The sequence below is a fragment of the Maylandia zebra genome, unplaced genomic scaffold (genome assembly GCF_041146795.1).
Source record: "Maylandia zebra isolate NMK-2024a unplaced genomic scaffold, Mzebra_GT3a scaffold01, whole genome shotgun sequence".
In the NCBI taxonomy this organism is placed as follows: domain Eukaryota; kingdom Metazoa; phylum Chordata; class Actinopteri; order Cichliformes; family Cichlidae; genus Maylandia; species Maylandia zebra.
The window spans coordinates 1,394,983-1,516,878 of NW_027490031.1; the positions used below are offsets into that span (position 1 = coordinate 1,394,983).

The following is a 121,896-nucleotide window of genomic DNA, read 5'->3' on the forward strand; positions in this document are numbered from 1 at the left end:
GCAGCTGCCTTTTCACTGTGGCATTTGACGTCCACCTCCGCATCGCCGTCATGGGAAATCACGCTACCGAGGTAGGTGAATTTCTCAGATTCTTCTAGCTGCTGTGTCCCGATGTAGAGCCCAATCATAAGTTGGGATGTTCACCTGCAACATTATTGTGTGTGAATAGACATGAGAAGACTGTCTGAGGCTGTGTCCTAATTCAGCGACCACACGCTTCGGATTACGCTCAGTTCGCGTACTACGTACGGCATGTATTAGAAAGTACGAGAAGTGTGGAAGTGAGAGGCTTGTGAAATGGGGCAATCTAGCCTTCGTCGCGCTGCTCAGGTTGCCTAGCAACCATGGATCTAACCGCAAGAAACGTTTCATACAGCATTGTTTGACAAAAATGAAGGAGAAAAAATGTTTTGTTCATTCATTTTTTTTCATGACATCACTTTAATTGGTTGAGTATCTGCGGCTAAGATCACGGGACTGTAAAAACATGATTGTTGGGCCTCATTTCTGTACTGAACAGTCATTTTAAGAGTAGGTAGCAAATAACAATTAGCTAATGCTATCCATGAGACTAAAGTCATCTCACTTTGGTAACGTAAATATGGCTAATATTGTAGTTAGTATTATATTTATCAGCAGTGAGCTTGAACTCTGTGTCAAATAAGCTTCAGTAAAGAGTCAAGTTGCAGTTATTTATATTTCCTATAAACTTAAGTCTTCACTCAAAGACAAGTATATTTAACAGTCAATATATAGATGTATCATATATAAGAGACAAATATTGTTCTTTTATTATGTTGGCATTGCTAAACTTGGCTCAATGCTTACATATATGTGTAAAAAGCAAATGTACAAGCTGTGATAACTGTTTCTGATAGAATGGAGAGTAGACTGATATATTAAATATTCCTTTATTGGGTGAGAAAATCATACCATGTCATAACTGCTTTAAGGCATACAGAATAGATATCAGAGCCTTAAACAGGCTGACTTCTGCTAAATGGGTCAAACTGGGCACAAAGTATACAAACACATAACATCCTCGTAGAATATACAGGGAGTGCAGAATTATTAGGCAAGTTGTATTTTTGAGGAATAATTTTATTATTGAACAACAACCATGTTCTCAATGAACCCAAAAAAACTCATTAATATCAAAGCTGAATGTTTTTGGAAGTAGTTTTTAGTTTGTTTTTAGTTTTAGCTATTTTAGGGGGATATCTGTGTGTGCAGGTGACTATTACACACATAAACACATGTTCATACTTTTATTCCACAATCAGAGAGAAAGAAACAGAGAGAGAGTGCAGGACAGACAGACAGGTGACAGTCTCAGCTGTACACACTGCTACACAACAGCACCAGAGAAGCAGGATTTAGTGTTTGTGTTATTACGAGTGTAAACAAGAAGAGTTCCAGATGGTACAGTGGACACATGTGTGACTGCTGTGATTAAAGCATCTTTCTTTCAGCTTAACGAGTGAACCGTCAGCTCGTTCAAACACACGTTAAAGTCCGTTTGGCTCGACACCACCGAACAGAGGCAGCAATATAACATAGCTAACATTAACATTGCAGTGAATCCTGCTTGTGCCGTGATATTCAGGACTGCAAACCGAGCAGCATCACTGACTTTCAGCTTGTTGTGTTTGTGGATATATGACTGACTTTAATTATCCACAAAATCATCACATTCTCTGTAAGATTAAAGTCAACTATTGTACGGTGTATATTTTACAGTAAAGACTTTAAAACCAAGTTAATGCTGAAACCACAAACATCAACAATGTCACATAACTTTGCCGACATGTGGCCAACGGTAATGTTTTAATGTTCTTCATTATTAAACATTCGCACATAAATAAGTGACATTTTTCAGTACTTACTTTTGAAAGTCTACTCTTCAGCAGCGCCGCTTCAGCTGTCTGCCATATTTTTCGGCAAAATTATCCACACCTGCAACCGCACCACAAATTTGAAGAAAATGACGCCGCATTTGGAGTACACATTTGGACAGTAGCGATCCTAGCCTGTTTGGCGCCCTGGGCTAACACTCCCTCTAGTGAGGGAGGCTTTCAAACATCTCTGAATATATTTGATACATACTGTAGATGTACTTTAGAGCTAGATATCACAGTTTGTCACTCATAAATACAGTCTGTGAGCAGCTATTAGTTAAAATAGCTTTCTAGAAATACTAATTTCTTCAGCAGCCTCAGGAACTATATCCTCCTCTAGGTCTTCTTTATGACGGGCATTCAGCACCACTTTGTTGCGTCTGCACTGGACACCAGACGTTCAAACTCTGCAAACTTAATTAGCTTGACAGACTGGTGGTTGGAGGAGCAGCAGTTGGTGTACAGGGAGAAGAGCAGAGAAAGAACAAAACCCTGAACGAAGCCGGTGCTGATGGTCCGGGATTCCAAGACATTCTTCCCCATCCTCACGTTTCCTATCCGTCAGGACAGGAAGCCACATGGAGATCATCAGAGTTACATCAGGGCTGTATGAATCTGATCAATATATAAATTCATGTTCCTTTCATTGGCTCAGTTTTTAAAGCAGCTGTTTTTATGGAATGACAGAAACATGAGAGATGCTCAATCTCTTTAATATTTTATACACTGAGTACTATTGGATGTCCACTTATTCAGCCGAGATAGAAAAATTACATTAAGAAAGAGAAATCAAACATTTGCATTCACTTTAATGTGCTCAGGACATGCTTGTTGAACACGGAAATGTAAAGGTTGTGAACGGAGCTTCAGAGAGACACAGGTTTTTCACAGCGAGTTTTAGTTAGCGGAAAAATAAAAATAAGATGGCGATCCAGGAATGATTGTACCTTCCATCTTAAACCTCCTAAGATCCAAATTCTTCCATCACATACATTTTTAATTTCACTTTGATATTTGGGCTGATTGTTTTAACATTCATTGGGTCCCGAAGAATCACCAGTTTTTGTTTTTACCTGATTTTTGTTTCTAGGAAAAACGAGAGAGCCACATATGAGGATACTTTTACATTTTGATAACATAGAGCCAGTATAATGTCCTTGTGAGTGGATATTAGGCCGTTGAGGAGCAAAATGTAATATTTTGGTCAAGACAACCAAAAATGTGATGTCCAAATATATGGATGCCAGGTCCTAGGAGGTTAAGGGACTTTACAGTTTACAAGGAATCATTTGGAACAGTTCAAAACATCAACCGATTGACTCCATGAATCTGACAACGTGTTTCTCAGTCAAAGAGACAGACATGTACAGACTGAACTATCTGTTCAACAATCAGAGTGTTTCCCTAACAGGAGGGAGTGCACACAGAGACATCGAACCTCCAGACCAGACTCTAAACCCAGGATAAAGAGGTTCAGTGAATGTGGTGTTGAAGGTGTGGAGGTGGATCAGAGTGTCAGAGGAGATACCGTAGAAGGACAGAGTACCAGCAGGACAGTCCACATACACTGCTACTCTGTTAGAGACAGAGGAGGAGGAGGAGGAGATGGATGTTTGTCTGTTATTGTGCCAGACAGAACGAGGACGATCATCGGAGCACAACAGACTCCAGGAATGATCATTCCTTCCAAACAAACAGTTAGAGCTTCGTCCTTTCTTTCTGATTCTTCTGTAACTCACTGATATCTCAACTCTTCCTCTCCATTCAACCTCCCAGTAACAGCGACCAATCAAACCATCTCTACACAGCAGCTGAGGATAAAGATCAAATCTGTCTGGATGATTAGGATATGACTGAACCGCCTTCACATATGTCATCTTCCTGTTGTTGTCAGACATTTTGAGGTTTGTGTGTACTGTGTTTGTGTCGATTGTGAGTTGACAGGAATCTGATGGAGAGAACAAACACAATCCAGCTGCAGTTATTGATCCATCATCTGTTCATTGACTGACAGTTTGATGATGACTCATGACATCAGAGATGTGAATGAGTGATGTGACAGTTTGAAGATGGTTAAATGAGTGCTGCTGTGTTTTTATGAACCACATTAAAAACCTACTTACACTTCCTCAGACCTGGTCTCAACCACTGGACTCCAGCAGGCTCCACTCTGGAAAAAAAGAGGGGCGAGACCAGCACAGTTCTCTTTCAGCATGCACACATGGACATTACATGGTATCCATACATGCATCAAACTGCTGAGGATTTCGACTGATCCTGGATCGGTCAGTACCCCACTGTATTGAATGAAATATGACTGATTCCAAGTATCGTGTGTAAAAAAAAATTTTTTTAAAAAGTAAGTATCTTTCTTTACTCGGTTATTTACACTAAAGAATGTGATAACCTAAACATTAAAGTTCATCACAGGCCCACACACTGAGATTAGTACTTACTCCTTGACTCTCACCATTCTCTGGAACACAAATTTGGGGTGATCGGGACCAGTGATGGGAATACCAATGTTAAATTGTGGCATTACTAAACCCTAGTGTGGGCTTAGGTCAGGTTACCTGACATCACTTCAAAAAAACTTTAGGAAGGACATATCACAGTTCTGGATCGGTGACCCAGTATTATGGGTTTTTGGATCATTATTATTATCATCATTATTATTATTATTGATCTTGGATTTTTACCTAGGGTTTGGGTTCTGTTTTGTATTTCTTGCTCTCCAGTTCTTCTTGGTTTGCAATTTCTTGTTCTTAGGTTTTGGTAACTATGTCCTTGTGTTTAGTGTAGGTTTAGTTCAGTGTCAAGTTTTTGCATGTCGTGTTTCAGTTTTTACTTTGCACGTCAGTTTCTCATGTCTTGGTTTCTAGTTTCTAGTCTAATTAGTTTTCTGTTCTTTTTGCTGACCAGCATTAAAAGCTGAGTTTTGAGATACATTTTGGGTCTTTCTTTTCTGCCTTCTGCACACAGACCATGACAGGCCAGTCGCTTTCTTTCCAGGCTCCTTAAAATGGTTAAGAGCATATATTTTGATTCTGATTCTCTGTTAGTTCAATAAAACTTTGATTCAATTTTATCTGCCGTATTTTTTGCACTATGAGGCGCACTTAAAATCCTTTAATGATCTCAAAAATCGACAGCGCGCCTTATGTATGAACTCTGGTTGTGCTTACTGACCTCGAACTGAATTTGTGTGGTACACGGCATGCAGAAATCTGTCAAAAAATGTTCTAGTACAACTTTGGTAAGCTATGAAGGCGCACTGCTTGATGGACTGCCAAAGCATTACAGCTACTGTAGTCAGGAGTCTTGCGGAGTAATCTGGGTCAAAAAATCCATCTCCTTCAGGTCCCAAAGGCAAATGAACACTGTGGCATCACTGAGAGTTAAAAATTGTCTAAATTCTTTCATAGTTAATAAAATGATCAGTGTTGCTGCTTTACTAAGTGTAACAACTAAGTTTAACATCCAGGAATCCATGAAAACATAATTTATGAAATTTAATGGAGTTACAAGTTAGCAGGAAGTTAGTTTCGACCTAAACATGACATAATATGTTCTGACTGAGAGATTTCTGAAAAAATTAAAAAATACAGCTCTGCCCATGGCACAAATACAGTAATATAGTGTATTCTGTTAATTGCTTGGAGGACTGCCGCACACTCCTTCAGCTTGGGCTTCGGGGATTGTGACAATTAGTATAACTCAGTGATGTTGATTCAGTTTATTAAGTCTAGTTACATCTGTAACCCTCAACCTGCTGCCCCAGCACGCAACATCATGGGTCAACCACCACATGGGGGGTGGCTGTAGATCAGGAGGTAGAGAAGGTCATGTGCTGATCGGAAGGTTGGTGGTTTGATCCCTGACTCCCCCAGTCTGCATGCCAAGTCTCCTTGGGCAAGATACTTACCCCCACCTACTTTCTGATACACCCATTGAAGTATGAATGTGTATGAATGTGAATGTTAGAAAGAACTGGCAAGTATACAAAACAGTGCTTGTGTGAATGGGTGAATGTGGTGTGTTGTATAAAGCGCTTTGAGTACTCCAGGAGAGTAGAAAAGCACTATACAAGAATCAGGTAATGGTAATTTACCATTTACGATTTGCTGGCCAACCTGAATAACACTCGGAAGTGCAGTCACAAGATTACCAAGCTGGACAGCGGGAACCCAATCCCTGCCCCACAAATGAAGAATCTTCAAGTGGTGTTTACATCCTGCCCCACGGCTGCAGAACAACAGGTGAGTTTACCCTGTCTTCTGCTGTCTCGGAGGCTGTCTGAAAGCTGGGAAGCGTATTTTAATTGGGGCCCCTAATTGGGAAAAACTTCCTTTTAACAGGAAGAAACCTCCGGCAGAACTGGGCTCAGGGAGGGGTGACCATTTGCCGCAACTATTTGGGGTGAGCATAGGAAGACAGGACAAAAGACATACTGTGGAAGAGAGCCAGAAATTAATAACAAGTATGATTCAGTGCAGATAGGTCTGTTCACACATAACGAGTGAGAAAGGTGACTAAAGAAGAAATACTCAGTGCATCATGGGAATCCCCCAGCAGCCTACACCTATTGCAGAATTACTAAGGGAGGATTAAAGGTTACCTGATCCAGACCTAACCATAGAACAGCACCAAGCAGGACAGACAAAGAGTGGTGCGCTCAGCCGAACGCATCATTTGATCAGAGCTTCCTGACCTGCTGTCCATCTACACCAAGTGGTGCAAGAACAAAGCCAGGAAGATTATCATGGACCTCTCCCATCCCAACAGTGGACTCTTCTCACTGTTGAGGTCTGGGAAGTGCTTCCGCTCCCTTCAGGCCAAACCAGAGAGAATGAGGAGGAGCTTCTTCCCCCAGGATATTCAGGCCCTGAACCAGGTGTAGGACTGGAGTTGCATACAATACGTCACTGCACGCACTCTGTTTATTTGCTCACTTCTTATAATTTCTCTCTTAAATTGTTATTTGCACATAATTTTTTAATTTAAATTTCTAAATTTTGTCATAATTTGTAAATCTGCAAATCTGTAAATTCTTCACTGTTGTTTAATGGTTGTGGTTTGCACAGCAGTAAGCATTTCACCACATGTCGTTCTGTGTATGTTTGTGTGTGTGACAAATTAAATTTTAAAATTTGCAGTTGTCTGCAAAATTATCCATACATAACTAGTAGATTTTTTCAGTGTCAACCATGTGCATGGAATAGTAAGGCAAAATAATAAGGCAAAATAGTGAATAAATAAATTACTATTATTATGTCAAATGATCTAATTTAATAATGTTATTTAATAACAAAATAAAATAAAAATAGACATTTAGCAAGATTGATATTTACAGTTTCTCCTCATTATCTTTAACTGTTGTTGGTCATTTTTTAAAAGAAAAATAATCTTGATCTGACCTGATAATTGTTGAGTTTGGAGTCTTCAGTATGTTCAATGCTGAATCCTGCAGGTTGTTGTTACTCAGATCAAGCTCTCTGAGACTAGATGATTGTGTGCGGATAACTAAGTACAGAGCTTCACAGCTTGAATCTGACAGGTTACAGCCATTTAGCCTAAAAAATTTTTTAAACAGAAATAAAAAAAAAACCCCACTGGTGTTAAAGTACATTTACAGTGCAACTAGATTTGGCAATATTAAATGTTTTTCCTGTTGATTCATCAATTCTGTCTTAATCATTTAGCCACATTAGCCATGTTAGATTTTTGAATAAAAAACACAAAGATAGAAAAGCACATGGATAAAGTTCAGCCTCTTGGTGATATTTTTTTCCTGAATCGTTGACAAAAATGTAAATATCACTTGATCTGACCTTAGAATTTCCAGTTTGCAGTGTTGATTTGCTACTCCAACACACAGAAGTTTCACTCCTGAATCCTGTAGGTCATTATTACTCAGGTCCAACTCTCTCAGACAAGAGGACTGGGAGCTCACAACTGAGGACAGATCTTCACAGCTTGTCTCTGTCAGGTTACAGTCAGTAAGTCTGAAAATTATGAACGCAAAGACAAATAACACAGTCATTAATATGTATTCATTTTGCAACAAGGAGTCACTAGATTTGGCAATATTTTTTTTCTGTTTGTTAATGAATTCTGACTTGAGTATTAGTTAGAAATTTAAAATTTTTACTAAGATCACAAAGACACAAAAGCACACGGATAAATTTAGCTTCCTCGTATTTTTTTTTTTCTAACAATCACTGACAAAAAATTAAACATCACTTGATCTGACCTTAGTGTTTCTATTTTGCAGTGTTGACTTGCGACTCCAACACACAGAACCTTCACTCCTGAATCCTTTAGGTCATTGTTGCTCAGGTCCAGCTGTCTCAGATTAGAGGACTGAGAGCTCACAACTGAGGACAGAGTTTCACAGCTTCTCTCTGAGAGGTTACAGCCACTCAGTCTGATAAGACAATAATAGGAAACAAGACAAAATCATTCGTTTTTCTGAGAGATATCAGAGGATTTATTTATAGCGATAGCTTCGGGTAGGGTTGATCGGCACAGCTTCAACTCAGTCATTCTTAAATAACCTCCTATTGATTCATACAATGAGGAGCAGCCTCAGCCATACCAGATTAGAATCTGAAAAACCAATGAAACACAAGTTTCCATCGTACACATTTGCTGTGCCATGCTATTCAACTCAGAATTACACAAAGTGCAAAGCACTTAAGCTTTTCAACCCCACTGCCCCTTGTACAAGGGGTGAGCATTCCATTTCTCACTTGCTTTTTATGCAACATTCTACCATTTGTAAAAAGCTGTTGTCTGGTGTTGGTTTTTTTGTTTTTTCCAAAACCAACCTTTGACAAGAAAGCCTAATTTCTCAGATGCAATACTAAATACCAGCCAAAAGAAGAAAAAAAAAAACCAAAAAACTTTTTTGGGTTTTATATTTTTTTGGGTCTGACTTCGTGATTGCAAAGAAATATTCAATATGATTTGGCAATGTGTCTGCTATGCACTGAGATAGACTGGTGACACGTCCAGGGTGTACCTTGCCTCTCGCCCTATGGTTGCTGGGATAGGCTCCAGTTCGCAGTTTGTGAGCAAAGTACTCTAATAGGATGATGGCACTAAAAGGACATTAAGATAAAATGGGGCCTAATTATTCAAGACCTTGTATGTGAGGAGCAGGATTTTAAATTGTGGATTTAACAGGGAGACAATGAAGAGAACCCAATAGAGGAGAAATCTGCTCTCTCTTTCTAGTCCTAAGTACTCTTGCTGCAGCACTTTGGATTAATTGAAAGCTTTTTTGAGTTTTTTGAGATGCTGATAATAACAAATCGCAGTAGTCTAGGATAGAACCCAAGACATGCTTGGGTTTGGGAACGGATGGCCCGTCTGGGGGTACTGATGGCTGGATCTGGGAATATAGATTATGTTTAGGAAGTGTGAGTGTGTGCACATTGTTGATTTTCGTCTGGCCTCATGCTGAGTGAGGCCATTTGTATGTGTGTGATTGCAGGTGGGAAGGCATGCTTTTGTCTGTGTCTAAATCTCTTTTAGAACAATTCAGGCTCCCCCCAGGTTTGGGGGCCCAATTCTCCATGCCACACTCTCTGCAGTTGGTTTGTGGCCCTTCCCGCCAGTGCATAAGTGGTTTGATGTGAGGGGCTTGGTTCTGGGGAGTAAATAAAAAAAAAATCCTAATAAAGGTCTAATAAAATTTGACATACATAATTCCGTTTGCTACACTGCCACCAGACACAACACACACACACACACACACGTTGCAGTTAAAGGGTAAAAGGCTATTAAACTGCAACTACTGTGTCTGCTACGGTGAAATACATCTTACAGAGCTCTGTTGGAGGCTTGTACCACTGGAAGCAGCCTCTGAAAAGCCTCCTCTGAAGCAGAGTACTTCTTCAGGTCAAACGCTTCCAGTTCTTCGTCTGATGATAGTAAGATGAAGACCAGAGCTGACCACTGAGCAGGAGATGGTTTATCTGTGGAGAGACTTCCTGATCTCAGGGACTGTTGGATCTCCTCCACTAGAGAACGATCATTCAGTTCATTGAGACAGTGGAGCAGATTAATGCTTTTCTCTGCAGACAGATTCTCATTAAGCTTCTTCTTGATGTACTGGACTGTTTCCTGATTGGTTTCTGAAATACATCCTGTCTCTGTCAATAGGCCTCGTAGGAGCTTCTGATTGGTCTGCAGTGAAAGACCCAGAAGGAAGCGCAGGAACAAGTCCAGGTTTCCATTTGAACTCTGTAAGGCCTTGTCCACAGCAGTCTGGTAGAACAGAGTCCCTGCAGAGTCTTTTGTTTCAGAATTCTGGGATGTTGTTTGTTGTTCTTCCAGCAGATTGAGTCCAGAGTTGATGAAGGTCAGATGGACATGAAGAGCAGCCAGAAACTCCTGAACACTCAGATGGATGAAGCAGAACACCTTGTCCTGGTACAATCCTCTCTCCTCTTTAAAGATCTGTGTGAACACTCCTGAGTACACTGAGGCTGCTCTGATATCGATGCCACACTCTGTCAGGTCTGATTCATAGAAGATGAGGTTTCCTGTCTGCAGCTGATCAAAGGCCAGTTTTCCCAGAGACTCAATCATCTTTCTGCTCTCCAGACTCCAGTGTGGATCTAGCTCAGCTCCTCCATCATACTTAACCTTCTTCATTTTGGCCTGAACCACCAGGAAGTGGATGTACATCTCAGTCAGGGTCTTGGGCAGCTCTCCTACCGCTCTGGTTTTCAGCACATCCTCCAGAACTGTAGCAGTGATCCAGCAGAAGACTGGGATGTGGCACATGATGTGAAGGCTTCGTGATGTCTTGATGTGGGAGATGATCCTGCTGGCCTGCTCCTCATCTCTGAATCTCTTCCTGAAGTACTCCTCCTTCTGTGGGTCAGTGAACCCTCTGACCTCTGTCACCCTGCCAAGCCACTGTGGAGGGATCTGATTGGCTGCTGCAGGTCGTGTGGTTATCCAGAGATGAGCAGAGGGAAGCAGTTTCCCCCTGATCAGGTTTATCAGCAGCACATCCACTGAGGTGGACTTTCTAGGGTCAGTTAGGATTGTAGTTTTGTGGAAGTTCAGAGGAGGTCGACACTCATCCAGACCATCAAAGATGAACACAACCTGGAAGTCTTCAAAGCTGCAGATTCCTGCTTCTTTGGTTTCAGTAAAGAAGTGATGAACAAGTTCCACCAAGCTGAACTTTTCCTCTTTCAGCACATTCAGCTCTCTGAAAGTGAATGGAAATATGAACTGGATGTCCTGGTTGGCTTTGTCTTCAGCCCAGTCCAGGGTGTATTTCTGTGTTAAGACTGTTTTCCCGATGCCAGCCCATCCTTTTGTCAGCACTGTTCTGATTGGTTCATCTCTTCCAGGTGAGGCTTTAAAGATGTCCTCTTGTCTGATTGTTGTTTCTGGTCTGTCTGGTTTCCTGGATGCTGTTTCAATCTGTCTGACCTCATGTTCATCATTGACCTCTGCAGTCCCTCCCTCTGTGATGTAGAGCTCTGTGTAGATCTGATTCAGGAGGGTTGGGTTTCCTGCTTTAGCGATCCCCTCAAACACACACTGGAACTTCTTCTTCAGAGCAGATTTATGGTTAAGTTGACAAACTTCAGCCAGATGTTCTGAAAAATCAGCCAAAAAAAAAATATCAGTTCATTTTTTACAAATTCCAGATGACAGCTTTGTTTAAACCAATGTTATCCATCTCCTCAAAGACGAAAAAATGTTCTAGTTAATCAGGAGCTAGAGAAATCCTCTTACTGTTCTGCAGACAGTCAGCCAGCTCCTCCTGCTTCATTCTCCTTAAGAAGTCCACTGTGATCTTCACAAATCCCTCTATGCTGCTCCTCCTCTGCTCATCATCCTCCCGCTGACTCTCTATGCATTCTGGGTAATCTGGACTCAGAACCTTCCGCATCTTTTTCAGCTCGTTCTTCACAAAAGTGATGATGTTGTCCTCCAGCAGCTGGAACAGAATACATTATGAATGAGCCAATCAACTGAAATCATGGAGCCAAACATCAGATCCATGTTGGACACACTGACAATCCACTGGTCTACAAAGAGCATCATGGAGATGACTGTGAACAGAATAGATGTGAAAGTAGTTGTTGTACATGTACAGACCATAAATATGGAGTCCAGGTCTGTTTGATGCTTCTGGGCAGACTGACCACTGGGAACCTCCGAGCTCTCCTGATCCACTCTGTGGAGGAATCATGAAAAATTATTTCACATCAACTATGTCCCCAGAGAGACAAACAAAGTGGCAGACAGAAGTTTCTAGTGCACATTTTATCCCCAAAACATTATTAAAATTTGACACCATAGTTCGCTGCTCTTCCACCTTGCGAGCCAAGTGACTACTGACTAAAAGTTAGAGAGCAATGGCAACCATTTTGCCATCTTTTAAAAAAATAAATAAAACCCAAGTCCTTATTTGTTATTTTCTTAAGTTTTCTGTTCATGCTTGAGTTCTGATTTCTGCTACATTTTAATATCATTACAGTACTTCAACATGATGTTTGTTGTGTTATTTAATTTCTTTTTCTTTTTTAGTTCCTGTTGAGTTGGTGATGGTGTAATTTCCTATTTTGAGTTCATTTTGAGTTCATTACTTTCATGTGTAATTCTTCAGTGCTCATTGTCTTGACCTTTCGTGCTAGTCCATTGGTTCCCCTGTTCTTTGATTTTATGTTGCATCTTGTTTATTGTTAGTCTTTGTGGAGCAGGGAAATTATTTTACTGCTATTGTTAAATAATCATCATTATTACCATTGCATTAATAATATAATCTGGAGTTTATATTGCATTCAGGGGTTGAACAGTGTGTGTCTTTCAGAAAGGCTAAAAGTAACAGGACAGGAAACAGGCTTGGAGAGTTTTGCAGAAGTGAAAGTTATTTTGAGCAGCAGGCTAAGACGAGGCTTTAACAATGTAACAGATAGCTTTAAGAAGGCCTTAAGATGTTATGCATACAGTTATTATGTTGACCTTGTATTTCAGGTGCAGTTATGACTATTTTATACACAATGCATATCTGTGCTTATTAAAGAGTTGGAGCTCGGTCAATTAATTGGGGGTTGGAAGCTTTGTTCGGCGCGATGTCCGGACAATCTATTGTGCAAGTGACTTGGAGCCATAGAAGGAATTGCAGTACATGCTTACAAAACACTTATATATCAGGTCATTTTATATTAAGCTTTTAAGTAGAGGTTCTTGGTTAAAACATTTATTTAGTAGAAGACATACATATACTCTCAGTGAGCCTCTGGTCTGGTGAAAGGTCAGAAGTGCAACAGGTGAATTGAGAAAGAGCATGTGAGGTCAACATACACACACACATGAGTTAGATTTATTTAGAGGAGAGATTAGTCATGTCTCGGTAAGAAAGAGGAACAATTCACTTTAAGACAAGAACGGAAAGTACCGGCCATGAAAATAGAAGATGATCTTCTGGGTTAAAAGTCATTGTGGTGTTGATCTGATCTATGTATAAAATGTATCTGTGACGCATGAAGGGGCGTCAGTAAATCAAACCCTGATGCTATAAAATATCTGTTCATGCTTTGATTAAGTTGAAGACTACTTGCTGTCGGCGTGCAGAGTTTTCTTCCCACACGTGTGTTCATTAAAAATCATTGTTTGACCAAGACCTTCTGGACCATGGGTGGTTTGTACTCTCCTTCCTCAATTTTGAACCTTAACATTTGGGGGCTTCGTCCGGTGGTTGAGGAGGGAGGATTGGAGGTGTAGATGGAGAAATTTGGTCTTAGGTGGTCTGACGGGCAGACATGAATTCCAGTGGTCGAAGTGAGTGGGCATAAGCCGGCTTATCCAAAAGGTAAGGCACTACCTGTTGAATTATTTCCAAAGTGTGCCAAATTGGACATGATAAAATTTAAGTCTACTCACTGAAGTTACTGGTGGATGTCTGTTTTGATTTTGATGAAAAATCTCATGAGTTGAAGCAGTTAGAGTTCTGCTAAGAAGAAATGAAAGCAGTTAAGAGTCTGATAAGAAAAGTTTAAATACTGGGTTGAAGTCCCAAAGAAATTGAGTTCGAGTCTCAAGTAGTTTGGTAGGGAATTGGTTATTTTGTTGGTTAGAGTCCAAATTTGGTCATAAGAGTGGACCTGAGCGGTCAAATTGACCACTAGGTTGCATCTGCCTCAGTCATACACTTGTGTTGGGTGTTGATTGTTGTTTCAAAGTATTATAAATTATTCTAGGACGGCAGTTCGAGTCTGCTAGGAAGCGCAGTTCTCGGAGGTAATGCTCCCTCCCGGCCAAGGACGCTTGGCCCTGACCTATCGGCGAATAGGGTTAGTACGGTTGGCAACCGGGGAGAACTTGGGAACCTCCAAAATAGCTAGGAGTTAGAGTCTCCTTACCGTTTGGAACGGTAGTCTGCGCTTTTTTGGTCAGAAGAAGTTGGACTTCGGGCGTGTAACTTTAACTTAAAATTTCGGGGTAAGCCTAGGCTGTGTAATGCCAAAAATAGAGCTTCAGGCAAAGTTTGGGTTGGTTGACGCTTTTAAATTGAGTTAGGGATTTTAGAGATGAGGCCAGAAACAGTAGAGTCTGATACTGGTTAATTGGTCGCAAAAAACTCAGGGAGTTTATCCGCTGGGCGGTTATTTTAAATTTGTCTAAATTGTGTAGGCGCTAAAGCTGACAGATCTGACAGTGGTTGTAAATATAAGATGTCTTTGTAATATAAAATAAGAGATCTCTGTGTGAAAGGAGTCTGAGGCAATGCTGGAGCTATTTTTAGACGGTGTGTGTGTGAGTGAAAATGCAAATGAGTAAGCAGCGAACTGTTTAAACCACAGTTGGTTTTACAAATACTGCTGCAAACATTGTTGAGTGTGTGTTTAAGATGCCATTTATGTTTATTAGAGGACTATAAATAAAGTTTTGAGTTGCCGTAGTGGATGTATAGTAATTGACTGAGTTTGGATGTAGATATATAAATATATTGAGTGCCCTGTATATACTTAAGACTAACACATTACTTTCAGTAGTGACTTTTCTCCAGCATTAGTTGCTGGTGTGGTTTATTTTTTCAATTTCTTGTGTGTGCGGTGAGAATTAATGGAGGTTTCAATTTTTCGTTTGTTTGTTTTTGACTTGCTCTTTCTGATTATGACAAGCATGTCTAAAATACTCTTAGGAAAGTTTGTTTTGAGTTATATTCCTCAACTCTGGTCACAGTTTAAGTGTGTGAATGCGGTGACTAGAAGGTTTTGAATGATGAATAAAGGTGTGAGAGGTATTTCTTTGGTGATGTAAAGTAGGATGTTTAAAGTTTGAAAGTGTTTTTAATTTAAGAGATGCATGAGTGATGTTATAAGAGTTTGAGTTTTTTTTTCTTTCAGTTTAAAAACACATAAGTACATACACTTGGTACACCCGTTTACTCTTTTACTTTATTAAAACAGACGGTGTATTTGAGTCTGAATTTCAGTAATTGTATGTTGATATGGTAATTTAGTTTATGTTAGGTGAAGGAGATGTCCATCTCTGCGTCTTGCAGGATTGAAAGTGAGCACGTTGAAGGTTGTGATGTGAATGCTGTGAGTACTCGATTTGAATGATTCTGTGTGATTTGAACAAAATAATAAATAACTAATAATTATAACTCATAGGCGAGTGTGTGAACAGAGGAAGTCTGCAGAGTGTGTGTGCGTGAAATAAGGGCGTATTGTTTTTACGTCAAGATTTAGTAAAACTAAAGTAGAACGTTACAAACAAACAGATAAAAAGTAAAATGAAGAGAGAAAATAACTGACAATTACATTAATGAATAGAAAACACACATACACAAAGTGCCATATGTGAAATTATTCGAGGAAAGAATCAAAAGTGAGATAGTTTAATATAAGATGCAATGAAGGAAGCAGCTTACACTCCTTTAATTTCCAGAGCCAGTGTGTTCCCTCCCCTGCCCACTTGGGCCCCGTATCAGGCGAGTATGGAAGGCTGGATAGCCCATGACGGGTAAGATCCCACCTCGAAACCCTGGGACAACCTAAGGCAGGCACAGTCACGATTACTCGGCCTCACTCAGTCCCGGTGAGCTCAGACTCACGGGTGAGATGAAGTGAAGAAGACGGGACCTTAAGGGTAAAGCCGCTGGGCTAAGGCGAAGGGGGTAAGTGGCAAGTGGAGCCCTAGCTTCTGGCTGAGGACAAGGAATGCTGCTATTTAAGGTAGGAAATCAGAATTTGGGTTAGTAAATTTGGGGAGGAGAAAATTGACTGTTTAAAGGCGAAATTATGAAGGAGTCTGACACACTGCAAAAGCAACATATGCAAATTCACACACACAAACAGAAAATGCATTAACCTTATAAAGACAAGACAAGCTCATGGAGTTTAATGCATAGACACTGATTAAACCTGGCTAAGAACACAAACATATGCAATGAAGAACAGCTTGCTATTTTGTATGAATGATACAATGGTGTGAATGTTTAATAAAATACATTTGAGTTTGTAATTGAGGAATAGAAGAAGCCATATGACAAAGGGAGTGAGTTATGTAAACAAAAAGTGATTAAAGTAGTTTTAAAAGAGTGACTTAGGAGTGCTCTCTCGTACTGAGTGATCAAGTAGTGATCACTGTAGAAAGAAATAAAATGATTTAATGAGTTGGTAATGTTTAAACATATGTTTCTGTTGTTACAGCAACTCATTGAGAGATGACTCAGTATGCAAATTAGTTGGAGTGAGTGGTGACGAAGGAACTTCCTGTGTGTGTGTGACTGAGGAAGTGACTTTCAGAAGAGGAAGCATAGCAGAGAAGAGAAGTACAGATTTGGGTAGGAAATTTATAGTTTAGTGATTATATGTTGTCATAAGGGGGTTTTATGCTGAATTTAAGTATGTTAAAGGGGGTGATTTTTGTGTGCAAATTGTGTGGTTTTAATGAGACTTTCGGTGTATTGAGGAGGTGAAATTATGTGGTGGCAAAACTTTTGTGTGTTTAAGGTTGTTGAGGTTGTTGTGGTGATGGGTTGATTCTGTCAGTTAGGTTCGGGTTGTTGTTGTTTTTGTTTTTAATAGAGGGAGTTTTAGGAAACATCGACATGTCTAAAATTGGGCCCATTATTTTGTAACAGTGCACTTAAAGAAAACCTGTCAGGTGATTTTGTTTTGTGTTTTGTGAGCTAACAATCAGCTCTATTTTTTCATTTCTGTTTTAAGCAGGCCTGCAACAGTGAATAACGGCGCTGAAAATTCTCGGGAAGAGCAAATATAAGGGGGGCTTTCCAGATTACAATTGGCTGAGGAGAAAGCTACCTGTAAAAAGGATTTTATGCGAGTCAATCCAGTCCAAAAGCATAAAGAAATATTTTCCTATGGAAAATAAAAATGACTGAGCTCATTTTGCTGAGGGTGAAGAATCTGACGCGGGAAGCTCCACTATTAGCAAAAATATGGAGTGAATGTGTGAGTGAATGTGAGGATGAATAAATGTGGACAAACAATTTGTTTTTACCAGAGAAAATTTCTGTTTTGTTTTATTAAGTGGGGTTAGATTATGGGATTATAGTATATTGTTGGGAGAATGCCAAATGCTAAAGGGGAAATATTTTTTGATGTAACTCAGTTACCATTAATTGAAGAAACACATGACTGATAACTGTTCTGTTTTAAGTTTATTTTTATGACATAGATTGGATCATGAGTGGGGAAACTGAGCATTTTTAAGTTTTGTATAGTATCTTGACACATGAAATGTATCAAGATAAAGGGGGGTTTAGGGTTTAATAATTTAATTGTTTAATAATTTAGGATCATTTTAGGACCTTTTGGGTTTTTGATCATTTGGATATGGTAAAACTGAAACTGTTATTTTTAAGTTAAGGTTAAAGGATTAAAGTGAACTTGTCACGGTTTGCGGGGCAAGCCGTGTGGAGTTGTAGAAAAGGACCCAAAAGGCGGCAGCTCTGGTGCAGGTGAATATTTATTTACAACGGGGGGCACAAAACAGCACTGGTGGAAAAACAAGAAACCGGAAACCTAAACTGGGTAAGCTAATAACACAAACCAGAAACGAGGATGCAGGGAGGTCCGGGGAAATACACAAGAGACGCAGGGAGACCGAGGGGAAACAACACAGACGAACCAGCAACTACCATAACAGAAGACACAACTTAAATACACCCAGAGAACACAGGGAGATTACGCACGGGGAGAACACAGACATAACAGGCTGGGGGAAACATGGAATAAACACAAAGAGAGACGAGAGCTCATAAATACACAGAGGGGCACAAGGGGGTAAGAGTCACAAAGGGAAAAACACTTAGGGAACACCACAACAGGACACCTCAGAAAACCTGGCCTAAATAAGGAGTGAAAATACAAGGAACCAAGAATACTGGGCCAACATGGCCCAGGACCATGACAGAACTGAATCCTGTTTAGAAGATACAATACCAGGGTTTTTCAAAGCTGTGCACAAATCTTAGAGGGAAATTGTGGGACACGTTGACAAAAAGATATCCTTAGGGGAAAATTAGTGAGGGTTGAAGGAGGAGAACAGGTTTGATTTCTTTTTTGATTTCTAGAAGTAGTGGTTATAATGTAGGCTTACACAGACAGATATTACACAGAAACACACATGACAGTATTGATTCCAGGCAAAAGGCCTCAAATTCATTTAGCTTTTTGACTGAACTTAAAGAAGGACCAAAGAGGAAGGAAAGCATATATTTTGGTTAAGTCTGATAAACTAGAATTAGAAGGCATTGTTACATTAAAATGAGCAAAATGAAATAAAAGGCTATACCAAAAACAGGTGATAACATAGGAAATGTGAGGTTTTAAAATGAAGTTAGTGTTAACACACAGGAGTTGTTTCAAGGCAGCATTTAGCTATGATGAAATGTATACAGGAGTAATTGCTTATATGCTTAAACTTAATTGATTAAAGTGGTTGTTTTTCTTTTGGAGCTTTTAGTAGAATAGGCTGGTTCTAATGATTTTTTGTTAAAAAGGTGGACAGTTTGTGTACAGGATGTTGATGATCAGATAGGGAAAAATAGAGCGAGCAACCGGACGTGAAACCAGCGCTTAAAGAATTTTAAAGGGATGAGGAACGTTGAAGAATATATATAAATATAAGTCAATAAGTTAAGAAGATAATTAGGATCATGCTTTTGATTAAAGAGTCCCAGATAGGATAAGTTAGGGAGGTCCAGGAAAAGGTGTTTTGTTTCCTTTGCAGAAGATCGATCTCGGCGACCACAGGAGGGGCGAGGATCCTGGAGATCTCGAGGCCTGCTGAACCACCAGAGAGGGACCGAGAAAACCTAAGCTTACACATGGAGTGTTCTCGAATGGGAGCTGGTTGAGCCAGAGGACGGCTAGAGAGGGTCTGAGCGAGGACACAATGTATTGCGACCTCTGGTGTTCCAGAGGTCGAGAGAGGGAGTGTGGAGCAGGGAAATTATTTTACTGCTATTGTTAAATAATCATCATTATTACCATTGCATTAATAATATAATCTGGAGTTTATATTGCATTCAGGGGTTGAACAGTGTGTGTCTTTCAGAAAGGCTAAAAGTAACAGGACAGGAAACAGGCTTGGAGAGTTTTGCAGAAGTGAAAGTTATTTTGAGCAGCAGGCTAAGACGAGGCTTTAACAATGTAACAGATAGCTTTAAGAAGGCCTTAAGATGTTATGCATACAGTTATTATGTTGACCTTGTATTTCAGGTGCAGTTATGACTATTTTATACACAATGCATATCTGTGCTTATTAAAGAGTTGGAGCTCGGTCAATTAATTGGGGGTTGGAAGCTTTGTTCGGCGCGATGTCCGGACAATCTATTGTGCAAGTGACTTGGAGCCATAGAAGGAATTGCAGTACATGCTTACAAAACACTTATATATCAGGTCATTTTATATTAAGCTTTTAAGTAGAGGTTCTTGGTTAAAACATTTATTTAGTAGAAGACATACATATAGTCTCAGTGAGCCTCTGGTCTGGTGAAAGGTCAGAAGTGCAACAGGTGAATTGAGAAAGAGCATGTGAGGTCAACATACACACACACATGAGTTAGATTTATTTAGAGGAGAGATTAGTCATGTCTCGGTAAGAAAGAGGAACAATTCACTTTAAGACAAGAACGGAAAGTACCGGCCATGAAAATAGAAGATGATCTTCTGGGTTAAAAGTCATTGTGGTGTTGATCTGATCTATGTATAAAATGTATCTGTGACGCATGAAGGGGCGTCAGTAAATCAAACCCTGATGCTATAAAATATCTGTTCATGCTTTGATTAAGTTGAAGACTACTTGCTGTCGGCGTGCAGAGTTTTCTTCCCACACGTGTGTTCATTAAAAATCATTGTTTGACCAAGACCTTCTGGACCATGGGTGGTTTGTACTCTCCTTCCTCAATTTTGAACCTTAACATCTTCCTGCATTATACTGTACAATTTTTTTATTATCTTGCAATAATTAGTGTAAATAGGACTGAGGAAATGTGTTTGCATTGGAGTTTATGTCCAACAACATCAAGCAGTTAAATCAAAGAGTTCATGTTACTAACAGCTCACCTCTCTGCAGCAGACAGAGGCTGGAATTTAAAATCAGTGTCACGTGGATTAGACCAGTCACTCTTTAAGGACACACAGCTGGGTTCGGGTACAGGTTCAGGTCCAGCAGGTCTACCGTCAATCCTGTTAGGGAAGAAAAATGTGTTTTTAATTTGGAGTCACATAAGTTGAAGAAGACTTAATACCTTCATCATTCCAAAGAGAAAGTGGTTTGGCTGAGCATGAGCAGAGGGAAACTCCAAATTAGCGTTGGCAGTGTAGGAACAGAGCACCACCCAGAGGTAAACAGTCATTTACATTATGCAGGACTATTAATGGTCCTAATGTGAGAAGGAATTTAAATGTACAGGTTTAACATGTTTTAAAGAATTAAGGAATTCCTCTGACTCTGTAGTTACAAAGGCACTTTCTATTGCCTCTCTGAACTACTGTCTTCACCACTGAACAAGTGTAACTTGTGAATTATCTCCAGAGCTGGGCCAGAACTGCACATATGATGAAAGTCTTTTGTTTTCCTTAGCTCTCTAAGAACTGGACAAATTACTCTAAGGAGTCATCTACACTGTACAAACTATGCTGCACCAGCACTAATATATATATATATATATATATATATATATATATATATATATATATTAGGGGTGCAACGATATTCGTATCGATATTGAACCGTTCGATACAGTGCTTTCGGTTCGGTACGCATATGTATCGAACAATACAACATTTGTAATTTATTTTATCAACTTTCCTTCTGACGATGCTGTCTGTGTTGAGCGCTCAGTGAATCTGCGTTCGACTACTCCGCCTAGGCTGCACTGTCGAGCGCAGATCCACTGAGCGCTCAACACAGACAGCATAGTCAGAAGGAAGAGCGCAGGGCAAGCTAGCGAGACAGAAGTTAAGCTCTCCTTGGACCTCCCCCACCCTCATTCAGATCTGGCGTTTGGAATTATTTTGGTTTTCATGTGACGTATGACCCTGAAGGTAAGCGAGTCATGGACTAAAGTAAAACAGTATGTTGGATGTGCCATGCAATGCTCAATTACATGGGTGGGAACTAGTGTGTTAGCGCAGTTAGCTCATTAACGTGTTGGCCGTCTAGCCCCACGCACGGGGCGATCGGCGGTAGCTCATTAACGGAGATTTGCCGTGTTGTGGTGTTAAGGTCATTTCAACGAGATTAACCTGAAAGCACTAGTGGGAACACAACGAATATGACTGCACATTTACGCCGACATCATTCTAGTGCAAAGACCAAAACAACAAGCATGCTACTAACTTTAGCCGAGTCATTTAGACAGCTGTTAGCACATGATTCTCCTTATGCTGCTGAGAATATAGCCCAGAAGAAGCGGATAGTATAGCTTTTATTTTGGAAAGAGACATTTCTCTGTAATAAACTCTCTTTTCCAAAGATGAGTGATTCCTCAATCAGATACAGGGCTTGCAATATGCTAGCCCGACGTCCTGGAGCTATCGATTTTTTTTAGTCGGCTACCAAAATCTATCTCTGCCCTGCCCGTCGGGCTATTGTAGGAAGGAAAATATATGTCAGTGCTTTTGCATTCTTTCAGAAAAGTAGCTGGGTAATTATGTCATTGGCATCGGTGAGCCACTGTCAATATGTGACATATTGAAATCGCGTTTGAATTTGCGCTTGTTTTTTGCTTTCACTTTGCAATCGTGCGAACTGTGTATAGAGAGCGACAGCACTGATCTGTGAGTGATGATAATTTGCGCACCAATTCCTCTGACATCGTCTTATTAATCGTTAGCTTACTATGCAAACATGACAAGTGAAATCTCCCGCAGCTTAAACATGTGAGAGGTTGATCGCGCAGAGAATCGCTGAGCGTTATGTGAGTACGTGTGTAAACGCAGCAGGATATATATTTTAGTTCTGCTGAGCCAAATAAGACAGGTCAGGGTGAAGAAGTGACAGCCAAAGAAAAGCTTACCACAAAACGGAGAAGTTATGACAAATCAGACTATAAGGCAAAAAGAAAGTGCAGCTTTATGGTTTCATGGACAAAAGAATTTCTGTGGCTGCAATATGACGAGCTAAATAACCAGGGCTGCACATAAGTGGTCCGCAGGTGCGCATTCGCTGTCAAAATAAAAAACACGCACAAGGGTTAGGGTTAAATTTAAAAACTGTACTTTTGAGTTAAAATATATATTTATAATTTTAATAAATGCCAAATTAAAAAGGCATGAACATTTTTTGTATCGAAAAAATATCAAACCGTGACACCAAAGTATCGAACCGAACCGAACCGTGAATTTTGTGTATCGTTGCACCCCTAATATATATATATATATATATATATATATATATATATATATATATATATATATATATATATATATACTGTAATTGTCGGGCTATAAGTCGCTACTTTTTGCACAAGCTTTGAACCCTGCGGCTTTTAGTCAGGTGCGGCTTTTCTATGGATTGTCCATGATTTTTGTCATATCGTAAGACGATTTGTTTTGTTTGTTCCGCCGTTGTACGGCACTACGTTGCCTGGCGGAAGGGCATGTGATCAGACACACAGTATCGGGGTTCAAGAGTGGTATGTTGATCACATGTCCATCCGCCAGGAAACATAGTGACGGACAAGTAGCGCGAAAAACAAACTTCAAAGTAGCGCTACGCATTCAGCGGGAGGCGTGGATGACGAGCGGCGATAAACTTGCGAAAAGCAAGTTATGCTCAACTCCACCGGTGGAATCTGACAGTGTGGAAAAGTGTGAAAACATCCACGATCACCAACAGATTTCGAAGGACTGGACTGCTGCATGATGGAGAGGAGGACACCGCCACGGCCCTTCTGAGGGTGTTCGACTCTGACACTGACAACGAGGATTTCTTTGGTTTTGAAAGTGACAACGAAGGAAAGAAGCTGAGAGTGGATGACGAAGCCATCCTGAGCCTGTTCGTTTCCGACACTGGAGAAGAGGACTTTGGTGGTTTTAGTGGCAGGAAGAAGAGAAAGATGGTGAATGACTGACTTTTCTTCTTGTTAAAGCCGTGTCACTGCACCTGAGCCTAAAAGGTAGTCTGAATCTATTTTTCTGGTGTACTGTAGGTTATTGTTATGTACTACATTTGTTACTCATTTATGAAGCACAGTACATGTTTCGTACTTGTAATTACCGCTACTTGTACTTTGCATAAAAAGTTATGCAAATATGTACCCGTAACTTGTTTTTCAAAATATTAATAAAAGGGGTGTGTCTCCAAACAGCCATCTCTTTCCTGACAATTCGCTTTGTGCATATTCTCTTACATATGATAAGTCAACATTGAAACACCTGCGGCCTTTAGTCAGGCGCGGCTAATGTATGTACAAAACAGGATTTTCCCCTGATTTTAGCTTGTGCGGCTAATATTCAGGTGCGCTTTGTAGTCCGGGAAATATGGTAGGTATATATATATATATATATATATATATATATATATATATATATATATATATATATATATATATATATATATATATATATATATATATATAAGCTCTCACAACTTGCTGTCAGGAAAACTTCAGATGGGATTTAGGAAGAATTAATCAGTTAGTCAATTAGTCAATGTTTACCTAACACTTTTAACTTCTGGTGTTTGGCATCAAACATTTTTGTTTTACTCTTAATTTCATCAGTGTTTTTACAGTTTCTGCTCTTCAGTGCTTGACATGTATTCATCTTCTGGCACCCAAAGTAGCATAAGCACATGTTTTAGTTCTAGTTCCTCCCCTCTGCACCAGTTACTTGAATCCAACTGTGAGCAACAGCTCAGACCTGTTATCAGTTTATCCTAACTAAGGATGGGTATCGTTTAGGTTTTATCTGATACCGGTGCCAAATCGGTACTTTTGAAACGGTGCCAGTGCTCAAACCGGTGCTTAAAGAATGGAGAACACAAAATTGGTCCAAAATCCTCTCATGTTCAGCTGGTTTTTTGTAAAAAGATAACAATGTTAGCCTTTTCTGCAGCTATGGGGCATATATGGTATCACTCTTAGCTGGAAGCAGTGCTTAACCAATGGAAAAAACACAAACTTTGTCCAAAAACCTCTCATGTTTAACTGTTTCCCTCTTTTTCTTTGGTCATTTTAGCCTTTTTTGGCCAGGGTGAAGGGAGTATCTGCCATCAAACAAGAAGACAGCCGCATGTGGCTATGATGATGTTTGCTAGTTCACCTTACATGCATTTATGTAATAACGTGGTTAGCCTACTCAACGTAAATTACACACGAACAACATTAAGCTACTCGCGCAGAGAAGAACGGCTGCTGCTGCCATCATCATCCTCATCATTTCTGCTACACTGGCAGGGCTAGGGGCCAGGACTCTCCTCTTCGGGTTTTTGGGGGATGTTGCTAAATCCGGGTCCGATAACAGGCAACCCACCAGCAGTAGATGTGCTCGGTGTGAGGTCTCACAGCAAGCTATCAAATACGGCGCATTTCTCGGCTTTTAAAAAAAAAAACGTTATGGGTCGCCAGGTGTTTCATCGGATTCGAGGTGTTACCTCCTTTGACAGTATCACAGTATCACCTTAAAGCACTTGTTGCTGCTGAGTTTGCATCTTTTGCTGTGAAGTACAGCCAGACTTTTGACCGCTTCGTCTTGGGCATTTTTAATCTGTAGCTCTGCTCTAAAAGAACGTACGTACCTGGCCCCGCCTACTATCCGCGGCAACGTAAAATGATTGGCTAGAAGTGTATCACAGCTCAGGAAAAAAAAGCACCGAAATAAAGCATCGAAATGTGCGCTGCTTTTCGGTCTGGTTACTACCGTTTATGTCAGAACCAGTGCCATGATGGCACCGGACACCGGTACCCATCCCTAATCCTAACACATCCTACAAGACTCAGACTAAAATAAAAAAATTACTTTTGAGAATGATGATTACAACATGAGAAAGACTTTCAGCCAATATTTTAAAATAGTGACATGGTTCTTTTTAAATTTGGTTTTATCTATTTAGTGAAGATCGCAGCAGTGCTCTAACTTGTGTAGCACCTGATTCAGATTCAGAAGACTTTATTTATCTTCGAGTCGGCAATTAAGAGACAGACCTTACCGACAATACACAAACATCACATTGGGGAGACAGGTCAGGCTAGATAGCTGGCCCGTCAGCCACACGAGCAGCGACCCGGAACCAAACAACAATGGAAAATGCACAATATGAGGAAAGACGAGGAGAAAAAAAGAACAAAAATGGTGAGTATAGTTCTGTGTCAGTGTATATGCGTATGTGTGCGTGTGTGTTCCATGTTCAGCTTTTGCCTTAAGCATCTAGCTGGCGCCAGGGGCGCCACATGAGATGAAGATGGTAGCTGCTTTGGTTAGTGGGAACAAATTGCAGCTGGTCTAATGTATGTCACTGGTCACCAGGTCTCTCAGTTCCGGCTGTTCTTCTTCAAGACGTTATCCATTCAGCAGAGCCATGACCTTCTCGAAGATCTTATCCATATTGTGTTTAAAAAAATAAATAAATAAATAAATAAATAAATAAATAAAAACAGTGCTCACAGCCCTGCCCATCGTCGATCATGTCGGCCAGTCTTGTGGGATTTTGAACAGCTGTAGCCACTTCTTGTTCTTCGATAAGCCAGGTCTCAGCCAATTGGTAGATGTCCACGTATCTCATATTCAAACACAATCCAACAGGTACTGTAGTAATATGGATGGGGCCTTAGATTGTTTGATTAGGTGGCTTGCTTTACTAAATTGTATGTAATAACAGTTCCTACCATCAAACTGTCAGCAATATTACTGAAATTATTATCAGTGCCACCTTACATGGTAAATGGACTGATTCTTATACAGCACTTTTCTACTCTGGGCATTCAACACTTTACCCACCTTGCCTCATTAACACATGCACTTTTGTCTATGCTCTCTCTATGCCAGTGCTTTCTCTCTGTTATTTACATACATTTATAATCCAATTGAATGTGGATTCGTATCTTGCCCAATTATATTTACACAGGGAAACTGTTTAAGGTGAACCTCATGTTTCCTTACACATGAGAAAAAAAATCCCAGGGAATGAGATGTTTGAACTGCACTTTATATCCAACAACATTACATAATTAAATTATATAGTTAAATAATTTAAACATTAACATAATAATAAACATTAAATAATATTAAATAATATTAAATAAGCTCTCAAAAAGTTCATGTTACTAACAGCTCACCTTTTTTGATCAGATGTCTGCTGGGCTTTAAAATTAGCCTTATCTCCTTTAGAAGCGTCACTCTTTAAAGACAACCTCCTGGATAGAGGTCCAGGCTGGTTCCTGTGAATAATGATGGAGCAGTGATGTGAGTGCTGAGCTGTGACATGGAGAAGAGTCATGGACAGTTAGAGATGGTCATCTCACCTCTGAGCTTTGGTCTGGCTCTCATGTTCCCCACACAGAGTGCTTTTAGAGGGAGGGGCTCCCTCCTCTCTGTCCTCACACTGATCCATGCTGCTCAGCTCACACACACTTTCTACCTGCAGAGGAAACACAAATCATTCATGTGCACATCAACTGAAACCCTGCTTTCCATCATGTGTGCTGTCCAAATATCAGCTGCTGCTTTCCTGCTTCATCTCAGTGTCAGCTGAATGCAGTCAGACAGCAGTGTGAGGCAGAGGAAGCTGCCATCAGCTGCTCTACTATCAGTCCACTAGATGGAAGCATGACACACACGATGCATTCACTGACACAAACTGATTCACTATGACTGGAGGCTTCAGTCCAGTAATACGCAGCCAGTTCAACCAATGAGTCATTGAATTCAACACGTATTACAAACATTTTCAAACATTTCAGCCGATCCATGATTCCAATAAGATCAGCAGAGTTAAAAGTTTCAAACTAATTATTCCTCCTGAGTTTGCAGAGAACTGAACACACAATAATTTACTGATAATAAGACGCTCCTCATAGCTCTTTGTTCAGTACGGCTTTCCTTCTCCCCATAAACCTGGAGGTTGCAGAGTTAAAGATGTAATTGATTGTCACCAATGGGGACACATTTAGACATAAGTATGTCAGACGGACAGCTAGGATCAAACACTGTGGACGCAGAGACATCTGTGCTTTTACTTAAATCACATCTGTTTATTAACAGGAGTTAGTAGTAGTAGTTATTATTAGTAGTAGTAGTTATTTTGTAATAATTATTTTGTAATTATTTCGTAATCATTGTCATAATTACCTTCTATTGAAGCAGATTCAACATTTGTGATGCAGTGTTTTTAATGAGAAGCACAATTTTTTTAATCAAGTTCATGCTACATCTATACAACAGCTCCACTATCAGCTATTCCTTCATACAAATGCATCTGCAACTGTGTGTGTGTTTGTGTGTTAAATTATTTTCTCATGTCTCCATAAAATGACCTGAAACTGTCTAATAGCTACCATTTTAACAATATAAGCCTATAAACTACAGTTCCACACACTAACACAAATGCATAACCTATTTAGAACACATACCATCTTTTTCTTAGGGTATGAAGACAAAAGCTATCAACACAAAGCAAAGACGAAAATTTTCGTGTTTATACTGTAAAAACATGAACAAGTAAGAACAAGTAAAAACAAGGGCTGCAGTGTGACTGCTCATCAGTTGAAATTCAGGCTCTGGCTGCTGTGCTGGGGTCTGCAGAGACGCAGCTTTAACGTCACTCTGTGTTCTTGGCTAGCTCTGTGTTATCATGCTGTCTGTGCAGATGGTTTGATGCCACTGTACCTAACTTAACTTTTACAGCCTTTCATTCTCTCTGGCTGTCAGTTCTAGTTGAGCAATATAGCTTTTCGTTTATTGTGTAAATACAGTCTCATTAACTTCTGTTATTGTTAGATTTTTTGTAACTGAGGATTATATTTAGCATATATTTATGGTGAATTTAATGACTGGAATAACTTTATGTGATTCAAAGTTCAAAATAATAATGTCTATCATTTACTTAATTTCTTTCAGTTCATCATCTTTCTGAAAGCCATTTGAATTCTCCTCTTTCTCTCTAACCCAACTCTCTTCTGATGGCTGCTTTTACTTTGTCTCTACAAACAGAATCTACTGCTTGAAGATACCACCTCATCCACCAAGGCGGTCTCCCGTGGCTAGTTAACCAGTAGAAAGTTGGCACACAGACCAGGTAAGGTATAAGGTATAAAATATTATAGTGATCCCAATAATATTTATAATATGACGACAGAGAATAGAGGAAGTGGGTCTTGAGGCACCCATTTAAGTCATTATTAGCTCTCTGCTTTGTCTTACATCATGTTCGTGATAAACAAAAATGCTGTGAATGATGTTGCGTGTCTTTAGCTAGCATAATACAAAAGAAACAATCTTCCGTGAAAGTTTAAACTGGAAAAACTAGTAACTGAATGCATCAAAGTTTCAGTTTGCGGTTCACCTGATCTTTGTGAAGCAGAAACAATAACAAGATGTTAGCTAATAGATATATATAACATCAAAACACAACAGGAATTTCTTTGTTTTACACTTTAATTCAGATCATACAGCAGATTAATTTTATGTAAAGGAAATAATACATAATAAAAAATACACCTGCTGTTCTGCTCTCAGTTCCATCAGTCTCTGTGACGCCAGAATAATTACCTGTCAGCAGAGGAATTTTTAAACCAACACTTCCTCATGTTTGAGCTTGTCACGCTTTGTGTGTGTCTGCATATTTACTACATACTATTAAAATTATATTTTAGTGAGTTCCTTCTGTTTTTACAGTCTGGATTAGGCTGCTTCCTGCTCTGTAGGTCTTCATCTCTGCTGATCAGGAGGTCTCAGACTAGATCTTTTAGACATGAGCCTCTGATCCTGTTAAAGTAGTTCAGATCTTTACGTAACTTAACATTTCCAAAAGACTGAAATCGCACTGAGTTATCCGAGTGCGTGCTCTATAAGGACTCTGATATTAGATGATCTGTATTATTCCGGAAAACAGGTTAAAGGGGAAAAAAAAGTTTGAAGCTTTTTTTTTTTAATTCAAAGGCTTGGAACCTCAGAGGAGGGTAATACACAGTGAAACTCAAGAGACCACATTCTGACCTACTATTGATGATTAAAACCTTTAAACTGAAAAATAAAAACAAGAATAATAAAAAAAAACCTCAAATCCAGCAATTAAAATCACAGAATTCAACGTGAACATGAACGTGAACGTGAACATGACAACAGCACAACACAAAGACATGGAAATGTCTGCTACATCTAAATATTTTTCTGCATGTTATGCATGACTCGAGTCAAAGCCCAGTTCAGGTTTACTCCTGCAGAGTAAACCTGAACTGCTTTACTTTGTGTTTTGTTTTTTAATTTATTTGTTTGTTTTTCATGAGACTTAAGTAAAAATCTGAATTACAACTTTTTAACAAAAAAACTGATTTTATCAGATTGATCTTCCCTTTAACTGGATACAATGTTCAATCAGATTAATGATCAGTGTCTGATTAGTCTAAAGTTTCACACAGATCTATTTAAACTGTTTATCACAATAACAAATGTTTTAGTGCAGACCTACTGACTGATAACATGTGTGAATTCAATCAGTCAATAATCTATAATCATGTGGAATTGTCTTCAAACACAAAAGTGATCAAAGTTTGTCCTGATATAAGAGCTTAACATTTGGTCCAAACATCACAGAGCGGAAACAAGCAGTCAAACTGTTAAAGAAGGAAACAAAGCAAACTTACAGTTTCTTCACACGGAGATACAATCAACAAGCTCCACTCCACACCTGAGTTTGTGTTTCCAGCTCAGACGTGTTAAACGCTGCTGCTGTGCTACATTTGTCATTTCCTGCTTTCACTACCATCCATGTCAAAGCGCTGAAGTCATCTGATCACTTTAATGCAGTAAAGCAGGAGCTGTAAGTCTGACATTTATTTACTGTCATCACAAACACACACAGCTGGATTAGCACCCAGACAAAGGGCTGAAAAGCTGAAAATCATTCTTTGATTATTATTATTATGTATCCTGTTTATGTGGAGGCAGTTTTCTATCTGTCAGTGCTGAAGAAGACGTCACTGATCACATGACTCTAAGGGATGTTTCCTGCACCTCGCTGATTCTGAGCCATGAAGATTGAAGGCAGCTCTGAAGGCAAAGCAGGTCTGAGCCTGTGTTAGCAAGCTGTACCTAATAAAGTGGTAGTAAGTGTGTCAAGGACTCGGTAAGTAATGATAGCAGGGGGCAGCACAGAGAGGTTAGGCGCTGTCAGAGAAGCAGACTCACATCAGACTGGTCATATTCCATCATCTATACCTGAAATAATCATCAAACACACAGCAGACTTGAAACATGTGGAAACATCTGGACCTCAGTCTCAGCCTCAGACCTGCTCCTCTGCTTCCTGTTTACAGCGCACACATCATGCTGTGTACTGAGAGTCATGTGATCAAAGCGAGGACCTGGTACTCTGACACAGAGCTAGCACAGTTATCCTAATGTGTGATATTACTTCTAACCAGAGAGCATTTAGCTTTCACAGCCAGCCAACATCCTTTAACACTGAGCATGTGCAAACACAGCTCGCAGCTTCCATTACTCACAAGCTCCAGCCCGCCACTTAAAAGCCCAGAACAAACCTTGTGAACAACACAGTCCAGAGAGGTCATGTTAACGCTCTGTTTCGGGTGGGAAACTCAGCTGTGGTGTGGCTGTGCCTCTCCTACAATCTCTGATGTCAGAGCTGCTAAATTAGACTGAACTGAAGCCAGATTCAATCTTAAAACAGCCACAAAGTCTCAGAGAGAGAGAGCTCCATCTCTGGACCCAAGTATATGTTCCACCACCACGCTGCGATGAATCTTGGGATAGGGTGGGTCCACCTGTCCTTCAGATCCAGGAAGAAGGAGGACACAATTGCGGGAGCCTTGGATTAGCAAGATGGCACGGCCACGTCCAGACACCTTCCCGACCGCTCCGCACAGACTATGCACCTTTTTAGTTGTTAACTTATTTATTGCTTTGTTCTATGTTCCAAAATCTTCTGGCTTTTTAGTTTACGACAGCAGATTGCTTCTCAACATTGGTAATGTTACGGCCCTAGCAGGGCCTCTCTCTCTCCTGAGGGTGCCTGTGTGGGCGTGTCCCACTACCTCCTACCTGAGATGCCACCTTTCCCTCCGGCACAGCTGACTCCCATCAGCAATTAAGGGTATTTAAGCCCAGAGCAGGGTGAGCTCTGGGCCAGAGTGCCATTTGTGCGGGTACAGCTAGTGAGCTGTGTTTTCCTTTTGACATTTTGGCATTACTGACCAACGCCTGAGTTTTGTTTGTGTTACTTTTATGGTGATAGCGGCTTGTCCGTCTCTTTTAGTTTAATTACTTCAATAAAACTGTTTTATTTAACTTTCGCCTCTTGACTCCTTTTTCTGACCCGGTCACTTTTGTTACTTCCCCCTCCCCGCCTAGACCCCCCAGGGGAACGTAACAAGTGGGGGCTCGTCCGGGATATTTGAAAAGGGAGTTCTGTGTTGGATTTGGTTTTTTTCATTATCTCGCTTTGTCACCTTTTAGAGATCCATAACTTCCCAGTTAATGTAGGTGAGTGTCCAGCTGAGCTTTTTAAGTTCCTCCTTCGGGCACTCTTTTGTTATTTTGCCTTTGTTATTTTTGGAGTAATCCTGGGTGGGGATTAATTCTCTGTCGGGGGTAGGCAATTCAGGGCTCCGGTCGCTGAAGTTCTGCCTTTAAAGTTGCCTCGAGCCCAGCACGCTCCGGAAGATAGGTAGGGCAAGGTTGTTGTGTTTAGGAACTGTGTTAGTTGTTTTTGTTAAGGTGGGTGTGGCGAGAGGTAAGTTGGTCAGCTAAAGTAAATTGTGTAGTTGTCTGTTAATTGTCTTAATTAGGTTGTGTTTTTCTAACCCTTCACCATCCCCAAAATGGTTGACACAGCTGCTAGTGTACAGGTGTCTAGAGGCTCGTTTGTGAGCAATAACATTCACCTGGTTCCAGACTTCTGTGAATCCAGTGTTCACAGCTTTTTCAGTGTGTTCGAACGCCTGGCAACTGCACTGCAGTGGCCTCAAGATGTGTGGGGGGTGATGTTGCTGTGTCGGTTGACAGGTAAGGCTCAAGAAGCGTGTTCTGGTCTGTCTGGGCAGGACGGCCTAGTTTATGAAAAGATCAAAAGGGCCGTCCTCAAAGCCTATGAACTGGTACCTGAGGCCTACAGGCAGCATTTTCGACGGTTGGAGTTGGCGCAGGGACAGTCCTATCTTGACTTCGCCAGGGAGAAGGCGAGGCTCTTTGATAGGTGGTGTGCGGCAAGCCAGGTTAATGATGTGGGGTCCATACGTGAGCTTATGCTGGTGGAGGATTTTAAAAACTCTGTTCCTAAGTCTGTGGCCCTTTATTTAAGTGAACAGAGGGTTACAACTCTACAGCAAACTGCCACCCTGGCAGATGAGTTTAAGCTGACTCATAAAGCAAGTGATATAGGACATGATATCCATCTGCACCATAGCGCGTCCTGGAGAGGTAAGAGTGGGCCAGCTAAGAAGGAAAATGCAGTTATGGTGTTAGGACCTAGGCCCAAACTGTGTTTTTTCTGTCACAAGCTTGGCCATGTGGTTGCCAATTGTGTCAAACTGGCACTCAAACAGAAAGCCCACTCAACACAAAAGGGGCCTGTTTTGAGAAAAGTCAGTCGTGGCTCTCAAACTGACAAGCTTGCCAGGCCTACGGAAAGGCTAAACCTGGAGCACAATTGCTCGGTAGCACCCCGTAATCAGTGTACGAGGCCAACTAACCCTGAGTTGCCGCTGGTTGACCCTTTCTCCAGTTCATGTTTAAAACCACCATTCAGACCTGCACCCCTTGCTAACAATCATGTCTGTGTTTCAGTGAAGCCTGCTAGCTGCCTGCTGGGTTCTCTACACGTGATAGTTCGAAGCCCTGGCTATCCCATGGGACACTGTTTCGAGGGTTTGGGTCCCCGCCTAGACCCCCCAGGGGAACGTAACAGGTAACAAGTTTGCACATGTAATCTTAGACGCTTAAACCCAACCCATCATGGCTGACTGAGATACTCCGTGGCGCAGACAACAACAATGGACAGGTTGCTTACCTGAGGTGAAGAACGAAGAAGCACCCGGGGAAATGCGCTGGTGTTCAGAACAGCCGGAGACAGCAGGCACGTCACATAGCATTCCCCAGTATCCTGCTGGCTAATCTACTGTTGCTGAAGAACAAGCTGGATAACCTAAAAGCAAGAGTCACCTTCCAACGAGACATGAGGGACTGCAACATTCTTTGCTTCACCGAGACATGACTGACACCCACCAGCTGTCGGATTCATTCTCTGTGCTTCACGTTGACAGAATGGTAGAGTCAAACAAAATCAGGAGGAATGTGTTTCATGGTAAACACAAAGTGGTGCAACGCCAACAGCATTTCTATTCTCTCCAGTGGCTGCTTGCCCCTTCTGGAAAAACCTGAGCATTAAGTGTCACCCTCATGCCCTATGAGTTCACTTCGGTAATCACCATGGAGCCATACCTGTGTCCACTCCAAGCGGACACAGGTATGGCTCTGTCTGAACTACATGATGTGCTGAGTACATTTCAAAAGAAGAATCCGGGCTCAACCCACATTGTAGCAGGAGATTTTAATAAAGCAAACCTCGGACAAGTCATGACAACTTGGTAAACGGTAGCAGGAAATTCTAAAGAACAATAATTAAATATAAACCCAAGCACCAACAGTTCATGTACTTGATGTTCCTAGACTATTTAATAGTAGAATGGGAGGGAGAGCCTTCAGTTTTCAGGCCCCTCTTCTGTGGAACCAGCTTTGGAAGCTGGTTCCAAACTTTCAAGATTAAGCTTAAAATTTTCCTTTTTGGTAAAGCATATAGTTAGGGCTCGACCTAGTCCTCCCTTACTTATGCTGCAATAGACGTAGGCTGCCGGGGGATTCCCATGATGCATTGAGTTTTTCCTGTTAAAGGTTTCTTCCTGTTAAAAGGGAATTTTTCCTTCCCACTGTCGCCAAATTGCTTGCTCATAGGGGGTCATATGATTGTTGTTTTTCTCTGTATCTATTTTGTACAATATAAAGCGCCTTGAGGCAACTGTTGTTGTGATTTGGTGCTATATAAATAAAATTGAATTGAATGTTTTACTAAATGTTCATAACAGTCTCATTCCTCCAATTTAAAAAAAAAAAAAAAAAAAACTCCATACATACTGGTTCAGTGTTTAATATATTCGTGGCTCATTTGTCCAGCAGCTTACGTTTACAATGGCTTGCAAAAGTATTCGGCCCCCTTGAACTTTCCCACATTTTGTCACATTACAGCCACAAACATGAATCAATTTTATTGGAATTCCACGTGAGAGACCAACACAAAGTGGTGAACACGTGAGAAGTGGAACGAAAATCATACATGATTCCAAACATTTTTTACAAATAAATAACTGCAAAGTGGGGTGTGCGTAACTATTCAGCCCCCTGAGTCAATACTTTGTAGAACCACCTTTTGCTGCAATTACAGCTGCCAGTCTCTTAGGGTCTGTCTCTACCAGCTTTGCACATCTACAGACTGAAATCTTTGCCCATTCTTCTTTGCAAAAAAGCTCCAGCTCAGTCAGATTAGATGGACAGCATTTGTGAACAGCAGCTTTCAGATCTTGCCACAGATTCTCGATTGGATTTAGATCTGGACTTTGACTGGGCCATTCTAACATATGGATATGTTTTGTTTTAAACCATCCCATTGTTGTCCTGGCTTTATGTTTAGGGTCATTTTCCTGCTGGAAGCTGAAACTCCGCCCCAGTCTCAAGTCTTTTGCAGACTCCAAGAGGTTTTCTTCCAAGATTGCCCTGTATTTGGCTCCATCCATCTTCCCATCAACTTTGACCAGCTTCCCTGTCCCTGCTGAAGAGGAGCACCCCCAGAGCATGATGCTGCCACCACCATATCTGACAGTGGGGATGGTGTGTTCAGAGTGATGTGCAGTGTTAGTTTTCCGGCACACATTTTGCATTTTGGCAAAAAAGTTCGATTTTGGTCTTATCTGATCAGAGCAGCTTCTTCCACATGTTTGCTGTGTCCCCCACATGTCTTGTGGCAAACTGCAAACAGGACTTCTTATGGTTTTCTGTTAACAATTGCTTTCTTCTTGCCACTCTTCCATAAAGGCCAACTTTGTGCAGTGCACGACTAATAGTTGTCCTGTTGACAGATTCCCCCACCTGAGCTGTAGATCTCTGCAGCTCGTCCAGAGTCACCATGGGCCTCTTGGCTGCATTTCTGATCAGCGCTCTCCTTGTTCGGCCTGTGAGTTTAGGTGGACGGCCTTGTCTTGGTAGGTTTACAGTTGTGCCATACTTCTTCCATTTCTGAATGATGGCTTGAACAGTGCTCTGTGGGATGTTCAAGGCTTGGGAAATCTTTTTGTAGCCTAAGCCTGCTTTAAATTTCTCAGTAACTTTATCCCTGACCTGTCTGGTGTGTTCTTTGGACTTCGTGGTGTTGTTGCTCCCAATATTCTCTTAGACAACCTCTGAGGCGTCACAGAGCAGCTGTATTTGTACTGACATTAGATTACACACAGGTGCACTCTATTTAGTTATTAGCGCTCATCAGGCAATGTCTATGGGCAACTGACTGCACTCAGACCAAAGGGGGCTGAATAATTACACACACCCCACTTTGCAGTTATTTATTTGTAAAAACTTTGGAATCATGTATGATATCCGTCCCACTTCTCACGTGTACACCACTTTGTATTGGTCTTTCAGGCGGAATTCCAATAAAATTGATTCATGTTTGTGGCTGTAATGTGACAAAATGTGGGAAAGTTCAAAAGGGCCGAATACTTTTGCAAGCCACTGTATATAGAAATCCTCTTACTGTTCTACTGATGGTCAGCTAGCTCCTCCTGCTTCATTCTCCTCAGGAAGTCTAGTGTGATCTTCACAATTGCCTCTCTGCTGCTCCTCTTTGGTCCATGATCTCCCCACTGGCTCTCTAAGGATTCTGGGTGATCTGGACTAAGAACCTTCTGGATCTTCTTCAGCTTTTTCTTCAGAAAAGTGATGATGTTGTCCTCCAGCAGCTGGGACAGAATACTTTATGAATGACCCAATCAGACTGAAATCATGGAGCCAAACATCAGATCCATGTTGGACACACTGACAATCCACTGGTCTACAAAGAGCAGCATGGAGATGACTGTGAACAGAATAGATGCAAAAGTAGTTGTTGTACATGTGCAGACCATAAATATGGAGTCCAGCTGTGTTTGATGCTGCTGGGCAGACTGACCACTGAGAATGTCCCCTTTTTATATCCTACTTTTCTGTTTGAGCTGATGCTTCATCTTTCTTTCTGTCACAAGTATATGAGAGAGCCACACTTGGAAGATCAGTAGACCCCCTCAAATACTTGGCAGCACATCAGACACTTCCAACAAATCCAACAGTGTGGAAACTGGCAGATATCTGTTTATTCCTGCATCACCAGTGCCAGGTGAAATTAGATTTCCTAAAGCTGCTGGACTGCTGAGCCAGAGGAGAAGTCCACTGAGGCTGCCACAGGAGAGACAAAATGATTTTGGATGAAAAACCTGTGAAAAAAATCAATCTTGCACCTGATTCTGTTAATAATCATTCCTAATGTACCACATTATTCCCCAAATGACTGATTAATCAAAGTCGATCAAAGATCAAAGACTCGAAGCTTTGAATCTTTTTGGGTGTAAATAGAAGTAAAGCCTCCAAGCTTAATGAGGCTTCACCTGCCCACCACAACATGTTTCTTCACATTTCATAAGCCTCCCCTCAATAAGGCTCCACAGTAACTTCCATTTTCATCCAAGCTGATGTTCAGTGTGAAACAGCTGGATTAAAGCAGACCAGGATTCACTGTTTCTATCACATTAACTCTCAGAGGCACTGAAAGGAGCTTTAAACCACAGGGCTTTTCTCTGCCAGCTCTACAATGTGGGGGCTGAGTCCAGCTAATATGTGTGTGGGCGGGGCATCTTCACATCTCTGAAAAAGGTTTATCTTTAAATCTATGTGTGTGCAATTATTAGTTTAATAGTAGATTTTTTTCAGTTTTAGAGCCAAAGATCAGTAAATACATTCCTCAATGAGACAACACATGCTTGAGAATAGCACACGTGATCATGACATGACACATGATTAAAAAGCAGCATCCAACCATTATAATGTGGCTTCTTTTATTCCAAATGAGCACACATGCACTTATAAAAGAAAACAGCCAATGTTATTGTTATCATTTTTATTTATATAGCACATTTAATTACAACAGCAACACTGAACAAAGTGTTGTACGGAAATACAAAATAACTCATACCAAATCATTTATAATAATAGTACCAAATACCAAATAACTCTCATAATCTATTAAAAAGTCAGTGAATGCAAATGGTTTTTTTGTAGATGAAATTTGAAAATATTGACAGTAGAAGCCTGATGAGTAAGGGGTTGAAATCCTTGATCACCTCTTTAAACCAGCCTAGACCCTGCTATGGCTAAAAGCAAAGAATCATTATCATTTGATCTAAGAGATCTAGAGGGTGGATAAGGTTGCAAGAGGTCAAATACTGACCCAAAAGCCTGTCCATTCAGGGCTGTTTAAGTCAATAATAAAATTTTGAAATCAATTTGGATGTGAAAAAAGGAAGCCAGTAAAGAGAGGCAAGCACCAGGGAACTAAGTTGACATCTTTATTTCGTGTCAGAAAACGAGTTGTAGCACTTTGGACCAACTGCAGCCTTGCAAGGTAGGTCTGACTACCTCCAACATATACGGAGTTACAATAGTCCAGCTGGGATGTAATGGAAGCATGTATCACCTGTTCAAAGTTTTTAGAATATAAAAATGATTTCACCTTGGATAAAAGCCTCGGTTTGAAAAAGCATCTGAGTTAATCTGTTTTTCAAAGGTGAAATTGCTGTCAAATATAGCCCACAAATATAGCCCACAAATTTTTGCCATTCAACTTAATAAAAGGCTCAAGACTGTGTAGATTAAAATGAGATGTGCTGGGATTACACTTGGTTCAAACACCATCACTTCGGTTTTGTTCTCATAAACCTTAAGGAAGTTAGAGGCCATCCAGACTTTAACTTCATCAACAGACTAAAGGAAAGGTAAAAGTGGAGCAGAACAGCTTCTCTTCAGTTGAAGAGAAATCTGAATGTCATCGGTGTATGAATGGAAACAAGCATGTAAACGCAGAATAAAATTGGCCCCAATATAGATCCCTGAGGAACACCGCAAGTACAGGGAGTTAAGGAAAACATAAAATCTCCAAAACCCACTGTTTGACGGCTATAACATGACCTGAATGTGTCATTATTTTTTTTAGCTCTAGACTGTGAAGACCAATAAAGGTTCTCCATTCACTTAAACAGTCAGATCCAAAGTGTGATGAAAAAAACGTGATCTTTTTGGAAGCATTACTGTCGTATATAATACCTGTAAAAGTTTTGGACTCACCTTTTTTTATTTAATGTTGTTTTCTTTATTTCCACGACGTTTACATTGAAGATTCTTACTGAAGGCATCAAAACTACAAATAAACACATATGGACACGTATGTACTAAAGACAGCACAGAAGCATGTTGATTAGCATAGTTCCACTATCAGGCCAGGGACTTTCTGTGTGGTTTCTATGTTCTCTCTGGGTATTCCTGCTTCCTCCCACATTTCCAAGAGTCAAAAAGTTAGTGGGGTTAGGTTAATTAGTAGTTCTATATTTTCACATGAATAAGAATGGTTTTCTGTCTATGTGTCAGACTGGCAACCTGCCCCTCACCCTAAGACAGCTGGGTTAGGCTCCAGATCTTCTGACTAGGATAAGCAGGAGAGGATGGATGGACAAAATAGTGTGAAATAACTTAAAAAATGTTTTATATTTTATATTCTTGAAAATAGCTGCCTTTTGCTTTGATTACTGCTTTGCACTAGTAAAATAATTATAAAAAATAAATGTCAGGGGCTGGGTCTGTGACCCTGCATTTTCATTTGTTTTCTGATCTTCTTTATTATATTTGGAACATAATGTTAAGTTCTAGGTTCATTATTTAGTTGCCTCAAGTTTAATCTATTTGTGTTTCACTTACATCTTCTGGTTAGTCTCATGTATTTCTTGTCTTTGATTTCAGGTTGTCAGGTGTGTATTATCATGTCTTCATCTCATGTTTCCTGTTTTATTTTGAAGGTTTGTGTCCTATGTCAGAGCAGTTGGCGTCGCTTACTTTGTCTCGTTATGTCAGATTAGTGTCATAACGACAGCTGTTTCCCCATGTGTATCCACTTCCCCTAACCACCCTTGTGTGTATTTAGTCTGTGTGTTTCTGTTCGTTCATTGTCAGGTTGTCTGTTGTTCTTGTCATGTTTCCATGCTTCTGTGTCTCCAGGGTTTTCCAAGTACAGGTTTTTGCCACGTTCAAGGTTTTGTTCTTCATCTTTTGTGTTTCACATTTATTTTCTCCCAGTTCGGTTCTAGTTAGTTTCTTCCTAGTGTATATGCTTTTTGTTCTTGTACCTTTCTTATCAGTCATATTAAACGGCTTGCATTTTGTTATATTCAAGTTTTCTTCTCGTTCCTTCGTGTCTGCATTTCAGATCCGATCCTCAAATTTATACAGTCAGCTTCGCAGCCAGACTGTGACAATAAATCCCCAACGGTATCACCAGCAAAGCACCATCACACCTCCTCCATGCTTCATGGTGGGAACCATGCATGTAGAAACCATCCGTTCTCCTTTTCTGCATCACACAAAGACACGTCAGGTGGAACCAAAGATTTCATCAGACCGAAGCACAGATTTCCACTGGTCTAATGTCCATTTTTTGTGTTTCTTGGCGCAAACAAATCTCTTCTGCATTTTGCTTTTCCTTAGTTGTGGTTTTGTAGCAGCTATTTGACCAGAAAGGCCTGATTCACACACACACTCCTATGAACGGTTGATGTAAAGATGTGTCTGCTACTGGAACTCTGTGTGGCATTTATCTGGGCTCTAATCTGAGGTGCTGTTAACCTGCAATTTCTGAGGCTGATGACTTGGATGAATTTATCCTCAGCCGCAGAGGTGACTCTTGGTCTTCCTTTTCTGGGGTGGTCTTTACGTGAGACAGTTTCGTCATAGCTCTCGATGGTATTTTTTTTACAAAGTCTACTTTCAAGGAGAATGTGAAACAGGCAGAAATGTTCAGCTCTGACTCCCTCCTGTTCTCTAGTTTCTACTTTCAATAGAGAAAGTGGAAATGTTTATATAACTTGATTCTAATCTGCCGCTGAGTCTCTTTCACACTGCTGGAAACACAAAGCACAGACCACAAATACCTGTTCAACCAATTACATTTATTTCACTTTGATCTGCCACAAACAGCAGCGATTTCCACGTCCCCTTTATCAGGCTGTGGGACAGTAAGTTTTAATGTCTCAATGGAGTTTAAAGTTTCACAGCTCCAATGTGCAGCCGTCACCTTAGAAATAAACAGCAGCAGTGAGAGCGCACTGGGCCCTTTACTACGAAGACACAGTTTGCTGTCTTTAACAGTCTCAATGTTTTTCAGACATTAAATGTTGCTTTATAAACTATTGAGCCAATACATTCATCTTATATGGCTGAAGCATTTTCAACTTATTAGTTTGCAAAAATGATTGCTAAAGTTTACAAGGAATCATTTAACAGTTTAAAACATAAACTGATTGAATTTATGACTCTGAAAATGAGTTTGAGCGAAAGAGACAGACATGTACAGACTGAATTAGCTCTTCAAGAGTCAGAGTGTTCTCTAACAGGAGTTCACTCTTTACACTCAACTTAGCACAGACTCACTGAGGAACTAGAACAGATCGAAAATCCAGGATAAAGCATTTCAGTGATTGTGGTTTTGAAGGTGTGAAGGTGGATCAGAGTGTCAGAGGAGACTCTGTAGAAGGACAGAGTACCAGCAAGACAGTCCACATACACTGCTACTCTGTTAGAGACAGAGGAGGAGGAGGAGGAGATGGGTGTTTCTCTCTTATTGTGACAGACAGAATGAGGACCATCATTAGAGCAGCGTAGTCTCCAGGATTGATCATTCTGTCCAAACCTACAGTCATAAGTGTCTCCTTTTCCCTCGATTCCTTTGTAACTCACTGATATATCAACCCTTCCTCTCCACTTGACCTCCCAGTAACAGCGACCAGTCAGACCATTTCTACACAGCAGCTGAGGATGAACATCAAATCTTTCTGGATGATCAGGATATGACTGAACCCCCTCCACATATGTCACCTTCCTGTTGTTGTCAGACAGTTGCAGGTTTGTGTTCACTGTGTTTGTGTCGATTGTGAGTTGACAGGAATCTGATAGAGAGAACAAACACAATCCAGCTGCAGTTATTGATCCATCATCTGTTCATTGATTGACACTTTGATGATGACTCCTGACATCAGAGATATGAATTAGTGATGTAACAGTTTGAAGATGATTGAATGTGTGCTGCGTTATTTTCATGAACCACATTAAAAACACACTTACACTTCCTCAGACCTGGTGTCAACCATCGGACTCCAGCAGGCTCCAACCTGAAAGGAGGAGGGCGTCAGACAAGCACAGTCTCTTTCAGCATGCACACATGGACATTACATGGCTCGCATCCACATACTGTTAGACACTGATAAAGGAACTAGAGATGGACCGATCCGATATCACGTATCGGTATCGGTCCGATACTGACCTAAATTACTGGATCGGTTATAAATAAATATAAATAAATAAAAAATGTAATCCGATCCATTAAATATCATGAAAACACCTCACAAAACTTGCAACACAGTGTAACTCGGCTCATAACCGTAGCACGTCGGAGCAGTATGCGTCTAGCTTTTAATAAATAATTATCTGAATCTTACACCCATTTTACATCTGATTTAAAATGTATAGAAGTCCATTACTGTGTATAGTAACTGTTAAGTCTAATATACCCTAGTAAGCTATAGTACTTTTTCCTTTGGGAAAGTACCATCTGTGAATTCTGCAATTCTGTTGAAGAAAGATGTTGAATCTATTTAATTATTGTGGAAAAATAATTTATTTCTGTGTATTTTTTTTCACATTGCATCAAATTAAAGTTGATTACGTCGATTAAGAATCATGAGGTGGGGGGTGGTTCCCTATTTTTTCTTTTGCTGGGAGTTTGCAACCCCATTAGTTATGTTGCTTAATATTTCTGCTAAGTACTCTTTAAAATACCAGAATATGGAGGATGGTGCAGGTTTAAGTTTATTAGATTGATCAGTGTTGCTGAACTATGAAATATTTTGTGCACAGTGCATTTTTTTACATACAGGTTTAATAGAATAGCTTTATTGTTGTTGTTTATTTAAACTTAAGTATGAACTTATACAAAATGCAGCAAGATATAAAAAAAACAGTATTTATTAAAAAACACACTATATCGGATTCATATCGGTATCAGCAGATATCCAAATTCATGATATAGGTATCGGTATCATAACAAAGTGGTATCGTGCCATCTCTAAAAGGAACAGTCCGACATTTTCTCTACATAGAACCCCAAAACAATGTGTGAGACAGTAAAATGTTCGCCTATCAATTTTTGCTCCCATTGAAAAGCTTCTCATTTTTGTACTTGGATTTTAATATTTTCAAATGTAGTTTCAATTCAAAATATTTTAAGAAGTATGATACATTTCTAGGCATTTATACTTCACATAAGTATGAACCAAATCTGAAACAACAATTTATTATGAAATTTAATGATTTGTTGTATACTAAAGTAATGGAATTCATCTTCAAAGAAAAATCCATGTTACTCAAGTGTGTTGAACAAGTTTGTTCAAAAATTGTTTTATTTAATCACGTTTTTACAGTTCAGGAGATTAGATCATATTTGAGATATTTGAGGGTGGGTTACATGTGAGCTCATCTGTTTGAACATGAATAATATTACAAAAATTCAAAAAATTTCAGCTGTTCTTAAATTTGTGGTCAGAAGCTTACATGCATTTATTATAAGCATGAATTTCGTGGTAATTTGGAGCTTTCGAAGGTTACTTGAAAAGTTATCCCCACTGTCAGCGTCAACCCACATATTTTAGCCTGAGTCTCACCAGGCTAAGACAGCTCAAATAAAAAATAAGGCAGTGACATCATTTTAGAGAAACAGGGCCTCATTTATCTTTGGTTATGCAATATGCTGAAGAACAATCCCTACATAGCAAGCAGGTCTGGCCCGGATCTGGTATCAAGCCGGCACTGCTGACTGACTTCTGGCACGGTAAGTGGTATGTCATCCAGATATGGGCCAGGGCTGGCATAGATGGCACTGTCTATGTGATGGCATATGTTTTGGGTTATGTTGCCCAGGCTCATAGAAAAGATGTCTGGCCAGATGTGGCATTAAGCTGTCACTTCTGACTGACTGACTGACTAGTGTCATGGCAGACTGTATGGCAGCCAGATGTGGGCCAGATCTGTTTATGCGATGGCATGCCATATCTGTCCCGATTGTGGTTTTGGTTGATGTGGCATTCAGTTCAAAGAAAGTGTTTGATTGCATGAATGTGGCATGTTGTATAGAGCATTTTGAGTAATCCGGGAAAGTAGAGGAGCGCTATATAAGAATCAGTCCATTCACTGTCTGAACAGAGTTTCCTTTGCCAGAGTTAATCCACACATGGGCCAGCACAGGACCACCAGTGTGTCTGCAACTGGCCTTGTGCTGGCTCATGTGTGGGCCACCTCTGGAAAACCAGATCTGGGCCACCAAAGGGCCGTCATTCTTTGCGGTGTGTGGGCCATACCAATTTTGCTATGTGGGATATGTTTGTCAGCCACAGGGCCACCATGACAATACATTGTGATTTTTAGTTAAGTTGGAGTTGAGACTGGAGAGTGTCAGAGTGCAGCTGGAAAGCTGCATGCTTGGGTGCCAAGCCAGAAAACAATGAAGAGGCTGCCAGTAGTGTGTGTCATGGCAATCAAAGTGGAAAATAAACATGGACAGTGTTTCCACTTGATGACGTGGCTGCTGCATATTACATGGTGGCAATGAACAATAATCAGGCTGTGGTGCAGCAGAAGCACCTGGCAAAACTTCAGGCGCATGTGATTGGCAGTAGCAGAAGTGGCAGGTCGGGGCTACAGCATCACCATCCCCCATCCACTGTCGGTGTCGCTGCACAGGATAGGGGAGGGAGATGACTCCCAGGTCTTCCTGGAGACCTTTAAGGCCACTGCTGAGGTGTGTCAGCGGCAGAGTGGGCACCACAACTGTTGCCACTGCTGTCAGGGAAGCCCCAGATGGCGGCCCTGAATCTGCCACCGTGTCTGCTACTGAGCTCTAAGTAAGATCTTCTAGGCCGGAAGCTGCATGATGCAGCGGTGAGGTGGCAAGAGCCCGGGGAGTCAGAGAATGAGGCCCGCATGAATGTGTCTTTAGTACATTTTTATGCAGAGATTAATTTGATATGAATCAGGGTGAGACAGAGAAAAATAATTTAGCAGTGCATTGTTAAACATAAAGCAATCTATCCAAATGGTGAAAAAAATATGAGCAAAAGACATTTATTATTGTTCCTGGAAAAGTTCTCCTCGGAAATTGCTACATATTTATCTCTTCATTGTTCAACTAGACTACAGTTTATGCTGTGAACAAAGAAAAACTGTTCCTACATGTGTGATTGTTCATGTTACATCTGCATGAAACAAACAGAAAGTGAATGAAGAATGTAGGAAATCCCAAAAAGTTGATTCTGTACATCTGAACGTAGTGTTGTTAGTGGGAGAAAATGTTTGTCACTCATTCAAGTAACTTCTTCAGTAACTGCAGGTTTCCCCAAACTTATAAACAGTACATTTGCACAATAACTGAAACTAGCACCATTGAATGAACAATGGGCTATAAGGTCAGTTCCATTATCATTATTATGCAAATTATCATGACTATTGATCAACAACCATTGATCAGTAATCAATGGCCATGAGTACCATTCCCAGAGAGTTGGGGAATGGCTGCAATCACAGCTTTCTAAGATGGTGAAAGATGTACTCTTAGGTCCCCTCCTCAATTCAGAGAAGGGCTTTCCCTTTGCACTTGAAATGTATGCAGCTCTTCCTTCTCAAACAGACATTCTCTCCATACCTAAGAGTGTCCAGTCTCCAGCGTGGATCCTTAAGTCCAGCCAACAGCAGCTTCATTCCTGAGGCTCCTGGATGATTGTAGCTCAGGTCCAACTCTCTCAGATGGGAAGGGTTGGAGCTCAGAGCTGAGGCCAGAGAAGTACAGCCTTCCTCTGTGATCAGACAGCCTGACAGACTGCAGACACACAAAACAACAATCCATCTGTAACCAATGACTTTCTGTTTGTTAGAAACAATAACATCTAACCATCTGTTTGATTTAATTTAACTGTACTTACAACTAAAAAGAAAAACGAATTAGGCAGCGCAAGTTAACTTACTGTACAACATAACTTGCTATGAAATATCAGCAAGAAAGCCCCATCAATAAGACCATCAGTGTGAGGAGCACTTTGTAGCATTGGGGATCAAGACTAGCCATTTAACATGGCTGTTTGGGTGGGAGGTGGGCACAGGGGGATGTGCACGAAGAGAAAAGAACAAAAGACAAACTGTGGACAGAGAGGACAAAAGTTAAGGATATGCATATAAAAAGCATTACGAGTGAAAACAGAAAAAATGCTCAGAGTATCATAGCAAATCTATGAATAGCCCGAGCCTATAAGGAGAATAATGGATAAGCTAGCTGCTTCTCATAATACAAAATATAAATGAATCAGTCTTTAATTTCTGAGATCTGTTTGACTTCAGCACTCAACGTCCCACCATAACCCATGGAGAAAATTAGGCACCTGAACATGAAGCGGATGAAGGTGGAATATTGTGAGGATTGATAAAGATGATGATGAAGATGTGAATCCAGGAGGAGTGGGTGGATGGTAGCATCACCATGCAGGATCAGTGTGAGAATATATCATCATCCACAAAGCAGCACCCTCCATGGAGAAGGAGACTGTAGACTAAGACTAATAACAGACGAGGAAAACACCAGCTACTGGTAGACCGTGCAATCAAACGAGACTGCAAGACCAGGCTGACCAAACTGTGAACTACATGATTTGATTACAAGAAGGCCTATGACTCAATGCTTCATACCTGGATCCTATAATGCCTAGACCTATACAAGACCAACAGGACCTAAGAGCCTTCATCATGAACTCAATGGGAATGTGGCAGACAACAATCCGTCCCTGCTGCTGTTCTACATAGGCCTGAACCCCCTCAGTAAGATCATTGACAAGACTGGCTACGGATACTGACTACAGAATGGAGCAGTTGTCTGCCAAGAGTGGATGAGACATCAATTCACTGATCCATATTAAAAAGGATATACAGAAATGACATTGGAATGTCGTTCGGACTGGAGAAATGTAGTCCGATGATAACAAAGAGACGGAAGGTAGTCAGAACTGAGGGGATTTAACTACCAGAAGGCAAAATTGCAGATAAAGAGGACAGTTGCAAGTACCTGGGGATCCCACAGGCAAATGGGAACTATGAAGAGGCTGCTACCAACAATTACCTGCAGAGAGTAAGGCAAGTCCTGAGGAGTCAGGTGAACGTTAAGAACAATATACGGGCTATCAACACCTACGCATGATCAGGTACCCTGCTAGGATAATAAGGTAGCCAAAGGAAACAATAGAAACAACTGCATGCATGGAGGATTTCACCTCAAATCCACACCCTGAGGCTGTACGCTAAGCAGAAGGAAAGAGGTTGGGGATTGGTGAGTGTCAGTATTACCATCCAGGATGAGACAATGACCATTCACGAATACATCAGGAAGATTATCCCAGCTGAATGCTCAGTGAATACCTCAGGCATCAGAAACTAGACTTGTAGTCAAGACCGCCTAATCCGAGACCAAGACAAGACCAAGACCAGAGGGTATCGAGACCAAGACCGAGACCAAGACCAGAGGGTATCGAGACCAAGACCGAGACCAAGACCAGAGGGTATCGAGACCAAGACCAAGACCAAGTTGAGACGAGACCAAGACCGAGACAAAAAAAGTCTTTAAACTGCAGCCAGATGCTATTCTATATACATATGCAGGACACCTTAAACTAGTTTTTTAATTAAGCAGCAAGGCAGAAGAAAGTCGGGCCTGTATCGAGACACGAGGACTAAACCCCAATTCAACCAGACCCAGAACTGATCCGGAATTAAAACAGGACTACAACAGTAACCAAGACAGAACCAGAATCAGAACTAGATGATAGTAGCACTAAAAATCATCATAGACCTGCACTACACTTATTTTTTAATTCTACCAAAGTACAATATTTAGATTGAGAAAAGATTATATAATTATTTAGCCTTGTTGTGCAAACAAGCCTGCATAACTTAATAAATATAGAATTTGAAAAGGAACAAATGGTATCTAAAAAGAAACACTAGGCACATGTTCTGATGAGTTTTGGCAAACAACCATTTGACTAACATGTGTGTCTCACCTGCTCTTGTTCATCTCTGTTCTGTCCTCATTCTCTCTCTCCCTCTCTGCTCCTCTCTCTCTCCCTCTCTGTTCCTCTCTCTCCCTCTTTGTGCTGACAATCATCAAATATACAGTTGAAACCAGATATTTACAAACTCTTCAGATAAAAACACTTTTTAATTGTAACATCAAATCAGACTAAATGTTTATTTTTTTAGATTGATAAATATAAAAAACATATTTGTTAACTTTAAGAGTAAAGAGAGAAACTGTCTGTATTTCTTAATTGCAAATGGCACCAAATTGTATTCAAAATTGAGCCACACTTATGGAGCTCCACAGTTCTTTTCCTGGTGTTTTGGTTGACATCTCTTGATTTTCCCATGTCACAGAAACAGGCTCTGTGTTTTGCCTTATATGCATCCACAGGTGTGCCACCAGTTTACTCACATGGACTCTACTAACCTATCAGAAGCTTCTTCAGCTCAGAATCGAATCGTCTGGAGTTTCTTATTAATTAACAATAAACTTAGTGTACATGTGCTCCTACATTTGATCAAAGTGATTAAAATAGACAGCTCCTCTTTTTATTCTGACATTTAACTAATTCAAAAGATATTTCAACATTTATTTATCTAAAACAAAAGTTTACTCTAAATTGATGTTTAACAGTAAAAAAAAGTTTATGTTTTCTCCATAAAGTGTATGTAAATATCTGGTTTCAGCTGTGAATATACTGCTGTGTATTGAAATTCCTCTTGTTTTGCATAGATATACTGAACAACATCCAAAGCATAATATATAAAATAACATCTACCTGAGTTTTTTCTTTGAAAGAAGCTCCTTATGTCCATTGTTGTGTACATCAGTACACAATTGAAACCGATTTAGAGAGTTTGTTTAGCCGTGGAGGGTAACAACTGAAAATATGAAATGTAAGCTAAGACTCTCTAAAAAATCAGCATTGCTGTTCGGCTTTTTATTTATCCATTTGTTGATTCACTCGAAGAGCAAGTAACGCAACCAAGTGATCAGTTTGATATCAATCTTTTGTGATACACCGTCATATTTACATTATTAGTTCAGTACGAATGATTTTCTTTGATACCTGGTCAAACTTAAGCTCTCCTCTGTCTGCAGCAAACTCGCAGGCAGCAGCTTCTCCCCCCTCGCTCACATGGGTGCTGTGCTCAGTCACCTAGTGCCTGAGCTCGGATCATACCAAAATTAGGGGGAATTTATGACGGTGCGCTCTGTGCTTCGTGTGTTGTTTTTGTTTTATACAGTTGTCAGTCAGGCATCTAACTAAAAAATTACACTCCAAAAGATCCCATGCTTCTGAAAAAAATGACCCGGGCTTAAGCCCAGTAAGCCAGCCACCCCCCGCTCCGCTGATGGTTGACTCCAAATCTCCCAAACACTATGTCGATTTGAGAACGCAGGACCGAAACAGCGAGACCAAGACAAAAGTCCGTCGAGACCGAGACCAAGACAAAAGTCCGTCGAGACCAAGACGAGACCAAGACCACGTAAAAGTGGTCTCGAGACCGGTCTTGGTCTCGAGACCGGTCTCGAGACATCCAACTCTATCAAAAACTCAAGAAAGAGGAGGAAGAGGAAGAACCATCATGGAACTACAGGCGCCTGTATGATATGGTATTTACCATGGGCAGATAGAGGAACTGACAGACATCCAGAAATCCTAACAGTGGCTAGATAAAGCTGGACTGAAAGACAGCACAGAGGCACTAATCATGGCAGCACAGGAACAAGCTCTGAGTACAAGATCCATAGAGGCTGGGGTCTGTCACACTAGGCAAGATCCCAGGTGCAGGCTGTGTAAAGATGCCCCTGAGACAAGGGTCCAAGATTCTAGCAGGCCAGTAGTAATCGGAGCACTAGGAAGTGGAGATACCAGCAACAAAATTGGAGATATCTGTCGAGAAGAACACAGTCCAAGGAACAGCTAAGATACTGTGTAGAACCCGCAAGCTCCCAGGCCTCTGGTAGAGGACTGGGCTTGAAGGATAGGGTTAGGGGTTAGGGTTAGGGTATTTTGTGGGAGTTCTGTTCTCCCTGACCCAGTGTTTCCCATAGGCAGTGTTTTCAGGCCTAGCATGTTTTCAGTTTTCAATAAGTTTGTAGTTTTCAGTTTCTCTCTTTGTAGTTTATGTTTTAAATCGCCTGCTGTGGCTGCATGGGAGTGGTGAAGCAGCGGGTTCAGGGGACAGTGCCAGGGAAAGCTGGCTGGCACAGCGGATATCCATCACAGTAAACATGTCTTCCCTATTCCAGTTGCTGCTGTTCCAGAGGAAGAAGAGTGTGTGGTACTGGGCTGAGATGACAGTTGAAAAGTTGAACACTGAAAATCTCTGAACAAAACATTGACTTGCATTGCAACACTGTGTGCATTTGGGTCCCTCTATCACACCTTCTTCCAGCCAAATAAATGAGTCACTTTTAGTTTTACTAAAACTAGGTCCTTATTTCATTTACACTCCACATAGTCTCAATAATATAAAGAAACATGGACAGTAACCAACACTTAAACATATCATTCCAACATTTTCTTAGGAACTTGGTATGTTATGGAAGCAAAACTGCACTAAATTTCAAAAAGAGCAGAAGAAATTATGAAAAAGTTCCACCATGAAAAAATATAAGACAGTAATTTAGAAGGTAATAATCCATCCAAAGGCAAAGCTGACGATCCATCTTCTATAAAGATGATCTATTGATTCAGTTATAAACATAATGTGTTCAATGATCTTTGATGGAAAATTTTTAAACTGACCTGAGAATTTCCAGTTTACAGTTTAGACTTTCCAGTCCAACAAATAAATGCTTCACTCCTGAATCCTGCAGGTCAGAGTTACTCAGGTCCAACTCTCTCAGGCTAGAGGATTGGGAGCTGATAACCAAGGAAAGAGCTTCAGAGCTTCTCTCTGAGAAGGTGCATTGACTTAGTCTGAAAAAAATAATATGACCATTAAAAGAAATGCCCTTGTTAAATTGTAACAAGGGTGCGGTGAGGAACTATTAGATTAAGCGATATTCTTTTTTTCAGAATTCTTTAATGCCCTACTTTGATAAAACAACATATAGATGGGCTTGACATTTATTGGCTAGATATTTGATTTGTTAATTAAACAAACAAATATAATTTGACCTCAACCTGACCTCAGCGTATTCAGTTTACAATTTAGACTTTGCAGTCCAGTAGATAGAAGTTGCAGTCCTGGATCCTGCAGGTGGTTGATACTCAGGTCCAGCTCTTTCAGACTTGAAGATTGAGAGCTGAGAACTGAAGACAAAGATTCACAGCATTTCTTGGGAAGGTTACACACACTCAGTCTGGAAATTAAAAAAAAAACATGAAAAATCAATAATTAGCAATGATTAATCCAAAATTTTAAATAATTTTTATTGCCTTTTGTTTAACAGGTTGTCTTGAAATTTTATAAATAATGAAAAATAATAAGAAACTACAACAAGCACTTGATCTGACCTGAGAATTTCGAGTTTAGAGTGTCGACTATCCACTGCAGCAGACAGCTTTATTACTCCTGAATCTTTCAGGCTGTTGGTACTCAGGTCCATCTCTCTCAGACTAGATGACTGGGAGCTGAGAACTGACAACAAATCTTCACAGACTCTACCTGAGAGGTTACAGCTGCTCAATCTAAAAGCAAACAAACAAAAATAAATAAACTTAAAAATTGTGTCTGGAAAAAATAAAAACATTATAAAATAACACAATTATACCAACATAAAAACATTATAAAATAACACAATTATACCAACATATCTAAAAGGAAAACAGGGAAGATTTTAATATCTGTGTATATTCAGGCCAAAATAAGTCCTATTTGTCCCGTCTTGGACCATTTCTCTCATTTAATTCTCTATATGAAGCAAGCAACTTGAGCTTCTTTCCTTTTAATGTCACTAGCCTTGCCAGACTAGACTGGCCAGTTTCAGGACATCTGCTGAAGGGCAGCACTCGGTCCTTAAGAACAGCACCCCTTTAGCTTCTACTTCTGAAAACAAACTTTGATCATGATTGAAAATAAAGTCGTCTCATGCTGATGCATAAATTACAGAACCCGGTTCTGGAATATGATAGTGGAAATCCACACCATCAAAAATTACAGCAAGATACATCTTTGTTTTCACATTATTACACTCATTACTAGGGCTGGGCAATATCATACCGTTCACGGTAATACCGGTATAACGATGGGCAACGATAAGAAAATGAAATATCGCGATAGAATATGGGTAAAACACGCATGCGCAGTGCCTTTGTTTTCATACACACATGGCAGATGCTGTGATGCCGCTGCAGTTTTGGTGGTGGTGATGTGTACGGCTGGCAGTGGGAGAGCTGCAGCCGTTGAATTTACTGTTACAGAAACGATTATTTTAAGAATAAATGATGCTACGAAGCAGCATGAAAATGCCATTGGGTCTGGCGTGGTGGCGATCTTTTTTTTTTTTTTTTTTTTGAAAAATCCTAAGTGCACGCAAACCAGTAAAATAAATTAAAACACATACTGTTGATAAACTATAATACAAAAATTACAATTAAAATTCTCAACAACAAAAACTGGTAAAAATATAATTAATATGTAAACAAATTCACAGGAGCGGCAAGTCCAGCGACGTGGCTGTTTCGTCTTTGCCGAAAACGAGCAGAACTCAAAGTAAATAATCAATCTCACTAGGCTAGTATCAATCCAATACCGATGCCGACTTGGTATCGGTACTATCGATATTTGGATCGATCCGCCCACCACTACCGTATTGTGTGTATATAAGTTTTGTGGATATTATACATGGTTATGTAGAGGATATAGCCATTTTCCACTAGAAATGCCTTTTTGTTAAACTGTCAGCAAGGAATTTACATTTGCACTGTTAAATTTTTATATAACTTTAATGCACATAATAAACAGCTGCTTGTTTAAGTGAAAATACATTGATTTTTTTTTTTTTTGCACTAATAAAGTTGTGGAGTTGTAAAGTATTTGTCTAGTGTCAATTATATCGTCAGTTATATCATTATCACAAATTTTCAAATGTATATCATAATAAATATTTTTGGTCATATCGCCCTGCTCTACTCATTACCTATTTAACATAATATATAATGCTGGATTACAAACATTAATGATATAAAAGAGCCCCCCAGTTAAAAGGTGCATTTGAAGAAGATGATCTGAAGTCAAAGGAGCTTGCAAAGAAAAGCGTCTGGACTTCTTTAAGTTACTTGAAGACGTTTCACCTCTCACCCGAGAAGCTTCTTCAGTTCTAAGGTCAAATGGTGGAGAGTCCCAGATATAAACCTAGTGGGAGTAACCCCCCACAGAGGGACAAAAGGACCCCCTGATGATCCTCTAATCGCCTGAGCCAAGGTGTGAAACTGGGTGTGGAGTTTCGGGTGAGTTCATTGTGAAACCTGGCCCCACCTTATCATGCGAATTCCTGAGATCAGATGGTCCAGGATGTGAGTGGGCGTTAAGGCGTCTGGGAAGGGATCTCAAAACTGGATTATAGATGGCAGAGAGTTGGTGTCGTAAACACCCGCCTCTGTTCAAAGATGGTCGCTCACAGTGGACATAGATGGCTTCTTTCACTCCTCTTTCAAACCATCTGTGGGGGGGTTACTCCCACTAGGTTTATATCTGGGACTCTCCATCATTTGACCTTAGAACTGAAGAAGCTTCTCGGATGAGAGGTGAAACGTCTTCAAGTAACTTAAAGAAGTCCAGACACTTTTCTTTGCAAGCTCCTTTGACTACGATGACCTGGATGACTGAGAACCTTCACAGACAAGATGATCTGAAATGCCAAATTAATTTAACAATGATTGCTGTCAGAAAACACCAAAGGAAAAGCAAGAAGCAAAATGTATTTCTGTGTGAAAGATTGTTACAGTAGCCTTCCAGAACCACTGAATCCAGTTATAATAATACATTACTTCTGAGAAGAAACAATTTCAGTTGAGTTTTTTCTCCATACTCGATGGTTTTTCTGATGGCTTATTTTTTCTCTACAATTACAGGAGCCACGTCATAAATGTAAAAATCAGATCTCTGCACTGAAGATGAGATATAAGGTATGAGCTTGGATTACCAACATAAGAAGATGTACTAACATTCTTCTGGCTAAAATAGAATGCTTTAGAAAGGAAGAACAAGACTCCAGGAATTAAGACAAGATTGTGAGTGAACAACTTAAGACAACTAAACCTCCTAAAGATGTCTGAAGAACCGTACCTAATATCCCAAGAATATTCTTTCGCTAAAGATTCAGACTGGACCGTAGCCTGGGTCAACTGCTTCTTGTCCCCACACATCCAAATGTTTTATGTGCAGAAGCAAATTGCAACTCCAACAGCAAAGCTACAGCGTACTTCGTAGCTCCACACACCTGTCAACACCAGGTAGGAGGGACAAGCTCATCTTCGCGCACCTGCCTTTAAACACCATCAGTGTTGGGGAGTAACGGAATACATGTACTGCCGTTACGTATTTAAAATACAAAATATGAATAACTGTATTCCATTACAGGTGGTAAGGTGGTATTCAGAATACAGTTACTTTGCTGAAATAAAGGGATTACACTGTGGTATTTTCCTGTTTCATATGTTCAGCTATGCCCTCTCTATTTTTGGTTTCCACGCCCCAAAGAAAACACGCATTAAAGGCTCTAATAGCTATGTCTCAATCTCACGGCCCATGTCACTTCTACTTGCGGCCTGCATAATGACGTGAAGAAATATTTAAAAAAATTATTCACAAAAATGATTTAATATGAAGGCAATAGGCAGAGTGTTACAGGCATAGCCCTAAAGAATGTAGCTTCATGGGCAGTGTAGTCCATGCTGCAGGGAGAATGGACTGCCATACCCGTTATGTGTCTGTGAGCGCGAGGAGGGAGAAAAAGGAAAAGTATGAGCTGTCACCGAGCAGAAACGGGAGCTGGAAGCATGCAAATATAATAATAACCACTAAAGCCAAAAAGAGTGCCTGACGAGCCCAGTTGTAAGTAAGCTATTAAGACCCAGCTGTACACTTTTTTCGTGTTTTCCTCCGAAACAATAAGTTCCATTGGAATGCCTCTCTCTTTCTCTCGCTAGCAATTTGGCCCAGACAACAAAGTAAAGCTAGTTTTCGGCTATGAGCCCGACACGGAACCCAACGTATTTGCCAGAGGGGGGGGGGATTGCACTGGGCTGTCAGGTTTTCCTTCATCCCCCATTCGCTACGCAGCATCAAGATTTTCTAGTACCAAACTTCCGGCACCGAGATGTCTGCCTCTTTCTGTATCCCTGATTTGCAATGAAGCAGCAAGCGTCCTGTCAATGAGTGGCCAGTTTCACTGCATTTATCATCACAACAGCAGCAGCAAACCTTCTGGCATTGAGGTGCCAGGTTCTTCTGTAGTAACATTCAGATGTGTAGTGATTTTGGTGAAATTCGGGGGGTGAATGTAGCATATGTGTTAAATACTTCTGAATTTCACCAAAACATCCTGCCTATGTCTGTGTGTGTTGTGTGGTTATGTGCTGCGTGATAACGTAGGCACATGCATGTGTGCCCCGGTCACGGCTCCTTTCAGCATTGCCATTGTCACGTTGCTTTGAGCTAACAAAAGTTCCCTAAGGCCTCAAGCTGCAATTTGAATATACCCGAACTGCTGCGTTTTGGTCACTTGTTAACAGACTCATTTGGTGTAATTTTGGTAGGAGGCTGAGTTCACTAATACAAGTTTTTAATAAGTTTTAGACCAAGGATGCAGCTGTAGTACTTGCATGCTAAGTTAGCCTGATCACTAGCAGGAGCTGAAAGGAATCGCTGCCGTATTTTGTTAACGGCATGCACTGTGTTCTGTCAGGAGAGGTGTCCTAGCAGGCGCGTGACACACAGATCACAGACCTGAATTTCTATGTGTTGCAGGTATCGAGATGGTTTTTTGTTCCGGGAATGTGGTTTTTCATTGATTGTGTTTGTGGTACAGTGTTGTATTGCCTGTTGAATGGCGTTTCTTAATATGATTGTATTTGAGTTTAATGTTTGAATTATAAGCACCAAAATGTTGGGTCCTGGTTTTTGGGTTATATTTGCTTGTCTGATTGATGTATTGTTTTGTGTATTTTTTCCTTCAAGTGGTTTTTGGCTATTCAACAGTGATATATTTATTATTTTGTGCTTTTGTTGTTTTTTTGAGAGCTTAAGTTAATATTTTAAAACAATTTATTGCATTTGGTTTATTATATTATTGTGGAATTGATTAGGCTGCAGGAAACAGCTCCTTTCACCATGGCTGGAGGAGAGGTACCCTAGCAGGTGTGTGACACACATACTCCACAGACCTGTATTTCTATGTGTTGCAGATGTTGCAGTATAGAACCCAAGGATCCAGTGTTGTCTCCTACCTCTTATTTACATGCCAGAACACAATCCATCGACAGGTGTAATACACAAACAGGTTACATCCAGTGTTGGAAAGGTTACTTTTAAAATGTATTACAGAATACATGCCCCAAAATGTATTCTGTAACGTATTCCGTTATGTTACTCAATGACAGTAACGTATTCTGAATACTTTGGATTACTTAATATATTATCATGCTGTTTACAACTACGTGAATGTAATATTGCTGTGATTTATTACTGTTACTGAAGGTCTGCAGCTCCGAACCGTAGTAAAGGGACCTCTGGCTAATACGGTGGGTTCCGTGTCGGGCTGGTAGCCAAAAAATAGCTTTACTTTGTTGTGTGGGTCAACTTTGCTTGCGAGAGACAGAGAGAGGCGTTGAAAGGCTGCTCCAACGGAACTTATTGTTTCGGAGGAAAACACGAACACAGTGTACAGTCGAGTCTTAATAGTTTACTTACAACTGGGCTCGTCAGGCACTCTTCTTGGCTGCTGTAGTTATTATTATACACTCAACAAAAATATAAACGCAACACCTTTGTTACTGCTCCCATTCCCCATGGGATGGACGTAGAGACCTAAAATTCATTCCAGATACACAATATAACCATCCCTCCCAAACAGTGGTCACAAATCATTCCAAATGTGCGGTAGTGGGCACATCTGCTATATTGAGATAATCCATCCCACCTCACAGGTGTGCCACATCAGGATGCTGATCTGACATCATGAGTAGTGCACAGGTGTACCTCAGACTGCCCACAACAAAAGGCCACCCTGGAATGTGCAGTTTTTTGCGCTATTGGGGGTCTGGGGACCCAGAACCGGTCAGTATCTGATGTGACCACCATTTGCCTCATGCAGTGCAACACATCGTCGCATGGAATCTATCAGATTGTCAATTGTGGCCTGTGGAATGTTGGTCCACTCCACTTCAATGGCTGTGCGAGGTTGTTGGATATTTGTGGGAACTGGTACACGCTGTCGTATACGCCGGTCAAGCACATCCCGAACATGCTCAATGGGTGACATGTCCGGTGAGTATGCTGGCCATGCAAGAACTGGGACATTCTCAGCTGCCATCTGCCCTGAACAATGTGAACCATGATTCATCCGTGAAGTGCACACCTCTCCAACGTGCCAGACGCCATCGAATGTGAGCATTTGCCCACACAAGTCTGTTACGGCGACGAGCTGGAGTCAGGTCAAGACCCCGATGAGGACGACGGGCATGCAGTTGAGCGTCCCTGAGACGGTTTCTGACAGTTTGTGCAGAAATTGTTTGGTTGTGCAAGCCAATTGTTCCAGCAGCTGTCTGGGTGGCTGGTCTCAGACGATCTTGGAGGTGAACCTGCTGGATGTGGAGGTCCTGGGCTGGTGTGGTTACACGAGGTCTGCGGTTGTGAGGCCGGTTGGATGTGCTGCCATATTCTCTGAAACGCCTATGGAGACGGCTTATGGTTGAGAAATGAACATTCAATGCACGGGCGACAGATCTGGTTGACATTCCTGCTGTCAGCATGCCAGTTGCACGCTCCCTCATTGCTTGTGGCATCTGTGGCATTTTGCTGTGAGACAAAACTGCACATTCCAGGGTGGCCTTTTGTTGTGGGCAGTCTGAGGTACACCTGTGCACTACTCATGATGTCAGATCAGCATCCTGATGTGGCACACCTGTGAGGTGGGATGGATTATCTCAATATAGCAGATGTGCCCACTACCACACATTTGGACTGATTTGTGACCACTGTTTGGGAGGGATGGTTATATTGTGTATCTGGAATGAATTTTAGGTCTCTACGTCCATCCCATGGGGAATGGGAGCAGTAACAAAGGTGTTGCGTTTATATTTTTGTTGAGTGTATTTACATGCTTCCAGCTCCCGTTTTTGCTCGGTGACAACTCGTACTTTTCCTTTTTCTCCCTCCCTCGCTCACAGACACAAAACGGGTATGGCAGTCCATTTTCCCTGCAGCACGGACTACACTGCCTATGAAGCTACATTCTTTAGAGCTATGCATGTAGCATTCTGCCTTTTAGCTTAGCACAACAACAACAAAAAAGCGCTCTCTCACCCAGGAAACACGCAGAGAGAGAGAGAGAGAGAGAGAGCGTCACCCTGTAACCATGGCAACCGTAACGCTGCCGCCTGGAACAACAGAACATAGCTGTCAAACAAAACCCAAACAGTCCTGACCCGCGACAAAATGAAACAGGGAAGTACCGCCGTGTAATCCATTTATTTCAACAAAGTAACTGTATTCTAAATGTCACCTTTTTAAACGGTAACTGTAACAATCATAGCAGCAAACTTTTCTATGAATGAGTCGCCAGTTTCCCTTTCCTGTATCCCCCATTGGCAAAATGCAGCAGCATGCTTTTGGAACCAGGATGCCAGTTTCTCTTCCTCTATCTGTCCTATGCAAATACAGCTGCAAGCTTTGGCACCGGGATGCCAGCTTCTTCCAAAGCTGCTTACCATCACTTCTGTTCATTTCAGAAATCGGCACGATAGTTATCGCTACCTTACCCAAAGTAAATTGTCGCCAAAGTGCTTGTTTATAGGTGGTTATACGATTGTTGGGTTTTTCCTCTAGATATTATCGTAGTGTCTTAAAGCATCTGTCACTGAAAACTGAATTACATCAAAGGTCTTTAACCTTCATAATGCAGAGTTTTTACTGCCCTAGGGAATGCCTTCTTTGGGGATCTGCCAGGACCGGGAGCAGCCACCAGTCTCCTTCGAGGCTTTCCCCAAGCCGCAGCTCAATTCTGTCTGAGCTTTACCAACTAAAACGCTATCAAAACCTAAAATGAGGATGCTGGCCCAGCTAGTGAATGATTGGACATCTGTATAGCTGAGCGCCAATGGTGTGTGTCTTACAAATGGCTGGGCATTAATCTGTTCAGACCAGCGTCTACCACCCCCAGACTCGTGGGGCAGCTTAAAAAAAAACTTTAAAGTTGATTGTCAAAGGAGTTTGCAAAGAAAAGTTGATTAAAATTGATTGTAAGTTTGATTTGTAAGTTCATTCATGAGGATGAACGCAATTTGAATCACTGGTTGGACCCTTTGTTTTTTGCAGGACATGAGGTGCCGCAGGCCTCCACTGCATTTTCTCCCTTTGAGATTCTGTTTGGTAGAAAAGTGCAGTGCAAATTCTGGACCTGAGAGTCAAGATATACAGTTTGAGAAGGTTGTCACGAGAGAATTTACTTACTCAGCCATCTGACCTCAGGAAATCACATGATAGGGTGGGGCCAGGTTTCACAGTGAGCTCACCCGAAACCCTGGCTGATTAGGTCCCACACCCACTTTCACAAATTGGCTCATGTGATTAGGTAGAGGATCATCAGGGGGTCCTTTGTCCCCCTTTGGGGGAAAACTCCCAGTGGGTTTAAATCTGGGACTCCCCACCAATTGACCCTTATAACTGAGGAAGCTTCTTGGATGAGAGGTGAAAAGTCTTCAAGCAACTCAAAGAAGTCCAGACACTTTTCTTTGCAAGCTCCTTAGTCTACGATGACCTGGATGACTGAGAACCTTCACAGACACAGGTCTATACAGTTCAGTGTTGATTTCAGCAATGTAAATGATGTGTCATAGTTTAAAACCTACCCAAAGTGGATCTGTACTTTGATAACAACTGCATATACAAATGTCTCAGAAATCCTAATACTTTCTGCTGCTGTGACACATTAAAGGTATGATACACCTGACTGAGTATATCAGTGGGTCTGTCGTATACCACAACAGACCCACTGACATTTCCATGCTTTGCACCATGCTTTATTTACACAAGCTATTTACACACAAGGATGCTTGCTTGGATGACTTCTCGGCTGCAGCTCTCTTCCTGCCAGCCACACGTACACAACAACAAGAACGCAATCAAAGGGAGGAACAGCTTTTTATGCCACCGAGATGTTGGGGGCAGGGATAGCTCAGTAGGTAGAGTGGTGGCCCCATGATCGGAAGGTCGGGGGTTCGATTCCCCTGAACAGCTACCCTGAGGTACCCCTGAGCAAGGTACCGTCCCTACACACTGCTCCCCGGGCGCCCAATGGCTGCCCACTGCTTCACTGAGTGAATGGGTTAAATGCAGAGAGCAATTTTCCCCACGGGGACCAATAAAGTACTCTTTCTTTCTTCTTGTACATGCTGCGCAGGTGCATCCATAACACCTGCAGTGGCATCACAGATGACGTCCCGCCACAGTGCTGCGGTTTATATCCATTATATACAGGCTAGGCTGCGCCTGTATCACCTACGACAACTGAGGAAGTTCAGGGTCTCTCCAAAGATCCTCAGGATTTTCTATACAGGCGCTGTGGAAAGCATCCTCACACAGAACATGACATCGTGGTTCGGGAACAGCTGTGTAAAGGACCAAAAAGCTCTCCAGAGAGTGATCCGTACAGCAGAACGCTGCTGCAGGATTGCTCCCCCCCCCCCCCCCCCCCCCCGCCCCCCCGCTTCAGGACACCTACACCAGGAGATGCCGGACTAGAGCAGCGCAGATATTGAAGGACCCGTCCCATCCTGGCAACAAACTGTTCCAACTTCTGCAATCTGGTAGAAGGTTCCGCATCTTCCGGGCAAGGACAGAGAGACTCAAGAGGAGCTTCTATCCCCAAGCCATCTGGGCCCTAAACACACACACCCGCCCTCTCACATCATCTATAACTGACTGAGACAGGACTCTCTTCCAGACACTCTAAACCAAGGCACAATGTACATTTCAAATTCCTTTAATTTTAAATATGTTTATATTGTCTATCCTGTAAAATAGTCAGATGTCTATTCATTTTAATGTAAAGAATTCACCTGCTTGCTGCTACTACTGCACACTCACCCAATGTATATACTAATATATATATATATATACAGTGGGGCAAAAAAGTATTTAGTCAGCCACCGATTGTGCAAGTTCCCCCACTTAAAATGATGACAGAGGTCAGTAATTTGCACCAGAGGTACACTTCAACTGTGAGAGACAGAATGTGAAAAAAAAATCCATGAATTCACATGGTAGGATTTGTAAAGAATTTATTCATAAATTAGGGTGGAAAATAAGTATTTGGTCACCTCAAACAAGGAAAATCTCTGGCTCTCACAGACCTGTAACGTCTTCTGTAAGAAGCTTTCCTGTCCCTCACTCGTTACCTGTATGAATGGCACCTGTTTGAACTCATCATCTGTATAAAAGACACCTGTCCACAGCCTCAAACAGTCAGACTCCAAACTCCGCCATGGCCAAGACCAAAGAGCTTTCGAAGGACACCAGGAAAAGTATTGTAGACCTGCACCAGACTGGGAAGAGTGAATCTACAATAGGCAAGCAGCTTGGTGTGAAAAAATCAACTGTGGGAGCAATCATCAGAAAATGGAAGACATACAAGACCACTGATAATCTCCCTCGATCTGGGGCTCCACGCAAGATCTCATCCCGTGGGGTCAAAATGATCATGAGAACGGTGAGCAAAGATCCCAGAACCACACGGGGGGACCTGGTGAATGACCTGCAGAGAGCTGGGACCAAAGTAACAAAGGTCACCATCAGTAACACACTACAACGGCAGGGAATCAAATCCCGCAGTGCCAGACGTGTTCCGCTGCTGAAGCCAGTGCATGTCCAGGCCCGTCTGAAGTTTGCCAGAGAGCACATGGATGATACAGCAGAGGATTGGGAGAATGTCATGTGGTCAGATGAAACCAAAGTAGAACTTTTTGGTATAAACTCAACTCGTCGTGTTTGGAGGAAGAAGAATACTGAGTTGCATCCCAAGAGCACTATACCTACTGTGAAGCATGGGGGTGGAAACATCATGCTATGGGGCTGTTTTTCTGCCAAGGGGACAGGACGACTGATCCGTGTTAAGGACAGAATGAATGGGGCCATGTATCGTGAGATTTTGAGCCAAAACCTCCTTCCATCAGTGAGAACTTTGAAGATGAAACGAGGCTGGGTCTTCCAACATGACAATGATCCAAAACACACCGCCCGGGCAACAAAGGAGTGGCTCCGTAAGAAGCATTTGAAAGTCCTGGAGTGGCCTAGCCAGTCTCCAGACCTCAACCCCATAGAAAATCTGTGGCGGGAGTTGAAAGTCCGTGTTGCTCAGCGACAGCCCCAAAACATCACTGCTCTCGAGAAGATCTGCATGGAGGAATGGGCCAAAATACCAGCTACTGTGTGTGCAAACCTGGTAAAGACCTATAGTAAACGTTTGACCTCTGTTATTGCCAACAAAGGTTATATTACAAAGTATTGAGTTGTATTTTTGTTATTGACCAAATCTTATTTTCCACCCTGATTTACGAATAAATTCTTTACAAATCCTACCATGTGGATTCATGGATTTTTTTTTTCACATTCTGTCTCTCACAGTTGAAGTGTACCTCTGGTGCAAATTACTGACCTCTGTCATCATTTTAAGTGGGGGAACTTGCACAATCGGTGGCTGACTAAATACTTTTTTGCCCCACTGCACTGTATATACATATATATATATATATACATATATATATATATATATATATATATATATATATATATATATATATACATATATATATATATATATATATATATATATATAGTGTTCAGTGTTCTTCCTCTACCCCCCCCCCCCCCCCCCCCCCCACACACACACACACACATTTTTGCACATGTCGAGGAGCGTGTCAGGCTACATTTCACTGTGTGTTATATAACTATGCATGTGCCAAATAAAGAACCTTGAACATATTTTTTAAAGGGGGCCGAAATCATTACAATGTTTATGTAAAAATAGAAATGAGTACAAACGTACTCACAGAGCTTTGTTGGAGGCTTTGGCCACTGGCAGCAGCCTCAGAAGAGCCTCCTCTGAAGCAGAGTATTTCTTCAGGTCAAACACATTCAGATCTTTTTCTGATGACAGTAAGATGAAGACCAGAGCTGACCACTGAGCAGGAGACAGTTTATCTGTGGAGAGACTTCCTGATCTCAGGGATTGTTGGATCTCCTCCACTAGAGAATGATCATTCAGTTCATTCAGACAGTGGAACAGATTGATGCTTTTCTCTACAGGCAGATTCTCAGTGATTTTCTCCTTGATGTACAGTGCAGTGTCCTGATTAGTCTGTAAGCTACTTCCTTTCTGTTTCAGCAGGCCTCGTAGCAGAGTCTGATTGGGCTGCAGTGAAAATCCCAGGAGGAAGCGGAGCAACAAGTCCAGGTGTCCATTAGGACTCTGTAAGGCCTCATTAACAGCACTCTGGTAGAAGTGTTTCTCTGCAGATTCTGTTATTTGAGACTTGAAGATTATTTGTCGTTCTTCCAGCAGATTGAGTCCAGACTTGATGAAGGTCAGATGGACATGAAGAGCAGCTAGAAACTCCTGAACACTCAGATGGATGAAGCAGAACACCTTGTTCTGGTACAGTCCTCTCTCCTCTTTAAAGATCTGTGTGAACACTCCTGAGTACACTGAGGCTGCTCTGATATCGATGCCACACTCTGACAGGTCTGATTCATAGAAGATCAGGTTTCCTTTCTGCAGCTGATCAAAAGCCAGTTTTCCCAGAGATTCAATCATCTTCCTGCTCTCTGGACTCCAGTGTGGATCTGTCTCAGCTCCTCCGTCATACTTGACCTTATTCACTTTGGCCTGAACCACGAGGAAGTGGATGTACATCTCAGTCAGGGTCTTGGGCAGCTGTCCTCCCGCTCTGGTTTTCAGCACATCCTCCAAAACTGTAGCAGTGATCCAGGAGAAGACTGGGATGTGGCACATGATGTGGAGGCTTCGTGATGTCTTGATGTGGGAGATGATCCTGCTGGCCTGATCCTCATCTTTGAATCTCTTCTTGAAGTACTGCTCCTTCTGTGGGTCAGTGAACCCTCTGACCTCTGTCACTCTGTGAACATACTTAGGGGGGATCTGATTGGCTGCTGCAGGTCGTGTGGTTACCCAGATATGAGCAGAGGGAAGCAGTTTCCCCCTGATCAGGTTTGTGAGAAGTACATTAACTGCAGTGGGCACTGTAACATCAGTCACACTCTCAGTGTTGTGGAAGTCCAGGGGAGGGCGACACTCATCCAGACCATCAAAGATGAACACAACCTGGAAGTCTTCAAAGCTGCAGATTCCTGCTTTTTTGGTTTCAGTAAAGAAGTGATGAACAAGTCCCACCAAGCTGAACTTTTCCTCTTTCAGCACATTCAGCTCTCTGAAAGTGAATGGAAATATGAACTGGATGTCCTGGTTGGCTTTGTCTTCAGCCCAGTCCAGGGTGTATTTCTGTGTTAAGACTGTTTTCCCAATGCCAGCCACTCCCTTTGTCAGCACTGTTCTGATTAGTTCCTGTTTTTCAAGTGAGTCTTTAAAGATGTCCTCTTGTCTGATTGTTGTTTCTGGTTTGTCTGGTGTCCTGTTTGCTGTTTCAATCTGTCTGACCTCATGTTCATTATTGACCTCTGCAGTCCCTCCCTCTGTGATGTAGAGCTCTGTGTAGATCTGATTCAGGAGGGTTGGGTTTCCTGCTTTAGCGATCCCCTCAAACACACACTGGAACTTCTTCTTCAGGTTGGACTTAAGTTTAGGCTGACAATTCTGAAGACTATCTGAATAAAAAAAACATTAAAAAAGGAAAAAAACATATCCAGTCAAACCTGGTCTGGGGGTGCTATGTGAAGAACTTTGCCTGCTGCTTATTATATTCATTATATTTTTTTATGCTCATTCTACCCAAAATTCATCAAAAAGGGCTCCGGGATTTCCTAAATGTAATTCCTGAAAACATTAAACCCACAAAATAATGAATTACTTTACAGCTTTTCGTATGTACCCAATCCTAACATACTTTACTTATGATATGTTCATTTTTTTTAAAGCAATCAGTTTCCATGGTTTTACCAAGTGAAGAAGACTGGCGTTTATTTAAATGCTGCTCACATTTGATCTTCTAAGTAGTTTCATAGGTTTATAATAATCATCAAAATACCTCCATGTCCTCTGGAAAATATTTTGCAGCCTTTCAACAAATCCAAACATATGTTATAGAATTAGGTTTCTTACAATTAATTCTGAGGTTTCACACTTTTATACCTCAACAAGCTGAAAGGTGACCATTCATTTAGAGATAAATGAACTTACCTTGCAGAGCAGATGGATCAGAGTATAAATGCAGTTGAAAGAAGAGAGAAGGATCTATGGTCTGAAGGTGTCTGATCATTATCTTGCATGCTTTGTCTCCTTTTTTCCTCACTGTGTCAATAAAGCAACGTGCCTTATCAGCTCTAACAGGGTTCCCCTCCAATATCGATTCTTTCTCCAAATCATTGAAGACACTTTCTGTTACAAGGGCCTCAAGCAGCTGTATAAGAATTTCTGGTGAGACCCTCCACACAAAGGTTGTCCGTACCCTGGCAAGCTCCTCCTCTACAGGAACAAGAAAGAGCTATAAATGTACATCTCACTCACTCTTTTAATAATCAGTGCCAAAGAATAATTAAGACATGATGCAACAGAGACATTAAAAATTCCCCATTTGCCCATGTGGGTGGTCTAGACCTTGAAGCTCAGGTCCTCTACCACAGGGCTGGGAGCTTGAGGGTCCTGTGCAGTATCTTAACTGTTCCTAGGACTGCGCTCTTCTCGAAAGACATCTCCAATTTTTTTCCTGTGATCTGCTGGAGCCACTCTCCTAGCTGGGGAGTCACTGCACCTAGTGCTCAGATTACCACTGGGACCACTGTTACCCTCACCCTCCACATCTCCAGGAGCTCTTCTCTGAGCCCTTGGTACTCCTCCAGCTTCTAATGTTCCTTATTCCTGATGTTGCTGTCATTCGGTATCGCTACATCTATGACTACGGCCCTCTTGTTCTGCTTGTCTAGTACCACTATATCTGGTTGGTTAGTGTAGTGGAATTTTTGAGTGATGTCTGTACCACACATCTGCAATAAACATAAGATATTTTGCTCTGATGTAGCAAAACTATCATCTGTCTACAGTCAGTAATGAACACAATACAATAAAATCTCCTTAAGGATTATATAATCATGTATACACACACACTATAAAACTACACTGGGGTATTTATCAGTATGTTAAAGCATTTACCCAATATATTTGATATTTAGTCCAAGTATTCACATGTATATCATAAGATTATGCCCCTTGCTGTGTTAACTTTTGAATGTGCCGTGACCTATTTTGATAAGCCAAAGCAAAGGGTTAATCAAGGTTACCCATCTGCGGATGACCCTTAGCCATAGTCTTGACTCTGTCCCTGGCCGTACCTGAGCCTGCACCTGCTGTTTTTGGCTGGAAGACAAGTGGAAAGATGCTCAGCACCAGCGGGTCGGGTTACTGGTCTCTATAATACTGCGCCAGAGGACACTCCGGTTCTCTGCTTTTTTCTGTCTGTCTCTGTGTGGCTCTGCTGTCTTTGCCTAAGACTCTACACCCCGGGGTTTGCTTTGCTTGCTTTGCTATCTGTTGTCTTGCTGTTTTCTGTATTTATTTTATTGCTGTCCATACGATTTGGTGTATTAAACAGTGTTCCAAGAATTCTGCTCTTTTCCAGAAGTCCTTTTTTACTGATTTAACTGATTGAAATTGGATCTATAAAAAACAAACAAACAAACAAAAAACTTGGAGCTCCACATCGTAGGTGGAATAAGGTTATCATGTTGGAATTAAAATTTGTGACCACATTAGCCATCATCATTTTGTTCGTGTATATCGGGAAGTCCCACAGGATCTTAGCTCAGACATTCTCCACCACCCTAGGGAGCATCTCCCATTTTGATCTCTGGACTTCCAGGCCATATGTGGCACGGATGTTTCTGTATACTCTGCTGGCCACTTGTTTATGGCGTTCCATGTATGCCCTGCCTGGTACCATCTTGTGCCCTGCTGTTATGTTCTGGATTCTCTCAGGGTCATCTTGACACAACCTACACCTGGGGTCTTGCCGGGTGATAGACCCCAGCCTCTATGGATCTTGTACTCAGAGCTTGTTCTTGTTCATGATTAGTGCCTCTGTGCTTTCTTTCAGTCCAGCTTTGTCCAGCCATTGGTAGGACGGCCAGTTTCTCTATCTGCCGGTGGTACAAATCATACCATGCAGGCGCCTGTCCTTCCATGCCGGAGCACACGGTATGACTTCATATTTCTCTCTCTTGATCATGTCTGTGGTAGGCTTAATTATCTAGGGGGGTTATCTAGGACCCTTCCTGGATACAAAATTAAATTTCCTTTTGACTCCCGCTCTGAAGACATATAGTTTTGCAATATCCTACCTGCTGATGCTGTTTTGGCTGATGGTTCCCTCTGCTTCTCTTTTATCATATTTCTACAAAAAAAAACACGAGTTGATCCTTTTTTACACAAGAAATGAAGTTACTGTCCTAAATTAATGAATATGATGGAAGACACTGTGACAAACATTTAGTGCATGAGCCATATACACCCCAAACTGGTGTTGGCAGTACAGTATTTAAAATAAAGTCCAATTCAAGGTTTTATTTTTTGAAGCACATTTAGAACACCTTGGAGGGATTTTTTTTTTTATTAAGTAGCAGAAGAGGAATTTCAGTTCTTTCAAAAACAAAGTCTGGATTTTAAGAAAATGTCTAAATAAGACTGATGTGTTTGTAATTTAAATAGGATATTTAGGGTAGCAATAAACAGTTAATCAGTTAAAAAGTACATGTTACTAACATCTTACCTCTCTGCAGAAGACAGTTCTTGTCTTTCAAAACCACTAGAGCACCTTTCACACCAGTCACTCTTTAAGGACACAAAGCTGGGTTCAGTGCTAAGTCCCTGATGGACGCTAAAAAGAAGAAAAAAAAACATAAAACTCTTTACTGCATGGAGCTATGCGCGATGACGAAATATATCGGATGATGAATTAAAACATCTATCGTTTCATGTCTATCGTTTGTTTCATGGTGTTGCGAAATATTGTTGTTTTTTTTCTTCTACCGCCTACACAACAATCACATGAAAGAGTATGGAGAGAATTTAGAGATGAGAAGCAAAAAAGAGCCGTCAAGTGCTCAAAGTAAACCTTAGACTCAAACATTAAAACAGGCTTTTCCCCACAGCAAGAAAATAGCAGCCGTTAAAACTCATGTATAAAAATAAATAGTTTCAAAAAACTCAACTCCAGATATATGACACCCAGCTGAAAACACTTCACCCAAGTCGAGTTGCCCGAGATTCACAGAATATATCGTTATCGGGATATGAGATTTTGGTCATATCGAACAGCCATATCACTGCATATAAACTGCCAATAAGTGTAGTGATAATTTAATAGTGACACAAACTTACCTTTTCTTAGATAACTGTCTTCTTTTTGTGAATCTACAAATAAAAAACTTCATGCAGTTGCACTGTAAACACACGCAGCTGGTTTCAGGCTCAAGCTCGGGTTCAGGTCCAAGTTCAAGCCCAGGTTGGTTCCTGTGAATAATGATGGAGCAGTGATGTGAGTGCTGAGCTGTGACATGGAGAAGAGTCATGGACAGTTAGAGATGGTCATCTCACCTCTGAGTGGTTTTAGAGGGAGGGACTCCCTCCTCTCTGTCCTCACACAGATCCATGCTGCTGAATTCACATCCACATCAGCTCACACACACTTTCTACCTTCACCTGAAGAGGAAACACGAATAATTCGCGTGCACATCAACTAAAATGATCATTTCCATCATGTGTGCTGTCCAAATATCAGCTGCTTCTTTCCTGCTTCATCTCAGTGTCAGCTGAATGCAGTCAGACAGCAGTGTGAGGCAGAGGAAGCTGCAATCAGCTGCTCTACTTCTGCTATCAGTCCACTAGAAGAAGCCATGAAGCACACATGATACATTCACTGATACACAGTGACTGCTGTTACTGACAAGCTTCTTTCATCAAAAGCCAAAGTGATCTGAATGAGCAAAATTAAGTTTGCTCATGCAGATAAACTGCGTGAGCGCAAAGCTGCTGCAGCGTGAGCATAGGGGAAACTCTGGTGGGTGTGGGGGCGTCTTTGTGCGAGTGGCTGCTGGGTTCTGCTTGCCTGGGTTGTTGAATTTGGTGTAGGAGACCGGAAATAAAAAGACACATATTATTGTGTGAATAAATCAAACATGAGCTGAACAAACAATAAAGTTCCTAAATACAAACTGTTAAAGAAGGAAACAAAGCAAACTTACAGTATCTTCAAACACACACACCAGCAATAAGTTCCACTCCATGAAGTTCAGGAAGTGAAAGTGAACTCTAAGCAGGAAGGAAACACGCAGAGAGTGGTGAGGTGATTCTGGAGCACCTCAGAAACTCTCTGAACTCTGGCATGTTGTCATTTATTTCTGCTGGTTTTCCTGTTTGAAACACAAACATTCAGTTCAATTCAGTTGAATTCAATTTTAGTTATACAGCGCCAAATCACAACAGTCCCCTCAATGTGGTTTATATTGTAAGGTAGACCCTACAATAATACATACAGAGAAAAAGAGAAAAAAAAAACATGACCCCCTTTGAGCAAGCACTTTGGCGACAGTGGAAAGGGAAACTCCCTTTTAACAGGAAGAAACCTCCGGCAGAACCAGGCTCAGGGAGGGGCGGGGCCTTCTGCTGCGACCGGTTGGGGTGAGAGAAGGAAGACAGGATAAAGACATGCTGTGGAAGAGAGACAGAGATTAATAACAGATATGATTCAATGCAGAGAGGTCTATTAACACATACGGAGTGAGAAAGGTGACTGAAAAAGAAAAACTCAATGCATCATGGGAATTCCCCGGCAGGCTATGTCTATTGCAGAATAACTAAGGGAGGATTCAGGGTCACCTGGTCCAGCCCTAACTATATGTTTTAGCAAAAAGGAAAGTTTGAAGCCTAATCTTGAAGATAGTGTCTGTCTCCCGAATCCAAACTGGAAGCTGGTTCCACAGAAGAGGGGCCTGAAAACTGAAGGCTCTGCCTCCCATTCTACTTTTAAATACTCTAGGAACAACAAGTAGGCCTGCAGAGCGAGAGCGAAGTGCTCTAATAGGGTGATATGGTACTACAAGGTCATTAAGATAAGTTGGGGCCTGATTATTTAAGACATTGTATGTGAGGAGCAGGATTTTGAATTCAATTCTGGATTTAACAGGAAGCCAATGAAGGGAAGCCAAAACAGGAGAAATATGCTCTCTCTTTCTAGTCCCTGTCAGGACTCTTGCTGCAGCATTTTGGATTAGCTGAAGGCTTTTCAGGGAGGTTTTAGGTATATAAATAATAATATATAAATAACAATGACTTACAGTAGTCCAGCCTAGAAGTGATAAATGCATGAACTAGTTTTTCAGTATCACTCTGAGACATGATGTCTCTAATTTTAGAGATGTTGCGCAAATGGAAGAAAACAGTCTTACATATTTGTTTAATATTAGCACTGAAGGACATATCCATACGGTTTTCAGGGCCGAATACAATAACCTCAGCTTTATCTGAATTAAGAAGCAAAAGGTTAGCGGCCATCCAGGTCTTCATGTTTTTAAGACATTGCTGCAGTTTAACTGCATAGCAGTGAAAATGTATGCTATGTCTTCTGATGATACTGCCTAAGGGAAGCATGTATAATGTAAACAGAATTGGTCCTAGCACTGAACCCTGTGGAACTCCATAATTAACCTCAGTGTGTGAAGAGGACTCTCCATTTACATGTACACATTGGAGTCTATTAGATAGATATGATACAAACCACTGCAGCGCAGCACCTGTAATACCTACAGCATGTTCTAATCGCTCTAATAGGATATTATGGTCAACAGTATCGAATGCTGCGCTAAGGTCTAGCAGGACAAGCACAGAGATGAGTCCACTGTCAGAGGCCATAAGAAGATCATTTGTAACCTTCACTAAAGCTGTTTCTGTGCTGTGCTCTGAAACCTGACTGAAACTCTTCAAATAAACCATTCCTCTGCAGATGATCTGTTAGCTGTTTGACAACTACTCTTTCAAGGATGTTTGATATGAAAGGAAGGTTGGAGATTGGCCTATAATTAGCTAAGACTGCTGGGTCTAGAGATGCTTTTTGAGTAAAGGTTTAACTACAGCCAGCTTGAAGGCCTGTGGTACATAGCCGATTATTAGAGATAGGTTGATCATATTTAAGATTGAAGCATTAATTAATGTCAGGACTTCTTTGAGCAGTTTTGTAGGAATGGGGTCTAAAAGACACGTTGATGGTTTGGAGGAAGTAATTATTGAAGTTAACTCAGAAAGATCAATTGGAGAAAAAGAGTCTAACTTAACGTCAATGGTACTAAGAGTAGCTGTAGATAATATTACATCTGTGGGATGATTATTGGTAATTTTTTCTCTAATGATAAAAATTTTATTTGTGAAGAAGTTCATGAAGTCATTACTAGTTAACGTTAAAGGGATGGTTGGCTCAAAAGAGCTCTGACCGTGTGTCAGCCTGGCTACAGTGCTGAAGAGAAACCTGGGGTTGTTCTTATTTACTTCAATCAGTGATGAATAGTAAGATGTTCTGGCTTTGCGGAGGGCTTTCTTATAAAGCAACAAACTATTTCTCCAGGCTAAATGATGATCCTCTAAATTTGTGACACGCCATTTCCTCTCCAGCTTACGAGTCATCTGCTTTAGGCTACGTTTTTGAGAATTATACCATGGAGTCAGGTACTTCTGATTAGAGACCTTAGTTTTCACAGAAACTACAGTATCCAGAGTCGTACGTAGTGAGGAGGTGAAATTATTAACAAGATAATCGACCTCTGTTGGGGTAGCGTTCAGATAGCTGCTCTGCTCTGTGTTGGTACAGGGCATTGAAGATGATAACAGTGGGTGGATTATATTCTTAAACTTAGTTACAACGCTTTCAGAAGACATCTACTGTAGTGATGGGAATTCCAGCTCTTTTTAGAGAACCAGCTCTTTCGGCTCCCAACTGGCTCTTCAGGTTGTTTTGTTGCTTTAATTGATTTATTATCAACAACAATATAAACTTATGCACAAAAGAAATTACTAACGTAAAAAAATGTGGTTTTATTTATATGTTTACATATAAATATATACAGTGGCCCTAGAGACAAAGCACGTACAAACTCCAAAGCACATACAAGCATCAAAAAGCACGTACAAACTCCGAAGCATGTATGAACTTCAAAACACATTTCTAGCTTTAACTGACCTTCCCAAAACAGAGCTACCTAAATCATACAAATTACACAATTGAAAGCATATGTGTATTGTTTGTGTATTTATATATTTAAATAATTAAAAAAAGAATGTGCATTATCTGTTACTACCACACACCAAATCCGGTCGTTGGTACTTGCTGGCTTGTGTAACAAAAGCTCAACACTGTGCCTAGCATTCTGGAGCACTTCTGTTGTGTTTTGGAGTTTGTACGTTTTTGGAGTTTGTAAGTCATTCTGTGTTTTTACGTGCTTTTGAGTTTGTATGTGTTTTGGAGTTTGTACGTGATTCAGAGTTTATACGTGTTTTGCCTCTAAGGGCCACCGTAAATATACTTTTATTTATTCACTCCACATAAAATGTAATAAATAATAAATAAATAAAAACCAACTATTCACATTTCAACTTTTAACTATTTACATTTTCAGCACGGTGGCACGGTGGTTAGCACTGTTGCTGCACAGCAAGAAGGTCCTGAGTTCAATTCCACCATCAGGCCGGGGTCTTTCTGTGTGGAGTTTGCATGTTCTCCCCGTGCCTGCGTGGGTTCTCTCCGGGTACTCCAGCTCCCTCCCACCGTCCAAAGACATGCAGCTTGTGGGGATAGGTTAATTGGATAATCCAAAATTGCCACTAGGTGTGAATGTGCGAGTGAATGTGAGTGTGAATGGTTGTCTGTCCCTATGTGTTAGCCCTGCGACAGACTGGCGACCTGTCCAGGGTGTACCCCGCTTTTCGCCCTATGACAGCTGGGATATGCCCCTCCCCCCTCTGCCCAGTGCAAAGCACAAGGCTCGCGTGCGGAGTGAGGCGGAAAAAAGTGCGAGAGAGAGGGTGAGAGAAAGAAAAGAAAAACACCGCACCGGATCGCGTCGTTCACTCCAAAGAGTCAGCTCTAAGAGCCATTTCATTCGCGACTGACACATCACTACGTCAGATGTGTGGAGGCCAGCCAGGTGACAGAGTTGTTACAGGTTTGTATTGGCAAACACTTGCTTTCCTCGTTTTAATGAATTTTTAATACCAATTATAACCTTATGCGACTTAGACACCGATTACTTTGAGCCTGAGCCGTAGTGTTGTCGTGCACTGAACAGAACGGAATTCGTGAGTTTGAACTTTTAATTGACTGTTTGTGGGGCTAGCAGCTGACGCTAATTGGCTGCTGCCGGTGTTCCAGGTTAACTGGCGTCACAGATTAACTGGATTTGGTCGAACAGATGTGTGGCAGACTTGCTTTTCAGGAGCTGCTACTGACAAACCAGCAAAAAAAATGTGTTATCTGTGACACTTGTGATGTTTTCTCAAACAAACTCCGTCAGTCATGCTGCTGTTGAACAACAAAATGTTTTAAAATGTCGCGAGTTTACCTGGTGATATTCTCATGCGTGACGCGATCACGAAAACAGCAAACAGTTAACACCCCGCCGATGATTCTTCCCCTTGTAGGTTTTATGTCTCCGATTTTCAGCGTTTCACCGCCTGTGTCGCCCGTATCAAAAACCGCTACTGCTTGTGACACACACATCTGCAACACGTTTGAATTCGTTTCATGCACAATACATTTGTAATTTTCAATTGGGTCTGTTTGTGCGTCATGCAAATAACCTTTGCATGAATTGAATGAAATGATATGTATTCATTTTTGGCCTACAAGTGCTGAACAACACAGATCAAAACAACTAACAAATTAAAAATACCCTAAAATCATAAAAAAAATAAATAATAAAGGTGTCAGTTTCCTACAGAGTTAAAAGCCAGGGAATAAAAATAGGTTTTCAATCTGGACTTAATAACCTGCATTGATGACGCTTGTCTAATTTGGAGGGGAAGGTTATTCCAGAGCATCGGAGCTGCAATTGAAAACGCTCTGTCTCTGCATTTCAGCTGCGACTTAGGGACCAACAGCAACAGCTGTTCAGCTGAACGGAGCGAGCGAGGAGGAACATGTGGCTTCAGCAAATCAGATAAGTAGACAGGAGCCAGACCATTTAAAGATTTAAAAACCAATAAAAGGACTTTAAATTTCAATGGTAAGCCAGTGCAAGGAAGCCAGAACCGGAGTGATGTGATCGAATTTCCTACTACCGGTTAAAAATCGTGCCGCCGCATTTTGCACTTACTACACGCGTGACAAGGTGCCTGACCTAACCCCTATTAAAAGGGAATTACAATAGTCCAGACGTGAGGTGATAAAAGCATGAATAAGAGTTTCCAAATTGGGTTTGGAAAGGAAAGGCTTAACCTTCGATAGACGTCTGAGGTGATAAAAAGCTAATTTTACCACTCCATTTACATGACCTTCAAAAGTAAGCGCGGAATCAAGTTTAACACCAAGATTAGTGATTGAACTTTTCAGATGAGAGGTCAAATCACCAAAATCAACATCTGGAGAATCAGTAGAGCGATGCGGGCCATATAAAATTGCTTTCGTTTTGCGATCATTAAAATTCAAAAAAAAAATTTGCCATCCATAATTTAATATCGCTAAGACAGTCAAGCAGTGATTGACATGGGGAGGTATCCAAACGTCATTCTGATAGTCTCCCAGGTCAACCTCTACTTGACTGCCTTACTGATGTTAAAGCATGGATGGCAAAACACTTTTTAAATTTTAATGATCGGAAGACAGAAGCCATTTTATTTGGCCCAAATCACATTTCGATTATTGCAATTCTCTTTAATAGGGGTTGGGCAGGGCACTTTGTCACGCTTGCAACTAGTGCAAAATGCTATGGCACGATTTTTAACTGGGAGAAGGAAATTTGATCACATCACTCCGACTTTGGCCTCTCTACACTGGCTTCCAATTGAATTTAGAATCCGCTTTAAAGTCCTTTTATTGGTTTTTAAATCTCTAAATGGTCTGGCACCTGTTTATTTGTCTGACTTGTTTAAAGCCCCATGTCCCCACTCGTTCCCTTCGGTCAGCCGAGCTGTTGCTGCTTTCGGTTCCAAAGTCACGGCTGAAACTTACAGGAGACTCTCTGTTGCAGCGCCGATGCTTTGGAATAACCTTCCTCTCCATGTTAGACAGGCTACATCAGTGCCAGTTTTTTAGTCTTTATTAAAGACCTATTTTTATTCCCTGGCTTTTAACTCTGTGGATAACTAACGTTTTTTTTATTAATTTGATTGCTTTGTCTGGTTTCTGCTATCTTATTACTATATCCATATTTGTATTGTACAGCACTTTGGTCTGCCAGTTTTGTTTTTAAAGTGCTGTATAAATAAATTATGATGATTAAGCACGGATTCATCCACTGAGGCTCAAACTGCACACATACATGAAAACATGATATTTATCTTATAAAAACATTATGTTTATTATTCATAATGGAAAGCCTTTCCAGGTGAATTTGATCCAGGAGGGTTTGAAGCCAGTGTCAGACAGAGACTGTGAAGAGACTATAGAATGACAGAGCAGCAGCAGAGCAGTCCAGATACACTGATGATCCTCTGTCAGATCCAGAGGGACACACAGGGGTGATGCTGGACTCTACATTGTGTCTGACAGTGGAGCTGTTCTCAGAGCAGTTCACTCTGCAGCACTGACAGTCATCTTTTCATGCATCTGTCAGTCACTGCTGGATGAAGCTCTCCACTCCATCTCACAGTAACATGGCCCAGTCAGAGCGTCTCTACACACAAGCTGCTGCTGCTTCAACCTCTCTGGATCATCAGGACACAGCTGCTCCTCTCTCAGCACGCACATTGTCCTGTTTACCCTCATCACCTCCACCTGCAGAGAGAAGAAGGAAGAGCAGAGGAGATAAACGAGTGTTTCCAGAGACTCTTCATCAGCTGTCAGTCAGTGATGCAGCACATCCAGTATAAAGAGGAGCAGGGCCTTCAGTGCTGAGACTGTACTAGTACTCGTTGTTTCACTTTTTCTAATCTGTACTTTGGATTTTTATTGAAGTTGATAAAAATGTTTTTCACTCCTAGTTTATTTTGGACTTTCATTAATTAGAATAACCTTGGTCTGTCCACTTTGAGCTCTTTAGGAACCCCAACAACAAGCCCAACAATCCAGATGGAATGGTTCCAGCTGTTAACTGGAGGAATTCCATCCAAACATCTGGTCTCACTAAATTCTTCCTCACCTACAGACTGTGCTGTCTGTGAAGGTTCTCAGTCATCCAGGTCATCATAGTCTAAAGAGCTTGCAAAGAAAAGCGTCTGGACTTCTTTAAGTTGCTTGAAGATGTTTCACCTCTCATCCGAGAAGCTTTTTCAGTTCAAGGGTCAAATGGTGGACAGTCCCAGATTTAAGCCCTGTGGGAGTATCCCCAAAGGGGACACGGACTCCATATTGATCCTCTTCCTAATCACACGAGACAAGGTGTGAAAACAGGTGTGGGTTTTGGGTGAACTAATTGTGCAACCTAGCCCCACCCCATCAAGTGATATATTGAAGTCAAAAGGCCCAGGATGTGAGTGGGTGTTAAGGAGTCTGGGAAGGGATCTCAAAACCAGATTACAGTTGGTGTCGTAAGCCACCTCATCCGTTCAAAGATCGTTCACAGCGGACATAGATGGTTTCTTTCACTCCTCTTTAAAACCATCTGTCTTCTCTGTCCAAAATGTGAACATTGTCATCCTCAAATGAGTGACCTTTGTCCTTTTGATGGAGACTGCTTGAAACTTGGAAATAATTGCAGTCATTGGTCTGCACGCTACTTTGTTGAGAGAGCTGATTGGCTGCTGACCGTGTTTGATGAGAGCATGTGAGCCGTTACTATGGTAACCATACAGCTCGCAAAAAGGTAGAAACAGGAAGTGTTTGTGTCCAATTCTGAAGCCTGTTACCATTCTCTTCTAACAGCTTCACTGAGAAGCTGCAGCTTTACAGGAAACACTTGATCTTTGTTTCGTATTGATTGTGTTTAGTACAACACTGCTGACAGCACCACCCACTCACTCCAACACTGTACTGACCTCAGAGTCTCCAGTCTGTAGTCTGGACTCTCCTCAAGATCACACAGCTGCTTAACATCTGGATACTGCATATTATTTTCAGCCAGGTCTATCATTCTCAGATGGGAGGGGTTGGACTTCAGTGCTGCTGCCAGATAATCACAGCTGATCTTTGACAAACCACAGCTCAACAATCTGTATAAAGAATGAAAGATGTAAGTTTATTAGACAAAGTGTGTTCTTGAAATCATTCAGTGTTTCATCATCTGTTCAGAGCTGAAGAAGGTTGAGAATGTAAAAGTTTAGAAAATGGAAACTCCAAACTGCTTAAGCCAACAGGAAGCAGCTTCAAACAGGAAACTGTGCAGATTTTTCAGACTATATGCCCCGATGCAGCCAGTTTGATTTTGGTGATTTAAATCTCTGTTCCTTGAATTATTTGTTCCATACAGACAAAGTATTGGACATGTGTTGTGACTCCATTAGGGGAGCTTCTACATAGAATAGATAGAATAGAATACCATAGAACAGAATAAACCTTTTTAATCCCATGAATGAGAAATTTGGGTGTTACATGGCTCTTATAGCAAGAGGAATATAAAAAAAGACACAAAGTAGTCCTACATAAATAAACCTAAATTCGAACAGATAAAAAAGTGTACAGAGATATGTACATAAGTGTGTGGGGGTGGGTTGTGAATGATCCTAATGAAATATACAGTGTACACACAAGCTGCAAATAAGAAGCAATTAAAAAACACAAGATATGTCAATTAAACAGGTGATTAGTAAGATAACCATGTTAAACTGTGTTATAGAGTCTGACAGCTGCTGGTAAGAATGACCTGCGGTAGTGTAAAAGATGACCGTTCAGCGGTCGTCTGTGGGTGTAAACGACGACCACTGAACAAGCTGCTCAGTGCTCATTACAGTCTCATGCAGGGGATGGAGAGGCATTGTCCATGATGAATGTTAGCTTATAATAATAATGGATTGGATTTATATAGCGCTTTTCAATGCACCCAAAGCGCTTTACAATGCCACTATTCATTCACTCTCACATTCATACATACAGATGCGCTTCCCAACCCCCTGAGCCACTTGGACAACATCCTCTTCTACCCAACCTGCTCAATGAACTTCAGAGGAAATTCCAGGACAGAGCTGGCCCTCTTGACCATTTTATTAATTTCCCCCTGTCCCTCTCTGCCATTCTACCACTCCAGCACCATAAAAGGCAGCAGATGCCGCCAGTGTCATTAAACGTCTTTAGAAGAGTCCTGTTCACCCCAAAGGATCTCAGCCACCGTAGCAGATGAAGACAACTTAGACCCTTTTTATAAAGTGTATTTGCATTCATGGACCAATCCATTTTGTTACTGAGGTAAACACCCAGGTATTTGTACTCCTCCACCGTTTCTGTTAGGGGGTGGTGAGTAAGAGAACCCAGACGCGGTCCGCTCGTTAAGGTTGAACAGTGTCTTTATTTACAGTGAAGCCAATCCAAAGTAATCCACAGTGCAAAATCCCTTCCGTGCTCCCCTCGTGTGTCCACACGACTTTCGTGAACAGTGACGTCTCTCCTCTCGTATCTCCGTCTCACTCGTAGCCAGGCTTGGTGGAATACTCCAGCGCTGTCTGTCACTCAGCCACACCATTAAATAGCTCTGTTACAATGGTGGATGATTGGCAGCAGCTGGCGAGGAATCAGTTGCAGGTGGAACCGCTCAGAGTGGCGGCACTTCCGGGTCGGACATCTCCCGTTGCTACGCAACCGCGTAACAACTACAACGGAGACAAAAACAGAGCGGGAGAACAAACACACATACACACACAGGTCGCCGGTCGGGGCACCGTCGGACCTGACAGTTTCAATGTCCAAACCCTGGATGTTCACTGGTGTAAAGTCAACCACCAGTTCCTTCATGTTGCTAGCATTGACGCCAAGATGGTTCACACCAGCTGACAAAGGCATTGATGACCCCCCTGTATTCCAGTTTGTTTCCCTCCGACAACCGACTCACAATGGCCTGAGAACTTCTGGAGATGGCAAGTGTCTGTGTAATATCTGAAGTCCGCGGTGTACAGGGTGAAGAGGAAAGGGGCAAGTACTGTTCCTTGTGGGGCCCCCGTGCTACAGACTACCACCTCAGACACCCAGTCCCCCAGCCTCATATACTGGGGTCTAGTGGTGAGGTAGTCTACAATCCATGTAGATGGTCCACACCCACTCCCTGCAGCTTCCTCTTAGCACTGAGGGCTGGATTGTGTTAAACATTAGGTCTCTCTCCTCCAAGTCTCTGTTAGTACATGACTTAATAATTGATCAACAAATCAATTTACGCTGCCTTACAGAAACCTGGTTGACGCAGGATGATTATGTTAGTTTAAATGAATCAACACCCCCGAGTCATTCTAACTACCAGAAATCTCGAAGCACAGGCTGAGGGGGTGGTGTGGCAGCAATTTTTCACACCAGCCTAGGGCTGTGCGATATGACCAAAATCTCATATCCCGATGTAAGACATCTATCGTCCCAATAACGATATAAATCACAAAAATTTAAAATTTTTTGTAAATTCTGTGAATCCGGGCAGCTCGACTTGCGTGAAATGTTTCCAGCTGGGCGTTGTGTACCTGGACTCGAGTGTTTAAACCAATGCATGAAATTATACATTTTTAGACATAAGTGTTACGGCCGCTGTTTTCTTTGTGATTATTTATTACACGGCGTGCTGCGGGGAAAAGACTGTTCTAACGTTTGAATCTAAGGTTTATTTTTTAGCACCTGGAGGCTCTTTTTAGCTTCTCATCCGTAAAGACTGCATACTCTTTCACGTGATTCAGTTTATTTTGAAAAGTCTCAACAGGATCTTGAGCTTTACTGTGAAAGGTTTATGTGGAAAATAAACAAGCAGACACGCGATGTTTTTACCGTCGTTGTTGCTAACGACAATGTATAAAAACAGTCGCTTGTCCGTCCATAGTGTGATTGTATTAAATATAAGAGAAGGAGAGAACTTTAAGAAATTAATATAGCCACTACAGTGACCATCAAAACGATGAAAAAATATTGCCGTAAACAGTTTATTTTGCAACACCACGAAAAAAACGATGGCATAAAAGGAAACTATAGATGTTTTTATATCGTCATCCGATATATATCGTTATGTCGGACAGCCCTACACCAGCCTATTAATCAACGAAAGACCAAGACAGACTTTTAATTCATTTCAAAGCCTGATGCTTAGCCTTGTCCACCCCAGCTGTAAAACTCAGAAACCAGTCTTACTTATCATCTATCGTCCACCTGGGCCTTACACAGAGTTTCTATCTGATTTCTCAGACTTTATATCTGATTTAGTGCTCAGCTCAGATAAAATATTTATTGTGGGTGATTTTAACATTCATATAGATGCTAAAAATGACAGCCTCAACATGGCATTTAATCTGTTATTAGACTCAATTGGCTTCTCTCAAAACTTTAATCTTTAACCACAGTCTAGATCTTGTTTTAACATATGGCATAGAAACTGAACATTTAACAGTATTTCCTGAAAACCCTCTCCTGTCTGATCATTTCCTGATAACATTTACATTTACAATAATCGATTACACAGCAGTGGAGAGTAGACTTTATCAAAGTAGATGTCTTTCTGAAAGGGCTGTAACTAAGTTTAAGAATATAATCCACCCACTGTTATCACCTTCAATGCCCTGTACCAACATAGAGCAGAGCAGCTATCTGAACGCTACTCCAACAGAGGTCGATTATCTTGTTAATAACTTTACCTCCTCACTACGTACGACTCTGGATACTGTAGCTCCTGTGAAAACTAAGGCCTCAAATCAGAAGTACCTGACTCCATGGTATAATTCTCAAACACGTACCCTAAAGCAGATGACTCGTAAGCTGGAGAGGAAATGGCGTGTCACAAATTTAGAGGATCATCATTTAGCCTGGAGAAATAGTTTGCTGCTTTATAAGAAAGCCCTCCGCAAAGCCAGAACATCTTACTATTCATCACTGATTGAAGAAAATTAGAACAACCCCAGGTTTCTCTTCAGCACTGTAGCCAGGCTGACAAAAAGTCAGAGCTCTGTTGAGCCAACCATCCCTTTAACGTTAACTAGTAATGATTTCGTGAACTTCTTCACAAATAAAATTTTTATCATTAGAGAAAAAATTACCAATAATCATCCCACAGATGTAATATTATCTACAGCTACTTTTAGTACCATTGGTATTAATTTACACTCTTTTTCTCCAATCAATCTTTCTGAGTTAACTTCAATAATTACTTCTTCCAAACCATCAACGTGTCTTTTAGGCCCCATTCCTACAAAACTGCTCAAAGAAGTCCTGCCATTAATTAATGCTTCAATCTTAAATATGATCAACCTATCTCTAATAATCGGCTATGTACCACAGGCCTTCAAGCTGGCTGTAGTTAAACCTTTACTCAAAAAGCCATCTCTAGACCCAGCAGTCTTAGCTAATTATAGGCCAATCTCCAACCTTCCTTTCATATCAAACATCCTTGAAAGAGTAGTTGTCAAACAGCTAACAGATCATCTGCAGAGGAATGGTTTATTTGAAGAGTTTCAGTCAGGTTTCAAAGCTCATCACAGCACAGAAACAGCTTTGGTGAAGGTTACAAATGATCTTCTTATGGCCTCTGACAGTGGACTCATCTCTGTGCTTGTCCTGCTAGACCTTAGTGCAGCATTCGATACTGTTGACCATAATATCCTATTAGAGCGATTAGAACATGCTGTAGGTATTACAGGTACTGCACTGCAGTGGTTTGTATCATATCTATCTAATAGTCTCCAATTTGTTCATGTAAATGGAGAGTCCTCTTCACACACTGAGGTTAATTATGGAGTTCCACAGGGTTCAGTGGTAGGACCAATTCTGTTTACATTATACATGTTTCCCTTAGGCAGTATCATCAGAAGACATAGCATACATTTTCACTGCTATGCAGATGACACCTAGCTCTATCTGTCCATGAAGCCAGATAACACACACCAATTAGTTAAATTGCATGAATGTCTTAAAGACATAAAGACCTGGATGGCCGCTAAATTTCTGCTTCTTAGTTCAGATAAAACTGAGGTTATTGTACTCGGCCCTGAAAATCTTAGAAATATGGTATCTAACCAGATTCTTACTCTGGATGGCATTACCTTGGCCTCCAGTAACACTGAGGAACCTTGGAGTCATTTTTGACCAGAATATGTCCTTCAACGAATTTAAAATCCTGCTCCTCACATACAATGTCTTAAATAATCAGGCCCCATCTTATCTTAATGACCTTGTAGTACCATATCACCCTATTAGAGCACTTCGCTCTCGCTCTGCAGGCCTACTTCTTGTTCCTAGAGTATTTAAAAGTAGAATGGGAGGGAGAGCCTTCAGTTTTCAGGCCCCTCTTCTGTGGAACCAGCTTCCAGTTTGGATTCAGGAGACAGAAACTATTTATACTTTTAAGATTAGGATTAAAACTTTCCTTTTTGTTAAATCATATAGTTAGGGCTGGACCTGGTGACCCTGAATCCTCCCCTAGTTATGTTGCAATAGACATAGGCTGCCGGTGGATTCCTATGATGCGCTGATGATGTGTTAATAGACCTCTCTGCATTGAATCATATCTGTTATTCATTTCTGTCTCTCTTCCACAATATGTCTTTATCTTTATCCTGTCTTCCTTCTCTCACCCAATCGGTTGCAGCAGGTGGCCGCCCCTCCCTGAGCCTGGTTCTGCCGGAGTTTTTCCTTCCCACTGTCACCAAAGTACTTGCTCATAGGGGGTCATATGATTGTTGGGTTTTTCTCTGTATCTATTATAATAGGATATGCTGTACAATATAAAGTGCCTTGAGGCGACTGCTGTTGTGATTTGGCGCTATATAAATAAAATTTTAATTAAATGTTCATCTCAGCACAAATAAAACATGGTGACTGACCCCAGAGTTTCAAGTCCACATCCTGGACTCTCTAGAAAACCACACAGCTGCTTCACTCCTGAATCCTCCATCTTGTTGTTCTCACTCAGGTCCAGCTCTCTTAGATGTGTGGGGTTGGACTTGAGCGCTGCTGCCAGATAAGCACAGCTCGTGTCTGACAAACCACAGCTCCACAACCTGTATAAAGAATGAAAGATGGAGGTTTATTAGATAAAGTGTGTGCTCTTCTTCTGTTTAGCTTCTGCTTCTCCAGTCTGAGTGACAGAGCATCACTTGAAATCACAGAAAGTGATTGGTCAGCTGCAGTGATAGTGGCGGAGCAGTATTATGCTGTAGACCAACAGGAACAGGGGATATCAGACTGTTAAGTGGGTTTAGTCATTCCTGCTGCACTGTTTGTCCTTCTTATTGACGTGACCTGCTGAGAACTCACACTGTTCTCTGTAGAAATGATTTCAGTCTGACTCATTACATGTTTGGAGGCATGTTCAATGTTTGCTCTTCTGGAAAATCTCACTATAAGATATGGAATATGCAAAAGAATAAAGACACGCTTCAATCTTTATGGACCCGTTTCCATACCTGCCACCATCATCCTACATGTTTGTACATAAGCTTATGAAATCCTGCCTGCTGTTAAAGTCTTTATTTATTACTCTACACCTGTTACACTGTGACTGTGCAGGCGGAGGTGCCTGAGCTCACTTGACCTGCTAAAGTGAGTCAGCTGTGGATTATTCATCATTGTTTCTGATACTTAGACCTGTGAACAAGAAAACTACACAGTTAGTCAGGCTCTCCTCTCTTTGAATTAGGAAAGGTAAGCAGGCCGTGAATGAGGCGCGGGCCATTCATTGAATATCATTATTTGAAATACAGTGAGTGTAGAATTATTAGGCAAGTTGTATTTTTGAGGAATTTTATTATTGAACAACAACCATGTTCTCAATGAACCCAAAAAACTCATTAATATCAAAGCTGAATGTTTTTGGAAGTAGTTTTTAGTTTGTTTTTAGTTTTAGCTATTTTAGGGGGATATCTGTGTGTGCAGGTGACTATTACTGTGCATAATGATTAGGCAACTTAACAAAAAACAAATATATACCCATTTCAATTATTTATTTTTACCAGTGAAACCAATATAACATCTCCACATTCACAAATATACATTTCTGACATTCAAAAACAAAACAAAAACAAATCAGCGACCAATATAGCCACCTTTCTTTGCAAGGACACTCAAAAGCCTGCCATCCATGGATTCTGTCAGGGTTTTGATCTGTTCACCATCAACATTGCGTGCAGCAGCAACCACAGCCTCCCAGACACTGTCCCAGACACTGTTCTCCCTCCTTGTACAGTGGGGCAAAAAAGTATTTAGTCAGCCACCGATTGTGCAAGTTCCCCCACCTAAAATGATGACAGAGGTCAGTAATTTGCACCAGAGGTACACTTCAACTGTGAGAGACAGAATGTGAAAAAGAAAATCCACGAATTCACATGGTAGGATTTGTAAAGAATTTATTCGTAAATCAGGGTGGAAAATAAGTATTTGGTCAATAACAAAAATACAACTCAATACTTTGTAACATAACCTTTGTTGGCAATAACAGAGGTCAAACGTTTACTATAGGTCTTTACCAGGTTTGCACACACAGTAGCTGGTATTTTGGCCCATTCCTCCATGCAGATCTTCTCGAGAGCAGTGATGTTTTGGGGCTGTCGCCGAGCAACACGGACTTCCAACTCCCGCCACAGATTTTCTATGGGGTTGAGGTCTGGAGACTGGCTAGGCCACTCCAGGACTTTCAAATGCTTCTTACGGAGCCACTCCTTTGTTGCCCGGGCGGTGTGTTTTGGATCATTGTCATGTTGGAAGACCCAGCCTCGTTTCATCTTCAAAGTCCTCACTGATGGAAGGAGGTTTTGGCTCAAAATCTCACGATACATGGCCCCATTCATTCTGTCCTTAACACGGATCAGTCGTCCTGTCCCCTTGGCAGAAAAACAGCCCCATAGCATGATGTTTCCACCCCCATGCTTCACAGTAGGTATGGTGTTCTTGGGATGCAACTCAGTATTCTTCGTCCTCCAAACACGACGAGTTGAGTTTATGCCAAAAAGTTCTGCTTTGGTTTCATCTGACCACATGACATTCTCCCAATCCTCTGCTGTATCATCCATGTGCTCTCTGGCAAACTTCAGACGGGCCTGGACATGCACTGGCTTCAGCAGCGGAGCACGTCTGGCACTGCGGGATTTGATTCCCTGCCGTTGTAGTGTGTTACTGATGGTGACCTTTGTTACTTTGGTCCCAGCTCTCTGCAGGTCATTCACCAGGTCCCCCCCGTGTGGTTCTGGGATCTTTGCTCACCGTTCTCATGATCATTTTGACCCCACGGGATGAGATCTTGCGTGGAGCCCCAGATCGTGGGAGATTATCAGTGGTCTTTTATGTCTTCCATTTTCTGATGATTGCTCCCACAGTTGATTTTTTTCACACCAAGCTGCTTGCCTATTGTAGATTCACTCTTCCCAGTCTGGTGCAGGTCTACAATACTTTTCCTGGTGTCCTTCCAAAGCTCTTTGGTCTTGGCCATGGCGGAGTTTGGAGTCTGACTGTTTGAGGCTGTGGACAGGTGTCTTTTATACAGATGATGAGTTCAAACAGGTGCCATTCATACAGGTACGAGTGGAGGACAGAAAAGCGTCTTACAGAAGACGTCACAGGTCTGTGAGAGCCAGAGATTTTCCATGTTTGAGGTGACCAAATACTTATTTTCCACCCTAATTTACGAATAAATTCTTTACAAATCCTACCATGTGAATTCATGGATTTTTTTTTCACATTCTGTCTCTCACAGTTGAAGTGTACCTCTGGTGCAAATTACTGACCTCTGTCATCATTTTAAGTGGGGGAACTTGCACAATTGGTGGCTGACTAAATACTTCTTTGCCCCACTGTAAATCTCACATTTGATGATGGACCACAGGTTCTCAATGGGGTTCAGATCAGGTGAACAAGGTGGCCATGTCATTAGTTTTTCTTCTTTTATACCCTTTCTTGCCAGCCACGCTGTGGAGTACTTGGACGCGTGTGATGGAGCATTGTCCTGCATGAAAATCATGTTTTTCTTGAAGGATGCAGACTTCTTCCTGTACCACTGCTTGAAGAAGGTGTCTTCCAGAAACTGGCAGTAGGACTGGGAGTTGAGCTTGACTCCATCCTCAACCCGAAAAGCCCCCACAAGCTCATCTTTGATGATACCAGCCCAAACCAGTACTCCACCTCCACCTTGCTGGCGTCTGAGTCGGACTGGAGCTCTCTGCCCTTTACCAATCCAGCCACGGGCCCATCCATCTGGCCCATCAAGACTCACTCTCATTTCATCAGTCCATAAAACCTTAGAAAAACCAGTCTTGAGATATTTCTTGGCCCAGTCTTGACGTTTCAGCTTGTGTGTCTTGTTCAGTGGTGGTCGTCTTTCAGCCTTTCTTACCTTGGCCATGTCTCTGAGTATTGCACACCTTGTGCTCTTGGGCACTCCAGTGATTTTGCAGTTCTGAAATATGGCCAAACTGGTGGCAAGTGGCATCTTGGCAGCTGCACGCTTGACTTTTCTCAGTTCATCGGCAGTTATTTTGCGCCTTGGTTTTTCCACACGCTTCTTGCGACCCTGTTGACTATTTTGAATGAAACGCTTGATTGTTCGATGATCACGCTTCAGAAGCTTTGCAATTTTGAGACGGCTGCATCCCTCTGCAAGATATCTCACTATTTTTGACTTTTCTGAGCCTGTCAAGTCCTTCTTTTGACCCATTTTGCCAAAGGAAAGGACGTTGCCTAATAATTATGCACACCTGATATAGGGTGTTGATGTCATTAGACCACACCCCTTCTCATTACAGAGATGCACATCACCTAATATGCTTAATTGGTAGTAGGCTTTCGAGCCAATACAGCTTGGAGTAAGACAACATGCATGAAGAGGATGATGTGGACAAAATACTCATTTGCCTAATAATTCTGCACTCCCTGTATGAACATTGTTCTGCTACAGTCAATGGACTAAACCAGAGAAGAAGAAAACAGCCTTTACCATGAAGATCCTCCAGTATATACTTTTGCCAGTATAATATCAGCCTTATGTCTGTAATTTACTGTCAGCACAACTTTCACATCATATTCATCTCAGCACAACTAAAACATGCTGACTGACCTCAGAGTTTCAAGTCCACATCCTGGACTCTCCAGAAAACCACACAGATGATTCACTCCTGAATCCTGCAGCTTGTCGTTGTCACTCAGGTCGAGCTCTCTTAGATGGGAGGGGTTGGACTTGAGCGCTGCTGCCAGATAATCACAGCTCATCTCTGATAAACCACAGGTCCTCAATCTGTATAAAGAATGAAAGATGGAGGTTTATTAGACAAAGTGTGTGCTTGAAATCATTCAGTGTTTCATAATCTGTTGAGAGCCAAAGAAGGTTCAGAATGTAGAAGTCAGGAAAATGGAAACTCCAAACAGCTGAAGCCAACAGGAAGCAGCTTCAAACACAAGAAAAGGAACAACTCTGAATTTTTCACATTAAGGTCATACAATGATCATAAAAACATGAAAAATTGTCAAGTTTTATCCTGTGAAATCAAGTCTGAGAGGTGAGCAGTCTTCCGAAGCCTTCACTGTCTGATAGTGATGTTTAAATGTTGGCTCAGAGCAGGAGTTTTATCATTAGTTTGCTTTTCTTATTATGTTTATCTTCTGCTTCACAGATATTCTCTGAAATGTTTCCGCACTGTTGGACACTGTTTCACAGATTGCTGAGTGCCGTGACCTGCTAAAGAGAGTCAGCTGTTGAGTATTCATTGTTGTGTCTGACACTTAGAACTTTGAAGAAGAACGTTACACAGTTTATGAGGGTCCCTCTCTCTGAATTAGGAAAGGTCAGCAGGCCGGTTGGCACCCTGTGGAGGGCCGCGGGCCATACGTTGAGTATCACTGTTTGAAATGTGAAGATTGTTCTGCTACAGTCAATAGACTAAACCAGAGAAGAAAACAAACTTCCCCATGAACATCCTTAGAGTGGATCAGTATAATATCAGCCTTATGTCTGCAGTTTAGTGTCAGCACAACTTTCACATCATATTCATCTCAGCACAACTAAAACATGGTTACTGACTTCAGAGTTTCAAGTCCACATGCTGGTCTCTCCAGAAAACCACACAGCTGCTTCACTCCTGAATCCTGCACCTTGTTGTTGTCACTCAGGTCCAGCTCTCTCAGATGGGAGGGGTTGGACTTCAGCGCTGCTGCCAGATATTGAAGGCTCTTCTCTGACAAACCACAGGTCCTCAATCTGTATAAAGAATGAAAGATGGAGGTTTATTAGACAAAGTGTGTGCTTGAAATGATTCATTTCATTTCCATAATCTGTTCAGAGCTGAAGAAGGTTTACAATATAGAAGTTTAGAAAATGGAAACTCCAAATAGCAGAGGTGAACAGGAAGAGGCTTCAAACAAACACAACAAAAGAGAAAAAAATTTCACACTAAAGTTGTACATTTCCACTGTGTGAAATGGAAAAAGAAATATCAGAGTCCAAAAATATTACCAATTCAGGAGGCCGTCAGTGGGACTGTGGTGAAGGCTCTACACTAAAGCTACACCAAAAGCTGAAGTATTCCTATTATTATGTTTAGCTTCTGCTTCACAGATATTCTCTGAATATTTCCTGCTGTTGGACAAACTAGCACAGTTTCTTCATTCAGGAGATGTCCTGTGGAGTTCATCTGTGCACACACAGAGCTACCAAACTCATCTCATACTGAGCACGCACACTTTGTAGAAATCGTTTAGCATTTCTCCAGTCTGAGTCACAGAGCATCACTTGAAATCACAGAAGCTCATTGGTCAGCTGCAGTCATGGTGGTGGAGCAATATTAATAATGATGCTGTAGACCAACAGGAACAGGGGATATCAGACTGTTAGTGGGTTTAGTCATTCCTGCTGCACTGTTTGTCCTTCTTATTGACGTGACCTGCTGAGAACTCACACTGTTCTCTGTAGAAATGATTTCAGTCTGACTCATTACATGTTTGGAGGCATGTTCAATGTTTGCTCTTCTAGAAAATCCTCACTATAAGATATGGAATATGTATAGGAATGGAGCCACGCTTCAGTTGTTATGAACTTGGTTGCAGTCTAGTGTCAGCACAACTTTCACATTATATTCATCTCAGCACAACTAAAACATGCTGACTGACCTCAGAGTTTCAAGTCCACATCCAGGACTCTCCAGAAAACCACACAGTTGCTTCACTCCTGAATCCTGCAGCTTGTCATTGTCACACAGGTCCAGCTCTCTCAGATGGGAGGGGTTGGACTTGAGCGCTGCTGCCAGATAATCGCAGCTGATCTCTGACAAACCACAGCTCCTCAATCTGTATAAAGAATGAAAAATGTAAGTTTATTACCCAAAGTGTGTGCTTTTTCTAATAACTTGTGCAACTTTTTTGTATTTACAGTTTTGTCTTAAATTAAATTTAACTAGCAATATATGTTTAAAAAAAACAAACAAAAAAAACAAATTGATTTTCAAATTTTTTTTTTTTAGTTTATTGAACTTTTTTGCAATTAATGTCGTTACTATGGACTTAATACATACATAATGCATTAAAATTTGGGCTATAACAGTTGAATTCATGTATAGCAACTTGAAATGCTCCCAAAAATGGCACTGCAGCATATAAAAATATGAAGATAAGCTTAGGGGGACTTGGTTCTATGGTAGGTCTTAAAGGGTTAAGCGTAGCATGTCTTTATGGCTCTGCAATATTGATAACATCTTGGAGAAGATGTCTCCCCAATGTGATGTTTGTGTATTGCATGTACGGTTGGAAAGGTCTGTCATCTCGGTTGTGGGCAACTGCAACTGACAAATAAAGGCTATCATCATCACCTATCACCTTAATGTCACTGTTGACTCTATTCGGCAGAGCCAGGTAACTAAGACGTGATCTGTCATGTCTGCATGTGTGCGCAGACCATAGGTTGAGTATCACTGTTTGAAATGTGAACATTCTTCTACAACAGACTTTACCATGAACATCCTCAGTGTGGATCAGTATAATATCAGCCTTATGTCTATATTTAGTGTCAGCACAATTTTTACATCATATTCATCTCAGCACAACTAAAACATGGTGACTGACCTCAGAGTTTCAAGTCCACATCCTGGTCTCTCCAGAAAACCACAAAGCTGATTCACTCCTGAATCCTGCAGCTTGTCGTTGTCACTCAGGTCGAGCTCTCTTAGATGGGAGGGGTTGGACTTGAGCGCTGCTGCCAGATAATCACAGCTCATCTCTGACAAACCACAGCTGTCCAATCTGTATAAAGAATGAAAAATGGAAGTTTATTATTATTATTATTATTATTATTATTATGCACTGGCTCCCTATTAAATTTCATATTGATTTTAAAATCTTATTGCTCACTTTTAAAATCATAAATAACACCGCGCCCAGCTATCTTGCAGATCTCCTCAGCTTTTATACCCATGGGAGAGCGCTTAGATCAGCAAGCCAAATGCTCCTGGTGCGACCTAGATCTCGGCTCAAGACCAGAGGTGACCGCGCATTCGCCACTGTCGCACCCTACCTCTGGAATAACCTCCCTCTAGCTATTCGGGGATTTGATTCAATTCAAGCTTTTAAATCTCGATTAAAAACGTATTTGTTTAGCCTTGCTTTCTCCGCCTCCTAGAGCCCGCATTTTTAGTGTACTGTAAGTTATCTTTTTCGCTTTATTAATATTTATAATGTTTTAACTTTCAGCCTTTCGTGTTGTGCCTACTATGCCTGGTGTATTATTGGTTAGTTATGTCACCCGCCTGTTAGTATATTTTATTTGTATTTTGTGTTTTGTATTTATTATTGCTCTTAACTCGTTCTGTGAAGCACTTTGGCATACCTGTGGTTTTTTAAATGTGCTATATAAGTAAAATTGTAATTGTATTTATTAGACAAAGTGTGAGCTTGAAATCATTCAGAGTTTCATAATCTGTTCAGAGCTGAAGAAGGTTCAGAATGTATAAGTTTAGAAAATGGAAACTCCAAACAGCTGAGGTCAACAGGAAGCATCTTGAAACAAACACAACAAGAGAAAAAACTGAATTTTTCACATTAAAGTCATACATTTATCATAAAACATGAAAAAAATGTCAAGTTTCATTCTGTGAAATCAAAAAAACTGAACAAGAAACATCCAGGTCCAAAACCGAAAAAATTACCAGCTTAGGAGGCCGACAGTGGGACTTTGGTGGAGGCTCTACACTAAAGCTACTCAAAAGAGCCGAAGTGTGAAGCTGAAACTGTAAACCTCTGAGTGAAATAGCTACAGTATCTTTCATGTCACAAGAAACGTTCTTAATGCCACGCTGATGAAAGCATCATGCTTTTTTGTCCTGCTGCTTTTATTGAGTCACACTATGAAACTGTGCTGAGCCACAACTGAACCAGCATCACTGTACAGCAGACACTTATAGCACTTGGCTGCTTCCATTGAACTCTCTGTAAGGAGTTTCAGTTTCCTCTTCTGGTCCCAAAGTTCAGAACAACAAGGTTTCAAATAACTTTGATCTAGCAGCATCAGCCACAGAAATGCAGAGAAAATGCTTTGGATCTCTTCGTTGTGTTGTATGATGCTGTGTTTCCATATCTGGCGTCTTTGTTGCTTTGTGAGGATGGATCACTAATCTACTGCAGCTTCTGATAAACAAGCTGGACCTGAACCTGGGATCTTCACTTAGAAAACACTTGTGAGTGGAACATGTGAGAAGTTTTGTGCAGACAAGTGTGGATTTAGAGTGTGGGACGAGCTCTCCACAGTCTTTGTGGAGATCCACATTCTGTATAGTGCCTGTGAGAAGCTGGAGACATTTCTCCTCCAATTCCACTGAGCAGCTGCTCGTGGTGGTGTTAGCTTCATGCACAGCTGGTTATTGTACTGGGAATGTTCTGCATACGAGTGCAAGCAGTCACAACAAAGCTCAGTGTGGACGATGCTGTGCATGCGCCAATGCTGATTGGTTGGAAAGTGGGCGGGAACAGGGAAGAGAGTGACAGCAGCATTCAGCACAAACATGGAGGATAAAAGAGCATGAGAAACTCAGAGGCTGCAGTGGACACTTTTCATTGTTTTAATGCTCGCTTTCACTTCATCTTTACCAACAACAGCACAAGCAGAGTAGTCTACTGACTGCATGACTGCGACAGCTTGGCTCAGGCGATTAGAGGATCATCAGGGGTCCTTTTGTCCCTCTGTGGGGGGTTACTCCCACTAGGTTTATATCTGGGACTCTCCACCATTTGACCTTAGAACTGAAGAAGCTTCTCGGATGAGAGGTGAAACGTCTTCAAGTAACTTAAAGAAGTCCAGACGCTTTTCTTTGCAAGCTCCTTTGACTATCAAAGCTCAGGAATCAACAGGTACCAACTCCACACTGTTTCTGTTTCACAGATTGCCATGAGCCGTGACCTTTGACCTGTGAGGGCCACGTGTGGGCCACGGGCCATACGTTGAATATCACTTTTTGAAATGTGAAGATTGTTCTGCTACAGTCAATAGACTAAACCAGAGAAGAAAACAAACTTCACCATGAACATCCTTAGAGTGGATCAGTATAATATCAGCCTTATGTCTGCAGTTTAGTGTCAGCACAACTTTCACATCATATTCATCTCAGCACAACTAAAACATGGTTACTGACTTCAGAGTTTCAAGTACACATCCTGGACTCTCCAGAAAACCACACAGCTGCTTCACTCCTGAATCCTGCAGCTGGTCGTTGTCACTCAGGTCCAGCACTCTCAGATGGGAGAGGTTGGACTTAAGCGCTGCTGCCAGATAATCACAGCTCATCTCTGACAAACCACAGTCCTCAAATCTGTATAAAGAATGAAAGATGGAGGTTTATTAGACAAAGTGCGTGCTTGAAATCATTCAGTGTTTCATAATCTGTTCAGAATGTAGAAGTTTAGAAAATGGAAACTCCAAACAGCAGAAGTCAACAGGAAGCAGCTTCAAATAAACACAACAAAAGAAAAAACTTGATTTTTCAAATTGAAATTGTATATTTATCATAAAAACATTAAAAAAAAACTTGAAAAAGTCATGTTTCTCATTCAAGTAACCACAGGCTTCACTTTTAAAGGCGAAGTTGAAAAGAAACTGACATATTACAAGTTCAAAAACACTTTATTTCCAGTCACATTATTAAAGCGGACAAACTACGAGCTCATTTTCATTTCAACAAGTCATCTTCAACCCTGGTCTCTATGTGCAGCTGGCTGTGAGACCAGTGCTCAGGGGGGCGTCTACAAAGCGCACACTGAAAGAACATCACACACCAATTTGCTTCCAGCACTTTCACACAAACATCTACTGTCATTATTTTCACCAAACTCTGTGGAGTCTTTTATTGGAAATTCAAATGTGATTCAAATGGTCAGACAAAAGAGGGTTATGAGGAAAGATGATGAAATGTTGTGTATAAGCAGTTATCGAATCATTTTCCTCATAAACCGAACAACATGACTCACAAACATGTTTTTACAAACTCAGTGTTGGACTTTGATCAGCAGGATAACCCCTGATGTTTCAAAGTTTATGATGATTTCCTTAGTCTTCTCCACATTCAGGGACAGCTTGTTGTTGCTGCAAAACTCAGCCAGATGGTTAACTTCACTCCTGTAGTCGGTCTCATCGTTGTCGCTGATGTGACCTACCACAGTTGTGTCATCTACAAACTTGATGAAGAGGTTGGAACTGTGTCATGGTGTGCAGTCATGGGTCAGCAGAGGGAAGAGAAGAGGAATCAATAGGTATCCTTGGGGAGCCCCTGTATTCTGTGTTCTTATGCTGGAGATGTTGCTGCCGACCCATACTGTCTGCTGTCCTCCTGTCAGGAAATCTAGCCACCAATTACACTGATCCCCAGCAGATCCAGTTTGTGAATGAGTTGCTGGGGAATGATTGTGTTAAATGCTGAAATGAAGTCTATGAACAGCATTCTAAAGTATAAGTCTCTAGTGTCCATATGTGTGAGGGCTGAGTGAAGGGCAGTTGAAATTGCATCATCAGACAAGCGGTTTGACTGGTATGGGAACTGAAATGGATCAAGGTTGGGGGGAAGAGATGTCTTGATTTGATGCATGACTACCCATTCAAAGCACTTCATAATGATTGAGGTGAGTGCAACCAGTAGTCGTTGAAGCAGGAGGGAGACGACTTCTTTGGTACGGGAATGATGGTGGAGGCTTTGAGACATGTGGGAACGACAGCCTGGCTCAGTGATGCATTAAATATGTCAGTGAATACATCTGAGTTTCACAGATCAGTCCCTCAGCGCTCATACAGGGATGTTGATAGCACCTGAAGCTTCATGTGTGATCCTACCTACGCACTATCTGAGGATAGTGTCACCACCTGTTCATTGGGGGTGTGTGGAAGTCTTCTGTGTGGGGGTGTAATTCTGTGCCTCAAAGCGAGCAAAGAATTACTTCAGCTCATTTGGTAAAGAGGTGGAACTGACGGCGGTCTGCGGTGCAGGCTTGTAGTCACCTCATCCCTGGCTCTGAAGGCCACATTTCTCACCCTCAGAAGCCTGTAGACCTCACCTGTGAGCCATGGTTTCTGATTGGCCCTGACAGTGATAGCCCTGTTCTCTGAGACACCATCCGTGCATTTTGAAATGTAGGCAATGACAGTTTCTGTATATTTCTAAGGTCTAAGTTGTTGTCATGTGCGATGGCCTGTTTAAAGATCTGCCCATCTGTGGCCAAAAACACTCTTGCAGTGCCTCTGAGGACCATTCTGGGCATACACGTACCTGCTTACAAACTGGTGTGGTGACTTTGACCATGGGCCTGGTATTAGCATAACAGTGATGTGATCAGAGGCAACAAGGTTGGGGGCAGGGTGCTTTGTAATCTCCTCTCTGGGTGGTGAAAACATGTTGTTTCCTCATGTAGGAAACTTAATGTGTTCATGCAGTTTGGGAAACACAGTCTTTGGGTCTGCATGATTGAAAACACCCGCTAGGATGAGAAAAGCATCTGTGTGGGCTGTCTGCTGCTCACTGACATGCTGATACAATTCATTTAGTGCCTCACTTCTGTTGTTGATATTGGAGCAGGGAGGGATGTAGACAGCAACAAACAGCATGGCTGAAAATTCCCTCTGGAGGTAAAATGGTCTGTACTTGATGATCATAAGCTCCAGCAGAGGTGAACAGTGTTTTCAGGCCACAACAGCATCACTACACCAAGGATTGTGGATGTAAACACAGAGTCCTCCTCTGCTAGTCTTACCTCTTTTGGCGAGAGATCTGTTTGCTCTAAAGCATATTAGCTGGTCAAGGGGGCCGAATAATTTTGCAAGCCACTGTTAGTCTACATGATCCAGCTTGTTGTCCAGGGAGCGCTCGGAGGACAGTACGATGGTGTGAATAGCAGGTTTCTGTGAATTAGCTGCTAGCTGACTCCACATGCATTCGTCATTACCCCTCTTCTGTTTCCTCTTGTACCAACTGAGACGTTTCTACTGTGGACGAGATCTAGTAGAGGGGGTCACTGATAGGGATGGGTATCGTTTAGGTTTTATCCAATACCAGTACCAAACCGGTACTTCTGAAATGGTGCCGGTACTTAAACGGTGCTCGAACTGGTGCTTAAAGAATGGAGAACACAAACTTTGTCCAAAAACCTCTCATGTTTAGCTGTTTTTTTGTAAAAAGAAAACAATGTTAGCCTTTTCTGCAGCTATGGGGCATATATGGTATCACTCTTGGCTGGAAGCAGTGCTTAATCAATGAAAAAAACAGAAACTTTATCCAAAAACCTCTCATATTTAGCTGTTTCCCACTTTTTCTTTGGTCATTTTAGCTTTTTTGGCCAGGGTGAAGGGAGTATCTGCCATCAAACAAGAAGACAGCTGCATGTAACTACGACAGTGTTTGCTAGTTCACCTTACATGCATTAATGTAATAACGTGGTTAGCCTACTCAGCATAAATTACACACGAACAACATTAAGCTACTCACGCAGAGAAGAACAGCTGTTGCTGCCATCATCATCTGTCATCATTTCTGCTACACTGGCAGGGCTAGGGGCCAGGACTCTACTCTTTGGGTTTTTGGGGGATGTTGCTAACTCTGGGACCGATAACAGGCGCCACACCTGCAGTAGATGTGCCGGTGTGAGGTCTCGCAGCAAGCTATCAAATACGGTGCATTTCTTGGCTTTAAAAAAAACCGATATGCGTCACCAGGTGTTTCATCAGATTAGAGGTGTTACCTCCTTTGCACAGTATCACCTTAAAGCACTTGTTGCAGGCTGCTGAGTTTGGATCTTTTGCTGTGAAGTACAGCCAGACTTTTGACCGCTTCGCCTTGAGCGTTCTTAATCTGTAGCTCTGCTCTAAAAGAATGTACATACCTGGGCCCGCCTACTACGCTTGCAAAGGTAAAATGATTGGCTGGAATCCAAAGTATATGACATCACAGGAAAGAAAGCACCGAAATAAAGCACCGAAATGTGCGCTGCTTTTCGGTCTGGTTACTACCGTTTATGTCAGAACCGGTGCCATGATGGCACCGGATACCGGTACCCAACCCATCCCTCCAAAGCAGTCTGTAGTTCCTTACTGTAACTTGTAGCTCTTGTTAGAGTTGATTATTTTAATAATAATAATGGATTGGATTTATATAGCGCTTTTAAAGGCACCCAAAGCGCTTTACAATGCCACTATTCATTCACTCTCGCATTCACACACTGGTGGAGGCAAGCTACAGTTGTAGCCACAGCTGCCCTGGGGCAGACTGACAGAAACGAGGCTGCCATATCGCGCCATCGGCCCAGTAGGCAGTAGGGTAAACTGCCAAGGACACAACGACCAGGACAGAGAGCCCGGGGATCGAACCGGCGACCTTCCGGTTACAGATACGCTTCCCAACCCCGTGAGCCACGGTCACCCCATGTTCCTTACTGTAACTCGTAGCTCTTGTTAGAGTTGATTATTTTAAGATTGGTATTTGTGCAAAGTCACATGACCATTGCTTGCATTTCTGTTGATAAAATGTTTTTTCCTTATTAGGTCGTAGCTTCTGTACATATATGAGATGCAAGCAGCCTCGTTGCTATAGTTTTCCATTGCACATTTAGAAACCACAAGGTTTTGTTCTTCGAAGGTGCAAGACTGCTCACCTCTTCTTTTTACATGCTTAGTGCACATGTTGATTTGTTAAAAGGTTGCCCTATATGGAGCGACTGGAGATCTTGTGAAAGGTCATGCCATATATGGTGTCAGGAAAAACACACACACAGACGCTGAAGTTGCTCACATATGCTTGCCTTGAATGTATAACCGTTTTCACTCAAATAAAAGGAGCCGTAAGGGGATTGAGGTTTGGAGTTGGGTGAGCTTAGGTGAGGAGTGAATGACTCTCTCAGAGATCCTGGCCGGGATTTCCTTGTGACAAGTAAAAGATAAAAGCACTGTGGTTTTGCTCTGTTTACAAGAATTGGTCTTTGAGACAGCGAGGTCTGTGACTTTAGACCTAACAGCTCTTTCACGTATGAAAAGTTTGTGCAATTTCTTCTGTTGATTTTAAACAAAAAAGAACAAGAAAAACAGGAAAACAAAGATAGGAACACTCTTTTGCCAGGACAAAGAGCAGCTGCTGCTTGTGTCCGCACCGCCATTGGTTAGGAATGACAGCTGTGGATTAATCAGGGTCCCCTCTCTTTGAATTAGGAAAGGTCGGCAGGCCACTCAGCACCCTGTGGAGGGCCAAGTATGAGCCGCCAGCCATACATTCAGTATCACTGTTTCAAAGGTGAAAATTATTACAGTTAAAACATTAAACCCGAGAAGAAGAAAACAGACTATACTATGAAGATCCTCAGTGTGGATCCGTATAATATCAGCCTTATGTCTGCAGTTTAGTGTCAGCACAACTTCGTCATCATATTCATCTCAGCACAACTAAAACATGGTGACTGACCTCAGAATTTCAAGTCCACATCCTGGACTCTCCAGAAAACCACACAGCTGTTTCACTCCTGAATTCTGCAGGTTGTTGTAGCTCAGATCCAGCTGTCTCAGATGGGAGGGGTTGGACTTCATTGCTGCTGCCAGATAATCACAGCTCATCTCTGACAAACCACAGGTCCACAAACTTTATAAAGAATGAAATATGCAAGTTTATTAGAGAAAGTGTGTGCTTGGAATCATTCAGTGTTTCATAATATATTCAGAGCTGAAGAAAGTTCAGAGTGTAGAAGTTTCAAAAATGGAATCTCCAATTAGCTAAAGCAAACAGAAAGCAGCTTAAAAAACCCACAATAACAGAAATAAATGTTCAAATTAAAGTTATGCATTTCTAGAAAAAGTATTTTAAAGACAGCGTCGCTATTGATCATCTTCTGTTCAATAAAAATTTGGTTTTCCACATGTGAGTGTTTATGATGCACAAAAGACTGAGTGCAAAGAAGGAGCGAGGATGACAGAGAAATGGTACAAGAGCATCAACACCAGTGAGGAAATTTCCAGAAGGATTTTGGAACCTGTTGGATTAAATCACAAAACCAAGTTGTTACAAAGAAACTCCATCATATTATTGCTTAGCATGTCCCAGGGTTCCTCTGGGATGTTTGGAACTTGTAGAAGTGCAACATTTTCTAATGATTATAGCCTAAAGTCAGAATATGATCCAATCACTAATAATTGATCAACAAATTGATTTACTCTGCCTTACAGAAACCTGGTTGCAGCAGGATGATTATGTTACTCCAAAAGTTAATTCTGCTAATCTGGACGTAGCGTTTTCTGGGGAATCGTTTCGTCACTCATCCAAGTGACTTCTTCAGTCACTTGAAACCACTCCAGACTGAAGAAGTCACTTGGAGGAGTGACGAAACGATTCCCCCAGAAAACGCTACGTCCAGATGAACAGAATCAACTTTTGGAGATTTATTTTCCTGGATGATTGAGAATGCATTAAGACGATGATTATGTTAGTTTAAATGAATCAACACCCCCGAGTCATTCTAACTACCAGAAATCTCGAAGCACAGGCCGAGGGGGCGGTGTGGCAGCAATTTTTCACACCAGCCTATTAATTAATGAAAGACCAAGACAGACTTTTAATTCATTTCAAAGCCTGATGCTTAACATTGTCCACCCCAGCTGTGAAACTCAGAAACCAGCCTTACTTGTTATCATCTATCATCCACCTGGGCCTTACACAGAGTTTCTCTCTGATTTCTCAGACTTTTTATCTGATTTAGTTCTCAGCTCAGATAAAATAATTATTGTGGGTGATTTTAACATCCATGCAGATGCTAAGAATGACAGCCTCAACATGGCATCTAATCTGTTATTAGACTCAATTGGCTTCTCTCAAAATGTAAAAGAACCCACCCACCACTTTCATCACACTCTAGATCTTGTTTTAACATATGGCATAGAAACTGAACATTTAACAGTGTTTCCTGAAAACCCTCTCCTGTCTGATCATTTCCTGATAACATTTATATTTACAATAATTGATTACACAGCAGTGGAGAGTAGACTTTATCCCAGTAGATGTCTTTCTGAAAGCGCTGTAACTAAGTTTAAGAATATAATCCACCCACTGTTATCATCTTCAATGACCTGTACCTAGAGCAGAGCAGCTATCTGAACGCTACCCCAGCAGAGGTCAATTATCTTGTCAATAATTTTACCTCCTCACTAGGGGTGGGCTATATAAACGATATACGATAGAAACTATATAAATTTGGCCAACGATAGAGATTTTGAATATACTGCTCTATAGCGTTAGCGCATGTTGATGTCATCAAGCTGTGCCTGTTTTGGTCGAAAGCATCGCAGCGGCTACAACCATTATCATCTGCAAATTATCCCGGGCGACAGTCATAGCAAAGAGATGAAGCACTTTTGAAATATGGGGAAAGCCAAAAACTGCACTTCCTCCACTTCCGTAACATTGATTCATTAATGTTGAATTCTCTGGCAGCTGTTTTATTCCCATGTTGTTGCAGTATATTAATAACTAACCTCGTATTGTGGATGAATAATCACAGTTGTTCTCCTCACTGAAGTTTGCACCGTGTATAGAATCCTGCTATACGATTGCATTTGTCCCTAACCACCAGAATCCCTCGCGTTAACTTTTCTCGAGTGGAAAAAAAAGTTGCCGTTCATCCTCCAGCTTCACTGTGCTAATGTTATGCTAACATAGCTGTGTCGCTAGCAATCACGTAGCACAACATTTTATACCAAGTAGTCCAACTTCAGTAACCCTACAAACGCCACTGCTGTGTAGTTTTCTGTCTTCATTTATGTGGAAAGTGGTAGCAGAGGCCTCAAATCAGAAGTACCTGACTCCGTGGTATAATTCTCAAACACGTACCCTAAAGCAGATGACTCGTAAGCTGGAGAGGAAATGGCGTGTCACATATTTAGAGGATCATCATTTAGCCTGGAGAAATAGTTTGCTGCTTTATAAGAAAGCCCTCCACAAAGCCAGAACATCTTACTATTCGTCACTGATTGAAGAAAATAAGAACCACCCCAGGTTTCTCTTCAGCACTGTAGCCAGGCTGACAAAAAGTCAGAGCTCTGTTGAGCCAACCATCCCTTTAACGTTAACTAGTAATGACTTCATGAACTTCTTCACAACTAAAATTTTTATCATTAGAGAAAAAAATACCAATAATCATCCCACGGATGTAATATTATCTAAAGCTACTTTTAGTACCATTGATGTTAAGTTAGACTCTTTTTCTCCAATTGATCTTTCTGAGTTAACTTCAATAATTACTTCTTCCAAACCATCAATGTGTCTTTTAGACCCCATTCCTACAAAACTGCTCAAAGAAGTCCTGCCATTAATTAATGCTTTAATCTTAAATATGATCAACCTATCTCTAATAATCGGCTATGTACCACAGGCCTTCAAGCTGGCTGTAGTTAAACCTTTACTCAAAAAGCCATCTCTAGACCCAGCAGTCTTAGCTAATTATAGGCCAATCTCCAACCTTCCTTTCATATCAAAAATCCTTGAAAGAGTAGTTGTCAAACAGCTAACAGATCATCTGCAGAGGAATGGCTTATTTGAAGAGTTTCAGTCAGGTTTCAGAGCTCATCACAGCACAGAAACAGCTTTAGTGAAGGTTACAAATGATCGTCTTATGGCCTCTGACAGTGGACTCATCTCTGTGCTTGTCCTGCTAGACCTCAGTGCAGCGTTCGATACTGTTCGACCATAATATCCTATTAGAGCAATTAGAACATGCTGTAGGTATTACAGGTACTGCACTGCAGTGGTTTGTATCATACTGTATCTATCTAATAGACTCCAATGTGTACATGTAAATGGAGAGTCCTCTTCACACACTGAGGTTAATTATGGAGTTCCACAGGGTTCAGTGTTAGAACCAATTCTGTTTACATTATACATGCTTCCCTTAGGCAGCATCATTAGAAGACATAGCATACATTTTCACTGCTATGCAGATGACACCCAGCTCTATCTGTCCATGAAGCCACATAACACACACCAATTAGTTAAACTGCAGGAATGTCTTAAAGACATAAAGACCTGGATGGCCGCTAACTTTCTGCTTCTTAGTTCAGATAAAACTGAGGTTATTGTACTCGGCCCTGAAAATCTTAGAAATATGGTATCTAACCAGATTCTTACTGTGGATGGCATTACCTTGGCCTCCAGTAACACTGTGAGGAACCTTGGAGTCATTTTTTACCAGGATATGTCCTTTAACGCACATATTAAACAGATATGTAAGAATGCTTTCTTTTATTTGCGCAACATCTCTAAAATTAGAAATATCCTGTCTCAGAGTGACGCTGAAAAAACTAGTTCATGCATTTATTACTTCCAGGCTGGACGACTGTAATTCATTATTATCAGGAAGTCCTAAAAACTCCCTGAAAAGCCTTCAGCTAATCCAAAATGCTGCAGCAAGAGTCCTGACAGGGACTAGAAAGAGAGAGCAGATTTCTCCTGTTTTGGCTTCCCTTCATTGGCTTCCTGTTAAATCCAGAATTGAATTCAAAATCCTGCTCCTCACATACAAGGTCTTAAATAATCAGGCCCCATCTTATCTTAATGACCTTGTAGTACCATATCACCCTATTAGAGCACTTCGCTCTCGCTCTGCAGGCCTACTTGTTGTTCCTAGAGTATTTAAAAGTAGAATGGGAGGCAGAGCCTTCAGTTTTCAGGCCCCTCTTCTGTGGAACCAGCTTCCAGTTTGGATTCAGGAGACAGATACTATCTCTACTTTCAAGATTAGGCTTAAAACTTTCCCTTTTGCTAAAGCATATAGTTAGGGCTGGACCAGGTGACCCTGAATCCTCCCTTAGTTATGCTGCAACAGACGTAGGCTGCCGGGGATTCCTATGATGCATTGAGTTTTTCCTTCCCAGTCACCTTTCTCACTCCGTATGTGTTAATACACCTCTCTGCATCGAATCATATCTGTTATTAATCTCTTTCTCTCTTCCACAGCATGTCTTTATCCTGTTTTCCTTCTCTCACCCGAACCAGTCACAGGAGGTGGCCCCGCCCCTCCCTGAGCCTGATTCTGCCGGAGGTTTCTTCCTGTTAAAAGGGAGTTTTTCTTTCCCACTGTCACCAAAGTGCTTGCTCACAGGGGGTCATATGATTGTTGGGTTTTTCTCTGTATCTATTATTGTGCGATCTGCTGTACAATATAAAGTGTCTTGAGGCGACTTTTGTTGTGATTTGCCGCTATATAAATAAAATTGAATTGACTTGAATCACTTCGACATACAGGGAGTGCAGAATTATTAGGCAAATGAGTATTTTGTCCACATCATCCTCTTCATGCATGTTGTCTTACTCCAAGCTGTATAGGCTCGAAAGCCTACTACCAATTAAGCATATTAGGTAATGTGCATCTCTGTAATGAGAAGGGGTGTGGTCTAATGACATCAACACCCTATATCAGGTGTGCAAAATTATTAGGCAACGTCCTTTCCTTTGGCAAAACGGGTCAAAAGAAGGACTTGACAGGCTCAGAAAAGTCAAAAATAGTGAGATATCTTGCAGAGGGATGCAGCAAAATTGCAAAGCTTCTGAAGCGTGATCATCGAACAATCAAGCGTTTCATTCAAAATAGTCAACAGGGTCGCAAGAAGCGTGTGGAAAAACCAAGGCGCAAAATAACTACCCATGAACTGAGAAAAGTCAAGCGTGCAGCCGCCAAGATGCCACTTGCCACCAGTTTGGCCATATTTCAGAGCTGCAACATCACTGGAGTGCCCAACAGCACAAGTTGTGCAATACTCAGAGACATGGCCAAGGTAAGAAAGGCTGAAAGACGACCACCACTGAACAAGACACACAAGCTGAAACGTCAAGACTGGGCCAAGAAATATCTCAAGACTGATTTTTCTAAGGTTTCATTGGACTGATGAAATGAGAGTGAGTCTTGATGGGCCAGATGGATGGGCCCGTGGCTGGATTGGTAAAGGGCAGAGAGGAAGAAGGAAGAAGTCTGCATCCTTCAAGAAAAACGTGATTTTCATGCAGGACAATGCTCCATCACATGCGTCCAAGTACTCCACAGCGTGGCTGGCAAGAAAGGGTATAAAAGAAGAAAAACTAATGACATGGCCTCCTTGTTCACCTGATCTGAACCCCATTGAGAACCTGTGGTCCATCATCAAATGTGAGATTTACAAGGAGGGAAAACAGTACACCTCTCTGAACAGTGTCTGGGAGGCTGTGGTTGCTGCTGCACGCAATGTTGATGGTGAACAGATCAAAACACTGACAGAATCCATGGATGGCAGGCTTTTGAGTGTCCTTGCAAAGAAAGGTGGCTATACTGGTCGCTGATTTGTTTTTGTTTTGTTTTTGAATGTCAGAAATGTATATTTGTGAATGTGGAGATGTTATATTGGTTTCACTGGTAAAAATAAATAATTGAAATGGGTATATATTTGTTTTTTGTTAAGTTGCCTAATAATTATGCACAGTAATAGTCACCTGCACACACAGATATCCCCCTAAAATAGCTAAAACTAAAAACAAACTAAAAACTACTTCCAAAAACATTCAGCTTTGATATTAATGAGTTTTTTGGGTTCATTGAGAACATGGTTGCTGTTCAATAATAAAATTATTCCTCAAAAATACAACTTGCCTAATAATTCTGCACTCCCTGTATAAATGGTAAATGGCCTGTATTTGTATAGCACTTTACACTACATTCAGTCATCCACCCATTCACACATACATTCACAGACCGGTGATGGCAAGCTACATCAACACATATTTAAACATGGTTGTAATCAAACTGCATCAGATTATTGGTGATCAACAGAAATCCTTGGGCTCAGCTCCACAAAGATTTCCAGTTTGTTTACTGTTAATGCAACATGTACAGCAGGTCCTGAGAAACATTAGCAGTATGACAGCTGAGTGTCACCACCTTCTTCTCATTCATCACACTTTGTTTTCATTCATGTCCTCCTCATTTTTACTTTTTAACATTATTACAGTTCAGTCACAGATTCACTCAAACACATGATCATGATTCATGCAGATTTGAGGAGCACACATCTGTTAGCTGTTCTTTCTTTCATGGTTAAGCTTGTACACTGATCTACAGCTGACTGACACTCTGAGTCATTTCCTCATTCATAAAGTCAAAGCTCGGTGGAGAGTGTACATCTGCACAAATTTACCTTGTTACAAAAGCAGAAATCCCAGTTAAACATTGGTTTGCTAAACATAAAGCTTTTACGGCCAATCAGTCATCAATATATCAGGATGGGGACGGCAATGACATCACAGATTTACCATAAGATCAGAATAAAATCTATGACCTCCATCTTTTTAACTCTGAGACTCTTTGGATAGTGTGTTGATATCAGATTGGAAGTTTCCTGCACTGCAAACATTGACTGTGTTACACACTGATCAGTGATAAGTCATTGTTTGATTGGAATCAATCACACTGATCGATTCATCTGATCAAAGTTCAAGCTGCTCAATGATAAGCATAGACATTATAATAAATGATGGATTTTGTATAAACTTTATTGAGTCTATGATGATGACCAAGTGACCCACACTGATTCAAACTCTTCTTCCTCCTGTTTTTATATCACTCTCAGCACTGACACGTCTTCATATTCCTGCTCCTCTGGATTCACACAGAGCTTTTGCTATTTATTTACCCGTTGCCATTGTGAATCATAGTGTCGGACTCCGTGACTCAGACTGAGCATGCTCAGAGCTGATTGACCTGACTCTGATCAGCTCATCTGCAACAGGAAGGTACTTCCTGGAAAATAGCTTATTATCTAATACGAGCTGATTATTGTTATTAATGCCTTATTCTCGTCACAGAGCACTGCACTTTCAGACTGCAGGCTTACTTGTGCTTCCTGGGATATTAAAAAATAGAAGTTTAAAAGTGTTTCTAATAAAAAGCTTTGAAAATAAATGCTTGTTTTTTTTAACTGTTGCTGGATCACTGATTTCACACTGTTGCAGTCAAAGGTGGAAATCATTCACAAGTAAACTTCATATTCACCAAAACGCAGTGTGATGTCATTAGGAAATGTCTCAGCCTCCAGCTTACAAGAAAGCATCTGACTACCCGACCGGGTAGCATTACCCATCATGCCGTGCAGCAGTGTCAGTTTGTAAATGTGCAATAATTCCTGCTCCAGGAATTACAGTATTTCACAGATGCTTTCTGCTGTGAACTTTGACCTGCTAAAGAGAGTCGGCTGTGGATTATTCATTTTTGTGTCTCATACTTAGACCTGTGAATAAGAACGCTACACAGTTAACCAGGGTCCCCTCTCTCTGAATTAGGAAAGGTCAGCAAGCCATGTGTGGGCCACGGGCCATACATTGAGTATCACTGTTTAAATGTGAACATTGCTCTGCTACAGTCAATGCACTAAATCAGAGAGGAAGAAAACAGACTTTACCATGAAAATCCTCCAGTATATACTCCTGCTAGTATAACATCAGTCTGATGTCTGCAGTTTAGTGTCAGCACAACTTTCACATCATATACATCTCAGCACAACTAAAACATAGAGACTGACCTCAGAATTTCAAGTCCACATCCTGGACTCTCCAGAAAACCACACAGCTGCTTCACTTCTGAATCCTGCAGGTTGTTCATGCTCAGGTCCAGCTCTCTCAGATGGGAGAGGTTGGACTTCAGCACTGCTGCCAGATAATCACAGTTCATCTCTGACAAACCACAGATCCTCAACCTGTATAAAGAATAAAAGATGTAGGTTTATTAGACAAAGTGTGTGCTTGAAATCATTCAGTGCTATTCAGAGCTGAAGAAGTTTCAGAATGTAGAAGTTTAGAAAACGGTAACTTCAAACAGCTGAAGCCAACAGGAAGCAGCTTCAAACAAACACAACAAGAGAAAAACCATTAAAGTTTTACTTTTCTAACAAGAGTATTTTAAAGACAGCGTCACTGATGATCATCTTCTGTTCAGCAAATCTTTGGATGACCTTTCTGTCTTTATGTTCATCAGTGACGCTGTAACTCTGTGACTGTCCTGGGACTGTCACCAGTATTGTTACATCCTTTTTTCCTGAATTTCCACAGCTCTTATAACAGCAGTGTACATTAACCTGCAGGCACACACTGCCTCTGCTTCAGCACTGTTTATGATGCACAAACTGCAGGAACCAAACTCATACTGGCTTATTTGAATCATGTCTGTTTACAAAGACACTTTGAGGCTTTTATCAGTGTGTTTCCTGTCCTACTAGGAGTGATCAAACTGTTCTGGATCAGTAAGGGATGGTTTCCAGCCAAAGAAAGACCAACACTGTACTTCTTGTGCATTTATGGCAGGAACATCAGCGCTGTATCATTGGAACAACACAACACGCCCGATGAACAATGAGGACAAAGAAAAGGTGAGCAAGAAGACCATGGTGGTGTAGAAAGACCGGTAGGGGCTCCAAGACTGAGGAACAGAGACATCAGACTGAGTACCAGCTGAAGGTGCTGCAGTGATTCGGGGAGCTCATTCCAGTCTGAGGCTATACCGTGTGAAATACGTAGACCACAGTTTCTTCACCGACTTCAGCCAAATGAACATCTGGAGATCCATCAGTGCAGGAGCGAGTGATGAGCCATTTTATCATATACACAGATTCTCTCATCAGCTGCTCTAATGTGAGTGCACTGCTTGAATCTGCTTGAGCAGCAGTATATTGCTTGTGTTGTTCCTTTCTAATCAAAGATATGGGACTGAGCCACAGCAGCTCTTTATCCTGTTCTTCACTCTCATTGGTTCTTTGTGCGCTTGCTTTTAGAATAGTAGTCATTCTTATGGTTAAAAGAAGACAATCGGTTGTGACTAACACTTAGCCCCTTTAATATGATCCAGCCCAGGCTGCTGAGGGAGAAGTTGGAGGACATGCAGGCGGAGGTTCCACTGGTCCAGTGGATCAGCGACTGCCTGGCGGGATGACCACAGTTTCTGAGACTGCAGAGCTGTGGTCAGAGAGCCTGAACAACAACATAGGATCACTCCATAGAACTGCGCTGTGCACTTTCCTCTTCACCATCTATATGGCCAACTTCAAGTACATCACAGAAATTTGTCTCCTCCAGAAATTCTCTGATGACATGGCCATTATTGAAACCATGGAAATGGGACGAGAAGAGGAGTACAGTAGACTGATTGGTCGCTTCGTGGTGTGAGGAGAAACACCTGCAGCAGAATGTGGCCAAAGAAAGGAGCTGGTGGTGGACTTCAGCAGAAACAGATCCCGACCCTCCTCTGTCCGCATTTGTGGGACTGACTTTGAAATAGTCACATCCTACAAATACCTGGGAGTTCAACTGAATCACAAGCTGGAGTGGTCTGCCAACAGAGACAATACCTTCAAAAAAGGTCTGAGCCCGCTTTACTTTCTATGAAGGCTCAGATTCATCAATGTATGCAGCAGACTGCTCTTTGTTTTATCAGTCTGTTGTTGAGAGTACCATCTTCTTTGCTGTGGCAGAAAGAAGGAGCACGAGAAGCTGCAGAAGTAGCAAGGGCTCAGAGAAGAGCTTGAGAAGACGTGGAGGGAGAAGGTCTGCAAAGGCGAGTGAGGAATTAGTTTTAATATAAATCTTTATCTGTTTAGTGTGGAACAGTCTTTCAAACAGTGATCTTATGAAACACAGTCCCAGTTAAAATGTGTTGTTTCAAGTAAAACATGACTTATACTGCTCTGCTGCAGTTTATGACATCTTTTGTCCCAGTTGTTAAAATAGAAAAAGGCAGCCTACTGGACATTTAACACAGGGGCTTAACTGTGTCTAAAAACAGACCTTCAGTACAAATGTATTTTGGAGCAGTGTGTGAATAAAAAGTCCCCCAGTTGTAAACCCCTTCCTGACACTATGACACCCCCCTCCTCCAATCCCTCTCTCAGCAGCAAGACATCTTCTTCTCCCCCTTCCTCCCAAACATCTCCCAGTGTCACAGTGGATCAGGTCAGGAGACAACTGAGGAAGCTTCGCCCCAGAAAGGCAGCAGGCCCAGACAAGGTGTGTCCTAGGATGCTAAAGGCGTGTGCTGCTGAACTTGGGGAGCCGCTACAACGAGTCTTCAATCTCAGTCTGCGACTGGGGAGAGTGCCCGCCCTATGGAAGACATCCTGCATCGTCCCGGTCCCCAAAAAGAACCGGCCCAATGAGCTGAATGACTTCCGACCGGTGGCACTGACGTCACATGTTATGAATACTCTAGAGCGGCTCTTCCTCAACCTCCTCCGACCACAGGTACAACATGCCCAGGACCCACTACAGTTTGCATACAAGGCAGATGTTGGAGTGGAGGATGCCATCCTGTACCTCCTGCATAGAGCCCACTCACACCTGGATGGGGGAAAAGGCACGGTCAGGATCCTGTTTCTTGACTTTTCCAGTGCCTTTAATACCATCCGGCCCTGTATGCTTCAGGAAAAACTGAACAGGATGGAGGTGGACCCCTGCCTGGTGGCTTGGATCTCCGACTACCTCACCGACTACCTCACAGTACGTCAGGCTGAAGGACATCATGTCTGACACTGTGGTCAGCAGCACAGGAGCACCACAGGGAACTGTGCTGTCCCCTCTTCTCTTCACCCTGTACACCTCTGACTTCTGCTACAACTCTGAATTATGCCACATTCAGAAGTTTGCAGATGACACGGCCATCATGGGGTGTATCTGGGATGATCAGGAAGAGGAGTACAGAGGTCTGGTGAGGAACTTTGTCGCATGGAGTCACACAAACCACCTGCAACTCAACACCTCAAAGACTAAGGAACTGGTTGTGGACTTCGGGAGGTCCAGAGAAGGTCCACTGCCGGTTCAGATAGAGGGGGAGGAGGTGGAGGTGGTCAACAAGTACAAGTACCTCGGGCTGTGGGTGGACAATAAACTGGACTGGTCATGCAACACAGAGCACCTGTATAAAAAAGCCCAAAGCCGACTGTACTTCCTCAGGAGGCTGAGGTCTTTTAACATCTGCAGGAAGCTCCTGAGGATGTTTTACCAGTCAGTGGTTGCTGGAGTACTTTTCTATGCTGTGGTGTGCTGGGGGAGCAGCACAGCAGAGAAGGACTCATCCAGGCTGGAGAAACTGATCAGGAAGGCTGGCTCTGTGGTCGGCATGAAGCTGGACACTCCGGTGACAGTGGCAGAGAAAAGGACATTAAAGAAACTGCTGGACATTATGAACAATGCTGGGCATCGTCTGCACACGGCCATTAACAACCAGAGGAGTCTGTTCAGTGACAGGTTGCTTCTCCCCAAGACAAGAACCAACAGACTTAAAAACTCCTTTGTCCCACACGCCATCAAACTGTTTAACTCCTCTCTGGAGGGGAGAGGGAGGGGAGACAGGAGGACAAAGGAGGGGGGAACAACTAAGCTGTAGTGCCTCTTCAACGGTGCAATAGACTCCATACTTGAAATGTGCAATTCACTTGTATTTTTTATTTTTATTCCTATTTATTCTATTTATCCCCTTCGTATATTTTATTTATATTTGTCTCTGTATTTATATATGTGTGTGTGTGTGTGTGTGTGTGTGTGTGTGTGTGTGTGTGTGTATATAATATTCTGTAACTGTAACTTCTGTCGGTGCTGTCCTTTTGGAAACCGAATTTCCCAGATGAACCCACCCGAGGGATTAATAGAGTTTTATCTTATCTTAAACAAAAACTCTGATCACAACAGTAGCAGTGATGATGACGCTGGTACAGTTTAACTCGGAAACTTAGTCTGTTTACACAAACTGAGAAAAGAGGTTGTAACTGAAATAATGCACTAAGATTGAGTGTATCATAAGATATGAAGTCCAAGCTTTACCTTTGAATTGGATACAATTATGGCAGCCATAACAAATAAAAGAGGCACTGGACTCAAGATTAGTTTCAAACCAAGTCACGACTAAAACATCAGAAGTGCTGTGAAACAGAATTTGCCCCATCCTAATTTCTTTTTGATCATTTGTTACATGTTGTTTTTGTTTGTGTGTTGCTAGTAATACTGACTCAAGCTTTCCAAAACTGCGGTTCAGGGCAATTAACTTTTCATATAGGGGCAAAAGTCCTCACGCTGATGTGAAAGACTCATTGAAATTTATTGCAAATGTAGTTCTTGTTGCCATGTGTGACAGAGCCAATTATGTAAAGGCGCAGGGTAGGTTTGGTTAGCTTTTTCCCCACCTTAAAAAAAAGGAAATCATCACTTACAAACCTCTTTTTGTATTTAATCAGCATCTCTTTCTCTAATATTAAAATTTGTTTGATGATCTATAACATACAATTATGAGAAATATGCAAAATAAATAGAAACCCTAACCCTTGGTGGATTAGTGTAGTACAGATGAATAACAGATGTGTAATTTTATCAAAATTCACAGAGTGCTTCACATCTGCCCTCTCTGATTGTTTGGAAACACTTTGCATATTTAATGAATATTTGAAAGTTTTACATCTGAAGGTAAAATATGGTTTTGTTCCCTGTGATTAAATCTGAGCATCAGTACAGTGTTGTCCTGATGGAGGTGTCATTAACAGCAGCCAGTATGATCCAGGCTTTAGCTGCTGGGTCCCTGTGTGACCTCTCAGACTGTTTAACAGATCAGACACAAAGAGAATCAGAGACAGAGCAGCTCTGTTCTTTAAAGACAAACATGAACCCACTCAGTACACACTTTCCCCAGAGATATGAGCATCACTGTCCTCAAACAGCAAACGACTGAGTCTAATATTTTTACCTTTGTTGTTTCATTGTTTTCTTTTTAATGAATCTTTGTAAAAATCTAAGGATGTTTCAGGTCATATTTATCCAGGAAAACACAAACATCTAAAGAAGCTCATGACAGGTCTCTGACCTAGTTTGTCCAGGTTCAGCACTGAAGTCTGGAGGTTGAGGTTTGGACCTGTCACTCCTCATAGATGGACAGCTGGCTCCTGCAGACTCTGCTCTGTTCTCCTCGTCCTCCATCATCATCTTCTTGCGGACTTCAGTCAGTCTGAGAGGTAAACCACAAACACTCAGTGAGTTCACATTAACAGAAGTAACTGAATTAAAGTCGCTGACCTCTGACCTGTCATGTAACCTAAAAACCAGGTCACATGGTCCACATCAGGGATCACAGAAACCTGATCTTACCTGCAGAACATTAGGAACAGCTCTGAGTCAGATGCAGTCAGCTCTCTGCAAACTCCAACCTCCGTATAAAACTATATTAAAAGCTCTTTTATGGCCATGCAGACACTTTAAGATCACATGATGTTCACACATGATTTCTGTGACTGTCGTAGTTTAACATGTTAACTCCGTACATGTAACATTCATGTTGATGCAGATCTCAGCTCCACATCAGCTCTGCTGAATAGTCTAAAGTTTCTCTGACACAATGAATTCAAACAGTCTGAGGAAACAAGGATGAACTTAAAGCTCTGACTTTATTGCTAGAGACGTATGAATCAAATGTTTAATCCACATTTGGACTATTTTGTCTCCTCAGTTTGAGCTGAAGAGATTTTTTTTTGTTGAAGTGCTCAAAATCTATGTTTCCTTTTAATAATGTTTATTTCCCTCGTGTCTTTAAGAGCTCTTATCATTAACTTAGCGTTAGCGCTCTGCAGGTCTCTGCTGTGTAAATACTAATCACAGTGACAGTAAAGGAGGTAAAGGCCATAAATAAACACTGCAGCTGAGCTGTGACGTCATCACGTAGGCTGCGATCTCGGAGTCTGCGGACTCTGGCTGTGTCCCAATTAAGAGACTGCACGCTTGAAGTACGCATTCCAAGTGCGGTTACGTCACCGCCACGCGACGACGGCTGTCCCAATTCGAAGTGTGCTTCAAATGCATACTCCAAATGCGCCGTCGATCTCCCCAAATATCAAGCGTGGTCCGGTGCACGCTTCGTGGTCCCATATATTCATAGCGCGGCGGTGGGTGCCGCAAAATACGGCAGAAGGGAGCGGCCGAAGTGGTTGTTTTTTTCTTTTTCCAAACTTTATTGAAATCATAACGCGAACAGTCAGTCATTCCAGTTCAGTTTGTACAGTAGACATACAAGGCAAATAAGAGTGACAATATACAGCACAATGAAATAAGAAGGATAAATAAATAAAGGAGAAAAAAAAAGAAAAAAGGGGGAATGTGACAGACTTCATAACAACTTTGTACTTGAAAGTTGTGACAGCTCATTCGCTAAACATTTCTGAATGAATTTCAATCAATGATAAACCTTTTTTATTGGAAGTTAATTTAAGAGAGTTTAAGTAATATTCAATTTCAATCAAAAACAAATTAAATGATGGGGTTGAGTTTTGAAATTTACATTTATGTATGTGGAACTTCCCTAATAAGATGGAGCGGCCGAAGAGTGACTGTCAAAAGTACTGAATATGACGTCACTTATTTATGTGCGAATGTTTAATAATTAAAGTCAGTCATATATCCACAAACACAACAAGCTGAAAGTCAGTGATACAGTGGGGCAAAAAAGTATTTAGTCAGCAAAAGAATTTTGCAAGTTCCCCCACTTAAAATGATGACAGAGGTCAGTAATTTGCACCAGAGGTACACTTCAACTGTGAGAGACAGAATGTGAAAAAAATATCCATGAATTCACATGGTAGGATTTGTAAAGAATTTATTCGTAAATTAGGGTGGAAAATAAGTATTTGGTCACCTCAAACATGGAAAATCTCTGGCTCTCACAGACCTGTAACGTCTTCTGTAAGACGCTTTTCTGTCCCCCACTCGTTACCTGTATGAATGGCACCTGTTTGAACTCATCATCTGTATAAAAGACACCTGTCCACAGCCTCAAACAGTCAGACTCCAAACTCCGCCATGGCCAAGACCAAAGAGCTTTCGAAGGACACCAGGAAAAGTATTGTAGACCTGCACCAGACTGGGAAGAGTGAATCTACAATAGGCAAGCAGCTTGGTGTGAAAAAAATCAACTGTGGGAGCAATCATCAGAAAATGGAAGACATACAAGACCACTGATAATCTCCCACCATCTGGGGCTCCACGCAAGATCTCATCCCGTGGGGTCAAAATGATCATGAGAACGGTGAGCAAAGATCCCAGAACCACACGGGGGGACCTGGTGAATGACCTGCAGAGAGCTGGGACCAAAGTAACAAAGGTCACCATCAGTAACACACTACAACGGCAGGGAATCAAATCCCGCAGTGCCAGACGTGTTCCGCTGCTGAAGCCAGTGCATGTCCAGGCCCGTCTGAAGTTTGCCAGAGAGCACATGGATGATACAGCAGAGGATTGGGAGAATGTCATGTGGTCAGATGAAACCAAAGTAGAACTTTTTGGTATAAACTCAACTCGTCGTGTTTGGAGGAAGAAGAATACTGAGTTGCATCCCAAGAACACCATACCTACTGTGAAGCATGGGGGTGGAAACATCATGCTATGGGGCTGTTTTTCTGCCAAGGGGACAGGACGACTGATCCGTGTTAAGGACAGAATGAATGAGGCCATGTATCGTGAGATTTTGAGCCAAAACCTCCTTCCATCAGTGAGAACTTTGAAGATGAAACGAGGCTGGGTCTTCCAACATGACAATGATCCAAAACACACCGCCCGGGCAACAAAGGAGTGGCTCCGTAAGAAGCATTTGAAAGTCCTGGAGTGGCCTAGCCAGTCTCCAGACCTCAACCCCATAGAAAATCTGTGGCGGGAGTTGAAAGTCCGTGTTGCTCGGCGACAGCCCCAAAACATCACTGCTCTCGAGAAGATCTGCATGGAGGAATGGGCCAAAATACCAGCTACTGTGTGTGCAAACCTGGGCCCTGTGCTTCGTACGTCGCTTACTACATCCAAGATCAAATGAAACATCCAAGACCAAATCATCGCGCTAACTCTGAGCTCGCTATTCCGGTTCCCCGAACACACCTGTTGTTGACGATTAGTATAGCTGGATGAAGTAATGTGAGATCACTGGGTGCCGTAAAAGGGGATACGCATCGATAGCAGAAACAGTGATCGGCAACCCGCTGATTGGTTGGCGAAAATGGCGAAGGGGCGCGCTCGGTATTTTTCGGCAGCAGAGCAAGAACTCTTGAGTGAGGGATTTCAGGAGTTTCAGAGTTTAATTAAAACGCAAGGGAACACTGCAAAGGCTGCAAAAGCAAGGAGAGAGGGCTGGCAGAAAGTTGCTGACAAATCAAACTCGTAAGTAATCCAATAATAACAATAATAATGGAGTGGATTTATATAGCGCTTTTCAAGGCACCCAAAGCGCTTTACAATGCCACTATTCATTCACTCCCACATTCACACACTGGTGGAGGCAAGCTACGGTTGTAGCCACAGCTGCCCTGGGGCAGACTGACAGAAGCCAGGCTGCCATATTGCGCCATCGGCCCCTCTGGCCAACACCAGTAGGCGGTAGGGTAGATTTATCATATCACACCATATTATCCAATATTATATTACATTATATTATATTATAATATGTTATATTATATCCCCTTTCACATTAGAGCCACAACAGGACCCACTAGAACATGGGAACAAGTAAAAGTGAAATATAAGAATATTCTACAGAATGGTAATATTTATCACTTATATTGCTTGTCGTCTCTTGGAAAGAGACCCTGGAATACTCTGTTTGTTTGTTCATAACAGCAACCAAGAAAAGGGCAGAGCAAAAAAAAAGACAGGTGGTGGTCCTGCACCCCCTCGTCAACAAGTTGGTTAAGTGAATAATACCCTCACGGGAAAATCGATATCTCTCTATGAGCACACTGTCGCGCTGAGCTAAAGGATCCTGTCTGTCCCGCAATATACGCTGAATTCTGAGGACTCTCCTTATCAATCTTGCACCTTCCGCAATGGGTTGCTCGCGTAAACGGACAGGATATGACTGCGACAGACTTCCCAAATCCACCTTCGCTTTTATAGCCGTGGTCTCTCATCTTGATTACACGAAGTAATTTACAATTACTACTCTGAAATATGAATTACATCTGTAATAATCACATACATGTAATAGAATGTTAATAGTATATTTCCCTTTTTTAGGGAATGACCTGTATGTATCTGTGTGAAATCAATAAAAGGATCAGGTGCTGCATTGTCTTTAGTTACATTGATGTTATTTATTTATGGTGAAACAGTGGTGGAATATCGCTGTTGCTTTCGTATGAATGACGCGGACATACCTGCGTGGCCGCGATCTAATCCTGTTTACATAAAGTAAACCTGCTCCCCAGCAGGTTTGCGCTTACGGCTCTGTTGCTATGACAGCAAGTCCCGGATGGGCTTCGGGGAACCGAACGATCCAGGATCACGCGAAATCGTCAACAATCTCATCCAGCTAACTCACTTAGCGCGGTACGAAGAACAGGCCCCAGGTAAAGACCTATAGTAAACGTTTGACCTCTGTTATTGCCAACAAAGGTTATGTTACAAAGTATTGAGTTGCATTTTTGTTATTGACCAAATACTTATTTTCCACCCTGATTTACGAATAAATTCTTTACAAATCCTACCATGTGGATTCATGGATTTTTTTTCACATTCTGTCTCTCACAGTTGAAGTGTACCTCTGGTGCAAATTACTGACCTCTGTCATCATTTTAGGTGGGGGAACTTGCACAATCGGTGGCTGACTAAATACTTTTTTGCCCCACTGTATATATACATATATATCATAATAATCTGACAATACTATAATATTGGCCATATTATATTTACATTGCCACAGTGAGATGACTTTGGTCTCATGAGCAGCATTAACTAATTGTTATTTACTAACTAATCTTAAATAACTGTTCAGCACAGAAATGAAGCCCAACAATCATGTTTACAGTCCTGTGGTCTCAGCCTCAGATACTCAACTAATCAAAGTGATGTCATGACAAAAATGAATGACTAACAAAACATTTTTCTCCTTCATTTCTGTCACACAAAGCTGTATGTAAGGTGTCTCGCGGTTAGTATCATGGTTGCTAGGCAACCTAAACAGCGCCGGTTGTTCAGTGATGACGCGACGAATCCTACTTCCGGGTCTAAAGTAGTCTGCGTTTAATATGGCTTTTGTGTTGTTAACATGTTTAATGTTTTGTATTTTCTTCTATTTGATCTCAAAAAGCTCCTAAAACAGTCAGCGATCACTGTTGACCTCCCTCGGCTTTTATTACCGCTAATCATTTATTTAAGCTCAGTAGTCCCCGCAGTCAGGACATGCTATATTGTATTTAGATAGAAGCTAGCGAGCTAACTCCCTGCTAACTTCTAACTCCGTTAAATGTCATAAATTCCGTTTTCATGGATTCCTGGATGTTAAACTCAATTGTTACACCTGGTAGAGCAGAACGCTGATCATTTTATTAAAGATGAAAGACTTTAGACAGTTTTTCAACTCTCAGTAATGCCATAGCGTCCCATTTCACAAGCCTCTCACTTCCGCACTTATAGTACGCACCGTACGTAGTACGCGTAGTGCGCGTACTTCAAGCGTGCAGTCTCTTAATTGGGACTCAGCCTCTGAGTGAACTCAAAGTACAAACTATAAGTACACAAACAAGAACGTAGCTCAGAGTGGCGGACACACTCGGCCTCATTGGTCCAGCTGTGAGTCCGTTACCGTGAACTATGGAGCGGCAGATTTGTGCTGTTTGTGCAGGAACTAAGCTGCACACAGCTGATGTTAGCCAGGAAAACATTACACACTGACTTTGATGGAGAGAACGGAAATGAAACATGAGCTGAACAAACAGTAAAGTTCCTAAAGACAAACTTTTAAAGGAGGAAACAAAGCAAACTTACAGTTTCTTCACACACACCAACAACAAGTTCCACACCTGGACAATAAACACGAAAAAACAGGTGAGCTGCTTCCTGGCAGGAGGCGGGATTCCACCGGAAGCAGAACAGGTGGGAGGGGGGGATGCAGATTTTCACAATAAGAGCACTTAGAAAAAATTCAGTTAATCTCAAAATGGCATCAACAACTCTGTGCTATTTCTTTCTCAGAGCAGATTCGGGCATTACTCAAATAATAAAGGCTTTTTTTAAAAAAAATATTATACTTTTCATTAGTCTCCAGTTTTATGATTATAAGGCTAAAAATCAACATGAATTTGGTTCTAATCAAAGAAGCTCCTTTAATGTCTGTCATAAAAATCCTCACACAGACTTAAAAAGGCGACATTAATGTTAAAATAAATGAATGAAACTTCAGCTGAGAGCTTAATGGAGTCACCATAAGCAGTTCATAGTAGTCACAGCTCTTAATTATTCAGCTTTTCATGAACTAAAGTCATGGTGTGTCAAAGTTTGTGTGAGAAGCTACTTTATGGACAGCTGTAGAACACATCATTATTATTTCTTCATAAATTAAACACACAAGTTTGTCTGTAGATGATTTAAAGTGTGTCATTGTGCAGTTAAAGCTGTTTGTTTGACGCCTTGACCTCCTGTGAAACCAGCTATGAATGAAAAAAAAGTTTCACTTTGGTACAAAATCAACATGTTAACATGAAAACCAGAGAGACTGCAGAACATCTGGAACATCTGCACTTTGACCCAAACTGCTATACTGAGAATATTGTCTACATATTACAGACATGAAGCAAACCTTTATTTTTATTTCTTACATGTTCATGGGTGGATGGACGTGTTGCTTCAATGTCCCACATCTTCTATTTAAATATGAACTGTGAACTACACATAATCATCTGTAAATGGTTTGAGGCACACTGATGCCACCTACAGGGCTGGTGGGGAACAGCAGTGATCTGAAATCATGTGAGATGTTAATGAGTGAGAAGTTAGATAAAAACGTACTTAATATAGCTGTAAGTGATAAAAGTTCATCTAAAACAAAAGATAAATCAATTGAGTCTTTGTAGAGTTCATCTGGTGCACACATGAATTATGTGATGAAAGCTTTATTTCACTGAATGTTTCATCAAAGCTCATTTCAACATGTTGAAGCCATGAATGAAAGAGAAGACTGAGAATGGATCACATGATGTTTAAGGTGTGTCATGAGCAGTGTTCGTCAAGGTACTTGAAAAAAATAGTCAATAACTAACTACTGATTACTTCTCCAAAAGAGTAATCCCGTTACTTTACTGATTACTTATTTTTAAAAGTAATTAATTACTTAGTTACTTAGTTTAAAAACACAATTTACAACCTGGACAGGTAATAAAGCAATAGATCCTTCAGCCCAATTCTACTTTTTCTGCATAATCCATCATACAAAACGTAATCAAATGGAAAAGTCTCTTTTAAAAACTTGTTTTACTAGTTGTAATCTTTTAACTTCATGCATTTAACTTCATGCTAGCTAAGGGTAAACGTAAATTCAGTAAAATCATAATTCACGTCGGCAGTAATGACACCCGGTTACGCCAATCGGAGCTCACTAAAATCAATATTGAATCGGTGTGCAACTTTGCCAAAACAATGTCGGACTCTGTAGTTTTCTCTGGTGACATGTTTAGCCGCATGTTCTCCTTAAATTGCTGGCTGTCTGAGTGGTGTCCCAGAAACGATGTGGGCTTCATAGATAATTGGCAAACCTTCTGGAGGAAACCTGGTCTTGTTAGGAGAGACGGCATCCATCCCACTTTGGATGGAGCAGCTCTCATTTCTAGAAATATGGACAAATTTATTAAACCCCCCAAAATATGACTATCCAGAGTTGGGACCAGGAAGCAGAGTTGCAGTCTTACACGCCTCTCTGCAGCTTCTCTCCTCCTGCTACCCCCCCCAAAAACCCATCTCCATAGAGACTGTGTCAGCTTCCAAAAAGACAAAAAACAAACTAAAAACCAGCAATAAACAATTACAAAGAAAGAACAATACAGTATCCACACCTGAACCAAAGAGTAAAACAGTGAAATGTGGATTATTAAATATTAGGTCTCTCTCCTCCAAGTCTCTGTTAGTACATGACTTAATAATTGATCAACAAATTGATTTACTCTGCCTTACAGAAACCTGGTTGCAGCAGGATGATTATGTTAGTTTAAATGAATCAACACCCCCGAGTCATTCTAACTACCAGAAATCTCGAAGCACAGGCCGAGGGGGCGGTGTGGCAGCAATTTTTCACACCAGCCTATTAATTAATGAAAGACCAAGACAGACTTTTAATTCATTTGAAAGCCTGATGCTTAACATTGTCCACCCCAGCTGTGAAACTCAGAAACCAGTCTTACTTGTTATCATCTATCGTCCACCTGGGCCTTACAGAGTTTCTGTCTGATTTCTCAGACTTTATATCTAATTTAGTTCTGAGCTCAGATAAAATAATTATTGTGGGTGATTTTAACATCCATGTAGATGCTAAAAATGACAGCCTCAACATGGCATTTAGTCTGTTATTAGACTGAATTGGCTTCTCTCAAAATGTAAAAGAACCCACCCACCACTTTAATCACACTCTAGATCTTGTTTTAACATATGGCATCGAACCAGAACATTTAACAGTGTTTCCTGAAAACCCTCTCCTGTCTGATCATTTCCTGATAACATTTACATTTACAATAATCGATTACACAGCGGTGGAGAGTAGACTTTATCAAAGTAGATGTCTTTCTGAAAGTGCTGTAACTAAGTTGAAGAATATAATCCACCCACTGTTATCATCTCCAATGCCCTGTACCAACACAGAGCAGAGCAGCTATCTGAACGCTACCCCAACAGAGGTCGATTATCTTGTTAATAATTTCACCTCCTCACTACGTACGACTCTGGATACTGTAGCTCCTGTGAAAACTAAGGTCTCTAATCAGAAGTACCTGACTCCGTGGTATAATTCTCAAACACGTAGCCTAAAGCAGATGACTCGTAAGCTGGAGAGGAAATGGTTTGTCACAAATTTAGAGGATCATCATTTAGCCTGGAGAAATAGTTTGCTGCTTTATAAGAAAGCCCTCCGCAAAGCCAGAACATCTTACTATTCATCACTGATTGAAGAAAATAAGAACAACCCCAGGTTTCTCTTCAGCACTGTAGCCAGGCTGACAAAAAGTCAGAGCTCTTTTGAGCCAACCATCCCTTTAACGTTAACTAGTAATGACTTCGTGAACTTCTTCACAACTAAAATTTTTATCATTAGAGAAAAAAATACCAATAATAATCCCACAGATGTAATATTATCTACAGCTACTTTTAGTACCATTGGTATTAATTTAGACTCTTTTTCTCCAATTGATCTTTCTGCGTTAAGTTCAGTAATTACTTCTTCCAAACCATCAACGTGTCTTTTAGACCCCATTCCTACAAAACTGCTCAAAGAAGTCCTGCCATTAATTAATTCTTCGATCTTAAATATGATCAACCTATCTCTAATGATTGGCTATGTACCACAGGCCTTCAAGCTGGCTGTAGTTAAACCTTTACTCAAAAAGCATCTCTAGACCCAGCAGTCTTAGCTAATTATAGGCCAATCTCCAACCTTCCTTTCATATCAAAAATCCTTGAAAGAGTAGTTGTCAAACAGCTAACAGATCACCTGTAGAGGAATGGCTTATTTGAAGAGTTTCAGTCAGGTTTCAGAGCTCATCACAGCACAGAAACAGCTTTAGTGAAGGTTACAAATGATCTTCTTATGGCCTCTGACAGTGGACTCATCTCTGTGCTTGTCCTGCTAGACCTCAGTGCTGCGTTCGATACTGTTTGACCATAA

The 121,896-nt window shown here is 41.4% G+C and overlaps 3 protein-coding genes across 4 annotated transcripts; all 3 read right to left on the bottom strand.

Moving 5' to 3' along the window:
* Nucleotides 1-2,635: 2,635 nt before the first annotated feature.
* Nucleotides 2,636-26,861, bottom strand: LOC101477644 (protein NLRC3-like). Its single transcript, XM_076880833.1, has 10 exons — nt 26,701-26,861; nt 20,483-20,605; nt 12,033-12,111; nt 11,667-11,871; nt 9,730-11,527; nt 8,152-8,325; nt 7,730-7,903; nt 7,316-7,471; nt 4,022-4,068; nt 2,636-3,846 (listed from the first exon to the last, which is right to left on the bottom strand). Exons 1-10 carry the CDS (start codon nt 26,859-26,861, stop codon nt 3,290-3,292), a joined length of 3,474 nt encoding a protein of 1,157 aa, XP_076736948.1. The 3' UTR covers nt 2,636-3,289.
* A 13,992-nt stretch (nt 26,862-40,853) lies between these two features.
* LOC101474960 (uncharacterized) lies at nt 40,854-70,009 on the bottom strand. Of its 2 annotated transcripts, XM_076880860.1 has the most exons (13): nt 69,710-70,009; nt 69,063-69,573; nt 68,847-68,978; nt 68,236-68,343; nt 67,808-67,860; nt 65,655-65,939; nt 63,331-65,122; nt 51,574-51,747; nt 51,246-51,419; nt 50,860-51,033; nt 45,687-45,860; nt 42,059-42,105; nt 40,854-41,883 (listed from the first exon to the last, which is right to left on the bottom strand). In XM_076880860.1, exons 2-13 carry the CDS (start codon nt 69,116-69,118, stop codon nt 41,354-41,356), a joined length of 3,699 nt encoding a protein of 1,232 aa, XP_076736975.1. In that variant the 5' UTR covers nt 69,119-69,573; nt 69,710-70,009; the 3' UTR covers nt 40,854-41,353. The 2 variants fall into 2 exon arrangements, 1 of the variants encoding a protein (XP_076736975.1); XR_013096021.1 differs by lacking the exons at nt 40,854-41,883; nt 42,059-42,105 and adding an exon at nt 46,006-46,176 and having other exon boundaries at nt 45,783-45,860.
* Nucleotides 70,010-76,002: 5,993 nt separating this feature from the next.
* Nucleotides 76,003-118,107, bottom strand: LOC101477364 (ribonuclease inhibitor). Its single transcript, XM_076880882.1, has 12 exons — nt 118,020-118,107; nt 112,093-112,233; nt 106,781-106,954; nt 98,661-98,834; nt 93,366-93,542; nt 90,808-90,984; nt 89,860-90,036; nt 88,775-88,951; nt 87,815-87,991; nt 83,595-83,771; nt 77,643-77,816; nt 76,003-76,443 (listed from the first exon to the last, which is right to left on the bottom strand). The coding sequence occupies exons 2-12, from the start codon at nt 112,209-112,211 to the stop codon at nt 76,434-76,436; spliced, it is 1,713 nt and encodes a 570-aa protein (XP_076736997.1). The 5' UTR covers nt 112,212-112,233; nt 118,020-118,107; the 3' UTR covers nt 76,003-76,433.
* Between the last annotated feature and the right edge of the window lie 3,789 nt (nt 118,108-121,896).

Bases quoted from the DNA above. Each gene is read 5' to 3' on its own strand.
- LOC101477644 (XM_076880833.1), bottom strand. From the start codon at position 26,861: ATGACTCTTCTCCATGTCACAGCTCAGCACTCACATCACTGCTCCATC. The intron at 11,872-12,032 runs GTCTGTACATGT...ATTCTGTTCCAG, and splicing joins ACCTGGACTCCATATTTATG to CTGCTGGAGGACAACATCAT. The intron at 8,326-9,729 runs GTAAGATGTATT...TTGTCTTATCAG, and splicing joins CAAGCCTCCAACAGAGCTCT to ACTGAGTGGCTGTAACCTCT.
- LOC101474960 (XM_076880860.1), bottom strand. From the start codon at position 69,118: ATGGATCTGTGTGAGGACAGAGAGGAGGGAGTCCCTCCCTCTAAAACC. The intron at 65,940-67,807 runs GTAGGATATTGC...TTGTTCCTGTAG, and splicing joins AGCCAAAACAGCATCAGCAG to AGGAGGAGCTTGCCAGGGTA. The intron at 42,106-45,686 runs GTATGGAGAGAA...TCCTCCTTTCAG, and splicing joins TGGAGACTGGACACTCTTAG to GTTGGAGCCTGCTGGAGTCC.
- LOC101477364 (XM_076880882.1), bottom strand. From the start codon at position 112,211: ATGATGATGGAGGACGAGGAGAACAGAGCAGAGTCTGCAGGAGCCAGC. The intron at 98,835-106,780 runs GTCAGTCTCTAT...TTCTTTATAAAG, and splicing joins TGTGGACTTGAAATTCTGAG to TTTGTGGACCTGTGGTTTGT. The intron at 83,772-87,814 runs GTCAGTCAGCAT...TTCTTTATACAG, and splicing joins TGTGGACTTGAAACTCTGAG to GTTGTGGAGCTGTGGTTTGT.